The 144,179-nt window shown below is 36.6% G+C and overlaps 1 protein-coding gene across 2 annotated transcripts; it reads right to left on the bottom strand.

Moving 5' to 3' along the window:
* Nucleotides 1-53,857: 53,857 nt before the first annotated feature.
* Nucleotides 53,858-137,309, bottom strand: KITLG (KIT ligand). 2 transcript variants are annotated; one of them, XM_012757862.3, is made up of 10 exons: nt 137,103-137,309; nt 104,100-104,213; nt 92,934-92,996; nt 78,617-78,787; nt 76,701-76,857; nt 75,883-75,966; nt 67,660-67,769; nt 66,847-66,914; nt 65,475-65,551; nt 53,865-58,791 (listed from the first exon to the last, which is right to left on the bottom strand). In XM_012757862.3, exons 1-9 carry the CDS (start codon nt 137,115-137,117, stop codon nt 65,512-65,514), a joined length of 822 nt encoding a protein of 273 aa, XP_012613316.1. In that variant the 5' UTR covers nt 137,118-137,309; the 3' UTR covers nt 53,865-58,791; nt 65,475-65,511. The 2 variants fall into 2 exon arrangements, with proteins under 2 accessions (XP_012613317.1, XP_012613316.1); XM_012757863.3 differs by lacking the exon at nt 75,883-75,966 and having other exon boundaries at nt 53,858-58,791.
* Between the last annotated feature and the right edge of the window lie 6,870 nt (nt 137,310-144,179).

Below are 144,179 nucleotides of genomic sequence, written 5' to 3'. Positions count from 1 at the left end.
ATCAAATTCTTGTTTAGGCTGTTTCAATTTGCTGGGCTGTTTGAATGGCTTTTCTTGTCCAACCTTCCTGAAATATTTCTCCTATTCTACTGGAGTAAAGGTCAGCCTGTGTCTGTCTTGAGCATACAGTAATAACCTTTACTTTGTCAAAAAATAAAAAAAAAGAAATCAATAGATTCTAATTTGTTAAACATGGGAGAAACTGTTCTGAAATGCAACCTCTCTGCTATGGTAGAGATTTATGATTATAACAAATATAAAGCAATTCCAGGTTAACTCAATGGAAAATTGCATGGGAACATCAGTACAACAGTAAGCAATGTGACTGCATTGTTTATGAAACATATTTCTAGAAAGACTGCTACTTATGTGCAGAAGCCAGTGAACACGGTAATGATCTACAAAGCATTTCTAACTATGGTGATTTGCACTAGTCTAATCTCAAGAAAGATTCCGGCTGTCAATTCAATTCTGCAAATATTTGTTGAGCAAAAGCATTCAATATTTGTTGTACTAGAGAACCAATCTGCCAAATGCCCTGCTTTGACAAAAATCTGAAATCTGTATTTAACCTTGAGCAAAACTTTTAACCAACCTGGGCCTCAATTTCTCCATCTATAAAACGGAGAGATTGGATTAAACAATCATTTAAGGTTTTAAAGTTCTATGATTATGGGATGGGCTTGGACAGGGTGATTACAAATTTTCCTTTGCTTTTAACCTATGCTTTTAAATCACTAATAGGATGGAAGTAGAGAAGCAATAGATTCCATTTGTTGGAAGGTGTGTGAGCCATTAGAAGAAGGAGGGAATGTGCTCAGGAAGGCAGGTGAGTACAGTGGTGGAGAGCCTGGGACAACGAGTGGGACTGCCAGGGTTGGGGTTTTGCCACTTACGAATCATATAATTTGGGACAGTTTCTTCCTGTCTTGGGGCTTCAGTTTTCTTATTTGTAAAATGAGGATAATAATTCTATTACCCTTACAATGTTGTTGTAAAGATAAATAAGTTAAGGCATGTAAAGTACTTGCAGCAGTGCCTATTACAATGTATTCAATAGGGTTAGTTATTATTTATTCTGGTTAAAAGCACAGAGACAGATGTCAAAGGCCAAGCTCAACCCCAAGTGCTGACATTCACTAGAGCATTGCGTAATTGCTTTAATTAACAGTAGCCACCTCAAAGGATTACTCATCAATTTATATACGAATAAATTTCTATATTATATCTCATCAGTAACAGTATTCTGACATAAAATGCACATAATTTAGTAAATAGTGGAGCCTGAGTTACGTATAACCAATGCTCTTGTGTCAGTACCCAACACATAGTAACACCAGGAACTCAAACATTGGGAAACGGGGAAAAAAGTGGATACATGTGCAGGAATCTTTGGGTATTAGACTTTATACATAACAGGTTTATAAATTTAATTGTAGTGAGTTTTTGCAAAATAAATATTTAGAAAAAGAGCTTACACTCTTTAGTAGCATACCTGACATATAGTAAATACTGTTTTATTGTTATTAAACCTTCTTTCTAAAGAATTGAAGCAATCTTCCTTGACTCTTACTAAAAAGTTAACTTTAATATATAGTAAAATCATATTCAAAATGAAATAAATTTTAAAATGATAAAGTTAAAGAAGAAAATTGTTTTCTCATAAAAGTTAAAACCGTTACAGATATGACACAGTAGCTTAAAGGATTAAACGGAAATTAATAATTATAGCTTAATAAAATAGAATTCATTGGAATGAAAAGCTATTCTGCTTCATTCAATTAAGTCCATTTAATCAATCAAATCCCCAGTAGTATATAAAAGAATAACTGACAAGCCCTCTAGCTGCTAAGATTTTCTGAACTCTTTGCAAAAACTACCATCCCTTAGAAAGGAGTTCATTTTCACTTGGCTAAAGATTGAAGTTATAAATGCATCAAAATCATTGTCTAAAGACACTGTTCATGAATTGACACTCAGTGTAATAAAAGAGGATGTGTGTCAAACTCTATTAGTAGATTATCAGAAAATGTACATGCTTATTGAATTAGGTTCATAATTTTCACATTCAGTAATAAAAAGTTTCTATGAAATTCTTTTATAGAAAGATATTGTGTGACCTCTACATGACAGTTTTTTATAACTAAAAATGATATGTCAGTTAAGTCAATAATCTCAGAGTAAATATTACAACTTATTAGAAGGAAAGCCTTGAGAGCATTAAAATATGTAGTTAGATGCATGACACCCAAAGGGGTAACAGAACAACTATTGACTCTAGCAGTTTTACAACTTTTATAATATTTCTTTGCCTCTCCACATATGCCATAAATAGTTCATTTGTGCAATATACAGCCAAATGCATAGTCAAAACTAAGAATAATTCATCTACAGGTAATTTCTTTCCTTTTCCTAAACAAAGTGTATTAAAAAGGATTAAAAAGGGCATTACTGGGGAGTATTTTTGCTTTCAGCTAAGGCAGAATAAAAGAGATTGGATTTACTCTCTTACTTGAAAACTACTAAAAACCCAAGAAAAAGTATAAAACATCAGTTTTTAGATATTAGACACCAAGCAATGCAGGACAATGTCCCAGAGAGAAGGGAAACAAACCAGGTAAGCCTATGATTGCCCCAACTTACAGCCTAGAAAGTCTTCAGGTTGCCATGCACAGAAAGGAAACTCAGCTTGGAGCTCTCCTGGAGTTGAGGAGATAGAGGTAGAGGTAGGAGTGAGTGGAAGGCAAGTTGGTTAGAGTTTTCAGGGCAGAGTCCTAGAAAGGAGAAAACTGCAGAATAAGAGAGCTCCCTCCAGCAATCTGCAGAGTCCCCTCAAGGCTTCAGCTCAGTACATGTGAGAAGGAAACTACTCAAATTTATGAATAATGCCACCCCAAAAGGAGCAGAGGTAACAATCCCTGGAGCTCATGTAGGGCCAGAAAAAGTTTGTGTTCTCACCAGTCAGTGCAGAAAGCCTCATAATTCACAGGATATCAAGGAAACCAGAGGAGTTTTGTCTTGATACTGGCACAAAATCAGCCCTTTACTAAAATTGATCTTAAGCTACCTGACAAAACTTAGAAATAAGCCTCAGAATGTTCAGTCTTTTTAAAAATTTTTTTCCGTTTTTAAATTTTTATTTGACTTTTAATTGACAGATAATTATATATATTTATGGGGTACAGAGTGATATTTTCATACATGTACACAATGTGTAATCATCAAATTAGAGTAATTAGTTTATCCATCACCTCAGACATTTATCATTTCTTTGTGTTGGTAGCCTCCAAAATCCTCTCTTCTAGCTATTTAAAATATACAATAAGTTTTTTTAAACTTAATATACAATAAGTTATTTAATAAGTAGTCATTGTATAGTGCTATAGAACACTAGAACTTATTGGCAAATAATTTAGCTGAATCCCAGACCAAGACTCAGATAATATTTATAGTAATACAAAAATATTCAGCATTCTACAAGGTAAAATTTATCATGTCTGGCATTCAAAAAACTTACCAGTTATGCAAATAAGGGGAAATAATTTATAATGTAGAGAAAAATAAATCAATATAAATAGATGCAGAAATGACACAGATGATATTTCTATTATGCAAGGATATTATAACTATTTTATATAATTATAGAATATTTCATATGTTTAAGAAGCTAGAGGAAAGATTAAACATATTAAGTCAGGTATGTGGAAGACATAAAAAAGACTCAGAATGAAGTTCTAAAGATGTCTGAGATGAAAAATACATTTAATGGGATTAACAGCAAATTAGACACAAGAAAAAATTAATGACCTGAAGTCATAACAATTAAAAGTATCCACAATTAAACAGAAGAATGTTGGTCAAAATTTTATAGTTAGAAGTGAAAGGAATTCAGAGGAAGTCATCTGTATTCTCAACATTTTCAATCTACAGTAGCCAAAGTCATATATATTTTTTTTAATATAAAGAGAGAAGTCTGAAGTCATATTCACTCATTTGAACTTCTGGAACTTCTGGCCTATGGTCTGTGTTTTAGAACTGCTAGATTGCATTCTACTCCAAAGAGGCATGTGACCTCTAAGCAAAACCAGATGGTGAAGTAGGCAAGGCTTGCCTTCTGCTAAACTCACTTCTCTTTTATGAAGCCCTTTCCCCTTTTTATAGACCCTTCTCCCTCTGACCTCCCCTACCCCAGTTCTCAGTGCTCTTCTTCAAGTATCCAGGAAAAAATAAATCACTAATGCTTTCAGAAAAATTAGTCTATGTTAGACCTCTCTGAGAATTTGTAATTACCCCAAAGGCAGTAACTCAAAATAAATAAGTCTTTAGTGACAAAGATAACTAATGGTGGTATTTCAACTGCTGTGGCTCCTGATTAAATAAATTATTTTGGTGGTAAATTATACCATTTGAGGTACAGATTGTACCAGCAAACCAGTCAGCCATCTGCCCTCCCTTCTCAAGTGGTCTGGTAGAAAAAACATTTTCTGTTAGCCATGTGTGAGGAAATGTACAATCCCAGATTAGGTTCCACGTTAGCATGAAGGCTAAAGAGTTGTTAACAGCAGAGCAAAGTGAATGGAAACTTGCAAGGTGGTTCTTTGTTAAGGGTGGGCTGCTGCTGACCTCCCTGCTGACCTTGCTGCTTTCTCCCAATATGTGTCCCAATATGCTGAGTGGACTTTTGGCTGCCAGACATGAAGAAATCATACAATCAATTAAGCAAGCAATGAACAAATATATTATACAATGACTTCTGCAATTTGCAAGGCTTGGTGGCAAATTGTATAAGGGATACAAAGATGATTTATGAAGTAATATCTCTGTTTTTAAGTAGTACATGATAACTATCAAATGAAGAATGTATGTAATATGTTCCAGAGGAGTGAGAAGAGAAAGTAATACCTGTGGCTAATGTTGTCCAGAAAGTTTTAGTTCTTTTTAGGAGCATTTTCCCTATTGAGTAATATTATTAGAAAATGATAGAACTTTTTAATTGAGTATTTTCCTGTGCAAGGCACTGTGTTAAACTCTTCACACATATAATATGCAGAATGCTTAGATAAGTAAATGGCACATGGTAAATGCTCAATTAAGTGTTACTTATTGTTCTTATTATTGAATTAGTCCTTCCATATCCTTTCCATAGGAACTATTATTTCCCCTATATTAGAGTTGAGAAAATGGAAGCCCATTAAGGTTATATAACTTGTGCAAGATAGTAAGCGTGAACACAGATACTAACTCCAGTGTCATAAAATTGATAAGTAAAGGGAGAAATTGGGGGAGAGGGATTAGATCCAATAAAGTTTCAATCTGGTTCAGGAGGTCAGGAAGTTACTTGGCGTAGAGGACCTAGTGAGATAGGAACTGCCAGATACTGCTTTAGGGGTGGCATTGCTGCAGGCGTTGGCTTGGATGTTGCTTTGGACAAAGACCCACTTGGACTTCAACTGACTTCTAGCATAGGGAGTCACCTTCCTGTGTCACCAGGATAAAAAGCTATAGGAGGTATATGGCTAGAAAAAGAATTTAGAATGAGTTATGGTGAGTTTTGAATATTGACTGGAAAGGACATTAAAGGAATTCCAGCTTTATCCTATATGTGCTGGGTAGTCAATGATTTTTACACACAGATACACAAACACATACACACACATGCATTGACATGAAGAAAGAAATTTTTGTGAAGATTATGCTAGGAATATTATCAGGGCCAATTTATTCATTAGGCACAATAGGCACAGTGTCTATAGCCCACAAAAATGTTTTAATTTATGTTAAATTAGAAGAACAAAATGTGGCCAGGAGCCTGTAATCCTAGCACTTTTGGAGGCCAAGGCAGAAGATTGCTTGAGATCAGGAGTTCAAGACCATCCTAAGCAAGAGGGAGACCCTGTCTCTCCTAAGAATACCAAAAATTAGCCAGCTATGGTGGCAGGCACCTGTAGTCCCAGCTACTTGGGAGGTTGAGGCAGGAGGATCACTTGAACCCTGGGGTTTGAGGTTGCAGTAAGATAAGCTAATGTCATGGCACTCTAGCCTAGGCAACAGAATGAGATTCTGTCTCAAAAAAAAAAAAAAAAAAAAAGGCAAAATGCATGTAATAACAATGAATACAGCCTGTATTATATTCATCTTTATACCAACACAACCATAAAATATAATTTTTAATTTTCCTTTTTAAAGAGAGGACAGGGCACAAGTGTCTTATGGCCCACAAAAGTCATACTGTAGCCATGGGTATTGTGCTGAATCATCTAGGGAGGGAGTGACTAAGCACAAGTAAAACAGGGAACTACTAAAATCCTTATGCGTGCATGCTTTGACTAAGTTTGTGACCATGACGGAACAAAGAAAAGCAAAGACATTACAAATAAAAGGCTCAGAAGAGTTGAAAACTGCCTCTGAACATATGGGTGTGTAGTGGAGTATGGCATTATGGGTTACAACTGGGTACATAAATTCTAGGTTTTCTGATTGAAGATAGTGGGTATATATATATTTACTTTACATATATATTTACTTTTTTGTGTTCCAACATTTCTTAAAATAACACAAGAGACATTTTTTTCAAAATCCATAATAGTGCTTAAAAAATGAAAGTCCAATACAGCAGATTAAAGAAAGTTCAGGGTTCCGATTTAAAAAAAAATCAAAGCTGAGAAATTGGAAGGAAGCATAGGGGAAAAGTTGCAGGATTCAAGTCAGAATAAAGTAGCCTAGGAATAGAAATGCACTGTAAGGTGACTAGTGTAATAATTTATTTAAAGAATTGCGAAACAACCAGATCAATTCTACACAGGGCAGCTGGCTGAAGTGTTTGCCTCCAGGATATAGACCTAATGATAACAGCTTTCAAAACAAAATAGAAAATCTGCTGTGCCAAGATAGGTGGTAAGTAGAGCTAGTAATCTCAACATGATCTTGATGCTGAAAACAAAATGTTGCAGAGCCTGGGTGATGTTAAACCCACACAGACATGGAATAAGGGTGGGAGGGAATAAATGGCTCAACATTGCAGTGAAATAACACCGTAGTGTTCTATCTCCTTCCATATTTTGGCATTTGAAAGAAGTCCTGCCTTGCTTGCCAGTTTGTGTGCCAGCCATGAATATATCAGGTAGCATAACTTTGCCCTTCCAACTTCAGAGTCTAATCTGATTTCCCATTATTTAGGGGGATGGGCTGGTAAGGAATGAAATATATATAACTTTCAAGAAAACCCATATTAGCTACTTATGATAATCAATCCAGTCTTTTATTTGCAAATGTATAAGAACATAAGAGTTTAGGCAAAGGCAACATCATCAAAGATAATCCGATAGAACAGCTGACCTATAGAAAATTTAAACATTTTAATTTATCCTTAAAAAGATTGAAGAGGCTTTAATAAAGCTATGAATCAAGTACGAGCTACCAGGAAAAAAGGGACCATCAGAGATTTCAAAAAAAGAGTTCTTAGAAAATAAATAAAATATGATGGCAAAAACAAATAAGCACACATACGTACTTGTACATACAGGTCAAAGAACAAAACTTTTACAGAGCCTAAGGTCACATTAATGATGTGGGTGAGAAAGTTGAGAACATGGAGAAGACAGAGATAGAAAATATTAAAGATAAATAAGAGCCATGGAGGATAGTATAAAATTTAATATACACCTAAAAAAATGGTAAGAAAAAAGAAAGAATAAAACAGAGAGGTAGATATAGCTAATGGAAGAAAAATGTCCTGAGCTGAAGAAAGATCCAAGTATTCAAATGGAAAAGTTTTGATACTCAACAAAATAAGGAAGCACATGCATATTCAAACACATATCATGATGAAAATTTTCAATTCCAGTAATATAGAGTAAATTTTTAGTTTCCACAGTAAAAGAAAGAAAGCAATTAACTGAGGATCAGACTGACATGATATTTTTTAGCTTTCACAATAATTGCTAGAAGAAATGCAGCAATGGCCTCAGAAAGGGTTTGTAATTAGGGCACTACACCTAGCCAATTATTCTGCAAATATCTAGGAAACATAAAGATTTTGTTGGACATGAAAAGCCACAGATTATTTATATATATTTTCAGGAAAAAATAAAACTATTCAAGATGTATTTCATAGCTCAAAATTAACTTCAAAATTAATCTGAGAAAGAAGATATGGTGTATATTAAAGTATATGAATAAAAAAATCAATTGATTATATTCTTAAGCCTAAGCAATTATTGAAAATTTGGTCATAAATTTCAGAGATGTTCATTACAAAAAGAATTCCTAAAAATAAGGGCATTACATAATATAAATGAATAAATATAACTACAAGTGATTAAAAAATGACACATAGAAGCTGGGGGAGTGGTTTAGTTGGTATAAAAGAACAAAATTTTCTGTACACCTGAAAATGGTCTGAAAAATAAAGTCTACTAATTTATTAAAAGACACTAGAAACCAAGAATGAGGGAGTGTGAACGAGAGGTGAAGGGTAAAAACTTATCTGTTGGGCACAATGAACACCATCCTGCTGTCCGGCACGCTGAAAACCCTGACTTCAGCATTATACAGTGTATATGTGTTACAAAAATTTTTGTACTCCCTTAATATTTTGGGGAAAAAGTGTACTAATTTAAAAAAACACATAGGAGATGGAAGAATAGGCTACATAAAGTCATGTTAATGGTACTTCATTTTCAGAGGAGGGAAAATAGATACTGATTATGTTTCCATATTCACTGAAAAACAGAGTTTGTATTTATATCTTAAAAATGTAAGATATATATTGGCAAGCATTGGAATAGCATTTAAAACTTCCAAACCACTAAAAATGAAAAAGGATCATGCATAAATAAAGTGTGTTCTATTTAGCAGAAGTTAGGAAAGAAAAGAAAGAGACAAAGAAGGATGAGAAGGAGGAGCAAGAAATAAATTGCATATAAAGGATGGTATAAAACATGAAATATGAGATGGCAAAATAAAAAAAATATAATATCAGGGACCACAATAAATATGAACAAATAAAATTCCCAAATAAAAAAATAACTTTCAAATTCAACAAATTTTTAAAAAGTGAAAAATCCAATTGTATGCTCAATGCAGAGACCTATTCAGAATAAAATACTTTTTCACTCAGTAGATTTTTCCTCTTGTTGAAACATTTGACTATTGCCTCTGTGTTGAAGGGCAGAGGACTGGAGGGCAGGTGGGGGCAAAAGAAGCTGAGGGGCTGCAGATGGTGTGTCTAATACAGACAGAAGAAAATTAATAGCGTCCAATGCATTTATTAGAAACAAGTAGCACCAGGCAAATTTGGCAATAAATTTAGATTATACTATAGATTTTATAGACTATAGATTTTATAGACTATTACAAGTAGGGTTTATGTAAGGAATATATGGATGGGAATGAGGAATTCAGAAGAAGCAGTGAAAAAAGGATAGAAGTATATGGAAGAAAAGAAGGAATTGTTTTAGAGAGCTATGGCTAAGAATTTGTAAGAATTTGAGGAGTAAGAATTTTTTTTTTTGAGACCCTGGCTAGAGTGTAGTGGCATCAGCATAGCTCACTGAAAATTCAAACTCCTGGGCTCAAAGCATGCACCATGATGCCTGCCTAATTTTTCTATTTTTAGTAGAGATGGGTCTCACTCTTGCTCAGAGGCTAGTCTTTAACTCCTGAGCTCAAGCAATTCTCCTGCCTCTGCCTCCCAGAGTGCTAGCATTACAGGCTTGAACCACTGTGCCTGGCCTATGAGGAGTGGTTTAATTAATTGGCCACAAGTTTCCTAATAAAGCCTTGATACTCTTTTCAATACTGACATTGGCTGAATTCCTAGGTATCGTTAGAGATGTGAGAACAATTCTGTAGTCTTTGCAAGGATATTATTTTTCAATGACTGAGCGTGGATCATTCCAAGTACTTCAGTTCCCAAAGGAATTAGCAATAACCTTTAGCGCTGGGAGAATAAACCACCAGGATAGGTCAGTACATGGTTCAGCTGCTACACTTAAATGCACTCTAAACTTTTTGCAGACATTTTGAGAGGATGATGTTCGTTCACTATATATTTTAAGAAGTAGAAAAAAGATATATTAGGGTTACAAATCTCTCATCTAAAATACACAGGGCTGGATGCAAAATAATTCCTTAATCAAATGCCCAAAATGGCCAAGATAAAGAGGCTTCCTTATAGCATAGATTACTAGGACTGTGGTGGGAATTTAGACAACAGGGAATTTAGAAAGTCAACAAATTTTTAGGAAGATGTTAAAGGGTCAGGTTGAAGTGACCACAGGACTTCCACATATAAATATGGAAACAGATTAATATGTGGGACTAAGGTTTGGAAGGAGAGAGATCAAGCTTTATAGATTTGGAAGCTATCACAAAGAAGAAAACTAGTCTAATGGGAGAATAAATGATCTGAAACAGAAAAAGACAATCAAGAGAGATGAGCGAAAAGATGAAAAATGAGCTTAGAATAAAGACAAACTTTATAATGGTTAAATTAAGGTGAAGCCAGGAAAACAGAAAGGTCAAGAAACAAAGACTTCTGCAGACCAAAAGAAAAAAAATATGCAAGCAGAGATCTTTAGATTCTGATTAACAGCATGTTTAGTCTTGAAGTTGCAGAGACATTAGGAAAAAATGAGGTACCATTAATATTTATTTATTCTACCAACATATATTGAGCACATCCTGCACATAAAATAGAGTAAATGGTTCTCATGCTTCTGATGCTTTTAATTTGATTTACAGGGCAGACAAAAGGGTCTGAAAAGATATTTTGATTATTTGGAAGTACTAAAAGTAAATTCCTCTCATAATCATCCCCATACTCCCTCCATTCCCCTCTATATCTCCTTACCGTTTTTCAGCTTTTGGCTCACAATTCAGGCTTTTTTGTGCCAGAAAAAAAAAATTCTTGTCTAGATGTCTGAAAATATCTGATTAATGTGACCAGTTTATCTGAACTGTTCTAGATGCTAGGAATGCATCAGCAAGCACATCAAACCCTATGAATTAATGGTGGGTTCTAGAAGGCAGGATAGTCAATACACAAATAAATACATAAGTGATATGTTAGTAGCAATAAGACCTGGGGGAAGGGCTGCTATTTCACATAGGATAGTCCACAAAGGCCTCCCTGATAAAATAGCTTTTAAGCAGACACTCAAGTAAAAAAGCAAGTTATGTGGCTATTTTACAAAAGAATATTCCTAGAAGGAAAACAGCACGTGAGAAGGCCCTGAGATGGGAGCATGCATGGAAGACCAGTGAGTATGTCTTAGAGCAAAATAAATGAAGGGCTGCATCACAGAAACCAAGAGTGGAGCTGGCAGAAGACCAGATTGTGTCAGTGCTTGTGAGACACAGAAGGACACTGATTTTTGTGCTGGATAAAATGGGGAGTAATTCTAAGGTTTTACAAAAAAGAGTGAAATATCCTAATTTATGTTTTTATGTTGAAGGGCAGTAGACTCAATCATGAGGTTTCTAATTTTAAAGAATTTCCAACAATTGTTAATAACTCACAACTAAATGCATGGGTGGCACAGTAATCAATTTGTAGATCATAAAATGCTACAAAAACTGCTCAAAATCTGTTCTACTTCCTTAGTATATTACATTGCTGGTGTTTCCACTCTAAGTACCACGGACTAGGTGACTTAAACCACAGAAATTTATTTTCTCACAGTTCTGGAGACTAAAAGCCTTAGATAGAAGTATTAGTAGGGCCTATTTCTCCTGATGTCTCTCTCCTTGGCTTATTGATAGCTGTTTTCTCCTAGTGTCTTCATATGGTCATACCTCTGTGTATGTCTGTGTTCTGATTTCCTCTTCTTATAATAATACTATATTGTATTAGGGCCCACCCTAAAAACCTCATTTTAACTTTTTTATTTCTTTAAAGATCCTGTTCCCAAATACAGTCACATTCTAAGGTATTGGGCATGAAATCTTCAGCATATGAATTTTGGGGGCACGCAATTCAGCCTATAACACTTAGTAATAGAGTTGTAGCTAGAAAGTAGTTGCCCAGCCATGGACTATATTTTCCAGCCTCTCTTGCAGCTAGGGGTGGGTATATGACTATGATCCCACTAGCAAAATGTGGACAGAAATGATCAGTGCCATTTCCACACTTCCAGCCAATTTAATATAAAATCGCAGGCATTTTCTTTCATGCCCCTTTCCTCTTCTGCTGCCTAAAAGGGCAATGAAAAGAGTAGCCTTGGAAGGTAAAGGATTGAAAATGACAGAGCCTGTCGCCCTAGCCTCTTGATTGGCAATATGAAGAGACCCGAAACACTCATCCTGATTGTGACATGAAGAGAAATAAACTTTTATTAATATATTCATTGAACTATTAAATTATTGTTGCATCCCTTGCTTCCACAATATTATTGTTCTTTAATTAACATACATAAGACTATGTATGTACCTGTCTACCTCGTATTAACTGGAGGAAAAGTTGAACATTATTCTTTAATTTGGCAGAGTTGCTAATATTGGGATCAAAAGAACTCACAAAGTACACATAATCTGAATTACATAATAAATTATTTTTTTCGTGATGATAATGTAGTCATTTACTAATGCAACACAGTGAATTCAATGACTAGGCACCATTATTATAGGCCAGACCCAGACCTAGGCTCTGCCCATAAATGATCAGACAGAAAAGCAAAACCCATGAATACCATGCTGTCTTTGTCCTTAAGGTGTGCAAAGTTCTGTAGAGAAAGCTATAGATAAACAAATTGTACAATGTGCCACCTTCCCACAGGTGGACACATAAGATCTGCCTGGGAAGATTGTAGAAAGCTATGAATTAGTGATGATACTTGAGGAGTACCTAGTAGAAACTGAAACAAAGTATTACATATGTATTCAAAGGATGATGCACAAATAAATTAGGTTCTCGAAAGTCTAGCTAGGAAAAAACATAGGAGAAAATATAAGGATTTCATGAATGAAAATAGTTCCTATGAGTAAAATATTGGCATAGAAGAAAAACCTGTGTGACAGAACCATTGCCAATCTTTCTTTACATTAAGTGAAAATTAGTAAGATACAATGGGCTTAAACTTAACCAGGAAATCTGATTAGCCTTGAGGAAGACTGGACTGTCAGGTGATGAGACACTAGCTCTGTTTCTGGATAACGTTTAAGAGCAGGGACAAAACCCTGGACTGTACTGAATAGTTTTCATCTGCCTTGAGGCAAGGGGTTGGGGTAGGTGATAGCTTGAGGCTCTTCCCTTGTCTCAAAAAGTTGAGGGAGAAAACTTTATGAAGCCTAAAAAAGTGTACTGCAGTAGCCACTTTACTTTGAATATATAATTTAATCCTCATGGAAACCATATTAATCCCATTTTACAGGAAAGGAAATAGATTTCCAGAAGTTGTGTCCAAAGTCATGTAACTAATAAGTAAAGAAGTGAATTCAGTTTGTTTAACTCTGATGCCCACATTCTTCCATTAAGTTTCCTACTTTAAGTTTTCTAAAAACACTTGATTGGTGTGGAGACTACCTGAGTCCTCACCTGCCACAGTTTAGCGACTGAGCATCTGGATTCTGGATCTAAATCGAAGCTTCTTCCACTGGTAAACTCTGTGAACTTTTTTTTTTTTTTTTTTGCTTTTTAGGTTTTTGTAAAATAAGACTTATAATAGTACCTACTACGTAGAGTTGCTTCATGTAAAATACATGAAACCACCCTGACCTATAGTAGGTACATAATATATGTTACCTACTATCAGCTGTAGAGAGGAGGTATTTTTCTTTCATTAATTGAAGGCTTTAAAGATCAACATTTAATTTTTCATATGCTTTCTCAGTGTGCAGTATTAATCGAAATGTATAAAGCAGGACCTGTAACCCATTATACAAGTAGCTCTAAATATTTTTAAAGATGATTTTTAGAAACCAATTCTGAATTAATTTTCCCAAGTTTACTGTCCCACCAACAATCAAAAACCCAAATCGAAGCAAGAGTTGATTCTGTTGCTATTTGTTTCCATATCTCTGTTTTCTGTGTCCCCATGACTCATCTTTTATAATACTAATTAATAATTTCAGGACTCAAATCTTTTCTTCTCTCATTCCTTCTCCCCCAAGTCCCCACATCCATGTGAATGTCCCATACCTGTTCACCCTGTGTCTGGGCACTGTTTCATTTCTTTCTTCTTATTTGTTAACTGTGGCTCTCAACCCAGAGTATACATAAGATCCCTGAGATGAAGCAGCAGACTGGGTGGGTTGCACAATCTACATAACAGTTACTGATAATTTGTTCACCTTCAATTCCAAAGTCCAAAGTGTCTTCTGCTGCTGATCCTCTCAGCCAAGGACTACCTGTTTGCCTTTTGGCATTTTACTTGTAGTAATTTCAGATGCTATTAGTAGCATTCCATTTTACTCCAAGGTCACCCGGGATAAGGAGAAAATGCTACTGATAATTATGCCAGAAAGATAGCAGTAAATGGAATTGAGGTCACCCTGTTTTATCCCCGAATCTCCCTAGCCATTGGTAAAAAAGTTAATATTCCAGACTAAGAAATATGTATTCTGTTTCTACACCTCCCATTCCTCTTGGCTATTTGTATCCTTGAGTTTTTAAATGTACATCATCTTATAGCTACAGTCACAATAAAATTTAAACTAAATAGTACCAATATTCAGAAACTCATAGAATGTTTAATTAGGTTTAAGGTTTAAATGTACAAATAATAAAACTAAGTCATAGCAATTAATTTTGTTTTTAAAATTTAATGATATTTATAAGCTAATAGTTCAGTCTTGCACACATAACCAACTGAAATGTGTACATGTGTTTACATACATGTACAAGAGTATTCATAACAGGACCATGTGTAGTAGTGTCAGGTTTTAGTCTGAAATGTTGTTTCTTAGTGTGTCATGGCTGAAGAATGACCCGACACACCAAAGTTAGGCAAACACAAAAATGAGGTTTATTGAGGAGAGAAAGATAGGATCATGGGGCAAGAGCAAGACACAGGTTTACAGAGCATGATACATACACCACAGATGACAGTCAGACCCATTGTCACAGTAAAGGGAGTAAAAAAAAGAAAGAGTAAAAAAAAAAGAGTCTAAAAGGCTCTGGTTATGGTCTGCATCTTCTTTTATAGTGCCCAGAATGGGACCTCCATCATGGCTCAGATGTCACCATATGGAACCACTTTAATTGGACAGTTGGGAGTCACATGATCTGAGCCTTAACTATGCATGCAGTTTGTTCTAGATCAATTTCTGGACTCTGTGGCACCTATGCTGCTTAGCCTGTGGGCTAGAGAGTGCTCTGCATTCTTCTACAGCTGGTGCACTAAGTTGTGATTGGAAGATTCATAGGATATTCCCTCCTCCCCAGGTATGGCAGTAGCTCAGAATAGAATTAGGGTGGGACAGGACCAAGCTAGGGGCAACAGCACCACTTTCATCACTAGGAGACCTGAATTCCTTGCTATCTACCTAACAGTAGTCCTGTTACTGAAAGTTCTGTACTTGTCCCGAAGGCCGAATCAGTGAAAATGAAGAATGAGGACAGTGGTTTGAAGAAAAGGAAAGAGAAGTTTATTGATTTGCCAGCAACTGAGAAGGGCAGCAGGCTAACGTTTCAAAAGACTTCCATCCTGCCTTTAAGGAGAAATACAGGTTTTTTTTTAAAGGTGTGGTTTTTGGTGGTTGGGCTTGGGTCTATGTGACCAGTGTCATGTATCTTGGCATAAGGCTATTTATTGTTCAGGGGTGGTGGTTTCAGTAGATGTTATTTATTTCTGGTGAAGACGATCTCATGACCTTTGTCTGGACAATTCTGTTGAGCTATCTCCTGTGGTTTAAGATGCTAGAAAACAAGCAGCAAAGAATATTTTCCTGCCCCTTTGATTACTGGCATCAGGCAGGAATGCAGGTTTTAATTCCTAGAAAGGGTGGGGGTTTTAAAGGGACAAATCATGAAACATTTTGCCCTTTTGGGGACCTTTACCTCTGTTTCAGACCTTTACCAGTCCCAAACTGGAGACTACCCAAATGCCCATCCACAGTAGGATTCATAAATAAATTATATGTTACACAGTGGAATGCTACATAGCCATGAGATTATACAAACTACAACTACACACAACAATATAGATGAATCTCACAAACATATTAAGAGTAAGGAGCCAGACACAAAGGAGTACATATTGTGTGCTTTAATTTATATAAAGTTCAGAAAGAGGCAAAACTAATCTATGGCATTTGAAGTCATGAAAGTGGCTATCCTTTGGTTGAGAGTGGAGAGACTTAAGGAGCATCAAGGAAGAATTTGAAGTTCTAATTTTCTACTGGGGGCTGGTTAAGTATATATGTTCAGTAGGTTTGTGAAACTTGTGAAAATTCATATGGCATATCTGTTAGGTAGATAACAAGGGACCTCCAAGTCTCTCGTAGGGGACAAAAGTGGGTGCCTTGCCTTGGTGCTGCCTTGAGAGATTGCCCCACCTGGGAAGAAGGACAAGGCCCCCTGCCCTCATCCCTTTCATCTTGGTGATGCCCCACCTTAATCCTGCCCAGAGCAACTGCCACACTTAGGGGAAGAAGGAACCCCTGCTAATCTGCAAAAGAATGCAGATTCTTTTGTGCCAGGCAGTCTAGGCACAATAGGATTTGGAAAGTGACCTAGAGTAACCTAAGGCTAATTATCATGTTGTTAACTATCCATCAAAGTGCTTCCATGGTGATGTCTGAACCATAACGAGGGCCCAATCTGGACAGTATAAAACAGGACCCCACACCAGAATCAGAGCCCTTTTGTTTACAACAGAGGGGTCCATTCATTGTTCTGTGGCAAACGTATCTTCTTTTTACTCTGTAAACTTATATCTTGCTCTTGCTCTGTAAATCTATCTTGTCTTTCCTCAAAAACTTCCTTTTACACTTGCCTTACTTTTGGTGTGTATGGTCATTCTTTGGCCAAGAGCACACCAAGAACCAAGAAAAGACAAGATTACTGACTCTGAAGCCTGACATATCCTTTTGATCTGTGTACTTTCTAATAAATATTTTTTACTTTGGTAAAACTTCCAAAATATATAGTTATATATATCATTTTTATACATATATAAATACTCCTCTTAAGAAAACTGGCATTACTTACCATATGGACCAGGTGATTAACAGACCAATATAGGGGGAATAGAAATTTAAAACAATTGAAGATACTGACAGCAACAGTCAACTAATTTTTGAAGGTCTTTTTTTTTTTTGAGACAGAGTCTTGCTTTGTTGCCTAGGCTAGAGTGAGTGCCGTGGCATCAGCCTAGCTCACAGCAACCTCAAACTCCTGGGCTCAAGCAATCCTCCTGCCTCAGCCTCCCAAGTAGCTGGGACTACAGGCATGAGCCACCATGCCCGGCTAATTTTTTCTATATATATTAGTTGGCCAATTAGTTTCTTTCTATTTATAGTAGAGACGGGGTCTCACTCTTGCTCAGGCTGGTTTCGAACTCCCGACCTCGAGCAATCCGCCCGCCTCGGCCTCCCAGAGAGCTAGGATTACAGGCGTGAGCCACCGCGCCCGGCCTGAAGGTCTTTCTTAAATAAAAGAATACAAAATTATAAATACAAAATTAGGCACAAAATGAATATTTATTTAGAAGGAGAAAGAAATCACAAAATATAACAAAACATTTTTGTTAATTAACTACCTAAAACACAACTATAAAACTTAAGTTCCTGGTTGGTCCTAGTGCAGTGGTGTTTACAACTAATTGATCACAACCAGTTACAGATTCCTTTGTTCCTTTGCTACCACTGTTTCACTTGACCAGACTTTAAAAAAATAAATAAATAAGAGAAAAAATAAAATTTATATTTCTTCATATTACAGCTATAAGTTTTTGGTTCCTTCTTCACAAGATATGCTTTGTAATTTTTGATATAGAGAGACTAGAGAGACTTTTCCCTCTAATATGGTTGATGTAATTTTTTAAATTATAAAAACACAAGATTTTATAAACATATATATTTGCTGTTCGCTGTATTACTACTACTAGCTTGGGTTCTACAATCACAGGAATTCTGGTAAATTCTATTTATTGCAATTCCCATAAAAATGTGTGGTGCTTTTATAATTTTATGCTTTGCATTATAAAATATATAACATTCTGAACAGCAGAGGACTTCTACTTTAGGAATTTTTAAGCAGTGAATCCTCCACTTAAAATTGTACATATCTAACAACTGGAGAGAGTTTCCCAAAGACCAGCTTCCTTTTCCTTCACTACCTACATTCTTCTAAACCTTGTGCTTGGAACATGTGGATAATGGAAACCTTTATGTTAAGACTCTGAGTAAGTCTACCCCAAGAGGCAATAGGAGTATTCCTATTTTTCCTGCACCAGTACAACTAAAAACAACTTAAATATAGACAGAAGTGATAAATATATTTTACTAAATCCTAACTTAATGTATCTGCAACTCAACTTCCCTGTAGTTGGATCTCAAAAATGCCCATGACCACTCTGACACCCTTCACACAAGGAGAAGTGTGAGGGAGATTAAGGTGGAATGGAAAGAGACTGGGATCTTATTATAATTCTGAAAATTTGACAAAAACAAATGACCATATGAACCCAAGTACTAGCTCCCTTGCTGGTACCTTCAAAGTTGCCAGTGCATGCTTCACTTGCTTTTCCATAAATCTACCTCTGCTTTCTTCTTTGCCTCACTGGTTGCGGATAGCTTCTCCTGGAAGTGAGAACTTCATCTCCAATTACTGTCAAAATATTGCACACACCTGTGGTTGGCTCCTTTGTCAGCTGCAAGTGTCTTCCCACAGTCAACAATAATCTGGGTAGCCCTATTTAAGTTTCTCCTTCAGTGACTTCTTACAGAATTTCATCTGCCTGCCTCATGGACAGCCCATTTAAGCTGAGTGGACAGCAGCTGGTGAGGTCTGTGGGTTTGTTATCGACCATTGTTAGGGGATGGCCAGCTGAGCACAGTGGCCATTAAGCTTTGGTGCAGCAGAACTGGCTGTGTTCGAGGCCTTAATGGTTTTCTCTTGCCATTTGATGTAGACTTGAGAGCAGTGACTAGGGTGGAGACTCTATGGATACACGTGCAATGGCCAGTACTTTTAGCTTCCATTCTGATTACACGGTTTTTGATTCAATTCATCACTTGCCCAGACAGAAACTGCTTTTACTTGTTTGTGCTGACTCCTGACTCTATTTTATATCTTGGAAAAGTATTCAGATATTTTATTTCCTTTAACCCATAATGTAGATCTGCTTAGCAATATGATATACATTTGTGTTTACTGTGGATTTTGCAAGTACTTAGATGAGAAGAATAATTGTATAGGGAAAAGGTTTATCTAATAAATGACTTTTTGCAGTCAAATGGTATTTTATGTTGAATATCTTCTTTCTCTTCAATCTACAGTAGTTCATTATTCTAAATTAATACAAAACTTTTATGTACAGCACAGAAATTTATTTAAACTGCTAATATTGATTAGATAACATGAGTTTATCTTATACTAGCACTCAGAGAATCTTTAGATTACCCAATAGGTTGATATGTACCATTGAAAGAAGCTTTTAAATTTCTAATTAATTCTTCCTCATGTTTAATTATACTAAGTATTTCACAGGTATCATTTCATTTAATTCTTATAACAAAACTGTAAGGAAGGCAATGTTATCCCTGTTTTGAGGAAACAACCTTAGACAAGGGATAAATTTGCCCAAATTCACACAATTTTCCCAATCTGTGATTCAAACATGAATCTGCCGATACCAAAGCTAGTGTTTACAACCACTTTCTACCTTTTAGAATTAGTAGTTTGGTTAGCAACAAAGGGTAACTGTTTTTAACAATATTCTCAAACATAGAAGAAATGAAAATTATTTTTCTATCTGAATTTAAGATAGGTTTGGATAACTTAAAAAATTAATTTTTCATCTCCCAAGCTTGAAAGCAACTCAGTCTTCATCTTCTTAAAAATGCCTTGCATTAGTATTTAATTTGGTCTGTATCTTTTAGCTAATTTACTTTATTTTAGCTATTATATTATCTCTTATGCAGTTTTACTCAAAGTATGGTCATGTGGTCAGATGTTTGTTAAATGAAGAGTTGTAGGCCACATTCCAAACCTACAGAATCAGACTCACTTGGGCTACTGTGTCAAGAAATCTGCATTCTTAACACTAGAAATTAGATTGTGATTCTAAAGAGCACTAAAGTTTGCTTTTAGAAGAGCTCCCCATGCCTTTCCTGTGGTTATTTCCTGGGTAGTCATTTATACGTTAAGATCTTGATCCACAATCTTACTGAACTGATGCTCTGAGGAAAGTCTTTCTGGTAGTCAGGAGACCTGTTCACAAATATTCTGTTTCTTCTCCATCAAAGCATATGATGAGATTGCATTTTTCTGTCCCTTGGAAATCAGATGTGGCCATGTGACTTCCACTGGCCAATGGAAGTGAGTGGAAGTGATGTGTACTCCCTTCCCTGGCCATAGGGTCCACCTACACTCCAGATAGTAGAGACTTTGGCAGCCTGCATTCCTACATGAGGATGGGATAGAGCAGAGCCCCCAGTTGATCCACAATGGATATAGCAAAAGGGAAGGCTGGCAGGATGCTAGTTATTTTTCAGTATTCATTCTGTATTTATTCCTTAGTTATAAGAATATCAATTTTTAGTCGGTCACACTACTACTCAGCTAAAAGATTAAATTTTCCAGTCTACTTTGGAGTTAGATATAGTGATTGTGTTAAATTGTGGTTGTGACACATAGGTGAGAATTATATTTTATTTTTAGCAAACATCCTTAAAAGACAACGGTATCCTCACCTTTTTTCTTTCTGAAAACTTCCTAGAAAGCAAATATTAAATGTCTGGAGCTCCAGGAGAACTCTTGAGCTATGAAGCAAGTTTTATTTATTTATTTTTTTAATGATGTGTAAACTTTATTTGGATTCTGATTTACAGACTATAAAGACAAAAGTCATGTTCTTCCCTGTTTTTAATTTTTATCTATCTCTGTACAACTCTTTTAGAATTATTTGTTTCTGAAGCACACATCTAGTCAATTTACATTTTAGTTACATTCATAGATGGATTTCCATTATCTGTAGGTAAACCCAAGAAAGATTTCACAGTGCCTTACTTCAAAGAGGGGGTCATAAATGTGAACTTTAGGGAAGGCTTCCTGGAGGAGGTGGTAATTGATAGCCAAAGAAGATGATAAATATTAGAAAGATTTTCCGAGAAGGGCAATTGGATAGACGTGGTGACATGAGCATTTTGTGTCTGGTTTGGTGAAAGGTTGGAGCCTGTTGAAGTAGAAGGTCCATGTTGTGCAGCTGGAATATGACCAGCTATGAAAAGACCAGATCTAGATCTGGGAGGAATTGTTACTGGGTGCAGTGGTATTCATCACTGCACATTCTTTTTGTTCCTTAAGTATCAATATGAAATGAGGCTTTCTTTTAAAGCAGTGATTCTTAATCCTGTCCCTGAACATTGCACACATTTCCTTGCATTCCACACCATGGGATTCCCAGATCCTAAAGTTCAGGCTGCAGCATAGACTCACAGTTATGTACCAGTTTTAATGCTTTGCTATTCATAACCAATCACAGCATAATGTATCTTGACACTCCAGCTGAAAACTGATGATTTAAATGACTAAGTTATTAATATAACATTCCTCTTATGAAGCAAGTTTTAAGATGCAAGTCACATTTAGCAGGACAACAAAATAGAAGGAGCCTGGGTCCCTAACAATGTGAAACTTCCACACTTCTCTGGAAAGCCTACCCCTGAATTTGTTTTACATGAGTGAGAAATAAACCTGTACGTAGCTATTTTTCAGATATTTAGTTTCTACTACCCCATATATACAAAGTGTTACTTCTGCTTGTGATTATTTATAAGCCAGTACTCTGTCACTAACTGTATTAATTGGAGGTGATATACTTCATAAATCTGGGCATTTTTCCTCACTTGCAAATAAAGAGGTGACTGTGGGTACTATGGTTCCAACGTAGCTAAGATAATGCAGGCATTACAGGGTCAAATGCCTTCCAGAAGCGGGATGTGACTCCCATACATGCCAGCTGGTCTTCAGAAGTGATATTCTGCATTTTCTAGACCACTTTGCCAGCTCACCTGCTATCAGTGCAGCATTGGTCAGCATCCTGTCAAGACAGATGGATTTTGTAAAGGATTGCTGGCTTCACTCAAAAACAACTGGATGAATGATCAACTTCAACTAAAATATTGCTGTTTTGTGGCACTCTTCTAAACATCAGTTGCTCCAGAAGTCTGCAATTGGCAGGAAATTTAGAACTCACAGAGTTCAACACCTGGATTTTACATTTGGTGAAAATAAGACTTAGCAGAGATGACTGATCAAGAGCCACTCAGCTGAGTCAGGTTAGAACTGAGAGCCTCTGACTGCCAATCTCTGGCTCTTTTCTCTAAAGTAAGCTTCCCCGAAAGGCCATTATCAGACTCCTTTCCTCTACTGGGACTTGAATCTTAAATCCATAGCGTAGACTCACTCAGCAGTTAGCTGAGACCTTTCAAGTTGAGTCCTACTTTTGCTTTTCTTACAGTCTTATCTCAATACTTCTCTAGCACTTTTTTAAAAAAGTGTCCTTTCTTGATGTTTTCTACTAAACTCCTGAAGCAAATGCCTTCTTTAAATCAGTCTCCTTTTCTTTGGGCATCTGTACTTTCTCTCAGCCAACTACTTGCCTCCTGCTTATAAATATACCTAGGTCCTTTCTATCTTATATAATCTACATGTGTTAATGTTTTAAATAGAATTTATTGGACCATCTGAGCTTTCAAATTCTTCTTCTTCTGGGCAGCTTCATTCAGAGATGTTTATTCCAGATCTTTTATCACCTCATTACTTTTCACTTGTTTATGTTGTTATCATTCTCTGACTCTTCCCTTTACTCCTCTCCCCTTTTCCTGTTTTGATATGAAATAGCTATGTCTCCCCAGTAACTGGCATAGTGCCTGGCATATGCTGCATGTTCTGTAAATTTTTTGAGTAAATAAATAAATACAATGTTCAAAAATATCCTGATAACCCTTAGGAAATCTGGCTGCTCATGAAACATCCTTAAATTGAAATGAGAGCTGCGTGTACAAACATACATGTAAACATGCATGCAAAGGAGGAGGTCAGTGGTTTATTGTGTGCTTGCCATGCACTAGTCTCTGTTCTAAGCCCTTTATACAGTATTGTATCCTTTGATAATAATAATAGTAATTATTATTTTATTGATGATTAAAGGTAGTGCTCAGGATGTGCCAGGTGACCATTTGGGTCTCTCTACTATGTATTCACAAGAACTGTATGTGGCAGGCACTTTATTATCCTAACAGGGACATAGAGAAAAATAGCTTCTGCATTCACACAGCTAGTTGAGTAGTGAGTGAAGACTTGAACTTACATGTTCTGACTCCACAGTCTATACTCTTAACCCCTCACATCATACTGCTTATCACCCAAAGTCTCATAAGTAGAGTTGTTACTCCATAAAAAATCCATTCTACATCCTACCCCAAAGACCATTTTTTCCCTAAAATATCTTCCTTTCTGTCTTGCATGGTACATGACTAAAATTTTTATTATTTAGTCATAATTTTTACAGAAGATACTTAAAGAACTGGGGAAAAAACTGCAAATGTGTCACATGGGGGGTAATATGACATAAAGTCTAGCCAACTTTAATTATTTGCAGCATGAAATTATTTATTAGATAAACATAATTGATTCTTGAGAAGACTTTTGGGGAAATTGAACATGAGACAGCAAGTTGATTTTTGAGATGTTGGAGAGTTCAAAATGATAAAAATGTAGGAAAGAAAAAACAAGTAGGATGGTTACACTGTAAGATATTTGAAGAAAAGGGTAAAAGGGAAGATATGAAATTTGGAGAAATTAAAAAGGCTTTGAATTTGTTATCACCAAAATATTCTATACTATGTGGCTACTTCTATCTCACCTGATAGTGCCCAATTTTGACAATATTCATTTTATTTTAGATTATATATTTCACTTTTAGTCATTCTCTTGGGAATAGAAATTTCTTTCTCTAGCTCAAGCTATATATTTTAAGAGGCATTATTAATAAGCATAATTTAGAAAGTTTTCTCTTACCTGAAGGAATAATCTCCAATTTTATAGTGTAAGTCCAATGGGAAAGCTGCATCTAATATAGAATTTTGCTTTAGCAATTACTTTTATCAACATCAAATTCTGCTTCAAGACACAGCCTTTGAGCTAGGTATTCCTGGGTGATAGCCAACCTCTAATTCTTATTTTGTACCTGCCAACTTTGTGCTTTTTAAACTTCTAATGAAGAATAATTGGTTTAGGCAATGTTTTAGTAATCCTTCATGTATAGGACCTCATGCTACATGCTTTATAAAGACATGTATCATCTTTTATAATCAATTTTCACCTATGACTTTCAATCAGTAAATCCCTTTTGATCTTTTAGTAGGATGAGGTTCTGCATGTGAATTAGACATGAATTATCTATGTTAGCAGTTCACTGATTCCATAAATCATGAATCTGGTAAAGAATTACTGAAACTTTAAGCCTCCTTAATCTGGATGACACATACTTAAAATGAAAAATTGTTAAGTGAACAGTAGCAAATTTCATGTAGTTGGAAGAGTGATTTTATCAAGCATTTCTCTAATCCACTGGATTTTAAAACAGTTCATAGTTATATAAGAGTTTACATAAATAGTTAGCCTCAGGCAGCAGGATTTTCTCTGGAAGCCTTACTCAGGAAATAGTCTTGTGTGTCCTTTCCTTTGAATAAAACTAAATGGCAAGATTAGGCACTGGATAGATGCTTTCTAAATGTTCACTCCTAGGGTACTAGCAGTTACACTGATTTCAGATGAACTTTCATTTTGTAAGGCACTATCATAGAAGCAGAGCATTTGGAGAAATGTAATAGGATATCAAATTATGGCTCTTCCTGTCTGGAAGTGTTATTAGGGTTCTACAGAGAGAAAGAACCAATAGGGTGGGTAGATAGATAGATAGATAGATAGATAGATAGATAGATAGATGAAAAGGAATTTATTAGAGGAATTGGCTCATGTGATTATGGAAACTGAGAAGTTTCACAACAGGCTGTCTGAAAACTCAAAATCCAAGGATTAGGGATGCTAGTAGCAAGACTCAGTCCAAGTCTGGAAGCCTTAGAACCAGGGAAGCCAATGGTATGACTCAGTCTGAGGCCAAAGGCCTAAGAACCCTGGAGGGAGTGATAGGAGGTGTTAGTAGTATAACTCAGTCCAAGGGTGTAACTCAGTTCTGGAGCCCAAAGGCCAGAGATCCTGTAATTCTGAGTTCCAAAGGCAGAAGAAGAATGCCCCAGCTCTAGGAGAGAGACAGACCAAACCTCCTTTCCTCTGCATTTTTTGTTCTATCAGGCCCCTTGCTGATTGGATGGTGCCTGTTAACCTTGAGGGTGGATCTTCCCCACTTAGTCCACAGACTCACACACCAGTCTCCTCTGGAAACACCCTGACAGACACTCCCAGAAATAATGCTTTACCAGTTTTCTAACTATTATTTAATCCAGTCAAGTTGACCAAAGATTAACCCCAGGGAAGTTAGGCAAGACCCCAAAGTTGAGAACAGTAAGTGTCACGTACTCCCACAGTTAAAGCAAGAGGGGCTATTTATAAAAGAAATGGCAAAAATAAGGAAAAAAAAAACATTCTGCCAGCATTGATTCAGACTGCATCAAAGAATTCAGTGGGAGGTAAGAAATCAGAGAGTGTCTTAGCTTTGGCTGCTATAATGAATTACAGCAGACTAGGTGGCTTAAACAACAAACATTTATTTCTCATGGTTCTGAAAACTGGAAGTCCAAGATCAGGTTGCCACCATAGTCAGGGTCTTGGTGACAGCCCTCTTCCTGGTTATGTTTTTACGTGGGCTTTCCTTGGTGTGTGCAGGCAGAGAGAGAGAGAGAACTCTTCCTTTTTAATAAGGGTGTTCATCCCACCATAGAGAGTCCCACTTGCATGACCTCATCTACACCTCCCAAATGGCCCACCTCCAAATACAATCATATTAGAGCTTCAATATATGAATTTTGTGGTGACACATTCAGTCCAAAACAGAGAGTGAGGGTTTTTTAAAGAGAGAGTTGCCTGTGTTCCTGACTATTTGAATCTCATCCCTTAGAAGGTCAAGAGAGGCAGACTTCAAGAGAGCCACCCACAAGTGCTTGGCCTGTGAGCTCTGAAATTCAGAAAAACACAGAGACTAGAACTTGGATTGCATCTGAAAAAGTTGAACAACTGGCAAGGTTTGTCAAAAGCCAAGAGAACAGAGAATTTGAGTAGGAGCAAGGTGAACCTCCATGCATGGTGGAGCACAGGTATGTCTTTTCTATGGACCATGGGTGACCCACAGTAGACAGATTGCCATGAACCCTCTTGATAGGTTTTCCCCAATAAGACCACCTGGAGGGCCAATCCCGGAAGAAGAGGATGAATTGCCAGAAGCCAGGAGCCTGAGAGCAATGATATCTGGCTAGGTAAAGGAAATATTACTCATGGTATAGTGCAGAACTTGGACATCCAAGAAAGAGGATCTCCAAGGGACCCACAGAAACATCCCATGAAAGAAGCATTTGGTCATCTGACACACCCAGAAGGCGCCAACACCTGATAACATTAGGAAAAAATGCAATTATGTTTTCATACCTGATAGCATCTTTAAAAGTTATGGCAGCGTCCAAAGAGTTTACCCAGGAGTGAGGAAGAACAAAAACCAACAAAATAAGTTTGATGGGGAATGTTGAGAAACAATAAAGTTGCCTTTTGCTTGAGCCCTAATGAGCACAGCTGAATGAATTAGTTAAAATTATATAGATTTAGAAGGAAGAGAACTGGTTATCAAAATATCAGTCTCTGACACATTGCAATGTATCTTATTACAAAGGTCCTCAAGATAAGATGAAGAAAATTGAGAAAGCCCCATTGAGCTCAAATAAACTATTCAACCAGAATATTAGAGCTGAAAAGGGTCATTAGAAATTGGAAATATAATTTGTGTTTGATATTAACTACAAAAATAGTAGATGTCAAACAATCAATATTTTTCACCCTAAATATTATCTGGAAATAGTCAAGTATGAAACCAAAAGTGTAGGCAATAGAGTTAAGTATTTGTTTCTTACTGCTGCCATAACAAATTTAGTGGCTTAAACAATACAAATTTACTATCTTATAATTCTGGAGGTCAGAAGTCCAACATGTTCATCTGGTTCCTCTGTTCTAGTTTCACAAGTCCAAAATCAAGGTATCGGCAGAGCTGTATTCCCCTCTGGAGGCTCTAGGAGAGAATGTCTTTTCTTGCTCATTTAGAGTATTAGCCCAATTTAGTGTCTTGCAGTCCTGGAACTAAAGTACCTATTTTCTTAGTGCCTGTCAGCTGAGGGCCAAACAGGGTGGGGAGCCTGCAGCTTTGGGGCCATATGTTGCCTTGTGGATCCTTGAGTGTGGCCTTTTGACTGAATCCAAACTTCACAGAACAAATCCCTAATCCCTAAAAGGATTTGTTCTGTGAAATTTGGATTTGATCAAGGGCTACACTTTGAAATCTGGAAGGCCATATGTGGCCTTTAGGCCACGGGTTCCCCAATATGCTCATTCCTTGGCTGGTGACCCCCTTCCTCCATCTTCAAAGCCAGAAATGGCAGAGCAGGTCCTATTCATGCCTCAAATATGCATCTTCTATTGTAGCATCTCTTTGGTTGCAGCCAGGAAAGGCCCTCCTCTTTTAAGGACTTAAGTGATTTGATGAAACCAGGTTATTCCAGGATAATCCGTCCACCTCAAGGTCCACACTCTTACCATAAAGTTCTTTTTGGTGCACTTAAGGTAATACATTAATGTGTTCTAGGGTTAGGGTATGGACATCTTTGGGGAGCCATTGTTCCACTGACCCCAGTGTTGATGCCTGCCAGTCTCTATTTTCATGACATCAATGAAAAAGAAGCCAAACTCTGTGAAATAACTTAAAGAAGTTTATTCTGAGCCAAATTTGAGAACCATGGCCTAGAGCTGTACCCAAGAAACCTTGAAAAAGTAGACTCACTGTGGTTGGGTTACAGTTTAGTTTTATACATTTCAGGGAGACAAGAATTACACATAAAGTTATAAGTCAATATGTGGAAGGTGTACATTGGTTTGGCCTGGAAAGGTGGGTATCTCAAAGGGCGGGAGCTACAGATTATAGGTGGGTTTAAAGACTCTTTGATTTGTGATTGGTTAAAGAAATTAAGCTTTGTCTAAAGTCTTGGAGTGTTTTAAGATAAGGAAGTCTGTTAATCAGAGATAAGCCACCAGACATATACCCAGACTCAAATGATTTGTTCTGTAAACTGAGGACCTGCAGGTTTGTATTGCATAGCCTTAGGCCTATTAATGAGTTATAAAGGATATTTACAAGAAGGGAGGGGGCATGATGAATCATGTCTGACCTCCCTTCTCATGGCCAGCAACTCAGTTTTAGGGTATCCCCTTGGCCAAGAGGTAGGCTATTCAGTCAGCCAGAGGAAAGGTTAAGATTTTTTTTTAGTTCACAATGATGAACACACACACGTGTACATGTGTGTACATGTTAATTTAATAAAATCTTTTTGCTTTCATTTTTTAAATTTTCTGCGGCTATAGTCTTTATTATGCCACTGGGTCATAGTTGGGTCCAATTTATGATTGCCTTTGTCCACTTCAACAGATCTCCCTAAATTCAGATTGGCATAGTGTATAGCAAATGCTGGAAGTTTCTTTGATCTCAGTCACTCTGGATCAGTGGTTATGGTTTGGTCTACAATAGCTAACTATGGAAACATGAACTAAAAAGAGCTATAAAGTCAAAGCTCAATATGGCACAACACTGAAAACTGGACAGTGACTCTGACCATCAAGTGCATATCTGTGGCAATAGAAAATCAAAAGAACTATTTAAAAGAACAATATCATAGGGTAGCCAGAAGTAATAGTTTTACCAGGCAGTTCTCTTTTATTACTCTCTATTAAAACAAAAATCAAAAGTGCTGTATATATACTGAGAAGCCACCCCACAGGAGATGTTGCACTAATGGCAAATGAAGAGAATGTAGACTACAAAGTGTTCCCCCAAACTCCCTTCACATCCCAGACAAGTACTGGAATATATTAAAATGATCACCTTTCAGTTTATTAGGCTTATCTCAATGTTACAAATTGAATCTATAGTAAGATCTTTATCTTTAATGGGGGAAGTAAACTCTCCTTCATTTTCCTCTTTCCTCCCTTCCTGAAAATTTCAGCCCCAAAGTCATTAAGTGGGGCTGATCACGGTAGACATCTGTGCCAGAGTTGGGGGAGCTGCAACGGCCTGACATTTCAGAGTGCAAGTGGAGAGAAAGGTTTCCCCATGGAGGGACCCCCTGATACAAGGTGCCATAGCCCTAGCAGAATGAGGAGGGCATCACACAAGAGGGCAGCTAAGAACATAGTACCAGAGCGTGAGTAATTTGAGGAGGTGTCTATGGGGGAGCGCCTGGGCTTGGAGTGCCAGAAACTGAATAGGAATGTCAGGCTTGCTGGGAATGATCAGTGCCCAGGTCGGGTAAAGAAGGCATCCACCTGGTGGGTCAACTCAACACACATATGCCAGAGCTTCGATGGGGTAAAAGGGTGTTCACACATGGAGGCAACCTGGCATGGAGGTGTTTGAGAACGTGGAGAGTGTCTATGTCCAAGGTCAGGGGCAGGCTGACCTGAGGTTTCAGAATCCAAGCAGGTGTCCTTGCAGGAGAGCAACCCCAACCAACAAAAGTGAGAAAGTAAAGGGTGGGGTAGAAAGCTTCCCTGATGAGAGGTGTTAGATCCCAGGCAGATGAGCAGAATGTCCATACACGGAGAGGGGTCTGGTCCTGGGAATCAGAGCCAAAAAGCAGTGAAGAGTATATCAATGGGGGAAGAGAGTGACAGTAGTGATGGGAGGTTAGTTATATACTAAAAGAATGCACATATAAGTAAGTATATAAAGATAATGGGGCATACATCTCTCACCTTTGGAGAAGGAAATACCAAGTGTGGAAAAGGAAAATAAAACTAGAAGGAGCTTTGTCTTATTGGATTAGAATGAGAGCTATCAGTACAAACTCATGGTTTTCAGTCTATGTAGGTAGACAAAGGTCTATATAGCTGTTAATGTGAGTGTGTGTGCACATGTGAATGTTGGAAGGGCCCAGGAGTAGCTGTACTTCAATAATCTCAAGAATACCTAGCAACGCAGATCTTGATTTCTAAATACTATTATCCATTATATGGCTAATTCCAAAGCTGGCACAGGGAATAAATGAACTGATTCTGGGACAACTTTTTGTGTCAGAAATAAAGTGCTGATAGAATCATGTGTGGACACATTAAAAGGAGAGAGAAATCAGCATAAGGCATTTCACACTGGCCAAATAGAAGACAATTTGAACATAAAATAACAGGAATGGATTATGAATTTTGAATGAAATAGGAAACCATGAGTCTGTACTCTTTGATGGGGGACAAGATATCTACAGTCCCAAAGTAATACTCTGTAGAATATTCATTTATCACAAAGAAAAAAATTAGTAATTTTATAGTGGAGAATTCTAGTAGACATCACCCTAACCAGGTAATTAGAGAACATGAGCACAAGTGAGATAAAGTGAATTGTGCATTATCTGACAGGATGAAATGAGAAGAGCCCAACATTCCTTCTGTTATATTCTTGCCAAAGATGTGTAACCTGGATCCAATCATAGAGAAAATTGGATCTTAGGGATTCAAACTGAAATTTGAGTGGATTAGATGTCAGTGGTGTGTACCAATATAAATTCCCTGATTTTGATGGTTATATTGTGGTTTTGTAGGAGAATGCCCTTGTTTTACAAATTTACATGCTGTATTAGTTTCCAAGGGCTGCAGTAACAAATTACCAAACACTGGATGCCTTAAACTAACAAAAATGTATTCTCTCAGAGTTTTGGAGGAAGTCTGAAATTAAAAGATCAGCAAATATGGTTCCCTCTGAAAGCTGTAAGGGAGAATCTGTTCCCCGCCTTTCTCCCAGCTTCTGGTGGCTTGCGTAGTCCTTAGCACTGTTCATTTTATAGACATACCAGTTTGATCCCTGACTCCATCTTCATTTGTCTTTGCCCTTGGGTCTCTCCTTTGCATCTGTGTATCTCAAATCTTCCTCTCATTTCTCTTATAATAACACCAATTATTAGATTTAGGCCTCACTCTAAATCCAGAATGATGCCATCTATCTCAGGATCCTTAATTATATCTGCAAAGACCCTATTTCCAAATCAGATCACATTCACAGGTGCCAGGAGTTAGGATTTGGACATATTTTTTTTTGAAGTCTCTATTCATGCCACTACACATGCTAAAATAGAAATGATGGAGACTTCATGTTGGCAACTTTTTCTCAAATGGTTTAGGGGAAGTTCTTTGTATTATACTTGTATATAATATATACAAAGAACTTATATAAAGTTCTTTGTATTATACTTGCAATTCCTTTACAAGCTTGAGATTGTTTCCAAATTAGAAACAAAATAGAGTAATAAGCTCTTGAATTCATATAGTGGTTAATAACACAGAATAGAATGAGATTGTCCAGGTTTGAGCACCACCACTTACACTGTTAATTTGGGCAGGTCACTTCACCCATTTCAATCTCACTTTCTTTATTTACAAGAGAGGGATAGTAGTATTTATTTTATAGATTTGTGAGGATTATATTGAGACAATAATTTTGAAGAACTAAGGGAAGTACTTAGCATTTGGTAAACAGTTAATAAAGGTTAGTTAATATAATTATCATAATTAACATCATCAATATTATTAAAATGATCTAACTTTTGTTTTTGGCAGTAACTGAAGGTCAGAGATATACTTTGAGCCTGATTAAACTTCTTGCACTTAGTCCAGTAAGACTTGTTGTTCTTTCTACAGTGGTTTACTAAAATCCCACATTATTGCTTTCTTCTTTTTTTTTTTTATTTAATTAATTTTTTTCTTTTTCTTTTTTTTTTTTTTTTGAGACAGAGTCTCACTTTGTTGTCCAGGCTAGAGTGAGTGCCGTGGCGTCAGCCTAGCTCACAGCAACCTCAAACTCCTGGGCTCAAGCGATCCTCCTGCCTCAGCCTCCCGAGTAGCTGGGACTACAGGCATGTGCCACCATGCCCGGCTAATTTTTTATATATATATCAGTTGGCCAATTAATTTCTTTCTATTTATAGTAGAGACGGGGTCTCGCTCTTGCTCAGGCTGGTTTTGAACTCCTGACCTTGAGCAATCCGCCCGCCTCGGCCTCCCAAGAGCTAGGATTACAGGCGTGAGCCACAGCGCCCGGCCTTTCTTTTTTTTTTTATTTTGGCATATTATGGGGGTACAAATTTTAAGGTTTCAAAAAGTGCCCCTCCCCCTGCTCCCCCCCCCCAAATCTGAGCTTCCAGCGTGACCATCTTCCTGATGGTGCACATCTCACTCATTATGTATGTATATACCCGCCCCCCTCACACCTGCTTGATACCCTATTACTGTAGTTCCTATGTGTCCCTTTAGGTGCTGCTCAGTTAATACCAGTTTGCTGGTGAGTATATGTGGTGTTTGTTTTTCCATTCTTGGGATACTTCACTTAGTAGTATGGGTTCCAGCTCTATCCAGGAAAATATAAGATGTGCTATATCACCATTGTTTCTTAGAGCTGAATAGTACTCCATGGTATACATATACCACATTTTATTAATCCATTCTTGGGTTGATGGGCATTTGGGTTGTTTCCACAGCCTTGCAATTATGAATTGTGCTGCTATAAACATTTGGGTGCAGGTGTCTTTTTTGTAGAGTGTCATTGGGTCTTTTGGGTAGATGCCCAGTAATGGGATTGCTGGATCAAATGGTAGATCCACTTGTATCGCTTTAAGGTATCTCCATATTGCTTTCCACAGAGGTTGAACTAGTTTGCAGTCCCACCAGCAGTGTAGGAGTGTTCCTCTCTCTCCGCATCAATGCCAACATTTATTGTTTGGAGACTTTTTGATAAAGGCCATTCTCACTGGAGTTAAGTGATATCTCATTGTGGTTTTGATTTGCATTTCCCTGATGATTAGAGATGTTGAGCATTTTTTCATGTTTGTTGGCCATTCTTCTGTCTTTTTTAGAAAAGTTTCTGTTCAAGTTTTTTGCCCACTTTTCAATAGGGTTATTTGATTTTTTCTTGCTGATTTTTGTGAGTTCTAAGTAAATTCTAGTTATCAGCCCCTTATCAGATGCGTAGGATGCAAAAATTTTCTCCCATTCTGTAGGTTGTCTGTTTACTTTCATGACTATTTCTTTGGCTGTGCAGAAGCTTTGTAGTTTGATCATGTCCCATTTATTTATTTTTGTTGCTGCTGTGATTGCCTTTGGGGACTTCTTCATAAACTCTTTGCCTAGGCCAATGTCTAGGAGAGTGTTTCCAACATTTTCCTCTAGAGTTCTAATAGTTTCATACCTTAGGTTTAAGTCTGTTATCCAGCGTGAGTTGATTTTTGTGAGAGGTAAAACGTGTGGGTCCTGCTTCAGCCTTCTATTGCTTTCTTCTTATGGTTACAATTAATTGTGTCGTATTTTTAAACATTGAATTTGTGGTATTTAACCTTTGAATGTCTTAATATAACCATTCAAAGATCTAGAGATTCTAGAAAGTCCAGCTTATCATCATAGTTAGGTAAGTATTTCTGTCTCATGTTGGCTATTGAACCATTTAGGAATGCTTTCTGCTACAAGTAACATAAAGCAAAACTAGAGTGGCTAAAACAACTATTCCTTTGTCTCACATAGTGAGAAGTCAAGAAGTAGGTAGCTCGAGGCTGTTCAGGCAGGTTACTGATATCAGCAAGGGCCATCCCTGGCATATCTGCGTCTGTGCCTATCTTTACTGCCTCATAGCCACACAATCGTTACAGTACATTGAGTTTCTATATCTACTCTACAGGCATGAAGAGAGGAGAACAGGTAGATAAAATAGCCCTGTCAACTGGGTCTGTCTTTTTGTATTTTTAATGAAGAGAACAAAATACCCCAAAGCCTCCAACCACCAGAACTTCTGTACAGAACTTCTGTACGTTGGTCAGAAATGGGTCATATGATGCTTTAGAGATAAGAAAGGGCAGGGGTCCAGGGGCTGGAGAGGAGAGGGATGGAATTACTGTAATTCAGATCAGAACTGAGATAGGATCTATTCTCCCAGAGGACTATCCTTGGCATGTTAGCTAAACTTATCATAGTTTCTTAGTAGGGAAAAGGAGGGGGAATGTAAGTGTGTAGGCAACGGATGGATTCTGTCATAATTAGCCGTGAGGACTTTGCCAATCTTCAGAGACGAAATTCCTCTCTTTTAAAAATGTAATATATCACATTAGCACCAGAATCTTCTGAAAAAAATCAACCTAAGATATGCTAGTAAAATATGATTCTGATTTGTTTAGTATTTAAGCAATTATAAGGTATACAGAGACTTTTTTGTATATTATTAGCATGTTTTTTCAGATATGAACATAAAGTGTAAACGCATAGAATCCTCTTTTATTAGAAACGAGCAAAAACTATTAAGTTAGTCCCAGTTTGGGATTATAAAGTCTTAATTTTGAAAAGAAGGAAAAGTTTTCTATTGTGTAAGAGAGATGAAATCCAATTAAAGGTCTTTAAGGGATAGTGTACACCATTTTTCTGTCTTCATGATCAGGAAAAAAACTAAAATAAGTAGAATACATATACCAAAAGTATTCATCAACATGACCTTAAAGAGATCATCTAGTCCTGCTTTCCCTTTGCGGTTATGAAAGGACTGAGGCCCAGAGAGAGACTAGGCATATTGCCAGAGGTTGCACAATTATTAGGGGAAGTAGAAAGAGATTTGAGACCTTCTGACTCCAATCTAGTGTGCTTTTATCTGTGTCCCTCTCAGGCTGAGGTGGTCCAACAATCTGGATAAAGGAATGTGTAGTAAGTTATCTTGATTCCTGGTAAGAAGAAAAGAGAAAGGAAGTGAGAGAAATTCCCTGGAGAATCTAAACCCACAGCTAGGAAGAGAGGACCAGACAGAGGTGAAATATTCAGATATCATCGTAAACAGAGAAAGAAAAGAATATAGTTGTGAATCTTCGGTTTTATGTAACCAGCAAGCCTTTTAAAACCCTAAACTTGTTCTTTCTCTCTCCTTCTCTCCATCTCTCTTTCTCTCTTCCTCTCTCCTCCTCTTGTTCTCTTTCTTCCAATACATATTGAGCACTTGTTTTCTATCTGGAACAATAAAATATAAAGTCCTATCTTCTGTACAAACTAGTTTTTAAATTTGCTTCTAGATTTTACATGTGATCACAAAGAATAAAAATTATGGTTCACAGGCTGCTAGGAATCAGTTGTCTCACAATAAGTCCAATGTAGTTAGTTTTTCCTCCAAAGTTAGAGTAAATCTCTGATTTCTTAGAATAGCACTAGAAGCAATTGGCTTTTGTTTAGGGCCATGAATGTTGATAAATACTATCTTTAAACACTCTAATCACACTCATTGTCATGAGACACACAGTGGGACAGGTAGAAATCAAGATAGATATCTAGGCCGAGTGGGGTGGCTCACGCCTGTAATCCTAGCACTCTGGGAGGCCAAAGTGGGTGGATCGCTCAAGGTCAGGAGTTAGAGACTAGCCTGAGCAAGAGTGAGACCCCGCCTCTACTAAAAATAGAAAGAAGTTAGCTGGACAACTAAAAACATATAGAAAAAATTAGTCGGGCATGGTGGCATATGCCTGTAGTCCCAGCTACTTGGGAGGCTGAGGCAAGAGGATTGCTTGAGCCCAGGAGTTTGAGGTTGCTGTGAGTTAGGCTGATGCCACAGCACTCTAGCCCGGGCAACAGAGCAAGACGCTGTCTCAAAAAAAAAAAAAAAAAAAAGATAGATATCTAGGTTTAAACAACAGTGACCAATCTCCCAAATCTGAGGGCTGTGCTCATTGAATAGAATGGTGAACACTGCTTATACTTTGCATATCACTATTTTTAATATTTTTCAAAAATTTATTTTAATAGAATATGCACAAGTTAAATGCATATGCATGGCAACACCACTAAACATAAACTAATATGTATATAACTGTGAAAATGTAGAATTGCAACTCAATAGCTTGTGAGCTGCTGAAAACAATCACTTTGATCTGGAGGAAGAAAGGGCAATAAGCAATTCATACATAAAAGATTACTTAGGGTCTATTGTGAAAGATGATCATTTATTAGGAGAAGAGAACTAACAAAGAGCATCTCTCCCACCACCACCCCTGCCAAGTATTGTACATATTATATCTTATCTCTTTCAATCCTCAAAAAATAGAATGAGGCAACTTATATTATCCTCAGTTAACAAAAATGGAAACAATTCAACAACTTCTCCCGAGATCATACAGCTGGGACATGCTGAAGCCAAAATCCAAACCTGGTTTTGCATGACTTTGAAATCTGTATTCATGTGAGGAAAGAATCCTATTTTCCCATAAGACAGCATAGCTAAAGCTCCAATGCATGAAATTCCCTTCTTTATATAGAACCATGGGAGAAATCTCCATTCTGATGCCCCGCCAGGAATAATTTATGGAGGGCCTCCTGAGCAACTGGTATGTTTTAATTTGAGGACTCCACTGAGCCTGTCTTCTTATTCTAGCATTTCTGTTACAATATTTAGCATCAAATTTCTGGCACATTTCTTAAAAGGTAAAGAAGGTACTTTATGCATTTTTTATTCAAACCTCACTCCTACTTCCATATTGATTTATCTTTCATTCTGTGCTTTGTCCCATTTTCATGTGCAATTATTTTATGTTAGTTTATTTTATTGCATTGTTATGAAATAATTGGTTTAAATCATATCTATAACAAGGCACTATATAAAGAACAAAATAAAAATCCAAATATAAGATCATTCACAATTAGAACATGAACTTTCAGAATGAAGATTTAATTTAAAATTAATAGAGGCTAAGGCAGGAGGATCACTTGAGGCCAGGAAGTCGAGACTAGCCTGAGTAAGAGTGAGACCCTGTCTCTCAACAAAAAGAAAAATTAGCCGGGCATGGTGGTGCATGCCTATAGTCCCAGCTACTTGGAAGGGTGAGGCAGGAGGATCTCTTGAGCCCAGGAGATTAAGGTTCCAGTGAGCTATGATGATGCCACTGCACTCTAGCCTGGATGACAGCAAGGCTTTGTCTCAAAAATAAATAAATAAATAATAAACTCATAATTATAGAAAAGTATATAACAATATAATTACACTTACTATTTTCTTCATTGTCATTGATATTAACCAAAGCATATACCTGTTATATGTAAGTAATAAGAGAACTGGGAAGAAGGAAGGATTTGCCAATAAAGGAATGGGTATTCATTTATTTTTTTGATGACCAGTCGTACGTGCTCTTTGTTAGGCATTCTGTAAGGCATGGTGGTAAAAAGTGAATAAGACATATTCATAGACACTGTAAACATATATGCTTTTTATTTGTCAACTATACATTAATAAAAAATAAAAATAAATTTTACTTGCTTGTTTTGGGCTTGTGAGGGTAGAGAAGCTCTCCAGCAGTTTGGGAGATTGCGGTCCACCAGACGTGAGATGGGAAGGAAAGCAAATACCTCCTCCTACCTTTCCATGGGGCTCCAAATTCCTCAGGGTTTGATCTCTGCTGAAATCTTCAAAAATAAATTTTAAAATGCTACTAGAGTGCCTACTTTTAGTTATAGATAACTACCATACAGGACGTTTAGTGCTGTGATGGAAACACATAAAAGACATTCTGAGCTTAAGGCAGTAAAACGACTAAAAGCTCAGCCTGTGAAGTCAGGCTGACGTGGATTTGAAATAGTTCTTTGCTATATTATTTTCCTAGAGCTGTCATAACAAATTACCACAAACTTTGTGACTTAAAGCAATGGAAATTTATTCTTTTATAGTTCCAGAGGCCAGAAATCTCAAATCAAGGTGTTGGCATGGTTGGTTCCTCCTGGAGGTTCTGAGGGAGAGTCTTTTTCTTGCCCCTCTCTTGAGTTCTGGTGGCTTTAGCAACCCTTGTTGTTCCTTGGCTTGTAGTTGCATCACTTCAGTCTTCTGCCTCCATCTTCACATGGCCTTCTTCCCTTTGTGTCTTTTTTTCCACACAACTTTCTTATAAGGACACCTTTGATAGGACGTAGGGCCCACTCTAATTCAATATGACTTCTTTTTACCTAATTACATCTGCAAAGACCCTTTTTCTAAATGAGTAGACATGAATATTGGGGCCCACTATTCAACCCAGTATGTTCACTTACTAGATACATAAGTTTACATAAGAACTCACCTTATCTCTACCTTATCTACAAAATGAAAATGATAGTAGTAGCCATCATCTAAGTTTAAGGATACTTAAATAACACATATGTAAAATACTTAGCATACTGCTTGGCACATAATATTTGTTGACTAAATGGAAGCTATAGTTACGGTTTTGAGACTTAGTTCTTCCTTATAATGATAATGCTTTATAAACTGGCATTTGGGAAATATCCCAACTTTATTTTTCAAAGTCTGTGATATCCATCCAGCTGAATAGATTAGATTACTTCTGAAACTTTGTAGTAGAAAATTGTAGAAAGAACTCTCTGAGGAGTACTGGTGTGCCAAGTATTTACAATGAGAAGGATTGGATATGTGAAAGTTCACATTCCAAAAATGTATACTCTGGGAAATTGGTCACTTATACTTGATCTTTAAAAAGCATACAACTATCTTCAATTTCTCTAGTGAACTTTGATTTGCTTAAGTAATGACTCTTTTGGTCATTGTCATAAAGTTGATTCCCTACCCTCATGGTGCTTATTTTCTAGTGGAGAAGCTTGATAATCTGCCAATAATCCCATAATGTCTGGTTGTAATGTTTTGTGAGGGGGAAAAAAAGGCTGGGAAGGGAATGAATTAGGAGGTAGATATGCTACTTTATATTGTTTGGTCAGAGAAAGCCTTGCAAGGAGAATTTTAGGAGTGTCAAGAATGAAATGAGAACACTGGACATTCAAATATCTGTGGAGTAGCATTTCAGGAGAAGGAAAGAACAAAACCAAATACTGTAAGATGATAACGTACTTGGAATGTTCTAGAAACATCAAAGGCTGGAACTGAGTGAGCTGGGGTTGGAAGTGGGTAGATGGACTGGAAATAATCAGGGTCTGATGATACGAGCCTTGTAGTACATGGTAGGGGATTACAAGGTTGTGGTTAGTATGCTGGGAAGTGATTGTAGGGTTTAGAGCAAAGGAGCCAATATCTTAATCAAGATTTGCCTGATTCTAAAGCCCATACTCATGATTGCTATGAATCATCTTAAACATTTATTTTTCTAAAGCATCTTTTCCCCATGAAGCACATGTGTTTTGCCCTGAAGATGCTATTTATCCTTGTCCCATGTGTTCCAATGAAGGCTCTTGTCCCCTCATGCAACTGTAGTGCACAGCACCTTTGCTACACCTATCACAGGACTTTACTACTTTCCTCTATGGCCTTCCCTCCAGGCAGGGACTTCAATATTCTCTCCATCATCTCCTAAGCTCTTTGGGGAAAACTTGTGATAATGAAACTAACCCTGCAGAAGGAGTTTGTCTGTATAAAGGAGGCTTGGTTCTCACAATGATAATGTGAGTCTCATATCATCAGGGAAATAATTTCATTTCAGGAAGATAGGTTGACCTGAAGGTCTGGCAAAGGAAAGGAAAGACTGTGGGAGCAGACACAGTTACTATAAAACCAGGATTCTTCTTAGTGCAATCCTTTTTCTCTAGTAGTCTACACACTCTAGCCAGTGTCAATCATTTCCTTCTTGGCTATCACCTCTCAACCTGTCCCTTCATCATTGATTGATCTGTCAGGCACTTTTTTCACCAAGGATGTTGATACCTTTTATTCTCCCTTCTTTCTAATAATTTTTCAATAACCCTAATTAATTTCTGTGTTTATCACTCATCCAATGCACTAGGTCCATTTGCTTGATCTGCTTTATAGTAATAACCTTCACCCCTAACCCACTCACATGGTCGTCTATACCTCCAGTATCTTCAACCCTGAGATTTCTCTCTCTGATCTCTCCTCTCTCCCTACCTCTTCTACTCCCTCAATTTTAGTAAGTTTGATTTGTTGCTTTTTTTGTGACCTTCCCTATTCTCAAATTTATTTATTATTAATTTCCAGTTTACGAGGGTCTTAGCTTCATTTTCTGCTTATCACTTCCCACTTCTTATCACACCAACAAGCAGGTGTGACCCTGTGCCTTGATGCCTCCAAGTCAGTTGGATGGCACTATATCTCCATTTGTTTCAACTTTCCCAAATTTCTAAATTTATCAATTATTTTTTGGGATTTTATGGCATTTTATTATTCTCTAAGCTTCAGGCTCAGCACTGCATTTCGGGTTATAACTTTATTTTTCCCTCTTGGGCCATTATAGATTGAGTTTTTCCTTAGTCTGTGCTGCCTATAGACAGCTGAATAAATATCCTTCCTGGAATTATTAAAGCCTGAATCCTATCCTTACCACAGTTCTTATAAATAAAAATGGTACTGATTTTGCCCACACTCATATATAAGATCTACATAGTTACTTACCCAAGCAGAATCCCAGGGCTCATCATGTCAGATATATACTCACCAACCCACTTCATTCTCTCACTCTCTTGACTGTTTAGTGGAGTGTATACTCCACGAACTTCTAAATCTGATTTGCATTCTCAAATCCCTACTTATTTGCATACTCTAATCCCATTCCAGGATTTCTAAACACTAGTAAAAAAAATTGCATAATTATACTGGTTGGGAGCCATCAAAAATTTATGTTTGTAAGGCTCGATGAGATAAGCAATTCTTTTAATCATTGTTGCTAGTTTCTAACACATTTCTTTCAGTGACAGCCTAAAAATAAAATTGACAAAAATATTTATGGTTCTTCTCAAGCCCCCGATTCTCAAAAAATGACAACCTAATTTATATGTAACCTACAATTTGTATATCTTATAAGAACATCCTCAATATCTATTCTTTCAAACATAGCCTTTCATCATCTTTCTCTCTCCTTTCTATATCAGTTAAAAGTTCTTTGGCCAGGATGACAAAAAATAAACTCTCCCCACCCTCAAAAAAATGAAATTTTTCAGAAGGATATTGTGAGATCATGGTATCCACAATGATCCTGCAGATGTAGACTTGAAAATTAATGGGAACCAAGGAAGCCCCAGAGGGAATTAGGAAATGGTCTCTTTGATGGCAAAAACAGCTTGGTGTTACAGTCTGACTTCCTTGATGAGTCCAGCTATTTCTAGTCTTTTGTAATTCTGCTCACAAATCAATTTCTGGAGAGACAACATCCAAGTGACTTAGCTTGGGGTACACAAGTTGCTTCTCAGCTAAGTAGAAGCAGGGCCCCCATCAGGTTATAACGAATGGAGAAGCAATACTTCCCCAAAAAGTAATCAAGGTGCCACGAAGAAGAAAAATGAATGCTATACAATCAAAACACAACAAAAATCAACTATCATTCCTGTTTCTGAGAAATAATTTGTTCTATTTTTTTCCAATTTTCCCACAAAGTTCTTGATTCAAACCTCAAAAGAGTTCTCTATAACCTTTCTCTCCCTCATGTCTTTTCAGATCTCCAAATTATGAACCCCAGAGTCATCTTTGTGTCTTTCCTCTTATTTATTGCCCATATCACCCTACATCATTGATTTTAAAGTTTCATTGATATTATGTAAAAAATGTCTCTCCAAATAAGCTCCTTTTTCTTTGCCTCAGTTCAAGCTGTCCTAGACTATTACAATAACATCTTAGATGTTTCTTCTTCCCAACTTTTCAAATCTAGTTTTTGATATTGTTCCAGAATTATTTTTTTAAGTAATCAAAATACTAAACAAGTATCCCATCATTTTATCATGTCACTTACTTGCTTAAAAAGACTACTGGTGGGAGGGTGTGTATAAGTTATATGCAAATACAATGTTATTTTATATAAGGCACTTGAGCATCCATGGATTTTGGTATATGCAGGGGAAAAGGGACCTGTAATGAGTTCCCCATACTAAGGGACTACTGCATATGTACACTGTATGCTGTGTGTGTGTGTGTGTGGTGTGTATTATTCTTCTTTTCTGGAGAACTCTGACGAATACATACTTCTAGTAGTCATTCATTAATTCAACATATATTTATTGAGCATTTTGTATGTACTAGGTTCTCTTATAGGCACAAAAAACACAGGTATAAGTGAATTGACAAAAGTCCAAGCCTTCGTAGAGTTTATATTCTAGAAGGTAAGACAGCACTTAGTGTTAGCACAGTAAGTGCTAACAAAAAAGCATGACGTAGAAGGATATAAAGTGTTACAGAGGTAGATAAACATTGGAAAAGGGATAAGGAGTGCTGGAAAGAGACTGCAACATGAAATAGGATGGTCAGGGAGAGTATCATTAAGAAGATGGAATTTTGAACAGAGATTTAAAAGATGTAAGAAAGTAAGTAGACATTTGGGGACAAAGTAAAGCAGGAGTGTAATTGTTATGTACAATATCAGTGTGTCATTGAAGAGCAAGTACACCAGTGTGGGGGACAGGAAGGAGAGAGGACAAGAGTGATAGAAAGTGGAGCAAATTAAAAATAGGGGCCAGGTCCCACAGGGCTTTGTAAGCTATTGACTCTGAATAGAGAATTTGGGCAGAGAACTGACAGGATCTGACTTCTCTTTTTAAAGTTTCGCTCTGATCGCTGGGCTGAGAACAGACTTTGGGGAACATTTATCACGCTATCTTTATTGTTTATCTCTAGCCTCTCTTCCCCTTTGAGTCCAAACCCTGCATTTTGTTTACCTTAATATGCTTGTTACTTGAAAGTGTTTGGGAGACTTATTAAGCAATCACATATTGTTGTACTAGTTCTATTTCTCCATCAAACAAAAGAGAAATGTATGTAGTAATTGCCATCTGCAAAGAGTACATTAAACTTAATTTTACAAATAAGCAAATCTAAATTGATAAATGCAGTAGAGTGTAGAAAGAGGAAAAGAAGAAAGTGAAATAAATCTGCTTATAGGTAAATAAAGGTTATAGTTTTAAAGAAAAGACTACAATAAGATACAATATTATTGCTACATTTCTAAAATGAATTAGGACCTAAAAGAGTACAGAATTCTAGTATAACAAGTGTATCAATTAAACAAATAAATTGGTACCAACTATACTATCATGCAGCAGTCTCCATTAAAATTAAATATTGCTGAAACTCTAAACTTGGCCGTTTTTCAAATGGCCATGTCAAACAGCAGCAGGGGCAAATCATGTGATAAGTATCCCACAAATAAATAAACTAGTATCTTGAATCTAAATCAAATTATGTGTTTGAGGTATGTATGTTACTTCCAAATACAAATTTGCAACTTCATTGAATTTTCAGATAATTGATAGGTTTCACTGAACTTATTCTTTTACACCAATTGTGTGGTATTTGAAAAGCTGTATTCACAAGTTCAGCTAGAAAATATTTATAAGCCCTATGGTGCTAGGCATTGGCAAATGTCCTCCTCTGGACATGTGATGAAGGGAACAAGCCTCACAACTGCTTCCCTCCCTGGTAATCCCTATGGTTCATTGGAATTGGATGACCTTCCTGGGAGCTCTTTACTGTGGCCTCTATGGGTGCCAAAAGCCCAAGAAAGCTTGCTGGGTTGTTCTCATTCAAATACTGAGCTTGCTGGGTTCTTATTCAGGCATCTTTAGACACACTTCCTTCTTGCTCAGCAAAACTGTTAATTGGCACAGGAAACATCCCAGCTTTGTTCATTTTCTATAGAAGCTGGAAATACTTCTACCTGATCGTGCTGACAGAGTTATATTTTCAATGGTATGAATGTCCTGGACATTTCAATGACAACATTGGGAACAAAATAATATGCGCAATACATTTAGTTAGTCTTAAACAGCCTCATGCCACAGCATAAGTGATTACAAGCAGGAATCTTCTAAAACTGTGGACTGAAAAAGAGTGGTTGGGATATAGTCATTTAAATTTGATAAAAACTATACATAGAGTTGTTTCTGTGTTCTTTCCATTACTTGGCCCATTTTCATAATTATACATTTAATCTGTTTGCCACTAGTTATAAATAAGAAGGGCTGTTTTAGTTGGTTTCCAAGGATTGTTTTTCCATCAGCTCAAGAAAGCATGTTGCATTGCCAAGAGCAAAGAAATTTGTCCTTGTATTTGTCTTTGGCCAAGAGCCCAAGCCTCATATATGTCGGGGGGGGGGGCGTTTTAATCCATATTTTTAGGTCCTGCCTGCTTCTCATGGACTTGTGTAGAGGGAAAGAAGGAAGCATAATTATTGGTGAGAGCACTTGGATTGTGTGTTGATATTACTGAAAAATTTTAAAGCCAGTATTAACATTTGAATGTTTGTATATTTCCACTTGCCAAAAGCTACCTTAAATTATTTGCATATGTATGTATATATCTATCTTCTCTGAATTCATGGAGATACACAAAGGTTTTGTTGAGTTTTTAGGGCATATCCTTAGAGGATAGTGTTGCTTTTTAGCTGTGTTATTTTATGCTACTCAAATATATTTATATGAGCAAAGTACACACTATATTCAGAAATATCATTAAAATATAATAGTATTAATATTTTGCTCTGTATTTCTAATTGCATATTGTGAAATTTGGGGTTATTCACTGAGAACAAGATGGCAATTTATGACATCATAGTCTTTGTATCATGCTAACACAAATAACTAACCAGGTATGCATGGAAAAGTCCAGTTATTGCTATTCTTTTCTGCACTTCATGTGTAAGAAGTTCATTCACGCTGCCCTGTTTTCAGTGCTAGAAGTTATCTGATTCATTGAAATTCTATGTGCCCACAATGTGCCCGGAACTGTGGTAAATACTTGAATGGATAAAAAAGAAGCCTCCTGGAGAACTTTTGTTTAGATCTCGTTTGAATTGTGATTTCTAATTCTTGCCAAGTGGTTTATTGGAATTAACTTTTAAAGGATAGTTTCAAATGGTAATATTTTTATATCCCCTAATTCAAGATTCATTAATTTGTGAAGCAAAACTAAAAATAATTTTTAAGACTACAGTGAGTCAAATAGCTTGATGCTTGAGACAGAATAAAATGACAGATAAAACAGAATTCACAGTTCTAGAAATAAACCAAAAATACACATGGGAATTTAGTATGTGGCAAGTCTTTTATGTCAGATCAGTGGGAAAAGATCAATTATTTAATAGGTGCTGTTGAGACAGCTGGCTGGTCTTTTGGATGAAGATCAAGCTGAATCTCTACCTTAGAGCCCAAATAAATTCCTGGTAAATAATAAGCTTTAAAATATAATAATAAGTAGTAATAATAAAAATAATAAAAGGAACTATAAAATTTAGAAAAAAGTTATTATGAAACGGGCAAAGTCTATTTAAAAATAAAGCATCACCTATAGGATATACAAAAAAAGAAATGGAAGAATTGATGATAAAAATTTTTAAAAATGTAAGCAGCAAAATTATACAAAATATAACAGCAATATTGCCATATAGCAAAAATTACCATAAAAATATCAAAAGAAAAATACAAACTGGAAAAAAATTTGGCGAACATTTAATAATCTAAAGCTATAATTTCCTAGATATGCAAAAATATTCATGGACCAATAAAAAGATAATATCTGAAAGAAAAAATGGCAAAAGTATAAACAGAGTTCACAGAAACAGAAATACTCAAAAATCATTTATTTCACAAATATATGCTTAAAACCTACATATGCCAGGACTATTGAAGGTACTTGGAATATAGCAGAGAAGAAACAGATACAAGTTCTTGTGCTTGGATATGTTCTATTTTGAGGGGTCAGGTAGAGAAGGCAATAAATATTATAATACACCTAATAAATAAGTAATCATACAATTTATTAGAGCCATGGTTCCCAAACTGTGTGCCAAGACACCTTGGCATGTTGTAGAAAAATTACCAGTCCACTGCTGGTTATTTAATTTTCCAGGGAAACATGGCACTATGGTCTGAATGTTGATGTTGTTCCCAAATTCATATGATGGAACATAATCCCAAGTGTGATAGCATTAAGAGGTGAGGCCTTTTGGGAGGTAAGTCTTGAGTGTCCTGTCCTCATGAATGAAATTAGTGTCCTCATAAAAGAAGGTAAAGGGAACATGTTTGCCCTTTTTGTCCCTTCCACCACATAAAGACTCAGCAAGAAGGCACCATCTATGAGGAATGGGCCTTCACCAGACACTGAATCTGTTGGGGCCTTGATCTTGGACTTCCCAGCCTCCATAACTGTGAGCAATAAATTTCTGTTGTTTACAAATTACCCAGTCTCAGGTATTTTGTTATAGCAGCAGGAACATACTAAGTCACACAGCACTACATATCAGACACACAAATTACTAGCTAAGGCAGCTTATATTTTCAAATTCAGCTGAATTTCTTTCATTGACATTATGTCTTTTCTTTTCTTTTTTTTTGAGGCAGAGTCTCACTCTGTTGCCTGGGCTAGAGTGCCGTTACATCAGCCTAGCTCACAGCAAGATCACACTTCTGGGCTCAAGTGATCCTTCTGCCTCAGCCTCCCGAGTAGCTGGGACTACAGGCATGCACCACCATGCCCGGCTAATTTTTTCTATATATTTTTAGTTGGCCAATTACTTTATTTCTATTTTTAGTAGATACGGGGTCTTGCTCTTGCTTAGGCTAGTTCGAACTCCTGATCTTCAACAATCCACCCGCCTCGGCCTCCCAGAGTGCTAGTATTACAGGCGTGAGCCACCGCGCCCGGCCTGATGTCATGTCTTTTCAAAGCCAGTTTTTCGGTGGTTGTGACAAGCATGCACTGCAGGAAAGCAAAGTGCATCAGGAAATGGGGGTGGTGTTGTGCATTATGAGTCTAAGTATGGACAAGCCATTCAGGGTTCAATGGTCACACACATCTCATTAGTAAGTAATTGTGTGTTATTTATGAATGAAATTTAAATATTATTTTCTTTCAGCTTATGGATATTATTTTTCCAACTATCTATTTAATTGTTAGGACATAAATACTTATTAAGTTGTTTGGACCTATTTCATAAACGGAATTGTTAGATATTTCTTTTGGCCAGAGGTGCTATGAAAAATTATTGAGAAACTAAGGGCATCGTGTATCGATAAAGTCTGGAAACTTCTGTGCTAAGGAGTGATAAATGCGATAGAAAAAAAAAAGTAGCACACACTAAATTGGTCTGGGAATGCTAGGGGTAGGAATGGTGAGGTTGCTATTTTAAATACGGTGTATAGTTTGGGCTTTGCTGAAAAGGTGACATTTAAGCAAAGCCTTGAGGAGGTGGGGAAGTGAGCTACGTAGCTACCTGAAGGAAGGATGTTCCAAGCAGAGGGCACGGCCAGTGCAAAAGTCCCCAAATGGGAGTATGCTTCGAGGGTCCAAGGAGGCCAGTGGTTAAAACAAAACAAAAGAACACACAGGCATTGATTTGGGCTCCTGAAGATATTAGAGTGAGAAGGGGTAGATGGATCTTTCTAGGGACCGAAATTTAGTTTCAAATTATCTCAGCACCTGGGAGGATTAAGACAATCAATGAGGGAGGGGGTGATTTTGTCCCTCAGAGAGTATTTGACAATATCTGAGGTATTTGTGATTTTCACACTAGGGGATGCTACTGGCATCTAGTGAGTAGAGATTGGGGATGCTGCTAAATATCCTAAAGTGCACAGAATGGCCCTCACAACAAAGAATTATTCAGTCCCAAATGACAAGAGTGCTGAGGTCCAGAAACCACAGATTTGCGAGTGACCCTAGCTTCCTTTCAGAAACTAACTACATCTTCTTAGGATAAAATACTGTTATTCTTGGACTCAAATTACATCCACAGTTGGTCTTATACAATGCTGGATGAGAGATAAAAAATAATCAGGTATGTAAGTAGGTAAGACACTGAGATTAAATTCAAAAGAAACATGTATTCAGACAAACAATAAAATTATCTCATGAATTTTGTATTTTTTAACTTTTTCATTACAGAAAATGTCTAACCATAGTACAATTAAGCTAGGAATTAATAGTAAAAGAGAAACTTTAAAAATCCTCATATGTTTGGAAATTAAGAAATACATTTCTATATAGTCCCCAGGTCAAAAAAATAATATCAGTAGAAGTTAAAACATATTTTGATTAAATGATAAGGAAAGTACTATATTTCAAAATGCATTAGATATTGCTAAGCTTTGTTTTTGGTAAATATATAATATTAATGCATATGTTATAAAAGAAGAAAGACAGAAAATAAAATAATTAAACCTCTGTGAAGATTTTTTTCTCATAATTAGCCATAAGATTTTAGGGCAACCATCTGAGGGATGGACACACTTGAAGCTCTGACTCGGGTGGGGCAAAGGCAATATGTGTAACCTTTGTAATATGCTGAAATAAAAAAAATTAAGAAAAAAATATTTTAGGACATTTCAAGTCTTCTTTTATGGTGATGAATTTAAAATACTTTTTGAATTAATGACATTCATTAACCAGTTTGTAGCTAATACCCTTGTTGTGGAGATGTATTGTGAGTTTTATGTTATTTTTGTCAACGTAGTATCAAATCAATTTGCATAAAATTTAAGTCATTTGCCATTGTGTTCCAATGACCCACTTTCTTCATTAATTTTATTACAAATAAATTTAAGGGCCTATTTATAACTCCTATTGACAAGTTATCTCTCTATTATTAACAAATTACTACTTTTGATGTGATTTTTTTTGTTACAGTTTGCTTCTCAATGTGAGAATAATTTAAATTTATTTCCTCAATCATCTTCATTTATTTTTGCTTCATATCAATTTACTTTTTATCTAAATATTCTTTCAGTTCCATAATAAAATAAGTACAAAGGTGACTGAAAGAGACCCTTAATATTTATTTTGTATGTTTGAATCAAGACTGTAATTTCTCAATTGTTTTTATGAAATATTTCAAAATATTTTTCCAAATTGTAGTTAAATATGTGTAAATTTCATGGATTTTAAATTCTCATGTGTTTTGGCTTTCTGTTTTGAGTCTTAAAAATATGTTTTGGACATCTTTAAAATATTGTTAATTATATTACGAGGCTTTAACAACCTTATAAATAATGGGGAAAGCATTTTGCTACACAAAACTCTTAAAAATCCAAGTTTCCAGGTTGATAGAGTATTCCAAAATACTCTATCAACAAAAGAAACTTGAAAAGAAAATATATGATGGCTGCAAAATACTGAAGTAATCAACTTCAGAGACTGTGGAGACTGCTTTTTCTTCAATGAGATTAGGGGAATTTATTGATCAAGATATGTACTCTTTTCTTACATGTTTTTAATAAAATGCTTGCAGCTGCTCTGTGAAAAACACTGTTAGAATAATGAAAAGATAAGACACAGACTAGGATAAAATATGTGCAAAACACATATCTAACAATGAACTTGTATTCAAAATATACAAAGAACTCCTCAAACCCAACAATAAGAAAATGAACAACTCAATTTAAAAATGGACAAAAGATTTGAACAGAAACCTCACCAAAGAAGATATACAGATGGCAAATAAGCATATGAAAAGATGCTCAACATCATTTGTCACTGGTGAATTGCAAATTGAAACAATAATGATATAACATTATCCACCTATTAGAATGACTAAATTCCCCCAAAACTGACAATAGCAATTTCTGGCAAGGATGAAGAACAGCAGGAACTCTCACTCATAGCTGCTGGGAATGCAAAACAGTACAGACACTTGGGAAGATAGTTTGGCAGTTTCTTATAAACCTAAACATAGTTTTACCACTTAATCCACCAAGGGTGCCTCTAGGTATTTATCCAAATGATTTGAAACTCATGTCCCACACAAAAGACTGCATACTAATGCTTAAGACAGTTTTATTAATAATCATTAAAAACTGGAAGCAACCAAGATCTCCTTCTTTAGGTGAATAGATAGACTGTGATACATCCATGTAGTAGGATAATATTCAGTGATAAAAAGAAAAGAACTTTAAAGGTACAAACTACATAGATGAATCTTAAATGCATAGTGTTAAGTGAAAGAAACCAATCTGAAAAGGCTGCATACTGCAGGATTTTAATTATATGACATTCTGCAAAAGATGAGACAAAAAATCAGTGGTTTCCAGAGGTTCAGGGGGAGGAGAGCATCATCGAATACATGAAGAATAAGGGGTTTTTAAGGGCAATTAAACAATTTCATATGACACTAAAATGGTGGATACACAATATACATTTGCGACGACCAGCACATTGAGAAGCATAAAACATTTGACCTCACATACAGATTTTCTGACTCTATAAACACAGCAATTTTGTTAAATTCTATTGTGTTTCCTCACCAGTTACAGAAAAAAAAAATTAAGTATGGTTTGTTTATGACTGTATACTCTGAATTACTATTTTCCTGACAGGGAAAACTTTTGTTTTAGTCAGGCATTAATGAAACCTGAATCTCCACTTACAATTTTACACGTCTGGTGACTATGATATTTATGGGAATTTTCCACACATTGGCTTCTGGCTCCATGCACCTTGTTTCTCTTCCATCACACACATACTTTAGTGCCAGGTCCACAGGACATGTTTGCAGCATGATATAGCCTCTGGACACGCACTTGTAAGTCAGGATGCCCTGGTGAGTTGGCGCAGTGGTTAGTGGGAGTGTTGTGTGAAGCCATTTCTACACCAGAACAAAAGACTGGAATGGAAGTAGCTGCAAGTTTTACAAAAATGTATGGTCATGTGAACACATTGCTAGGCTCTCTGCAGGGACTTATAAATAACCTGGATAAGTGAGGGTTCTTAAAGTATAAGCTTCCTTAGTTTCACAGAAAATCAGTCTCTAGCTCCCAGGTGTCTTTGGAAATTCTCTTTATTTTATTTTTTCAATTTTCAAGGTGAAATAACAATCAAGTTTATTGGCTAAGAGTGAGAAGGGGGATTGATGAGAGTGTTTTGGGAAAGTGATGTATAAAATAGATTTGAGAACAGAAAGTCAGTAGAGTAAGAAAATACAGTATAATTGCTGAACAGCAATGAGCACCCTCATGAAGATCATGGGAAGTATTTAGAGAGAGACCAACAGGCCTGATGGTATACTGTACTCCAGGTACGTTTAGCCATGTAAGTGTAGACAAAAAGTGGGTGGAGAATTGGATCTGAGTAGGAGTATGGTCTACCGAACAAATGTTAGGAACTGAGAGGGACCAAAGGAAAAGAAGTTATATGCAAGAGAGTGATTATAATGTTGGAACACAGATTTTAATAATTGCCTATGGAGGGAAAAGAGGGTATCAAATGTTTATGGTGAAATATGGCACCATCAATACATTGGCAGTCTCCTTGGATCAAAGGATTGTTGGGATTGCAGTCTATGAAAGAGTAAACTGGAAAGATACAAAGTGGTGGTCAGAGATAGAATGCATACAATTGAGCTATGAATGGACTGTAGTTAATGGCTATGGCAAAATCTATATATAGAATGCCCTTGAGTCTGATTGGCTAGAGTATGCTGAAGGCAAATTCACTAAGAAGAAAGTTCAAGGACCTGAAAGGGAAGGATGTTGAAAGGATCATCTATGTATGTATTAAAATCCCTAAGAATTAAGACAGTGGTACAAATGAATTGAGTGACAGTGATCCAGGTGCCAAAATGATCAAGAAACCAGGTGGAAGAACCTGGGAGTTCGTACATGAAAGCAACTATGAGTGGAAGTGGTATGTAATTTGATAACAAGATTCTTATCTGAAAGAGTCTAGGGATGAGAAAAGAATGATCTAGAAACAACAATGAGGAGCTGAGACCCCACCTCGAGACCAGTGATAGCTGTAGGAGAAACACAGTTACAGATTGAGAAGTCTAATGAAGCTGATATGTCTTCAGAAGTGAGCTTTATTTTAATGTTGAGTAAGGTGATGGAAGAAAAGTTCTGAGAGTATGCTGGATTTTGCTAAGTATGAACTGGAATTCCAAAGCACACACATTATATTACAACCTTAATGCCTGTCTATAATTTCCTGGTCATCGTGGTATAGTAGATAAACATTTATCTGGGCTGATGTAGAGTGTTCCACAGTCTTTTAATAAATGGAAAAGATTAGGTTAGAGACTAGTCTTGCGTATATATGTACATTACATAGTTATGCATGCAAAAAAATTCCAGAAGTTAAGGAATATTTAGCAGTGTTTACCTCTGAAGGGACCTAATTTTAATGTTCAACAGAGACTTTTTACCTGTATTTTATACCCTGTTTTAGTGCAATACTGCAGTGTACAATGAGAGTGTATTAAAATGTGAATACTTATTGGTTCTTTGACATTAAGGAGTTATTATTTTTTCTTAGGTGTGACAAGGGTATTATGGTTAAGTCTTTTAAAAATTGTCATTTAGAGATACACATAGAAATATTTCCAGATCAAACATATATATATACATATTTTTTTTACCCCTCAGGGTTTTTATGATAACATTTTAATTTTGTTGAATGCTTTTTTTGCAACAATTATATAATCATGGGATTTTTCTTCTTCAGTCTGTTGATAGGAGAGATTATCTGTCATACCTGGCATAAACCCTTCTTGGTCATGGTGTCTGATTCTTTCTGTGTCTGTCTTTCTGTGCCTGGCTTGTCTCACTTAGCATGTTTTCCAAATTTATTTATGTTGTTGCAAATGACAGAATTTTCCTTTTTTTTTAAGGCTGTGTGGCATTCCATTGTGAACAGATCAAATATTTTTAAGCATTTGTCTGAAATTAATATGAAAGTGGGATTGGATAAAGGGAATAGGTAGGGGGGTTAAATTAAGCAGGGTTATTCAGCAATTGAGTAAGGTTGAAGCAGGGTTATGGTTACATGGGAGTTTATCACACTGTCCTGTCTACTTTTATATATATTTCAAATTGCCTATAATAAAAAGTTTTAAAAAACACCTTATCAGACAATACAGTAGGTGATGGCTAAATAGATCAGATTTTGTTTCAATCCTACAAATTATTATGTGCACTAAATTTGAGGAATGCAGTGATATAAGTATTCATGGGCCCAGCCTTTATGTTGTTTATGACAAAGAAGAAGACAATTAACAATCCAAGAAAAAAAATATGAGATGGCCTAAGGAGGGCTTTTTAAGCTATGTTGAGGATTTAGGGCTTTATCCTAAAAAGAATGAGAAGCCATGGTGTTTTAACCCAAGAAAAATGTCATTAGATATCTACATACTATCCCCTATAATGTGATTAACTGATTGAAAAGGGGCAAAAGTGGAGGAGTGTAATCAGTTAGGAGACTTCTATAGTCATCAAGGCTTGTATTGGTGGATGTTGGCAAGATCAAGGATGGGCAGAGGAAGGGGAATCAGCAAATTATGAAGAGAAATGGGAGGTGAATATATGGTGTTGTAAAGCCGGGGGATGTGGTCTCAAGCCAAATACTGACCAGAGGTTAAGCGGGATGATTATTTACTGCTTAAACCACAGAAACCATAATGGAGTTTGATCTTCTTGCCACTTTGCTCAGAAACATGCAGTGGCTTCTTGTGGACCCTAATAAGAGCACCTGCACTCCCTATTGTATTATCCAAGGGTCTGGTCTCATCTCTCTCTCTCTTTACACAGCATATGCTAAGAACACACCTGTTTGATTTGGTGAAATAAACTGAGAAATTTTACAGCTTCTTACTTTGGAGAATGCTGCTCAGACTGCACATAATTCTGAATCTCTATCAAAATTTGTCTCATCCTTCTAAGTCTTAGCCCAAATACCAACTTCTCCATGATCCTCCGTTCTGTATCCATCTCTCCTTCCCACGTGGCCTAAGTGCATGAACTAGACCTCAGTTTTGCACATAGGTAGTTATTTCAGTATGAATACTTCTTCCATCTTCCCCAACTAAATTATAAACCTCCTGAAAGCAAACAGTGTGTTAATTCAACTTTATCATCTTTGATCAACCTTATTTTAGTGATCAATAAGTACTTTTTGAATTAAAATTATTGTTTATCCCCTTGTGTCAATAACTCAACAAAATGTCGATTGATGATAAAAAGTTTCCATAGAAAAATCTGATTTTAGCTTAAAAAATGTTTAATGATGTGAATGTGTGATAACCTTAAGATATCAAATGACAGGGCAAATTTGTGAGAGTGCATAAAATTCTTTATTTAGAACAATAAAGTATATGTATATATAATGTAATTTCAAATTCAAACCTGTATAAAAAAGGGGTCAGGACATATACCTATTTTAAAAAGTACACGTACAGTATATACACATACACATCACATTTTACAACCTTTTTTATTTAATTAAACTTCAGCCGTAATAAAACTATTTAGAATAGTGTTGACATACATTTACATTACGATATGCAAACTCCAATCTATGACTGAACTAGGGATATATATACTGTGCATCCATCTAAATGAATACTTTTCAAGTCCACTGATTTAAAAAATGGTGACAAGTAGACACTATAATCACATACTAATCCTTAGAGTATAGGAGAATAGGATATTTTGATTGAAAAATTATATTTAGTGAGTCTTGTAACTCAGAAATCAAGTATTTGAAAACACCATGGTTTTTAGTATAAATAATCATCTTAATTTTATTTTTTAAGAAACATCATAAGGATGTAGTTGGAGATGGCAATTATAAATAAATTTATAATGCTTAGCAAACATTTTAGGATCATAAATATCCATATGAGTATGAATTATTTCTGAAACACCTTGCTATGAAATGAAACCATTACTTGATCTTTACAAATAAAGGCATTTCAAGACTAGTTAATGGAAAACAGCAACACCATGAATTGTGTGATCAAATTCCACAAATGAACGAATTAGAATTTGTATCTGAATGGTTCTATGTTAAAGCCAATTTCAAAATAATATTGTTTCAATGATAAGCTGGCTTACTTTAAAATTCTTATCCCGTTTTCCAATTTTAAAATGTAATTTGTGGATTACCCCTTTATAAATGGGTTCTAATATATCTTTTGGCATTCAAAAACTTTATGAACGTCTTACATTTTCTGCTCTTAGCTTTCAATAAAATGAGAACATTTAAATGCTTAATTTGGTGCATTTCCAAATATTACACACATCTTGTAATATCTCTTCTTGGCTAAAATGACTAAAAGGTACTACTGGTTTTCATTCTTCAGAGGTGATCCAAAACGTTTATTTAAGCAAAGGAAAAAGCCATCTCTTGTGTAAATGGTTATCCAATTCACACTCCTTGAAACTGAATTTCACTTTTACTAATGGACCCTATTTACATTAGAAATAAGAACATCAACAACTTTTTATCATCAAGATACTTATTCACAGGAACAGATTTGAATACTTTGCATGGGCTAGTTTCAGCTCTATTTTATCTTTTTTGTCAGTCATACAGAAACGGCTCACCCCTAAAGAGTGGCTTCCGAGTTTACCATACAGATAAATAAAAAATTGAGATCCAAAGAGGGGAGGTGATTTACCACAGGAGTAAATCACAGTGGAACTTCCTGACAATCTTTCCCAATATCCATCCCACTATGTCAAAATGCATTTTCGAAGACTATATTTCTTAAAGAAGAAGAGATATGGAATGGCTAAAATCCCCATATTGGAATTAAATTTTGAAACCAAAACTTAGCTGCAGAAAAACATTTAAAAAAATCCATGATTTCTGGATGGATTTTTCTGCTTATTTATAACTTCAATTGAATTAGAGTACTAAAATGTGCCACAAAGTTTCTCCAAAGTACTTTAATGCTCAATGAAATGTACTTTAATTCTTAACTAAAAAGAAATACTTCATTATGTACATATACTTTTCATATATTGTTATTTTTCACATCTGTAATCCTTTTTAAGAGTATAGATTACTTGTTCTATTATCATATTGAAAAAATCAGTTTGACTCATTAGAAATTGGCAGTGTGGTAATAAGCATGTTAGATTATAATATCCAGGGAAACTTTGAGATCACTGGGTAGGCATCATTTATCAAAGAGCCAGTTTCTTTACAGACTTGGTCACTACCAAAGAGGGAGAAACAAAGCTTTCAGTATAATTTAGAATCTATAGACTTCTGAGATCATTTTAAAAGGTGATTTTGAAACACTGCAAGAGAGAACAATCAGATACATGGCACCAGTTGAAAAGGAGATTTCATGGTTTGCTATCTCAGCTGTGAGTTTTCCATGATTTATGAAGGATATTCAGAACACATCTGGGATAAAATAAGCAAATATATATATGTTTATATTTATCTCAAAGCAGATATGACACAGTTAATATCCAAGCAGTTAGCATCCAAAATAATGTTCAGCATTTTTCTACTGTTCATGCACTTTATTGAATTTTAAAAATTGGCAATGAACCAATACATTTAATAGGCAGGACACATCTCCCCTCCCCTATCATGTCAGATTTCATAACTTGCTGAATTTGTTTATTTAACTCCACTGGTTAAGTTCATGTTCTTGAGTGTTAAAACTCAGCTACTAGCTTGGAGAACAAAGTACATTTATTGTACTCTCAAGTATATTAAACAGCATTTTCATATGCCCAAGTAAATTGAAACCACTGGTTAATAAATCAAACCATTAGATTGAGAAGTATCCCTCAATCTATACACAACCTACACACACAACTTTAATCTATGTCTTTATTCTTCAAAACAATTAATGCCATAGACTGACACAGGACCTTTCAGCAGTTAAACTGATCTCTGGTTTTATTACCAATCAATTGTATCATGGAATATCTGAGGGCCTGAACAAGTTAATGTGGCTTCCCAAAGCACGTGGGTTGTGTCTTAGAGAAATGACTAATGTTTAAGGGACCACAGCACATTATCTTGGCTCCTTGGTATGAAAAAGAGCAAAGGCCACTTATTGGAGTTGGTTTAGATTAGCTTTGAACTTAAACTAAAATCCAACTATACTAGAAATTCTTGGACTTTTAAAATTAAAGGAAAACTAGAAGTCAGTTTTTCATGCCCTTTTGTATTATTACATTGAAAATTGTCATCTTATGGGCGTAGTACATGGCAATAATAATATCACAAAGATCAAGTCAGAATGGAAAGCTTTGAATTCTTTAGGTGTACATTCCTGACATGTTACATGTTAAAAGAACCTTCAAACAAATAAACCAAAAAACAAAACAAAACAAAACAAAAACATTCTTTGACTTTAGTCAGATGTTCCTTTCACTATCAAAAAAAATTGTCAAGGGGTATTCACATAATGTCTTACAAGTTCTAGTTTAAAAGTACAATGTCCATCTTGGGAATTCCTGCCAAATTTACTCTTAATATGACAAATGCTGTCACACATTTTAAATAGCAAACTGACATGCATAACTACATAAAGCTTTCTTTTTATTTTTAATTCATAAACCTTAATAATATAGAGTGCCTGATTTTAAATAAATGGTTCCTTTAAAGAGATAATGGTGATTATACTATAAATAACTAAAGTTTCCTGATTCCTTGCGTTCTTGTAAAAGCCAAGTAATCTAGTTTTTTTCAACACCCATATTAGCATGTGGGTGTGGTTTTCTAACCTTAGATACTAAATATCATAATTTATTTTTATTCTATCCCATGGTGGAAATTGAAAATGGGACCATCTTACATTTAGCATTTTCTCATAAGTCCCTTTACACAGCTCTGTAATAGTTTTCGAATATAAACATGTCATAACATATTCTGCAAACATGATTCATACATTCTATAGTTCTATAGTGGTCAAAGGAACAGGCAGACTTTCTCAGGGGTGCCAAAAGTCTTTTTCAGTAGACCGTTCTGCTGTTCAGTGTTCAAAGCTTCTTCCTGTGATGACTCTTTCGGAGAATCTCCCTTGTGCCAAGGCGTAATTCAGTACTGGCTCCCCGGCATGGATAGAACCAGGCAGCTATGTCCATTTGTTTAGTGGGATATGGGTGAGCATGGTTTACATCAGGAAGAGATCAAGACTCATATCGTTAATCAGCAACTACAATGCTGACACGCTGCCAACTCCAATCACTTAGTTCCCACTGCTTTCTACACCATATAGTGGCTGATGCTGCTGAGTTTTAAAAATATTTTCTAGATCCCTTCGAGAAAAATTATTACCCCCACTATCCAGGCTGAAATCTACTTGCAGACACCAGGATAACTACAGGCTGCAGGTTGTATCTGAAGAATAAAGCTAGGTGTTTTTTCAGCATTTTAGACATTTCTGGAGCCATGCAAATGGTGCATGCAGTCTGACACACGTGCTTTCTCTTCCAACATCAGTTCCAAGTTCTACATGAGACCACCAGTTCCCCAGGTCCTTAAAATAAGAGTCTTGCTCCATGCAAGTTCTTCTTTATAGATGATTAAAATTCAGTGCCAGTTTCACAGTAAAACACTCTGTTCCAATTTCTGAATCATCCATATAAAGTCATGGGTAGCAAGAACATATAAAGATGCGGTCTGTCACTCCAGACAGAATATGAATTTGTTTAAAGCTGCTTCATTTATGAAGCAAACATGAACTGTTACCAGCCTAGAGAGGAAGGAAAAAAGAGAGATTATGGTGCGTCTGCTTTCTGCCTTTTTTCCCCATTCTCAAATGGCTGAATTCATATAAGACCACCGAATGAGCAATAGATTTACAATGCATCCTTAAAAGAACTTGGTGAATGGTTTCTAGGACAAAACTATCACTCACATTCTATGATCTCCCTGGAAACACTTAACGTTATGTGAAATGATCTTACTTACTGCTTACTTTCTATCCTCTCTCATTAGAATGTAAGCTCCCTGAGGAAAGGGAGCTTTGTCTATCTGTTTTTACTGTTGTACCTCCGCTTGTGTAATAGCGCTTGCCACGTAATAGACATTTGGCAAACTTGAACCTAAGAATGCATGAGTGACTACCTTGTGGCTTTCTTGCTCCCAGACATTCCACCAATTATCTCAGTTTGTGATAAGAGGGTAATCAACCTATTTCGTCTTAAATTTCTCTAGCAAGGCTATGAAAGGTAGCAGACAGGTGGTGAGGGGAGAAGGGTTGAAAGACCAGGAAGTGTCTAGAAAGAAGAGAGTGAAGAAGTAGAGATTGACGGAGTAGCATGAAAAAGATACCTGGGAGAAGAAGAGAAGCTGATCAGAAGCCACCAACAAATAATAGCTCCACATGGCCACCAAGCAACTCCAGTGCCTTGACTGCCTAGCTAGTTCTAGCAATTGCTTCTCCCAACTGAAGAAACAGCAGCCGTAAGATTTCATTCAATCCTTCCAGCCAAAAAAAAAAAAAAAAAAAAACCAGACAGACTGAAATCCTGGCACTACATCCTGACAAAGTCTCTGGGAAGGTTCACTTGGCCTCAACACAGCTTACTGTACTTGTTGAGGCATGACAGCCATACTTTGTTTTAGTCCTCCAGTGCTGATATTGAACCACTGAGATTTCTGATGCTTCAGCTTTCCAGTAAAGTATCTGTACTTCCTTATGCACTTCCTAAAAATTATAGACAGTATCATCATTCTGTCTTCAATCACAACCCCTAAATAAATGTGTTTTGCACATTTCTTCTTCCTTGCTTGCTCCCTTTCCCTACCTTTGTCTTTCTTTATCAATTCCAGAATCACAGAACATTGGTTTTAAAACATTGAGATCATTACATAATCTATAAAATTCCATAGTGTAATAAGAATTGCAGTATTTTTTCCGGTCTCTCTAAATGTAATATATCAAAAATTACATTACATAACAATTTACCAAACAGAGAACTCTAGAAACTAGAGAACCTGTATTTAAGAGAGCAGAATTAAATCCAGATCAAAAGAATTAAGAGATAGTAAGAGATAGCAGAGCATTAAATGTAGAGAAGTAAAATTGTGAATCTATTTTTGATTCTGCCCCTGGATCACTTAGAAAGAAAATAAACTTGCAGGCTGACAACTGTTTTCCCATTGAACAAAACTACAATTTTTATAATGATATCCTGGATTCTTACGACAACCTCACAAAATGAGAAGAGTGAATATTATTATCCACTCCTTATGTATGAAAAACCAGGGGTTAAAGGACAGGAACTGACTCATACAGGATTCTACAGATAGTTAAGTTGCAGAGCCAAGGCTTGAACCCAAGTCTAATTCCTTTTAGTCCTCTGCCTCACAAGGTGTCTACAGAAAAAAAAATCTCAAGAACAAAAACTTCCAAATCTTCAGAAATTATTAGGAAATATCTGGTAAAGAATCACAGATCTCACCATTTGATAACCAACCATTACCCAAAGCTCTGTGGCCTAAATTTCTAAATTTGTCCTTATTCTAATTCTCAGACCTATTTTCTTTTGCCTTAGCTCAGATATACAGGAAACTTCTAGTTTGTGTCTCTTTTATGAATCTCTCCACAAGCCTAAGTATCATGAGAATACTTTATACATTTACCATGCTGGGGTAAGTCAATAAACTGCTGAGTGTCTACAAACCCATGCTATTTACCAACAACCAGACTGGGCTTTCTCTGTGAATAAGAAGTCTTTCTTCCAAGGTCTCAGTTAAGATTATTTGTAGATGATTCTCAAATTTCAAATCATTTATTTCCAGCCCTGACTGTTTTCCAAAGTCTAACATATTTGGTCACAGGTCAGTTCCAACAATATTTACCAACAGTTCCTTCTCCTGACTTCCCATTTTCTTTTAATGACATAAACATCTGGTAAGCCTCATAGGCTCCAAATCATCCTTGAGTACTGCCTGTGATGCCAAACTTTACAACCCATCAATAACTTGATTTGTTGAGTCTTTTACTGCAAAGCTCCAAAGTGGTCTAGGGCCTGGCCCTAGGTGAGTTGTCATCCTCTCACATCTTACTGGAAGACTGGCCTCATGGGTGGACCCCCTTTTTCTAGTTAATCACTGCCATCTATCTGGCCACACCAACGCCTGATTAGTTTCCCTAAACCCTTGCTCTGATTGTATCACCCATATCTTTTCTATATCCCCTCAATATTACCCAAGGGAGTTTGAGCCCTGTTCCTGGAATTCAAATCCTTTTTCAAACTGATGCCCATCCCTTCTTCTCAGCATTTTAACCCTTTACATATGATTTCCACTGGAGTCCCATTTTACAAACTGAGTCTTAAATATATTACAGTTTATACTTTGGTCCTTCTTGACTTAGTTTATGCTATTTGCAGTAAAGATCTAGCTCAGTACAAATGCCACCTACATCACCTAGAAAGCAAAGCCTTTCTACTGTTGCTAGTGATTTCTCTTTCCCTTCAGATAAGGCAAATGCACATGGGTGTGCATGGCAATTCTGAGAGATGCCATCCACACCAACATCTAGAGCTGTGCTGAATTCGCATCTTACACCACTAAATGCAGCAGTCCTGACTTTGATCTCTTACTGCATTTTCTTTGCAAGCACCTTTTGTTGCTTTTTAAACTTTGGAAACTTTTAGTCTACTTTTTAAAATTGGTCATTATGCATATGTCTTATTTCCTTTTGTAGGCTGTAAGCAATTTAAGGACAGAACTAGGTTATATTAAGCTTTGCATCCACCAATGCACCTACTAGAGTTTGCTAGAATCACAAGTGTGGGAAGAGCAAAGGGCAACATTTTACCATAATGTACAAACATAAATAAAGCTTTCAATAGAACTTATCTATATTTAATTTATTTCTCTTAATCTGTGCTATACACAACCCCAACACATGAACAGTTCTTGCAGGATGCCACATATGGATACCTGGCATCAGCTAAGTGACTAAGGATTTTTAAAGCTGTTCTCATGAGTAATGTTAAACACAGCTTCAGTATATGTTTTCTTAGGTGTAACTTATTTTGTTTCTAGTTCATTATTTATATTCCTTCCTTCCATGTTCTTTCTCGTATTTAAACTATTAAACCCTCCTTACTTCTCTTCATTTCCAAATTATAGGTTATTTCCTTCTGAGAACTATTCCATATGTTCTATATTGCAGTGTTCCAATATTTGTCTTGATTTAATTTGTTTTAGTTGGTTAAACTTCCATTTCAGGAAGAAATCCTTGCCATAAACCTGAGTCATTCCTTGTATTTTCCCCTTTCTTGCAAACCAAAAAATGATTATAATCCAAATTATATCTATTTTTTTAGAGTGTATAATTACAACTCCTCATTTCATTTCTATCTTGGTACTTTTTACTACTGTTATTCTTATGTTTTGGAAGATTTCCTCTCCTACTACATCATAGACTGTTCTCCCAAACCTTTCCCTGTACCACATACCTCTCTTCAAACTAGACTTAAGAGTTGCTTGGAGGGTTCTGAACCTCTGCTGGTACACTCCATACAATGGGTGGTCAATAAATAATTACAAATGAGATACACACATTTTGACCTGGCAGTTTGTAGATTTTTGGTGATGAGCTGGCTCTTTTCCTTCCCCTTCCCTACTTTTCCCTCAGCATTTGAATTCTGATTTACCCACACATATATGCAAGTGTATTTCTATTTTTACCTATATAAATTTTATTCTTACATTGTTGCAATTCTCCAAGCTATTCGTTTATATCTCCCATTTATTTAATAAATATTTATTCATTATTTATATGTGTAAAGTACAAGTGATATAGTTTGGCAGGGTTCCAAAATGAAATTGAGAAACAGATCCTGTCCTCTAAGAGCTTATGGTTTTGAAAAGGACACAAAATGTTTGTTTAAGTAACTGTGATGTCCTACCAAGGGTCATCTGATATGTAATTCGAAGTCCATAAATAGAGATCATTTTCACCTGGGCAGTCAGCTTTCGAGAGGCGGTAGTACCTCAGCTGAGCCTTGAGAGGGCCTTGCAGACATGAGGAAGGCACTCTATGAAGGAGAATTAGTCACTTCTTCATACACTCCAGTATCCATTTCACACCAACTACTCCATAAGTGTGATGAGTTTATTTCTGAACAGTTATGGGCTTCTTTAACCTGACTAATGTGATTCACTTTATACAATAGCAATATTTCATAATCGAAGAAAAACAAATTAATAGATTTCCTTGTGAATATATTCCCCCTTGATGTGCACACCTTGATGGCCCATTGATCCAAACTAGCAAAAACACACACACATACACACATGATAAAAACAAACCCTACTTTAGAAGAACTATCTTCTTTGCCATTTGGTTAGACATTCATTTAGGGCTCATTCCTTCACTCAGCCTCTCATTAAACAAACATGGATTGAGAGCCTACAATGCACAGGCAACAAGCTAGGTGTTGGTGACACAGCAAGAACCAGACAGACCCAGCTCCTGTCCTTGAATGTTAACTGACTAGTAAATATAAAATGCCATCTTTTTTCCTCCTAAACAAATACCTGGGTTTCCCCATCCTAATCCACTCTCCGAATATCACTGGACAGATGCCACAGTTAAAACCACGTGGCTAAAGACCTACATCCCAAAAAAGGATCCCAGCAATGCCATCCAAAACCAAACAACAGAGGACATTACTTGAGCATTTAAGACTCAATTAACCATTTAATATGTAGTTTGTGAATGTCTAGCTTAAGGGAACTGAAATGGCTGTTAGAAAAAAATAATTAGCGAAATTTATCCTGGTGCTGAAAGGCAGAGAAATGAGTTTCTAGGAAAAACTATGACTTCAGCTTTGGGAATATTGTTCAAGAAAATCAAAAGGGTTGAGGCTAGATATTGTGGTTCATGCCTGTAACCCCAGCACTTTGGGAGGCTGGAGCAGGAAGATTCCTTGAGGCCAAAAGTTTGAGCCTAGGCAAAAGTGAGACACAGACTCTACAAAAAAATTTTTTTTTTTTTTAGCTGGTCATGTTGGTGTGCAGCTGTAGTCCCAGCTACTCTGGAGCCTAAGGCAGGAGGAGCACTTGAGCCCAGGAGTTTGAGGTTGCAGTGAGCTATGATCACACCCTGCACTCCAGAGCAACAGAGCAAGACTCTGTCTCCAAAAAATTAAAAATAAAAAGGTAGGGTGAAGGGTCAATCCACTTATAGTATTTGACAGGAAGAATGAGCTTAGAGAAAAGTTGGGATGGGGAGCAAAAAACACAAAAAAAGGTGCTATTCATGCTTTGAACATGGTTTTCAAGGGTATGATTTAAGGCAAAAAGTAAAGAAGTCTGTGGAATAACAGAACTAAAGAGTTAGAGAAATATGCTACATAATTATTATATCATGTTATATTGGGTTATTGAAAAATGATGTTCTATAGCTATAAAAGTGAGCTGCTGGGGAAAGCAAGACACTCTATAACCCAGCTCCCATGAGGAAGATTCAGTCTGGAGGTAAATCTTTGAATTTGGTACAGAAAGGGAAGCTGGAAGGATGGTGATCTGTAAGGAAAAGGAAAAACTCACCACGGATCCCATATGTAATAAACTAGGAAAGTAAATAATCCTCTGCTGAGGGAATGCACAGAAGAATTGAGGAACTGGGAAGAGAGAACATTCACATGCCACTGTGGTAAATGCACACAGGATTCCATGAGCAATCAGAAAATTAACAGCTGGTTAGCGGAAGTCAAAGTGAGGGAGAGTACAAAATTAGACAGGACAGGAGATAATGGTCACCAGTACCTTCTAGCCACGTCTTTCCCTCACAATCCTTCCAGAGACTCACACAATCACAACACATATCTGCTGCTGCTATGTTCGGTGCAGCCTGGGCTCTGGCTGGGGGTGAGGCATAATGATCACCAGTCATGCGGCAGGTGGCACTTGACCTTGACAGTTTTACTCTTCTGAGTGTGAGATATTTTGACCTATCTCCTTTTCCTTAAAATGGGCAGGGAAACATTTTTGGTTTTCTCTCTAGCAAATGGGATACTGTCATGTTATGGTAGTGACACCTGAATAAAACTGGTTTTATATACTTTTCTCCTATTAATAATATTTTATTTTAGTCCTAATTAGCTCGATTCCCCTTGTCTAATTTATTTTCTGGCCTCAGAAATAGTCCAAGTAAACACTCAACTGTTAATGTTCTGTCTGCCTCCCACACAAGATGAATCCACTAATCACACTGGCACTGCTTACTTTTCAAAACTTGAGAATGCACAACAAATTAGATATACACAAGGCAATTGTGTAACAACTTCCATTAACATACTGACATCTGCTTGATAGAAGACTTAATAATGAAACGTCTTTCTAAATTTTGGCATCTAAGATGCTGTATAGTTCTTGCTAAATATTTCAATTTGAATTCTAAAAACTTACCAATGTACGAAAGTAACAGTGTTGATAAAAGCCACAATTACACTTCTTGAAACTCTCTCTCTTTTTCTTGCAACATACTGAAAAACAATAAGAAAAATGCTTATTTGCTTTTGGATAGAGATTCTGAAGTACACCATGATCTGGCCATTGTAAAAGGCAATTTTTCTGTAAATACAGTAGCAAAGATTGCAAAATTGAATGGGAAGCTAACCTTCATAAAAGTTACCATAGGGAAGAAAAAGATTTATCTGTCTCAACACAGTCTTCCCAAGTAGTTTTAAAAAGTCTCTATGCATATACACACACTAAACATGCTACTATGCTCTTTGTACATTTAGGCAGGATATGAGAGAAAGTAACATGCCAAATTAAAATTATAACTGAATATAAATGAAAATATGAGTACAGAGCAATATGGGGTAAGGTAAGAGAGTAATGAAGGCCAGTGACAGCAAAAAGCATATGAAATTTGGTCTTGAAGAAAATAATGACTATATTAAGAAAAGTTAAGGACTCGAGTGCTATAAAAAATATATTACGTATATAAGAGAAAATTGCTGAATGTATCTTGAATATGAAGTGATACTATGAACCAGGGTTTAACACACTGACTGCCACACCAGAAAAAAAAGTTTCCTTGGGGCCACGGTGTTTTATTATGAAAACAATAAAAATTTCGAAAACAAAATGATCCTTTCTAACTTAATGAAAAATTTGTTATTTTTTTATTGTTTTCTGTGAGTTAGTTATATGCAACTCAAAAAATAGTTCATGTGGCTCCCAAGGTAGAGGCATGTGAGTTATATATGCTTCACGAGGCCCTGGCCTCAAAACTAGCATGAGCTAAATACAGCTTACATGGCAGTTAATGTGTTAAGGAAGGATGTGGCGAAGGTTGAGATTAGAAGGTCTACAGAAAAGATCTATGGTGACAACTTGAGATCATAAAGACATACATGATGATAATGACTATTAGCAAAGAACTGAGCTTGGAAAGAGACTCTGAGAAATGAATCATATGTTTTGATAACAGTGTAGAAAAGGAACATAAGCAAACATGCCTCCAGAGTTCCATGACCAGGAGTCTGAGCAAGATTCTGTCACTTATAGAAATAAAGAAAGCAGAGGTGACCCCTTTTGATACCCTAAGAAGAATCAGGAAGATAATTGTGTGAAGGTATTCTACAGGTAAATGGAGATACAGGAGCGAAGAGGGAGTCAGAGGTCAGAAGCCAGAATGGAGAGTTGGGACTCACTGGTTGTTAGCTGCCATCATGGGAGTGAACAACTTAAAGACATTAGGGGCATGTGCACAGTGTGTGAAATGCCAATGTCAGGCTTGCTTATGCATACATTTAGCAAAACAAAATACCTTATCTCATTATCCTCTTCATTAATCTGTATGTTTTCAACTGCCCTTGAAAGATTTGGCTGTTTCTTCTGGGAAAAGAACAATGAAATATGTTGTAAAAATATTAGTGAATGGTTATAATATTTAAGAAGTAACTGATCTCCACTTTTTTCTTTTATGTCAACTCTAATACAGGTTTTTTTTCCTAACATGTAACATACAAAATAATTTTGCAGTAAAAAAGCATGAAAACTGCATGGTATTACTGACTCAATATTTTTAGGATATTTAATAATAAACTGACAGATTTAAATAGTAATCAAATTTCAAAGGCATTTCGGAAAGCTGAGTTGGGATGATTTAGCACATTTTAAAATTTTAGATGGGCTTCAATAAGAATGTCCTCAATAAGAGGACAAATGAGTAGAAATCTCAAATAGCAGATAATACAAATGGCATATCTATTTGGCTTTTAAGCACAGCATATGATTTTTAGCAGATTTTATTTCTTTTTATATTTAGTTCAGGCTACTAAAACCAGTTCCCATTTCTTACATGTGAATGGATTTTTAGCTACAGGAGTAGTTTCCAGACACAACAAGGAAATGGAGGGAACCTTTCTTAAATTTAAATTTTGTTCAGACTGTCAGTTAAGGTAGGACTCATTGTTTTCTTTATAGGAGCCTTTCTCAGAAAAAGAAAGTTTTTTGTTAATCATTTATGTAAATATAGTATCAACAAATAAATATGTGAAGTTGCTTGATCAAAAGCAAAATAAATAAATAAAAAGCAATAATCATAATTAAAAAAAAAAAAAGAAATAGCAACACTTACCTTCCAGTATAAGGCTCCAAAAGCAAAGCCAATTATAAGAGAAAAGATTGCTGGCAATGCCATGGCTGCCCATTGTAGGCTTGAATCTCCAGTGGGATTTACGGCCTTCCCTATAATTTAAAGAACACAGTGGTGAATGCACCAGATCCACTCTAGAGGTTTTGCTCATATGCTGTGGTTGTTCCCAACTGTTTCCATAATACACTCTTGACTTATATCTGTTTAAATTATTCAAGAGGGTGATTTTTCTGCTGAGTATTGTTTTCGCAAGGCAATAAAAGTCCATGCAGTCTCCCCAAAATGAATACATTTAAAAAAGAAACTCTAGAGACAGAAAGAGATTTGACTTGGTTAATGCTGATGCATGTGGAACACAGAAATGATTTATACTATCAAGCAAATCTATCTCCGATGCCTTTATCTTCTAATGTCTTTTCACTTTCTCACCCTTGACAGCATGCCCAGAGATTTTAAAGATGATATTTATAACCTGGATCAAAGTCTATATCCATTCAGCTACACTTGGCCTGTTGCAAATATCAAGGCATTATGTGTGCTAATTAGTGACAGCATTTTTAGATATTTCATGCTTAGAATCATGACTGTTTCCTCATTCACATCTTCAATACATATTTGCCAGGTGGTGCATCCAAGTGCCATGGACCAAGAGTTTGATTTTTCATTCTTTGTGTTGGAAAGCTTGAGACTAATGCTAAAGAACGGGTGAAAACACAGAGTTGCCCCATATGAAGTAAGTCCAAATAAGTAACTTAGTGAGACAGAAGACACCTTCCTCAATCCTGCCTCACTCTTCCACGAGAAGCAGAATGATTCACAAATTAAACAAAACATATCTCCCACAGCAGTTTCTTCCTCCTAACATGAAACCTATTTTGATAGGTTTTTCTATGTATTCCTTAAAAAGAACAATTTAGCTTTTTGGGAACATTGACACATCCAATCTAGTTTGCCAGAGTTAAATTTGTAATTTTCTTTTGAAGATGTAATATATTTAGAAATTATAAATTCCCAACAATTAGATGACCAGAAGATAAACTAATTCAAGGTAAAGTAAGCGCTTTTGGCTAATTTTGCAATGGCATTTGGGTTGTAGGGTCAGCCTACAATTACCTATTTAACATATAAAGTACCTAAAGTATATAATATATAAGAACTGATTCACTGTGTGTGTATCAACTTTTACAAGAGCAAAATAAAACTCAAGGATTTAACCTGAGAGGTAAGAAACAGATTTTATCTACCACTTCTACATAGTGAAAATAGGAATTGCCCATATCCCCACTATACGTGACCTGGAAATGGGAAATTCCCTAATTCTGATTCTTATGTTTCCAAACAGACTCCAAAGAAAGGATGTTTGCATGCATGCTCACGTGCATGTGTGTGTTGGGGGGAGGGGACAGTAAGGGATGGGTGTGTAGTGTAGGGTACAGGGGATTCCTGGGTAGGCAGTTGTGGGAAGCGGAGTTGTCCATTCCCAGAAATATGAACTGCCTCCATAAGATAAGCCCAACAGTTCTGGCTCACCCCACATTCTACAGCGCCATGGGAGATATCTTTTAGGCCTCTCAAATTGGAGCTCAAGATGAATTTTCTCACCAAAATAAATCTGGGTTACAAAACAGAATTTGGTAGAATTGAAGTCATATTGTCATTACAATAATACAGCTATCTTCAAGATTATATAAGATTATATGGGCTAGTTTGGGATTTAACTACCATCTATAAAAGTGTTTTCTAGGAGAAAATGGATTTACAGTTACAAGCAATTCCTACCATTTTAGGACTTTAATAACATTATCTGTAAATAAACAGCTTGGCTATTTGCGATTCTCCTTCATGGCCAACCTGCTGTGACTCCCACTGGCTACTGGTATTGCTGGTGTGTAATTATGATAGATTTGACTAGGCGACCTCTTTGAGAGGCCCTAATCAATGTATACAGAGAGAACAAAGGAATCTATTGATATTTTGTCACTCAAGCCCAATGGAAAATTCTAATGAGCTAGGATGGTGCTACAGAGAACTCCCATTACTATGTCTGGTGAGCCAGATATGCCTTGGAATCGAAGCAGCCAAACACCCTGTTCTTCCTGTTCTACCCAAAGACCAAACTCAAGTCTTGGATTTCACCACTCAGATCAGAGGAAAGACCAGAGTCACTAGAAGGAGCTTACTAAAGAGTGAGATATTCTGCAATTTGCTACTGAGAACCTTTCTCAGGCAGGACAGCACCTAAGGGAGTGGTTTCAAACAAAGCTCTTTGGGAGACCTCACTAAGTAATGTGCGCATTGCTCTCGGAGATGCTGTGGCTTGGTAACCACTATGACAATTCCACTGTCAAAACTAGGAGCCAAAAGTTCTGGAATACGAAGTTCTGGAATCTGACTAAGATGTGGCAGCAGCAATCCCCCTGCAGGAGAGAGGGAGGAAGAGAAATAGTAAAGACCTGGATGGGAAAGGGCCCACATATTACTGAGCTTCACCTCCTACAGAGATCAATGTTACTTTGCTTTTGTTATTTCACTTGTTAATACACAGGGCTTAGTTCATCAGGGATACTACCACCCCTCTAGCAGGAGGAGAAAAACAACTTTATCAGAAAATACTTGCTTACACCTTCAGGGGAGGACTTATATCACTTGCCACCACAGCTATCCACCAGGAATCAATGAGATTTGAATTGTATGCCTCAAGGCCCATATTGAAGGGTATTTGGGGCCAAAGCCCAAACTGATAACAAAGTTTTGATTTTATGTAAAGATAGCCTGCATAGATGCTACAGGAAGGAGCTCATGTGGTTAGGATTTGAGTAACTCCAATTCATAGGTTATATTCTTCTATTACTTTTATCTCATTATTACTAAAACCATCCACTGTCCAAAAATCTTGGAAACTGACTTGTTGGTTTGACTATAAATAGCTGATATCTGTGGAAATATAGAACACAAAAAACCGTGCTACAATTTTGCTGAACAACTGCTTAGGAGCACTATGCCTGTGAACACGGATCTCTTGGTGCTTGCTGAACAGGTAAATGGGTCCTCCTCCTGGATTCAGATCCACACCTCACTAGATGCTCACCACAACCACTGACCCACAGTCTTCTTGCCTCTAACTGCTCTAATAACTAACGATGAACTCTTACAAGACATCAGGTTTGACTCCAAGTACACATGTACTAACATATTTAAAACTCACAGAAACCTTGTGAAGGAGTCGCACCCTCCACTTGACTAAGGAGTCAAGAGAGTTTAACTATCTTGCTTGGGATGTGAGTGCAGGCAGTCTGAGTCAAGACTGCATTTCTAGAAGATATATAAGGTTATGTCAATGTATGGATTTCTTTCTGTATCATTTAAGTACTGTCTGCAAGGATCTCAGACTTAAACATCTCCTAAGCATCTCTCGTTTAGCTTTGCATAAAGGGTATTACTACTAGTTTGTAGACATAATTCCCTTTAGATAACTAGTAGGTTTGTATATTATCCCATGACTCTTCCTTACACACTCCTGTCTCTGGAATCTGTCCTCATATGTCCTCGTCCTCTGATTGACACACCAGCTTTTGAGTCTAATCCCTGAAACTAGCACGCTTCCTTCAAATTTCACTAACCCTTTTCCCCAAAACCAGTCTTTACCTCCTTTATGCTACACCTAAAACCATTTATATAATTCTATTATTATACATATTATATACTGTACTGTGGGTATTTTATTTACATCTTTTTTTCTTAGAATGTGAGCACCACAAAAGCTTGTCTTATGCATAGGTATCTAAGTGGCATATTCATGAGTGATATAACTTAGCCAAAAGTTTCTGATAATGCAAGATATATTTTTTTAAAAAGGAATAACATAGGAAACAAAATAAACAAAAAAGAAGTCTGTCCCTTCATCTTGCAATTTAAAAAGTATCCTCATACGAACAGGTATTTTTTTTGAGACAGGAGTGCAGTGGAATCATCAATAGCTCATTGCAACCTCAAAATCTTCGGCTCACGTGATTCTCCTGCTTGAGCCTCCCAGCTGGGACTACAGGCGCATGCCACCACACCTCGCTAATTTTTCTATTTGTTGTAGAGACCAGGTCTGGCTCTTGCTTGGACTGGTCTTGAACTCCTGGCCTCAAGCAATCCTCCCACCTTGGCCTCCCAAAGTGCTAGGATTACTGGCTTGAGCCAGCACATCACGACCAATCTGTCTATTAAAGTCAGTAGGAAATGTTTTTACTTCCAACCACAATAGTAGCTGATTAGCCCTCCAAATCTAAATAATTATAATTCTGAAAAAATTATATGAGGCAGCTATTTTCAGAAATTAGTCAACAAGTAGCACTAAAGTGTCATTCCTGGGAGAGGGAAAACACACAAAGTGAGGCACATGAGTGCCCTGGTTCTCTGGCTTTTAGCTCTCCTGGCTGGGAGGCACCTTCAGATTGAGGTGTGGAAGATAAGAGTCCAAGAGAGGCTTAATAGTCTCACTGAAATAGGGAGTCATAGATTGAAGTTCAGGGTTGATGTGGCTGGAGTTTGTAGATCTAAATTATCTGCAAGCAGGGAGCTGTGCAGAGAAGGAGTACCAGAAATCTCCGGACAAGTCTCTGTAAGTTGTTAGTTGAATAATAAGCTGTACATACACAGGGAGAGACATCGCAAAACCTGAAGAAAACAACACCTAGGAAGTTGTAATCTTAACAGAGACCCTAACAGTCATACAACAATGGGGGACAATATCTCACTAGCAAGATTGGAAAGATTTTCTGAGCAGTTCACGGATAGCTCAGAAATTCCATGTCTTAGGAATGAGACCTCTCTCCCCCAAGAAAGTGTAAAAGCAAGCTTAGGAGGGAAGATAAAGCTCATCTGCTAGTAACTGAACCTCTTACCAGAACAAAATTCAACAGCCTCTAAAGAAATGCTTTAAAATCCATAAGATACTCAACAACATAGTGTTAATAATATCCTGCATATATTTAAAAAATTATTAACTATTTAAGAGAAAATGTGACCCATAATAAAGGAGGAAAAATAGTCAATAGAAACCAACCCTGAGATGACCTACATGTTGAAGTTAGGAGACAAGAACTTTAAAGCAGCTATTATAATTATATTTAAAGAACAAAAGAGAAAATATTGTCATAATGAATATGCAGATGAAAGTCTCATTGGAGAAATATAAAATATAAAAAAAAATGAGAAATTCTAGAACACAAAATATAAATTTAGAAATGAGAAAATTTGCTGAATGAAATATTCAACAGATTAGAGATGGTAGAAGAAAAAGTCAGTGAGCTTGAAAACAGACAAGTAAAAGTTATTCAGAAGAGTAGAGAGAAAAGAGGTTAAAAAAATGAACAAAACTTCTGTGATCTATGACACAATATAAAATTGCCTAAAATAGGTATGATTAGTAAATCAGTAGAGGAGAAACAAATGGAATAGGTGTGATTAGTAAATCAGGAGAGGAGAGACAAAATGGAGTGAAAAATTTGAAAAAATTAGGGCCAAATTTTCCCCAAATTTGGGGGGGGGGAAACAAACTTTTAGATCCAAGAAACATGACAAACCCCAAAAAAGATAAAAACAAAGAAAACCATTCCTAGGAATATTCTAGTCATGCTGCTAAAAAGAAGAAAATTATGAATGAATGCAGAGGAAAAAATGAGCTACTATTATACATGCAGGGAAAACATAGTACAAATGATGGCTACCTTTTCCTTTTTTCAAAAACAATAGCTACAGGAAGACAATGGAGGGACATTTTTAAAGGACTAAAGGAAAAAAAAATTCTGCTAACCCAGAATTCGATATCCAGTAGAAAGTTCCTGCTACATGTAAGACAAAATAAAGACATTTTCCAATTAAAAGTAAAAAGAGAATTTGTTGCCAAGAGATCTGTACTATATAAAACGCTAAAGAGTTTTTCACCCTGAAAGGAATTAACACCAGATGAAAACTTGGACTTACAAGAGGGAACAAAGGGCACAGGAAATAATAAATATGTGGATAAATATAAAAGACAAAGACTGTATTGTGGGGCTTATAACCTATGTAGATATAATCTATGTAGATACAACAATAATACAAAAGATGGGTATGGGTAGTAAAACCATCCTGTTTCAAGGTTCTTATATTTTTTCTAAAGTACTACAATATTAACTCTAGATAGAATATTACAAGTTAACATGTATGCTTTAATTCCTAATATAACCACACAATAATGCACAAGGGTGCGGAACACTAAGAAAACCCCATAAACATTATTTAACCCTAAAAAGGGCTAGAAAGAAGGAATGGAGAATCAATAAACAAATGGGACAAATAAAAAACAAGTAACAAAATGACAGTCCTAAATCCAACTATACCAATAATTTATTAAATATAAATGAATGAAACACTCTAATTAAAAATCAGAGATAGACTGGATAAAATAGCAAGGCCTGACTATACGCTGTTTATCAGAGATATACATTAAAAATAAAGACAATAGGTTGAAAATAAAGGAAAGCAAAAGATATACCATGAAAACAGTAACCATAAGAAAGATTGGCTCTACTAATAACAAAGTATAGACTTCAAGACAAAGAACACTATCAGAGTTAAGAGGGATATTTCAGTAGATTAAAAGGGCAATTAATCAGAGAAGACATAACAGTAATAAATGTATAACCATGCAATAATAGAGCTTCAAAAAATATGAAGCAAAAAACTTAGATACAAAAGGAGAATCAGAAAAATCCGCAATCCAAAAGAAAGATTTTTAATTCCCCTTTCTCAGTAACTGATAAAAAATTAGAGATAATTTTTAATAAGGGGAGTGGAATAGATGAACAACACTATCAACTACTTTGGGCAAATTTGAAAATGCTACACCTAATAGTTCAATGAAACATATAAAGTAAGTCTCGATACATTTTAAAGGAGATACAGTATGCTTCCACAATAACAGCATTACATTAGAAACTAGTAATTACAAGATATCTAGGAAAACTCCAAAATTTTAGATAACAACCCACTTTTACATTATCCATAAATCAAAGAAAAAATCACACACACATACACACACACAAAAAAATAACAAAACCACAACATATAAAAAATGTGTGGGATGCAGCTAAAGCAGTGCTTACAGGAAATTTATACCTCTAAGTGCCTATAGTTAGAAAAACATGGGTTAAAATAAATGATCGAATTTTTCCACCTTAAAAAGCTAGAACAAGCATGAAAATTAAACCCAAAGTAAATAGAAGTCAAGAAATAATCAAGATTAGAAATCCTTGATTCACTAACAAACATATAAGACCTAGTCCCTTTCTGAAACTTTTCAGATCTGATGTGGTATCAGTAAAGACTATGTGAATAACCTCATCTCAGTTCAGTTCAGGTTCTGGTAGCAAAACTTCCAAAATAAATTGTATTTAAGAGATTTTTTTAAAATTCTGAATTGTATACAGGCTATTGTGAATTTATAATAAATTGCTTACTCCTTTTTATAGATAGGTTTTCTATGTTCCTGAACAAATGACAGTGCCCCATTTATAAATCTTAAGGGATGACTTTTTTAGCTGAGATCACAAGATGATCTTTTTCTTCCTGTACCTTCCATGAGGCTAGAGGGTATTCACTAAATCCAAAACCTTTATAATGACCTTTGTCTGGATTTCAAAAGAGGACAGTCTTCCAGGGATCTGTGGTCTTGGCCAAAGAGGACAGAAATTTCAGGAAAATAAGCATAGTCTCCTCCACTCCAACATACAATTTTATAATGAAATAACAATATCATCAAATTCCAAACAAACTATAGTAAATACTGATTCACACAAAACTGAAAATATCCTTGGAATTCTACACAACTAGTCTTTGTACATTCAATTTTAAAATTCCATTTCTGTTAGGCACATTTCACACAAAATATATGTCTACAATGAAAAAATTGTAAATAATATTTCTAAAATTAGTTTCATGCCTTATTTAAAATAACCTTAGCAGAAAATTTACTGGCTCAATTCTCTAAACATTATCTCAAGCTCTAGGGAAACTCAATTCTATAATCTTAAATCTCAGGAAGACCATAAGAAGTATAACAGTAACAGAACAGTATTAATAGTAATAATTAGAAATTTCCTTGAAAGCTCATGCAATACTCCTATAGATGCTAACCGGAGCCATGCATGCATTAAATCACATATGTGTACTTACTATTACTGCTACTGCTGTCATTCCTAAGGGAGCTGGCTGCAACAGGGGGTAACATAAATGGTTTTGTGACACTGACTCTGGAATCTAAATAGAAAGCAATAATGTGTCAGTGTTATATGGTGATTTATAGGAATTACAGAGTCCCCAAATGGTGAAGTGCAATACCAGAGTACTTGCCAGGTCTGCTTCCCAAACTGAGATTATTCAGATCCTATTTATTTCATACTAAGTCCTGCTATTCTATTTTATTAAGAAATTCACCACAGTCACTGTGCAGAACAAAGATTTATTACATATATGTTCTAATAAATATGAATAATGATTGTCATTTAAAAACAAAAGGAAAGTAATGAAATTAAGGTTCTGTGCTGTAGGAATACAGTGAGGGGAAAGAGTCTCAATACAGTCACTGTATTGAGGATCAGAATTTATGACTTAGAGTTAGATCCTTAAGAAAAAGATTTGAGAAAGGAACATTAAGAAGACTGGAGGTGAAGAATAATATAATTTTACATTACTAGCAAATATTAGATGACAAAAAATAGGAGTGATTATCTCAGATATTGTTTACTCACATACAGTCCTTTAATTTGAAAATAATAATCAGTATTGTTTTTGCTTGGAAACCAACAAATCTACAATCATTAATTTCTTTTGTGCCACTGATATTTTCTTTTCTTTTTTATTTTTTTTAGATGTACACACATGTATCTTTCTATAGCTACACATATATTTGATGTGGACATAGATTCTTATCTATGCACGTAAGATTCAAACCTGGTATTTTTATTTGAACTAGAAATGCTTGTAAAGCTTACCTTTCTCAGGACTTAATGTTGAAGAAATAATGCAATCACTAGTTTCAGATGCCACCATAAAGTCCTTGAAGGCATCAATGGATCTATTAAAAATTCTAAAGAATTCTTCAGGAGTAAAGTGCCTAGGTTCTGGGCTCTTAGATGATTTTTTTACATTCTAGAAGAAAAAAACAGGATTATATTTTTCAAATAGTCTATAGATAACTGAGGACAAGATAATGGACTATATATATGCCCTCCAAAGATTCACGTATTTGAGCTCTTATAACTAACACTTTTAGACAGCTGTTTTAATGTACATAATTCAAATCGGTAGCGTAGGATAGTAATCCTATCAGGATCATGAGTAGAGTCTGAGTCTCAACTGGTGACCAGAGCAATGAGGGGAGGGAAGGTGCAATGAACACAATGTCATAACAATGAAATGATCCTGACAACAAAGTGGGGACATTTTTCTCTAGAGATGCTCATTAAAAATATTCATGTGGATTTTAAAAAGACCACTCCATAATGTATGCTCCAATATCCTAAAATTAAAAAGTCTGATGATTAACTAAATGTTGGCAAGGACATGGAGTGACGGGAACTCATACACTGCTGGTATAATGTAAGCGGACACATTTGATATTATCTAGGAAGGTTGGACATGTGCCCATCCTGTGACCTGGAACTCCCACTCCCAGGTAAATACCCTAATGAAACTCTTGCACTTATGTACTGTAAGACGTATAAGAGAGTTCTTAGCAGCAATGTCTGTAACCCTTATGTCAATCAACAGAAGAACAAGTTAATAAATAGTGGTATATTGAATTGATGAACTACTCTATAGGCACTAAAGAATTAACTACAGCTACGTGCCTCCAGCCGGATACAGCTACATGTACCCAAGTGGACACATCTTATAAACCTAATGCTGAGTGAGAGAGCAAGTCACAAAAGAATAAAGATAGTATAATTGACTTATATACAATTCAAAGGAGCAAATCAAAGCTATATTGTAGGGATACATATATGGTCATTATAAAGGAAAGTATGTAGTAATAAACACATATACATCACTTACTGTGTACTATTTTAAGTGCTTATATAAAGCACTCCATAGAAGTCTAGTAGGCTAAACTTCAACCATTTGAGCTCTATACCAAAGAAGTTCTCCCAAGCCCTATTCTATTATAGACACAGTGCTATAAACAACAATAATGTCAACATTTATTAACTTTTATTTTGATAGGTGCCATGTTAAAGTGCTCATCACACATCATCTAATGTCAACACTATGGGTGGGATTCTGCCACTGTCCCCATTTTAGGCATAAAGAAAGTGAGGCACAAAGAAGTGCACAAAACTAGGTTCACGAAACTAATTTTGGTGACAGAGCCAGGATTTGAACCTCAACATCTCATTCTTAACTTCTGGAGTACACTGTCTATTCCCTATTCTTAGAAGCCAAAGTAATGTCATGCTCGTAGCCTAAAAGTTGGTTATGACCAATTATCTTTGAGGAGACAAAAATGCACTTCTTTGTTGTGACCCATGGGGTGATTTGATTATGGATAAGAGGGCAAAGGTAAGTATTTATTATAGACAGTTTTTCATTTAAATAAATATCTTAATAGGAGTGTTTTTAAAGATCTCACTTTCTTATGAAATAAAAACACAGAAGACAGGAACTTTTTACATTATAGTATAAAGAAATTTTGTTTTTATATTAGGTGACAATATTTAAGTCTGTACGTTTCAGTATTACTGTATAACTACAAATACTTGTTTTCTGTGCTCATCTTAAAAAGATTTTTAAATTCAAAGTTAATTCAAAATCTCACAAATAAAGATGCCCCCATACCAAACAAACAGCACCAATGAGCACAGGTTTTAGAGAAAAGTAATAACAAACAATCCAATGAACAAAAAGTTACCTTAGATGAATTTTCTTTCACGCACTCCACAAGGTCATCCACTATATTCACAAGTTTGTCTATGATAGAATAATTACTCAAGCCTTCAGAAATATTTGAAAACTTGTCCAGAAGATCAGTCAGGCTGTCCGACAATTGTACTACCATCTCACTTATCCAGCAATGACTAGGCTGCAAGAAATTGAAAGGAGACAAAGCATATATTTTAATAAGTGCAGTAAACTCAGAGTACTTCTTCAAAGCCATCAATGTTTCAATCTCTGGCTACTGGACAAAGGATTTCCTTGTAACAGAACAGGTCAAGTATTGTGTCTTCTTTAACTCAGATCTAATAACTTGTTTTAAAATTTACAAACCCATAAAGATCAGAGGAAAACCTTGATTATAAACAATTTTGCTCTTCCATAGAAGAAAATTAAGCCCAAAGGGAACCAACACTTACCCTTAACAAAGTTCAGATACTAATGGAATTTAATTCTCTTGAAGAATGTTTATTGTTTACACACTGTGTTCTCAAAAGAGCTAAAAATGCAGAGGGAATCACAAAACTATTACTATGGGAGACAGACCTAGCCCTCAAGGAACTTCCAGTCTTTTGGTACACTAGTATACAAATTAACTGATTAATAATAGCTTGTGTTTTCACAGTGTTTGACAGATTTCAAGGCTTTTAAATAGATAAAACAGCCTTGGAAGGAATGTGGTCTGGGACAGAAGAAGCACTTTTGCCTGGTGTCAGGATCAGCTACATTATTTGTGGGACCTAGTGTAAAACACAAATGTATTCATTATGCAAAAATTATTGTTCAAAAACTTGTTCAGGCCAGGTGCGGTGGCTAATGCCTGTAATCCTGACACTCTGGAAGGCCAAGCCTAGAGGATCACTTGAGCTTAGCAGTTCGAGACAAGCCTGAGCAACAGCGAGACCCCATCTCTACTAAAAATAGAAAAAATTAGTCAGGCATGGTGATGTGCACCTGCAGTCCCAGCTACTGGAGGGGTGGAAGGGGAAGAGGCTGAGGTAGGAGGATCACTTTAGCCCAGGAGTTTGAAGTTGCTGTGAGTTAGGCTGACACCATGGTACTTTCTCTAGCTTGGCTTATTACTCTGTAAAAATTCTGAATATAAAATTACAGAAATTAGAGCCATGAAGAATCTTTGTGGTACAATCAGACTTCATTATCCCTTTTTTCCTTTTTCTTCCAATTATAACCAACTTCAACAGCACATTATCCCTTGTATTAGAATATAACTTAAGCTGTAGTCATTTTTTTGCACTTGTGATTACCATCATAGAAAATTTTGAAGACTGAAGTTAACTCATAAAACAGAACAATGTTTTACTTTAATGAAAAATCTCGGGCTGGATACAGCAGCTCATGCCTATAGGCTGACACCATGGTACTTTCTCTTGCTTGGATAACAGAACAAGACTCTGACTAATACACACACACACACACACACACACACACACACACACACATATTAAAATCAATTAAGAAAATATTTTAAAGAAAAGAAAAAAACATTGTTAAAAAATATTCAGAATTTCAATTTGCAATAGCAGAGCATTAAACCAAGCATGGAGCTCAGACCATGAAGCCAGAAGCTCAAGTCTTAAGAGTTGAAACTCACTTTGAAAACTCTGAAACTCACTTTGCCTGTCTATACAGGAAAATAACCTTATGGAAGGTTTTGGAAACTTCCATAAAGAGAAGCTGTGAGGAGACAATGTAGATAATCTAAATATAAGTTGTATGAGGGTAGCATTTTTTTAAAGTCTTATTCCCTGTGGTGTCCCCAATACCTAGAACAGTTCCTGACATATGAGAGTTGCTCAGAAACTATTTGCTGAATGTTACAAGTGGATAAAAAAAGGATTAATGAGGAAAAAGTACATGAGAGGTCAGCACAATTTCTGCAAAGGACCAAATAGTAAATATTTTAGATTTTGTGTGTCAAAAGGTAAAATCAAGTATTTTATGTAGGTACATTTACAACAAAACAAAGCATATTTCCACAAAATTTTTCCTACAAAATTCAAAATGTAATAATAATAATTAAATATAATTTATTTTGTATAATATTTAATAATTATATATAATATAATCTTTTATTATATAGCTCTACTAAGGAGAAGAATGGAATCCTTTACTTTGGGTTAACATTTTGTTTAGAGGGATTCAAGGCAGTATTCTCATCAACTGGATTGCAAAAGTTCATCTGTAAAAACCAATCTTAGCTGGCTGGCCTTACAAAAAGAGAGGTAGAGGGATGGATTTGGTCCATAAGGTATAGTTTGCCAACCATTGCTCTAAATAGCTGTTAGTCAATATAGGTTTAGATCATTAGGAAGAACTTCTCAGTCTATTAGAATAAATTTTAAGATTTTTAAAATTAATTTTACATTATTTAGAATATAATTGGTCATAAGTTTGCTTATTTCTTATAATTTTAACACATTATCTTTTCTTTTATAAAGATCTTTTAAGTGGAGAATCTGATTTATTTTTAACCCTGCCAAATGCTGCAATGAGATAAATAAAATTATTATTAGGAATCACTAAAATTGACTTGGCTCATTAAAATCATAAATAATTTAATACAACTTCTATTGTAATAAAAATATTATATTCAGAGGAACTTATGCCATGTAAAAAGAAAATCAAACCACCACACTTATTTCTCTCCTTATCAGCAGATTATCTCTGTGGGGAAAGTCAAAGCCATTTATTTATTCTAAATTATATAAGGGAGCCATTTTATATTCATTTAACAGAACAGTTTTAATTAATATCACACAGCCAAAAAGGAAACCAGTTTATCTACAGATAGGTAAGCTCCAATTCCTGGAAGCATAAAATGTCATTCAAAACTTTCAGGATTGTTGGCTCTGGCATCAGATGAGTAGGATAAATAAACTTCAAAATGGGAATTAATTCAAGTGGCCATTTCAACTCATCATAACCAAGTTCTCAAAGACTGTGTGTTTCCAAAGTATGTTCAGAATGGAGCCTTTGTTTTGTTAAATCACTGGTTATCTCAAGCAAATGCAAGTTCATGCTTGCATCATTTAACAGGTCTCTTCCAAAGCTATCAGTCTTTCCTTGGGTGCTGAATTCCTCTGCAAGCTTCTCTCTCTTTAGGTAGGTATAACTCCTTAGAAACAGTCATCCCTATCAGCAATGAACAGATTTCCTAGGATATAGAGCATAGCATATACTGTCAATACTGTTATTCAGTATAATACTGAATACTATTTATGTAATAGAATAGCTTTCACCAATTCATTGAGTTGTGATTGTGCAAATTTTTCTGTGACAAATAGATTCCAGGTATTAATCTTTTAAAACTCTTTCTTTCCTCTACTTCATGCATATGCTTCCCTAGCCTAGGATCACTGACAAGTGAGAACCAAAATCAGACTCCCTTGTTTTGAATTAAGATTAAGGCACTTTTAAATATTAAATGAATGAGTTCCTCCTCCTCCTCCTTCTCTTTTTTTTTTTTTTTGTTTTTGTTTCTGTTTTGTTTTCTTTGTGGTTAAAGTAGGAAGGATTTTGTTTCTTTCTTTCTTATTTTTAAGTTGGGGAATTTTATGGTGCTTACTGCTACTTCTGTTGATAACTATTTTCAACTTAACTCTATGTTTACATATTGTATATAGCCGGGCATGGTGGCGCATGCCTGTAGTCCCAGCTACTCGGGAGGCTGAGGCAGAAGGATCGCTCGAGCCCAGGAGTTTGAGGTTGCTGTGAGCTAGGCTGACGCCACGGCACTCACTCTAGCCTGGGCAACAAAGCGAGACTCTGTCTCAAAAAAAAAAAAAAAATACATATTGTATAGTTCCTATTTAGCTATCTCTCTCCCATTTATACATAACAAAACCAAAAGTCTGACAATCAACTGTTTCCAGTAAATCCTGTGATTTCTTACAGTTAAATCATGGAAATCCCACAATCTAATCCTACTCTACTGTTTGCTCTTTAAAAATTATGGACAATTTGTTGACAGTTGATATGAACTACTTGATGACACAGCTGAAAAGCCACATATTTTGAAAACCCTTGCAATTATATTTCATTAATTATTTATTCTTGCTTGTGCCATAGTTCCCTTGAAAAAGACTGTATCATTAATTCAAAGGTATATTTTTTCAGTAATTTATTTAACTAGCTACATATTAGCTTTCTAAGATTCATGGATTTATTAAAGATAAAATCTAGGTAAACAAATAATACTACATATCAGCCAGTTTCAACCTGCCTGCCTGTAAGAGAGGAAACCAGTTTTGACTAGAACACCAAGCAGTTGTGTATTTTTTAATTAAATATAGTAAATGATTTTCAAAGAGAATAAAACACAATGAGCTAAGTATTTCATTTGTGAGATGATAGGAGGTCTTTCTGTTTTTCAATGATTCCAAGACTGTGATTATGAAATGGACAATTAAACGTTGTCCAATTCACAAATGTAATTTTTCCTCTGCTTTAATAAATGTCATTGTCACTGTTTCTTATCTTTAAGAGACCATTTTAAACTTAGTTTTATATTAACTTACAACATTTATTCTAAGAAAGTAGGGTATAATGCTCTCCTTTTCACTAGAAGAATGTAAAGGATTAGGAAAGTTGACAGGATGTCAGAGGTGACACAAAGAGTGTCTTTTAAATTCCTGAAGTACGTGTACAGTCATTTGATGTTTTATTCACCCATATGTATACTTTCCACAGGAAGAAATATAAACCTTGCTTTGAATGTGAAAACTTTTTTCTTGACTCCAGACTCTCAATTTCTTACCTTCTTTCTTGGTAGCTTCTGTCTTATATTTTCTGGGTTAATTATAGCAGCTCTAGCTAGGACTACTGAAACAACATGTGCTTTCTATTCCTATATAACATGTATTGTTCCAGAATGCAAACTGACTCAATAATGTTCAGCCAATATCCTTGACCTGCTAGCTACCACTACCAACTGACAATTTGGTTAAAAACTGTCAACTTCATTAGGGATTTTAAAGTAACATGAGCATCAAATCCATGATTTCACTAAATGATTAAATAAAGGATGTAATTAAAAATGAATAAAATTATAAGTATTCTAAACATAACTAGGAACATGACTGTTTCCAACGACCAACAACAAAAATACCCACGCACATTCTAAGACCCAACATATATTTTAAAAAGATGATATATGCCTCCTTCAAGAAACTATACTGGTTTATTAGTTGAAAGAATTTGACACATTATTCTGCATTAGGATTAGATGCAAAGAGAGTCTCAAAGAGCAGACACCTTAAGATTTATTGAATTAGAAGCCAAAAGTAGACAAAATATACCACATTTCTTCATTGGTACATTTTATACTACTTTCCATTTGGTAGCTCTTCATAGAGAGGTATCTATGTGCTTTTTTATTGGGCCTAAAGTTGGTATCCATCCAGTGAGACAGTTGTCTTCAAAAGAGTCGGGGTGACATATCGATTAGAGATTCTGAGGGAGAAAAGACCAGGCTCATGAACTAAGAAGTCTCTGAGGAATTCACAAGGACTATTCACCCAGCCTTCTAATCTAACTAATTACCAGCATTACTGCCCAGCTTGATTGTTTTAGTTTTGTTTTCTTTAATGTGTGTCAAATCTCAGCCTTGCTAGAATTAGAGGTACGCATGCCTGGGGCACAAAGCATTCCTTTCTGCTTGTGCTTTTGGCATCTACCTCTTGGCTGAGCAATCAAAGTCATCTAGAGCCATGCCCTTAGAATGATCTAGAAGGAATGTTGAAGACCCTCTGGTCCAGTCCCACCAATTTCATAAATGGGAAAACCAAGGCCTAGTGCAGTGAAGTGTTTTGTCCAAGGTTACACAACAAATGTAAACAGAAGCATTAGAAACTAGAACTCTCAATCGCTGTGGTTCTCTTAACAGTGAGGATAGTGGAAGCACATACAACTACAGTATTTTTTTCCTGCTGGATTCACTATGAGTCATGTGGTTTCACATCTGGACTAGACACACTGGTTCTAAGGCTCAATTAAGAAATCTCTTGGGAATAGAAATAGCTCTTTCTGTCTCATTTCATTTAATACAGAGTCACACCAATGAAAGTAAACTTCTCCAATGAATCGTGATGACGAAATAGCAAGTGTCAATTGCCATCTGCTGACTTTCTTTATATCCTTCTGGCTTTTATCCTATAGCTAGAAAGCAGACACTCTACTCTCAAATGTTCCATTGGCAGGCAAATTTAAAACATTCTTATAAAATTATTTTACAGATTACTGTGATGTTCATGTTACTAGCATAGAGACTCCAAGATCTTAACTCCTTTTTGGTTGAGCTAGGGTTTGCAATGATTCATTTTCATCTTCTCCCTAAAAAATTAATTAGGGTCTTCAGTGTTCACTTTAGTCGTCTAACTTTGCATTTTCTTGTTTGAATTAAAGTGATGATGTAGAAACCTCAATCTGATTATGATGGTAATCAACCAGCGCACTATAAATATGTGTTATTTCCCAGGGCAGGCCTATAAATGGCCCCTAAGCCAGACCCGAAATAGCGCAGTGAAGGAACAGGGAGAGGGCAGGGCAACAAGGCTGAACTAGAGACCCAGTTTTTAGTCCCAACTCTGTCAACTCACCTTGTAATTTTAGGCAAGTCACTTAATCTATTCAGGGCTTCAGGTTCTCTGTTTAACGGGAGTTGCACTATCAATCTCAACCTGCTTATCCCTCAAAATGTGCCTGATGTGACAAGGAATTAAAATTTAAATTTTACTTAACTATAATTTAACTATAAATTAAATTGAAAAATCAATAAAAATCACTTGATTTAGTGACTGGAAAACTTTTAAGTGTGTTTGGAAAAAAAACACAGGAATGTGAATATATATTTTTCAATGGTAAATTTCATGAAAATCTAAATATGGAGTAAATATTTCTGATGAAAATTTAGTGTCAGAACTGGAATAGTGTTGGAGGTATAAAATGTACAGTGGATTTTGAATAATATGAAAAATGTAAAATATTATATTAATATTTTTTATATTGATTTCAAGGCAAAATGACAATATTTGAATATACTGAGCTAAATAAAATTTATTATACTTAATTTCACCTGTTTATTTTTACGTTTTTTTTTTTTTCTTAGTGTGGCTCCTGGACAATTTAATTATACTTAACTGTGTGGCTTACCTTATATTTCTATCAGACAATAATAGCCTGAAAGGTCTGAACAGTATCTTAATATAATCACTTATTAAGATGGGTCTCAGTACTGTAGGTTGAGTATACAAAAGAGCTACTTAAAAACAGCATTTATTGTCAAATTTTATTCACTCAACTAACATTTATGCTTATTCCTTTTAAAGAATATTTTCTTACTACATGGGAGGTGGGAGTAGATAAGTAGATAAGTACCAGTGTCTACTTGGCTGACTTCTTCTATTTCTATAGGAAGTACTACTCCACATCTTACATATCAGCAGTGAACGTGCCCTGTGGCCACAGCTGACTGGACAATGTTGGTCACCTAACTCAGATGGGCTAATCAGAAAGTTCCTCCCCCAAACTGGTAATGGCGACAGGAACTGATAGTCTCTGAGCAGGGCTGAAACCGTAGCATGCAAATTTGGGAGCTCTGGGGCAGTTATATTCTACCAGGTGACTGGAACAAAGGAGATAAATTCTGCACAAAAAGAATAAGGCAGAGATGCAGAGATTCAGAGATAATGAAAAGAAAATTGACAGTTTTCCAATATGGTTCTAATCCTTTCATGAGGCTTAGTTGCATCCCTGCCGTTAGGTGGCATGCTGTTTTTCAGTGTCCTTACACTAATAAGACTTTTATTGTTAGAAACACAGGAGTCCAAATTAATAAGATGGGCTTCTTTAAGATTTGGAAATCTGGCATTTTTTCCAACAGTTAAATGTTTATTCATAAGTATTTTTTGAGTAGCTATTATTGGTTAAAGAATGGTGAGGAACTATAAAGCAATGAAAGATTTAATCCCTGCTCTTTAGATAGTTAAGACACAGTACAAAGAGAAAACATAACAAGAAAATATTATAATAATGATGGCATCTGACAATTATTGCATGTACACCACATCTCAGGCTTTTCTTACCTTAATTGTTTCTCACAACAATACTTTCAGACAAATACAATAATACATACAATATTAAACTGCTAGGTAAACAATATATGATCATGTGCCCAAAATGAATAGCTTCTGGACAAATTCTATAGAAATTAAGAGACAATGAACTAAAAGCTAATGTCCAGAGCAGGTGCAATGTCAGTGTTGCTGACTGCTATGATTCTGGCACCAAGTAAAATGCTCAGCACACAGCAGGTGTGATGTCAATTCTCTCTGACCAAATGATACAGGGGAGAGAAAGTGTGGTCTGAAAAAACAGAAAATTGCCTTGTGAGAAAGAGGGATCTTAAACTGACCTTGGAGGAGATGACCAGTAAGACATGTTTACCCCCAAGATATTCCATGATTCTGTAAGGACAATTTAGATAAGTGAATGAGAGAAGAAAGGGCATCCTTGGCAAAGGGCAATAGCACTAAGCAAAGTCTTGGAGTTGAGAATAAGCAAGGTGACTTTAGGAGGCAGTGATGTGTGTTGCTGGGATGGCAAGTTTCTGTTGGAGAATAATGAGTATTAAGATGAGATGGCTAGGGTGACACAAGATTATGGAGAATCATGAACATTAGTTTCAGGAATTTGGCTTTCAGCCTGCAGAAAGTGGGAACAATGAGGAGGTTTTTGAATATAGAAATGACTCAATTAAAGCAATAGAATGAAAGGCTCAAGGAAACCAAGATTCCTCAAAATTGCATAATATAACTCTTATATTTAAGATCTTTCATAAATGCACACCTAACTAAAAGAAGGTAACAATAATGTTAAGGTACAGATACTGTGTGATGAATTATAGGCACTCATCCCATCATAATATTATGATGGACTATATTCAGTTGAAATTTGTGACTCAAGGAAATTACAAATGATTTATGAATACTTGTCAGAGAACTTTCCTCCTTCCTTCCTTTTTTCACTTTCTTTCAACAAATATTTACTAAATGCCTACCATTAGACACTGAAGATGTAACAAAGAGCAAAAAGAATACAGTTCCTGGCCTCAACAAATTTATAGGTTAGTTGAAGATTATTAATTAAACAATCTCACAAACAGGAAAAAGCTACTCTGAGGAATGCTATGCAAAGAGTTTCTAATAGGAGTTGAGGGAAGGCTTCCTTAAAGAAGTAAAACTGAAATATGAAATACGAATGTGTTAACTAGATTTATCTTTTAAGGACCGACCAGAATTCCAGGACAGAGAAAGCCACAGAAGAAGGAATGGTGGCAATGGGAACTTGTGAGGATGAGGGACTGAAATGATTGAAAGGTACCAGATCATGAGAGTCTTGGAGGTCTTGTTGAAGGAGCTCCTTTTCCTGTTTCCTAAGAGCAACGGAAAGCCATTCAATGAATATGAAGACAGAGAAGTAAAATGATCAGATGTATTAAAAAAAAAAAAAAGTCACTCCATCTATTCAAGAAGAATCAAAACCTCAAATAATAAATTCTAAGATATCAAGGGAGATAGGAAATACCCAGAAGTAGCAGGACCAGGCAAGAAAAGGCGGCAATAGCTAAGAAATGAAACTGAATGGCTGAGGAAGGGCTGCTGCAGAGGGAAGATGGCTGGGAGGCTTATTGTTAGAGTAATATCTCACATCACCAAACACTTCCTCATTTAGCTATGCTTTAAAAAATATCATAATTAAAAACTGATGAAGAATGACAGTAATGATTGATTTGGGTAAGAATCATCAATCGATGCTAAGTCTATGAAAAAAAACTTTGATGAGGAATAGGATGCTTACATAGTCTAAAAGTGTCTTCCCCTAAATTGCTGAAGAGTAAATACACAGAAATAGTTGAACATCACCACCAGGTGATCAAGATAAACAGCTCCTTGGAGGGAAGGGGGGCATTGTGTGCCTCTGGATGTGATAACCTGAGCATGTGCATCACCATGTGTGTAGCTTTGTGGCTTGGAATGCATGAGTCCAACAGAATGGTTAAGAAATATTAACCAAATGTCTCAAAGGGAAATACTTTATATTAAGAGGAGAGCTGTCTAATTCAAAAATGTCAATGCCATAAAGACAAGGAAAGGCTGAGGAATTCTTAAAGGAGACTAAAGATACATAATGTATTAGTTTCTTATTGCTAACAAATTACCACAAATTTGGTGGCTTGAAACAACACAAAGGTCTTATTTTACAGTTCTTGAGGTCAGAAGTTCAAAATAAGTCTTACTAGAATAGAATCAAGGTGATCACTGGGGCTGTGTTTCTTCTGGAGGCTCTAACAGAGAATGCTTTTCTTTGCCTTTTCCAGCTTCTATAGGCCACCTACATTCCTTGGCTTGTGGCCCCTTCTTTCATCTTTAAAGCCAGCAGTGTAACATTTTCAAATCTCTCTTTGGCTTTGACACTCCTGCCTCCCTTTTTATGGACTTATGTGGATTAGATTAGGCCTACCCAGATAACACAGAATAATTTTCTCATCCCAAAGCCCTTAACATAATTACATCTTCAAAGTCCCTTTTGCCATGTAAGGTAATGTATTCTCAGACAAGACCACCTTGGAAAGCCATAATTCACATGATATCAAAATGAAAATCATAGATCTTGTAGTGGAGGAAAAGAAATGTAAAAAAGAAAAAAAAAAGATAAAATCAAAACACAGCCAACATATTAAAGTATTATAAATATTGGCAAATTTACTGAAGTTGCAAATGTACTATGTTTAGATAAGAGAAGATCCTTTACTTAGAAAATACACAGTAAATTGTTTAAGGGTAAATGGTCATGATGCATACTACTTATCCAAAAAGTTCAGAAAAATAAGACACACATGCACATATGGAAAGCAAGCAATAGATGAAGCAACTGGGCTGGATGTTAAAAAAAATAGATGAATTTGAATTAAAGGGTACATGGGTATTCTTTCAATATTCTTACAACTCTTCTGTAAATTTGAAATTATTTCCAAATAAAAAGTCAAAAGAAAACTGATGAATGTATAATTTATTTTAATTAAATAACAATGAAGACTTTTTTACGCAAATATCATAAATGACCATAGTTTATGTAATGTTATAGAAGTTTGAATGAACGCAGTTGTGTGGCAATAATCCACAACTCGGTTTCTGTTCTTTCTACAATAACAAGTCTAGTAAATAGAAAGGACCAGGAATGTTTAGGTACTTTTAAGGTTAGGAAGTTGAAGGTAATCCTAACATTCTGGCAATATTATAATTTTGGAGAGTTTAAAATAGAATTTGATGATTATCGTTAGATTTAAATACTAAGTGGTTGATCACACCCTGCTATTTGTGAGAGAAAATCCTCTAGGTAATTTTCTAAGAAGGTTGTTAGAAAAGTGGACTCCCTTTTCCTGGAATATTTAGCTGGTTTTTAAAACAAAAACAACAACAACAAAAAATAAAGTATATTCTATCCCAGAGCTTTCTTCTGCCCAGTGCATCTGGCAGAATATTACTGCTTTGGCCCCAGAGATTCTTTCTGGCACCCCACTCCCACCCCACCCTCTATTGTTTAAAGACAAAAGATAAAGCAGCTGGGACTCTGACCACTCACAAATAATCAGAGGCCTTTCCACTGGGAAACTCTTGTGGTCTTGGCAGAAACCAACATTTTAAAATGAAGGTAAAACAAAGGGTAAGTACTCCTGCTTCTGCCCAAAGCCTTACGCACAGGTTTGTTTTTCTTGCCAGTTGTGGTGGCCAAGAACAGCATTTCTCCAGTTGCTCCAGGACAGCGTGCCAGGATCAAATAATAGTGGACTTTTCTCAATTACAGAAACAAGCACAGAATGTGTGGCAGTGAATCGGCTTTATTTTCACAAGTTTGGCTCTTGCTATCACTAGCCGATACTGAATCTAGGATTTAGCACAATCTATGATTATACCAGCACAAAATAATCTAGTTATTTTCAGTTCAACACTTGTTTTTCAGAGAGCAGCAGGATTTCTTCTAGTAACTTTGGCAAGCACCATCCTAAACGCTGCTGTGGCCAGGAGTAGGGGTGGGTCTTTATTACCTAGAGGATTCTCTTCAAACACTTTCCCTTGGTAGTTATTGTAATTATTTAGATCCCCACATTCTGCAACCCAGGGTTAAGAGTCAGATGACCTGGGGGACTTCTTTTTAAGACTCTGTCACTTTCTAGTTGTATAACCTTGAACAAAATATACTTCTGGGCTATAAACCTCACTGTGTCATTTGTAAAACAGGAATTCTACCTTCATCACAGGGTTTTTCTAATCATACAAGGAAATATATATGTGAAATCATCTTGCAAATGGAAAATTAATCTCCATTTCCATTTCCTCCCACTTATTATTAAAGTTTTTAATGTAAGGTCATTGCCTAATTGATGTGTGTTTGTTCCTTAAAGTGTCTAGTAAAGTGCTGGCTCCTAACCAGCCCTTCTGGTTAGTTTTTCCTAACTGAATACTTGTTGACGGAGGGATCAAATCATTGGATTAACTAACTTTCAGGCTGCTATAATTTTACATTTCTATTTCCAGAGAACTTCCCCTAACTCACTAGGATAGACATTGACTTAGGTGAAAACTGGTTTGACATGTTGATACATGTTCTAAAGGAATTCTAAGGAACTTCAAGTAGTTCATGCTAAAATGCTTACTAAGGAAAAGACATATAGCTTTTGACATTCTCTTGAAATGAAAGTCTTGTAGTTTTTGAAAGGCATTTTAAGCATAAGGCTATAGTGATGTGCTTCCATTGGTAATCATGATTGATCACAAAAATTACTCAAAACCTAACACCACCTGCACCAAGTGATTGTGTAATAAATGTAATAAATGGTTTTAAATTTACTCAAAGGAGCACAATGTAGTAGTTAAAATGAATCAATATGGAACAACACGTCAAAAGTATGTTGAAAATGTAAGCAAGTTGCAAAGTATATATAGTATATAATGGCACAAACATAATTTTAAATATGCAAGAAGTTTGATATGTTATGTATGGACGCATACTTTGCAGTGAAAGTATAAGAATGTGTTGGGCTAGCATGGCACCATTCTGCTCTACACAGCTACAGGGGAGGCTATCCTCATCCCAACCCCTGAACACATGCACTGAATGAAAAAGTCCAGCTCAGAATAATTGTTACCCCTAGAAGACAAGGTGAGGACTAACAGAGATATTCTGAGGAATATCTTTAGTTATATTTATAATGCTTCATTATTAAAAAATATATTTGAAAAAACCTTACCATTTGCACAATGGTAAGGTTTGACAAGCTCTGTGATGGGTATTACGGTATTATGTTATTCTCTATGCTTGAAATGTTGCTACAGCTTAATGTATAAGTTCTGATACTATGTAACAAGAAAAATAATTAAAATATCTTGGCTTCAGTAATTGAGTAATATTTATAACAGTAACCGCATACTTTTACTGTAAGTTTCTAAAATTCTATTGCACTGCTAATAAATTCAGAGATTAAATATTTTGCATTCCCAAATAGGTGACAGTGAAACTTACATAAGGCCTTCTCAGGTATGAAAAGAAAATAATTTATATAAATTTCCACTCAATCCCTTTTTGGAGGATGCTCAAGGAAAAAGAAATCCATGGCTAGCTCTAAAGAAGATGATCTTATTTACTTTGAGAGTAGAGATGGCCCTGGCTCTTTGTATCCATAGATTAAAGCAACCAAAGATGAAAAATATTAGAAAAGCAGTAATAATAAAAAATAATTCAAATTTAGAAAGTATACTATAACAACTATTTACACAGTATTTACATAAGTAATACTGTGTAATAAGTAAGTAATATAAGTAATATAGAGCTGACTTAAAGTATATGGGAGAATGTGCATGAGTTATGTGCAAATACACCATTTTATATCAAAGGACTAGAGTATTCGCAGATTTTGGTATCCACAGAGTGTGGGGAGGGTGGGGTGTGTGTGGGAGCGTCCTGGAACCAATCTCCCAAGGTACTGACGGACAACTTTTAAGGTCTAAGACACATGTACTGAAATGCTCACTGCTAAAGTTTAGGAGTTGCTTGAGGCAGGGGAAAATCTATATAAAATCAAATTCCAAAGACACCTTCTTCCAATCCTGATAATTACCAAACTCCTAAATGACAGACAATTTTGTGTCTCAGTATGAATGATCCCATCTCTTTTGAGAGTTACTAAAATTCAACTCAGAAATGTACAGTTTACATACCAAAACATCCATCCCGGGGACATATTTGAGGGTAATCATGTAGTCTTTTGGAAGATTTGCCACCTACAGAAACCAAAAAAAGGGGAAAAAAAAGAATTCCGTTAAAAAATTCACGCACAATTAATCATACTATTTTCAGTGGTTTGGAGAAAACACATACAAATCTGTTATGCTTTCTAAAGTTACCAGTGGATATCAATATTTACGTATATATTGATTTTTCATTCTAGATTTCCCTTTGTAATCAAAGGCACGTTCCCCCCGAAAAATATGTAAGTGATAATACAAATCTTTTGAACTTAAAATTCAGTTATGCTTGGCAAAGTATAACCTACTGAGTTTTAGAAATATGATCTGAATTTCAACTTCCATTTGTGGTCTTGGAATTCCCCACAGGACTAATTTCCTACTGTTTGTCCATAGAATTAGTAATAAAGTATACTTCCTTGTCAGGAGTTCTCAAAGTTACGACCTCAACATGATATGCCAGCAGCAGGAAACCTGTTAGAAATGCAAATCCTGGGGCCATGCTTGACTTATGAATCTTACTTAACAAGTCCTGCAGGTGATTCTGATGCATGCTTAAGTTTGAGAACTACTATGTTGATCCTAAAAGAACGCTTAGTGAAATATCAAAAGAACAATGCTACCTATGAGATCTAAATGCTTTATAATAAGTTAGAAAGATTCAGTTTGTGATGTAACAATCTGCTTAGGATAGGCTGAACATGTGAGATGCCTCAAAGGTCTGCCTAGCTTCTTTTAAAGGCTTTAATGAATCGGGGCATAAGTGAATAACAGATCTGGAACCATGGAATTTGGAACAAATCTAAACTCTTTGTACATTGGTTCCTCTCATTTACAAAATAGAGATCAAAGTCCTATGTCAAACGGTCATTTAGAGTTGAAATAAATGAATGTGCCAAACACACTGTAAGTACTCCATAATATTATTGAGAGCTGTATTGACAACTAACTTCAGAGGCACAAAATCCTCCTGTTAAGTTATAGAGTTCTAGGTTCTCTTATTTCCCCTCCTGCTTGCAGCACCAACTATGTCATCCCCACTGTTGTCTTATATCACCAGCTGAATAACACAGCCAACAACCGACTGAGCACACTGGGTATTAAGGCAATATACAATGTAAAAAGTAGTTTTGCAGCATTTCATCTTCAATGGGTCTACCTTACTTTATAGACTTATTTGACTGTCCATCCTATCTTTAAAACTTTTATTCTCCCAATAGAAAGATGAGATCATGTACACGTTTGCTGGGCTAAGCTATCTCCCATAAGTTTTCCATAACATTATCCACATGGTTCTTGGCCTTGCCATTAGCTCCTAAAATCTAAGAACAATTTGGTGAGAAAAGAATCCAGGCTTAGTCAGACAGGAACCAAGGTAGTAACTGATGCCACCGTGCTCACTGCCATCCTACTTCCGGTGGTACCACCCCACACTCATTTTAGCCCAGAGCTGAGGCACCTGGTCTGGCTGTTCCTTCTTCAGTTCACTTCATCGTAAAATGGTAACAGCGTTTAACATTTATTGAATATTTACTATATGCCAGGCACTGTGATCATTAAGGCATTGGTTGCATTATCACATCCTATCCTCAGATCCCTCTGTCATATTATCTCCATTTAACAGGATGAAGAAATTGAGACTCAAGAAGGTCAAGTAACTTGATTATGGTCAGATGAACACGTGTTAAGTCTGGACTAGAATCCAGGTCCCTCTGAGAGCAAAGCCTCCCACTTCTCTTAGTGCCACCTCATATTTTCATCTATTCTCTGGGCACGTGTCCTGAATATTTTCCACTTGTGAGTCCCCACCATTATCCCTCCTCATGTCACACTTACTAAAAATAGTAGAATCCCTGCTGCTTATTGAAAAGACTTATGAGCTGCCACAGAAGGTGGCATTTTTCATTTATTTTAGGGGTTATTGCCCTTCCTCTTTGCACTTAACTTTCTTCCTCTCTATCAAACCTCCCAACATCTTTTCTTTTATAATTTCTTTTCTCTTCTGAATCTTCATCCCTATCTTCGAAAGGCAATATGATCTAGTCATTTTATGTAAACTCTGGTGGCAAAAAACACAGCAGACACCTTTGCCGGTGTGAAAGCTGGAATATGAGATTGAGCAGCAGCATCCTATTTTGTTGTAAACCAACCATGTAAGGTAAAGCCGTTTCAGAAAAAAAAAAGGCAGCAAGAAATGGCAGGTATTCCGAACACGAGCTGCTTGACAATGTAGCCCCTTCTTCAGCATAATTCACATTATTTTAAAACTGCAAATATATAGTCAATCGAATTAGTATTTAGAAAACTTAGGATCTGAGTATATATCTAAAAAGCAGAGAAAATATATGTATATGCTAGTCAATTCCATTTTATGAGTAATTTGATATTTACTGGTACTTAATTTCCAGTGAGACTGAAAAATAATACTATGTTGAAAAGTGCTTTACAATTTACAACAAGTTTCTCATACACAGTCTTTATCACAACCCCATGCCCCACAGTCTTTTTAGCCTGTTTTATGGCTAAGGATGCGGAGACTCAGAGAGCTTAACTGGCTTGTCCAAGGTCACGGGCATCAGGAGTACTTGGTGGTGGTGGGCTGCCCCGGCCCTGTGTGCTTGTGCTCAGCATGTCTGCCTACAGAGTAGTCTCCCCCCCCTTTATTGCTTTCTTGGCTTTCATTGGTTCCTTTCCAATTACGTGTGGAAGAGAACCTAGGAAGTAAAGTTGTAGGTATTTGTGGTCACTTTCATAAACTATCATATTACTTTGTAAGCATTTTATACAGGATGGGCATCCCTAATCCAGAAAATCTGAAATGGTGACAAAATCTGAAACTTTTTGAATGTTGACATGATATCACAAGTGGGAAATTGTACACATAAATTCTACACATTAAAAGAAACTGTGTTGTACGTACAAAATTATTAAAAATGTTGTATAAAATTACCTTCAGTCTATGTATATAACATGTATGTGAATTCTGTGTTTAGACTTGGGTCCCATCCCCAAGATAGCTCATTATGTATATGCAAATATTCCCAAATCTGAAAAAAAATCCAAAATCTTAAACACTTCTGGTCCCAAGCATTTTGGATAAGGGATATTACACCTGTAGTATGTTGAACAATATTCACAAGGCACAGATAACCATGTGATAAATTTGGCTTCTCTGATGTAAATTGATCATTGTGGAAAGTTTTGTAGAATAGAGGGAGCCTTTGGCCTGGAACCTGGAAGATGTTCCTTGGAGGCAGTAAATAATTTCTGGAAACAGACTGCTCAGGTTGGATCCTGACCCTGCTACCACCTGCTAGCTGAGGGTCTTAAGCAAGTTACTTCATCTACTTTAACCTAAATTTCCACATGGATAATGGGAATCATACCAGAATCTAGCTTATGGGTTTATAAGGATTAAAATTAAACAACTCCTGTGAAATAGTGTTCAGGCACAATGTGTGAACAAATATATGAGTTTCTACTAATGTTAAAAGCAAGGGAGTCGGGCATTCTATGTAGAGGAAGGGTCATATGCTAAAGCAAAGAAGTGGGAAAGGTGATGGTGTGTTAGTGAGACCAGATAAGAGGTAAGAAATATGCCAGGAAAGCCACATGAGAGAGGGATCTCTTGAATGCTGGGCTAAAGAGGTTACATGAGAGGCAGTAAGGTACAGTAGGAAAAGTGCTACCACTAGAATCCTACAGCAAAAGTCTACTTGGGCACACTGCATCCTCTCAGTGGAACTTCTATTCCTTGTCTGTAAAATAAAGAGGGTAAACTAGATAATTACTAAAATTTCGGTCTGGTTTGACTTTCTTACATAAGTTATGGTGCAACACAGAACATGTTTAAGCAAGGAAGGAGCATGATGATAAATTTAGCAAAATTAGTCTGGCAAAATAAATCACCAATTAGATGTAGTGGTGCAAAGAGAATGCAGACAGGCAGAAGGTTAGAAGACCACTAGAAAAGTGCCAAATATCCACCAAACATTTATATAGAAACTGGAAACTAGAAAAGCAGGAACCTGGTCTAGAGTCCAGGGAGGTATCCCCTGTTGATAGAGTTAAATGGATAAGTAACTAAGGCTACATGTTTTGAAAACAAATCTATTCTACTAAAAATACTGAATTTAATTGATGGAAAATTTTACCAAAGGCCAAATCATTCCAATGAGATTTGGTGTGGAGTGAAAAGACGCCAGATGGTAAAAATTGTATAAAACTACAAAAACAAGTTACTTCATGATGGGTTAAGTTTAACGAGATGGGCCCCATTTGCTATCATCTTTGGCTGTTCTGAGGACTGACCATACTCAGTGACACTGCAAAAAAAAAAAAAAAAAAAAAAAAATGCACAGGAGAACAGCATTTGGAAATGCTGGAAACTTAGCCAAGAAAAACTCTGCGAGCCAAACTGGAGCTGGCTGCATACCATTTCCTGTGGGTTTTTGGACTTGGGAGAAGAAGGACTCAAAGTCAGAACACTTTCTAGATCACTGGATCTCATGATTCAGATGTCACTGAGGCCCCTATATCTCATGGAATCAGTGGTCACTTGGCTATTCTTGGCAAGATCCTCACTACTCTCAGATGTCTCTCCCAAGTCCAATGGAGAAATAAAAATGCAATTGTGTCTCATTCTTTCCTTGACACTGTATATAAAATGTGCATATGTGAACCTTTCTGGGGAAAGAATCCATGGTTTTCAGTGTCATCAAAACCAGTGAAGTTTAAGAATCATGTCTGTAAAGGCAAAAAAGCTCTACTCTTCTAACTAAATATCATAGTTCACTCATCTATAGAAGCCTCCCAAAATAAAGCAGGAAAAAGTTTTTTGCTTTTCTGTTTCTTCTGATAAATTATCTCCCACCAACACTAACTAAAAACCTAATTAACTAGGTCAATCACCTGAAGTTTTCAAAGATATTGGGGTGTTTTTCTTTTTATAATAACTCAGCAATAAAAAAAATAATGACAACAACTTCAGGAGACCTTCCTAGGTCATCTTTCCTCTGTGAAGAATACCTAAATAAAGGTAGATGCTGTGTTTTCCTTTCCAACAGAAGAAATTAAAAACTTTGGTTTTTGTCTATTTCATAGACATACCTTATGATGATGATTCCAATTTAAGTAGCACTAATTGAGCTTCTACACTATGATAGCTTCCTAATCACAATAAAGATAGGTGACTATTATTCAGGAAATAAAATCCAATAGCTTACAATTATAATTTACAAATTGTAGTCGGAGCTTATATCTGAAAATTCAGGGACGGCATTATAAATTATCAACTGATTATTGTGCTAAAAGACAGGTAATTAAGGGTTCAAATCTCTATTCAGCTTTATCTTTCCCAGGTGATGATGGTCAGGTTACTAAACAGCACTAGATCTCAGCTTCCTAAACAATAAATTGAGGGTAAAAATAATTACCTCACAGGATTGTGAAAACTAAAAGAAGGAGACAACCCAGTTTTAAAAACCAAGAACAGAAGACATATTATCTAAATGGTTTATACTATAAAGGAAGAATGATTTTTTAAATAAGATTGATATGCTTCATAATATAGCAATCCATCTAAACTGTTTTTATAAATATTATTTCTAATATACTTCTGTCCTTTCTTTAAATACTAGAAGTTCTAAATTTAGCTTTAAATAGAGAAATAAATTTCTACTGACCACAGAAGCAGAAATTAAAATATTAAATATTGCAAACTAATAAAAATAAATTGTAAAAACTATTCATCTATCAAACTATTGTTTTTCAAAGGTCAAAAATTATGTGAGACCTTTACTTTTAAAGAGATGATGATATTCATAGGACATTTAAAGAAAAGCTTAGAATTCATCTAGAAATGGGGAACTTCAGAGACTACAATCCTTCAGTTTAATGCACTGGTAATTCTATTTGAAGAACATAATATTTGAAGAAGAATAAAAATCAGAATTAATCAAACCTATCCATTCAAAGTGTGAGAAAATCTGTTATTAGAGGATATTTTTATAATCTCCAAGAGCCATGTATTAACATAACCAACTTAAATAAGAGCCTACCATAAGACCAGGAAAACCATGGATTTCTCTGCTCTAATCCTATCTTACTGATTTGTGGACTGACCTTGAAAAGACAGAGTAGTTTTACCTCTACGAGATGGGGATAGGACAGCAATCTACTTTAAAAAAGAAAGACAAGTCATTACTCAATAAACCATTTTCTAAAAGCGATAAAGTCACACTTAATTAAATTCCCCCAAATGAAGGAAAAACATCATTACAAATCATGGGAAGAGTAGGGGGAACAAACAGGGAATAATTTGAACTACATCAATATTTGGATTTTCTTCTTATTTGAACACTTACAATTATTAAATGCTGCAACCTAACTATGCCAGAGATACAAGTTTTAAAAGTTTGATTCATCCTTTTCCTAGATACTTGACCCATTCTTTAGGTAGGTCTGAGTTACCATTTAAAACAAGTCTTGTAGCATTTTTTAGAAACAAAGCAAAATGTTCTGTAAATAGACGAACTATTATGCTTAGTAAATATGCCAGGAGGATTTCAAATGAAAAACCATGGGGACTGTAGGGACAGTACAAAGTGTCCAAGAAGAAGTTAAAAAAAAAAATTGACAGTAAAATCATAAATCATGTGCTTCTGAGACATGAGAATCACCCCAAGCAAACAAACTTAAGGTCTGTGAGCACAGTGCAAGTTGCCACCTAATGCAAAGACAGGAACGAGTAGAGACTGCAAAGGAATGATTTCAGTTAAAGAAATTACCCTGAGCACAGGCAAAAATAGACTGTTGGAGCCCACTTTCTTTCCCTCAAATAAAATGTACCAAGGTTATGCCTGCAAAGCACATTTCTCTCATTCTGTATAACTTCCTTTGATCCAGGCATCATTGAATTATTCTGAAAGGTACAATCTAAAGAAATATCATTATGGAATAAAATAATTTCAAAATTGAAAAGGGCCTCCAAATGTCTCTAATTGAGTAGTTCTTATTCTCTTATTCTCTTTGGGGTCACAGACTTCTCTGAGAAATGATGAAAACTATTCTCTCCTCAACAATGGACATAAGGCGCATGAAGGCACAATTCAGAGTTCCATGTGCAAGCATTTAAAGTTTATGAGTCCTAGACTAAGAACTATTGATAATGTCCAGCTTCTTCATTTTAAAAATTAGGAAACTGAATCCCCAAAAGGTTTGATGATTTGTCCAAAGTCACACAGCCAGGTAGTAATAGAGCTGGTATTCAGGCAACCCAGTAGTCCTGACCTCTGTTAAGATGCTTTGCCCCACCATTCTTTAGAGAAAAGCTATGATTATCTGTATCCATAAAACTCAACAGTCACTCATATTGCTGTTTGAATTAGTGAAACTAATTAGGATAGGAACACTCAGTTTCTTTACAAACACGGAAAAAAAAAACCCAGCACTATTAGCATTATGGCTTATGCAGTTCTGGTACTTCTATGCAAATAACTCTAATGTAGAACACTAGTTGGAAACACTAAGGTGCCTACACCCCATCTCCACAAGTTGAGATTCAGTACTTCTGTAGTGGTGCCCTTACAGCTGTACCCTAAATAAGTCCCTAAGAGACTGTGATTGGCCAGTCCTCAAATGATATGTTACAAGTACTCTGCTGTAAAGCAGTGGCTTTCAAACTTTTTTATCTGCTCAATTCTTTTTTCAAGTATCATTTGGACACCTATATATATATAAAGAAAGGCCAAGTGGTCTGGTGGGCTTTAGAAGCATTTGAAAACCAGGTCCAGAAAAGACAGTCCTGGTAATGAGACCAGGAACTGGGTTTCACCAATCTTGGGACTCAGTTTCCTTTATTTACAAAATAGGTTACAGATTTTCTCTCAATTCCCTTCCAGTTCCAGTATCCTATGATCCTGCAAACACCATTCCCACAACTACCACTATAAATAGCTAAGATTTAGTAGGCACCTACTATATTCCGCATACTGTTCTATTAACCTGTTTAATCCTCGCAATCACTCTATAAGGTTAAGTGCTATTAATCCCTCTATTACTGAGGCACGAAGATGCTATGTGACAATAACTGATAAAAATTTATAAATACTTTCTCTTATCTAATCTATACCACAAAATTGGGAAGTAACAGAGATTTAGAAAGGTCATTGCTTATCCAAGGTCAAAGAGCTTGGATTTAAACTTAGGTCTGCCAGATTCCAAAATCCATTCTTTTAACCAAAAATTAGCACAGGTTAGGCCTTGTACTATGCCATAAAATATTTTTAATGTGGTCCATTTATGTGTTGTTGCTGTGGTGTTGGTGATGTGCATATTTGTATTTTTATGGAGATGGTTAACCTCCTAAACTAGATTATAAATGCTCTGACCTCAGGCATTTTTTTATACTTTTATATTTCCTACTCTAAGAAAACCAGGCTGTGAATTGTATAAGTCTTTATTCAATTAGAAGTAATACTACTATGTTTTATTAACTTGACTTTTTTCCAAGTGGTTTATTAAAAAATATAATCCAAAGAAAATACACTAATTTCACTGAAGCAACTCCTCAAATTTAATTTTATTCCCCTGAGTCAATTGTTGGAAGGAGGAAAAACCCTTATTTTCAGCTTAATGATTTGACATTTGCCCTTGGAGTGATGAATTATATTTTAGTGTCAATATTAACAAATATCCCTTTCCTGGCACTTCTCTTTTCTTTCTCATCTTATTAATGCTTCTTGCCATTTCTCACTGTATCAATCGATACATAACTAGCTTAGAATAAGCAGATGGTTAAAGACAAGAATAGAAAATCTTGGAAGGTGCTTATAATGCCTACTTATACCACTTGAAAATATCGGTTTGACATTTCACAGGAAGTAGTACTTATTAAGTAGCTTTCCTTAAACACTTAACAAATAATAATTCCTCCAAGTAATTTTTCGTAAGTATCATGTTAGTCTTCAGGATGCTCAGCCTGAGGTCAGATACAGCATTATCTTCCAACTGTGCTTCACTGCCACATATCTGAAATTTTCTCTCCAGGGCCAGTGCGGGTCTCCCAAGCTCATTCTCAGCTCCTCTGATGGTTACACAAGCAATTCCATGAGAGCTGTAATTTCCCAGTGACCTACTTTAAACATATTTTGGAGATCTGTATAAACCGCACATCCTTATACATCCATATAACATAGGTGTAACTAGTCATAGTAAGAACTGAGATTAAATTAGGACCAAGATTTTTTACTCTCTAAACTTTGATGGAATAGACCCTCTAGAACGATGGTTCCCAAACCTCCTTTCAGAAATTTGTTAAAAATGTAGATGCCTGGGGCCCTGTCTCAGATGTATCAAAGCAGTTTCTTGGTGTGGGGCCCAGGCACCTACACGTTTAATGAGCAGCACAGGTGATTATGGTGCTCATCAACACGAAGCACATCATTTCTTGACTCTCCTGACAAACATTTAATGAACGCCTACTACTAATATACACAAAATTTAGACTATAAATACATACAGTGTTTTTAGTATTGCTTCTTAGGTCCCAAACTAACAAGCAACTTGAGAACAAAGGATAATGATCTATGTCTGTAAAAAATACTTGCCCTTCACCCCCATCCCTCTACACAACACCTAGCTGGGTATACAGTAGGCAAATGTTGCATTGCTTTGCTCAGCAGTCCCTTAAGTAAGACATGTTGATACATCTTCAGCTGCTACATTAAAGAATGCTTTTAAACCTAGATTCTCAGGGTGTCCTAAGGAATTGGCATAAATTGTGTGTGTGTGTGTATGTGTGTGCTTTTAACTCTGTATTGAGGCTAAGCTAGCAAGACTTCAACCATAGCATTAAACTTCTGCTTTGAAGTTCTGTTATGAACCCAAAATAAAACATATACACCAGGAAATATATATATAAGTATATATATCTAGAGCAGGGAAGATAATAGAGCCCTCTCCACTCCATTTCCTATTATCTCAACAAGTATACTTTTCTTTCTTTTCTCCATATTACAACCCCCATTTCTTCCTTATTTTGACATCACCTCTGTTCTCTAGTCCAGTGGTCCCTCAAATTTTTGGCACCAGGGACCGGTTTCATGGAAGACAATTTTTCCAAGGACAGGGGAGCTGGGGAAAGGGGGAAGGCGAGCTTAGGTGGTGATGCCAGGGATGATGGGGAAGGAGAGGGGAGCCGCTGTGAATACAGGTGAAACTCCACTGGCTCACTGCTGCTCACCTCTGCTGTGCCCCACCCCTCTAAGTTTCATGGAAGACAATTTTTCCAGGGACCATGGGGGTTGGGGACTGCAGTCTAGTCAATATTCAAGTAACTGTTACCTAACTGCCTATTTTGAATCAGGAACTTACAAAAGTGCTTCTCAAACTTTGTTCACCCTGAAACCACACAGAGTACAAAAGAGCGTGTGAAATCTCCCCCAGATCGTGAGAGTTTGCAAGGATGCATTCCAAATGTGTTATGGCCTCTCTGTGGTTTGGGCGTTGAGAGAAAGCATCTGGAGCAGCCTGGCATGGCGCTGATAGTGACTAAGGGGCACACCAGTGCAAATACTTTTTGCTGAAAGAAGAATTCCAACGTGGCAAATAGGGGAGATGAGTCTGTTCAACATTTGGGCAACAAATTACTCCTCCAAATGTGTTTGCTGGGGAAGTGAACAACCCCCCACACCCCAACACATGTGACTCAGTCTTCATGCTGATGGAAAGAGGAGAATGGTCATCTCAGATCATTTGTTAGGTTTGTAGGGAGGCATGCGGAGGGGAAACAGAATACGGTGGGGTGCCCACTAAAGATATAAAGAGGCACAAGCTGGTGCTTGACCCATCAGCACACAGCGAACCCTCTAGGGCCCTTCACTGCCCATGAAAGAGGGGAAAATACCAGAAAAGAAACAGTCACTGCAGTAGAACTCAATCCAATGGGCCAATTTTACCAACAATTTCTCCATGAAATTGTTGGTAAAATTCTCCATATCTCTATAAACCCTTTCTAATAACTCAGTGATTCCTTTCTCTGTCTTAGAGAAACAGTAATTTGGGGCAATAAAAATCTAAATTTTTGATCAAAAAGCACAACAAACAGAGTCACAGCTACAGAAAAGCATCCTTACTTACCAATTTTGTGACGTCTTTTACATTATTAGTCACACGATTTCCGCAGATCCCTTTGGTCTTGACGAAAGGATTAAATAGAAGCAGTTGAAGATAAATGCAAGTGATAATCCAAGTCTAAATGAAAACGGAAAAATTACTCAATGACCATTAGTGAACATCTGTAATCATTCAAGCTATTAATCTCTTATGCTTTGATTTGGAAAAGGCTATCTACAATGTTTAAAAAGAAAAAGCAATCGGCTTAAATACAATTAAGTACAAAGCATTCAAACTATGCTTACCAAATTTTTTTTTAATTCTTAAAATTGGGTTTGAATTATTTTTTCAGTGACATTGTTAACTTTTGTCAAAAGTTTTTTATAGTCCATTTTCTAACAGCAATCGGGAATAAACTTGTAGCAACCTGTGAAGGACTTATCACTAAGAGTGTCTTCTAAAAACCAGGGAATGCATAAAATTCATACCTTAAGGCACCAAGAGAAACTTTTTCTTTTTACTTTAAATGTAGACTGTTTGGCAAGTAGCAGCATAACCCCTGAGCAATGCTTTAATCCAACAGTCTACAACAGTACACTAAATTAAAATGAGGTTGAGAGGTATATTTTTAGAACTAAGACAGAATTTAAGCTAATTTGTGAGACATCAAATGACTTAATGTTTTGAAGCACAGATTTTTTGCCATTCAATAAGGAAAATATTTCTTTAGCCAACAGGAAGACATTCTTGAACCCTAGCAGAAGTAATTCTCTCTAGCTCTCTCTCATACACACACTCACCCCTCTTAGAAAATAACACCAGGTACTGTGGCTATTTTTATGAATCACTTATTTTTCCTTATTATGTCAATACTACAATTTAGAGTTTTAAGAACTTGGGCATCTGATTTATCCATGTCTTTACAACACATAACCCGGTGCCTTTCTTATAAAAACAAAAAAATCCTTAATAAATATTTGCTGGATGAATCAGTGGCCAAGGTGAAAATATATTCTAATGCTCTAATTCAATAACCATTTATTGAGCATGTATTATTAGACAGAGACAGTGCCAGTCACTAGGGAAACAAAGATGATGAAGATACCCTTGATACTCAGAGGCAGGTAAATAAATAATACCCACACCACGTGGTAAATGCTCTGGGAACATAGAAAAGGAAGCAATTAATCAATTAAACTTAAGGGGGTAGAACCTGTAGCAGGAAGACAGTGCCAAGAAAAACCAGAGAGAAAATTTGACTCTGGCTGGATTTTGGAGGACAAGGAAGAGTTTGTAAGAGTTAACATAGAAAGGATGAGTATTCCAGAAAAAATAAACATGACAAAAGCATTCTGATGTGATGATTTCTCATGTGTGAGATTTCTTTTATGAACTAACATTCTTTTATAAAATCTTAAAATTAAACAAAAGCCCAGATGCACATGGCTAGAACTTTCCTATTTATGTAGCTAGCCATATGTTAAAAGGCACTAGATTATTACTTTCCATTGATATCGGTATGCTGACTAGATATTATACTGGACCAAATGATGATTATCATCTGCTGAGATTTCTAAGACTACAATGCTACCTTCATACATATAGTGACTTATAAAGAAAATTAAAACCCTTTGTTCTCTTACCATGGTGGTCTATCTCAGCAGTAATCCTATATAATTTTATTTAAGGCTACTTTGAGCACTGTGGGATCACACTCTTCATAGTACTGTTTCCCCTGGACTACAATGAAGACTAAATCATGTAAATAATTTCTGTAAGAGGAATTCCTCTTTTTGGACAATCCCAGCTTACAAAATCTCCCCTTTTAACCAAGTCTTCTTTCACATGTGTAAATATAATTTACTAAAACCCAGTTTTCTTTTATATTGTCATTGCTAAGACTTGACCACCCTTAAAATGTATTAATATTTTTCCAACACCCCCTTTCCTGTTGTGATTTGGGAACTCTAAGGATCTCTGTAATGGGCCAATCTCACCAATAACCATATTCATATTCTCAGCTGTAAGAAATCTAAAGGCAGAAATTCTGTTACTGGTCATCTCTGCACCTTATACCTGGCATTGAATAAACAATAAAGAAACACTTGTTTGCTTCTACATTCAACAAACACTTATTGAACATCTTTATTATATGCCACGTATTGTTCTAGATGCTAGGGTTATATAATGAACAGAAAACAAAAATCCCTGCCCTCATAAAGCTTAACTTCTAGTGAGGGAAAGACTAACCATATTCAACAAACATAAGTAACTAGGTTATACAGAACGTTAACAGGTGTTAAGGGCTACGGCAGGAGTTTGAGGCTGCAGTAGCCTATGATCACAGCACTGCACTCCAGCCGGGGTGTCAGCAAGACTTCATCTCTACAAAAAGAAAAATTACAAAACAAGGTAAAGGAGGCCGGGCGCGGTGGCTCACGCCTGTAATCCTAGCTCTCTGGGAGGCTGAGGCGGGCGGATTGCTCGAGGTCGGGAGTTCAAAACCAGCCTGAGCAAGAGCGAGACCCCGTCTCTACTATAAATAGAAAGAAACTAATTGGCCAACTAATATATATAGAAAAAATTAGCCGGGCATGGTGGCACATGCCTGTAGTCCCAGCTACTTGGGAGGCTGAGACAGAAGGATCGCTTGAGCCCAGGAGTCTGAGGTTGCTGTGAGCTAGGCTGACGCCACGGCACTCACTCTAGCCTAGGCAACAAAGTGAGACTCTGTCTCAAAAAAAAAAAAAAAAAACAAGGTAAAGGAGCCTGGAATCATAGAGTCTACTCTGCTCTGCTGGCAGCAGTGATCTTGGTTCAGATTGACAATCACAGGCATGAGTCACAAGAGGCTTTATCTAGCACTAAATGTACTACTGAGCTTTAAGGAAGAATATAGGACAGGTAACAAAAGAGCAGGTATAGCACCAGGAGAACACACATCTCACGACACCAAGGCTGTCTCTAATGTCAGTCACTGCACACTTAGGGTCTAGGTGGCAATGACAGGTGGCAATGACACGGCACACTTAGGGTCTAGGTGGCAATGACATGGGGTAGTCAGGACCACTACTTCAGCTTACACCTTGCTGGCTGAGTAGCCCTTTCAGGGACATGTCAGGAGCCCAGAGCAACTATCTCCCACCCACCCCAGGACCAGTGTGAACAATAAAGTACATTATCAGTGCTGTTCTGCTACCTAGTAACTTCAGGTGGATTCTCTTGGAGGCAGTATAGTGTACCCCTGTAAGTTTCCTGAGTTCCTGCTGCAAGGAGGATTGTAGGGAAGGTCAAATCCCCAGGCATCTCTGAGTCTAGAGAAAAGCCATAGCGTGAACCATTACTCCTTTCTTTCCAGATGGCAGTTTGTGTGGAAGCAGCTTGAAATTTTTAACAGGGTGATATTTGATGAGTGCTTCCCTGAGAAGGCAACATTTTACCAAAGATTGGACAGCGCTAAGGGAGTGATCCATGCAGGTATCTGTGGGAAATGTACTGTGTATTGAAAGGAAAGCTGGTGCCAAGGCCCTAAGGTCTGTTTAAGGACTCTCTCTCGCTCTCTCTTTTTTTATTTAATTTACAGCATGCGTAAACAAAGGAGCAGTAGAAGATGATGATGTCAAAGAGAGAATGGAGACGCCAGATCATGTAGGATGTTGAAGCCCATTGTTCAGACATTGACTTCTACTGTGAATAAAATGGGCTTCATTGCAGGATTTTGAGCAGAGGAGGGATAGGAACATACTTCGAAATAAAAAATAAAATAAAATAGGATCCCTATGATTATTGTAATGTAAAGAGATTTTAGGGTAAGCACAAGTAGAAAAAGAAACAGAAAGCCCCTGCTATCACCCAGTCAAGAGAGGGTTATATACCAGTGCACTGACTGGAAGTGGTTAGATCCTGGATATCTTCTGCAGGTGGAGCCAAGATTTCCTGACAGTTGTGCTGTGATTTGAGAGAAAGAATCCAAGATGACTATGGGAATTATGGCCTGCACAACTGGAAGTATGGTTTTGCCACCAACTGATATAGGGAAGAATGGGGCTGGAGAGGTCTGGAGGTGGCAAGGCAGATCAGCAGTTAACTTTGAGTATGTTAAGTTTGGAATGTCTTTGAGATATTGCAGTGATGATACCAGGTCAGGAAATTTAAATCTAGCTTTAGGATTTAGGAGGGAAGTTTGAGCTGAATATATAAATATGATACCCTTCCATATATAAATGGGATTTTAAGCAAGAGTGGATGAGGTCACCAAGTGAGTGAGTATATCTAGAAAAAAAGACCAAAGCACTCAGCAATCCTACAGTGCTCTAATGCTATGACATCCAGCAGAAGAGTTAGAACCCTCATAGTCTGAGAGGGAGAAGACAAAGGATCATAAAGAAGCCAAGTTAAAAAAAATTTTACGCTAAGGAGAACAGGGTCAAACTATGTCAAATGCTGGTAACAGGTCCACTGGTTTAGCAACATGGAGGTCACTGATGACATTAACAAGAGCATTTTTATTGAACTGGTGTGGGAGAAAGCCAGTCTAGCATGGATTTAAGAAAGCAAGAGGAGAAAATAGAAATCGTGAGTATAGACAGCTCTTCTGAAGAGTTTTCCTTCCAAGGAGAGCAAATAAATGAACATACACACAAAGAAATAAAAACAAAATGGGGTGGCAGTTAGCAAGGAATTGGGAGTAAAAAGAGAGTTTTCTTTGTAAGAGGGTAGAGCTACCAGGTCTGTGTGCCTGTGGGGGTCACCCAGCAGGAGGGAGCAGCAGGCAATGTAGGTCAGAAGAGAGGAAACCTTGAGCAACAGCCTCTAGTAGACAAGAAGGGGTGTGATCCAGTTTTCAAGTAGAGGGTCTGGCTTTAAACAGGAAGACAGACAGTTGATCAGTGCTATAAGGCAGGATATTGAATGTGAATGTAGATGCTGGGTTTTTTGGAACAATACAGTACATACAGCTTCAATTTATCAAACTTTTACAATGTATCATGCACCTTGCATATCTAATAACAGAAAAAATTTAACTTTCATAGATCCTAATTTTAAAGATGAAGAAATTGATGTATATAGTGGTTCAGTTATTTCTGAGTGGTAAAAATCAGAAATCAGTGTATAAACCCAGATCTGTCCAATTCTAACTCCTGTCCTTTTAACACCACCTGCCCATACTGTCCCAGCACTTTCAGAAATCTGTTAGATCACTTGTGAGAATGCAATGGCCAATCTCTAAAATTTCAATAATTTTGCAAATATCAAGCATATGGAAACAAGTCTGTTCCATATTCCATGCCATAGCTGACTGTTCTACATTATTCTGATTATCATAATTTTTAATATATGTCCTTTGATGGTTTCTTGAAATATATTAACACAGACTACTATAACAATTTAAAAATAATTTCACCAGGGTAACATCAATTTTTTTTGCAGCATTTAAATTCAAATATCTGTAAAAATATGATATTTCTCATCTTATAGGAATTGTTTGGTCAGGGCTAGAATTAAGTCTATGTTAATTTAATAACATTCAAATATCCCTGAAAAATATGTATTTCTTAAAGAACTTCATTTTAAAGATATTGTAAAGAAATTGATATTGTAATATAATTTTGCATATATTTTGTTACCATTAAGAAATATCCTCCTTTCATAAAATTAAACAATTTGTTCTGGTATAGCAACATGAATAAACATTAAGACAGAGGGGCAATGAAGTTAGAAACAACAGTAGTAATACCTCCTTCACCAGTATTCTTTGGAGAACTGAAAGGCAGAGCTTATTTCTTTATAAGGAAAGGAAATTTTTCAGTATTAATTATTCTATATAGAAATCTTTCTAAACTACAGTACACATACTTCCCTGATTTCTTAAACAGCGAATAGGAATATTAAACTTTGCTTTTCTTTGATGGTTCATGTTCATCAAATACAGGGGACAAAAAAGCAAATCATCTCAGTCATGTAGTTGTGACTGTCCTCTTTCACGTAGTTCCAAATTACTGTACTTGTTCAAATGACTGTTTTTAAAATTTTATTTTAGCTTCTGTTTGTTTGTTCCTTGGTTTTCCTGTTTCTTCCAGATTGTCAGGTCACTACTTGCAACACATTTTAACTGTGAACATGCCTATTTCTAGTCTTCTGTAGTCTTGATGGCGAGCACAACACATGGCCCATATGGGAGCTCGTGGTAGGCAGTATGATGGCCTCAGAGATGCCCACATCCTAATTCTTGAAATATGTGAATATACTGCTGCATATGGCAAAATGGACTTTGTGGTTGTGATTAAGTAAAGAACCCACCATGGATCATCTGGGCCCAATCTAATCTCCTTGGTCCTTAAAAACGAGAATCATTCCTAGGTCTGTTCAGAGACAGAGTGATAGAAGAAGAGCCAGAAAGATATGACATGAGAAAAAGACTTGACATTGCTGGCATTGAAAATGGAGGGAAAAGGCCAGGATTCAAGGAAGCTTCTAGAAGCTGGAAAAGGGAAGGAGGAAACAGATTCTCCTTTAGAGCTTTTGAAAAGGCACACAGTCCCACTGACACTTGATTTGAGCCTAGTAGCCCGATTTTGACTTCTGATCTCCAACATTATAGTACAATAAATTTGTGTTGTATTAAGTCACTAAATTTGTGATAACTTGTTGCATAATAGAATAGAGAGCAATAGAAAAATAAGACAGAGCTCAACAGACATACTTTCTGGATAAAATAATGAACAGTAGAGATGTTCAAGCTATTCCAGGTGAGGAAAGTAAGCTTCCCTTGCCAGAATCCTGGGCCTCCAACCCCTATTTTAAGCAAAGTAGCTCAATTTTTTCTGTTTTATTTGTTCATGCCTCTGAGTAAGATTTTGTTTGAACAAAGGTTTCCAAGGGCAAGGAGAGGGGGAAAAAAAGCACCCTTTTGGAAACCATGGGCAGAATATGGATGCAGAAAACCTCTCCGCCCCTTACCGAGTGACCTCAAACAAGTCAGTTAATCCCTCTGAGTATCCATTTATCAGTCTGTAAAATGAGAGTAAAAAAAAAAAAAAATTGCTTCATCCATTTCATGAACTGGTAGTGAAAATCAAATGAAAAGTCATTCAAACTACAGGTGCTAAGCAATTGTTGGCTGTGTGGTTTATGGGCTTTGCATTGGCTAGGAAACCAGGCAGACAAGTGCTTCAGAAATGTTTGAATAAAACAGTCTGGCAAACGACTTTATAGAGTAAATCTTCCATGACCTTTAGCACATGAATATTTTGACACTGATTTTTGTGTTCAGATGCCTTTTTCAATTTATTTTTTAGTTCTCAACTGTGCTTAGAGTAGCTTGAGCTAATAGACAATTGACTTCCCATTCAGTGAGGTGTTTCAATATATCAGCAAAATATTTATCTTTGTTTTCTCTTTCTTCCTCTTCCTCCAAGGACTGGAAACTCCAAGAGTATACGGGTGCCTAGCTGTGTGGGCGAGTGCACACACGCTCGCACACACCCTAATGGAGATATAATGCTGAGGCAAAATGTCCCTGTATTTGTGACTTCTGCTCTAAAATGTATCTTTTCAGCTTGGGTAATCATCCCACTGATTTTTTTTTTCTGTAACTTTCTCTGCCTCTGCGTATGGCATTTTTCTTTGGCTACTTTGTTTTAGCATTGTACAACTTTTCTCTCTAGGTCACGCTCATTGTGTGATAACCTCTCATTGCAGGATAACCTTTCATTGCACAGACACAGCTGACTAATCTTATTGTGAGCAGTTCTCAATTTTTGTATTTAGAGGCAGGCATCAAAAGTGTCCCCCCACAATACACAAAACTGCAATAACCCTTTCATTGCCAAAAGTTGCCTTCGAATTATTTATATGATAAAAAAAAAAAAAGCTAACGAGAAATCTGTATGTACTGTTAGGACTAAGGTATACAACAGAAACAGTCCTGGAAGTAATACTGACTAAAATTCAAGCTCAAGTAAATGACAGATACAGCAGGTCCTTTACTGGGGGCAGATAGTACTAGAAAGGCACTTTAAATGAGGGGGGAAAAAGTTACAGGGAGATAAGGCTGAAGACCCCCAAAGGCAAAGGTCTTGCCTAATTCTTATTTGTGTTGGGAACCAACCTCAGTAGGCTGTAGTGGAATATTCACCCAATAACCAATTCCTCCTGAACATAAAGCTTTCCTTACAGTAAAAAGGCCACATGCCAGGAAAAGAAGCTGCAAAGCCCACCTAAAGCAAACTATTTACTTGATATGAACATGTATTGTAACATAAAAGTCACATTGCAGACTCCATGCCTTCAGTAGAAATTAACATGCATGCAGCCCAAGAACATCAGGGAGACATATGCTGTTCAAGAAACCAGAAGATCCTAATCTTCTAAACTTGGGAAAATAAAAAAACAAAACACACACGCACACACAAACCCTACCCTCTTTTTTCTCTATGAACATGAGACGTGCTTTTAAAGTATGCATTGCCAGGGTCCACATTACGGCCTTCCCAAAGGCAAAAGGTAGTGAAGTGTCTGTAGCTGGTTTTCTTTAGGCACAGACCTACAAAATGGTATTAGAACTGCCCTGAACAAAACAGCAGCTGCCGCCAAAAACAACATTCATCTTCTCTTTAATCTCGCATGCCAGCTATTGAAGCAGGCAGTTCCCTTGTAGCCCAAATGTGCTTTGGAAGAGAGCCAACTGGCTCACTCAGCTACCCAGAGCCAGGAACACAAGTTACCAAGATATAGGTATAGTAATTAGTCCTGAGTTCAGGTCTTCTGAGGTCATAAAAACTGTATCTTTCAAAAATAATCTTGATATAAACCAACAACAGGGTTTTCATTTGGTGAATAACCATTTAGTTCTGTGACTTCTTTTTTCAGATGTTTTTATTGTTTAAAAATTTACCATTAAACATTATAAAGAAAATATCTTATACCAACTCAAATTCTTCTCTAATCACCGGATAGTGATCCAGTAATCTCAAAGGGACAAAGGAAACATTTAATAGATTTGTTAGTTTTTAAAACTTCACTATTATCAGTAAAGCAAATGTTAACAGCATAGCTAAGTGAAACTCAAACCAGCCTGATGTCCAAACTGGTGTGCTAAAATCTTGTGAAGATTCTCTTCTACCACCCTCCACATACATCCTTTTGTGAAGAAGTAAAATAGAAACATTTTAACATGTGGACAATCATTGAAATATGTGGTGAATATACCCTTATAACAAAAACTGAACATCCTAGAAAGGAATAGGTTAATATAAAAATCAGACAATGGCTTTACTATAATAGGGGAATTTAAAGATTTCAAGGTAGTCAATCTATGGGGCTGGGGGGAATCTCCCTTTGATTTTGGTCCTTGTTCTATATGTAAATCCCACTTAAAGAGGAAATAATTCAAAATATGTTGACTCCTAAGGGCCACACATAGGATGAGCAGTTTGCAGATATTATTTTGCACAGTCCTCCCATCAACAATGTAGATATTATTACCCCATTCAGCAGGTGAGTAAATCACAATTCAGACAGATCAGATAACTTCCTTATGGCCACTATGCTAATAAATCACTGGGTTGTGTGTAAACCAAGACCTACATTATGCTGGAAAGAAAAATACTGAGCCAGTTAGATAATAAAACGGACTTCATTTATATTTAACGAACTACTAAATTTTATTTAAAATAGCTACATTGTAAAAGGCATATCAGTCCTTTTCACCAAATCAGTTTCTAATTGAAACCACATGTCGAGTTATTACTAGGTTAAAGTAAACAAGTAGTGCAGGTAAATCAAGTTATACTCAAGTTCTACCTAGCTGTAGCTTTAAAAAGCTTACATAGGTTGGAGTGGAGGGGGGAAACCCAACAGATAAAGTAATAAGTTGTTTCTTCTGATAAAACAAAATTAGGTGCTTTCAGCCTTCTAATAACATAATCCCAAGAAACACTTATTCATTCAACCAACATGTAAGGAGTTAATAAGTACATATGATGAAATAGAAAGGTTATGGTTATTGGCCTCAGGAATCCTGAGCTACTGGAGAACACAGTGGGGTGCGAGTCTTGAGAGGAAAGGCCCAGGAGGTACAACTAAACTTGATCTGAGGAAGGGGGAAGTTGAGGGAGGGGCTCAGAGATAGTTTCTAGGAGGAGAACCTTCTTCAAAGGTGAGCAGGAGGTTGCCAGGACAAAGGGAGCCAGGGAGAAGTTCCCTGACAGAGGAAGTAGCAGATGCCTACAAAAGTGAAGGAACAAGCCCCTTTCATAAAATTTCATGTTCATGACACCATTGGAAAATAGGTTTCAAGGAATAAGCAATATCAGATGAAGCTAGAGAAATATGTAGAGGCCCTCCTAATTTTGCTAATTGATTTGGATTTTATCTTAAAGGCACTAGGGAACCCCTGAAGGATTTTAAGCAGGGGAGTGTCAAGATCTGATTTACTTTTAAAATCAACAGGCATCAGAATGAAAGATGGATTGGGGAGGAAGAGCAACAAGCCTGGGGGCAGGAGCCAAGTTAGGAGGTCACTGAAGTCATCCTGAGTTGACAAGGTGAGGGCCTCAACTAGGGCAGTGGCAGTGAGAATGGAGAGAAATAGACACATTCGAGGGGATACGGAAGTAGAATGGAAGGTCTTGGTGACTGATGGAAAGAGAGTGCAGTAAAAGGGAGAAGAGTCACCACGCATGACTTTCAGGTTCCAGTTAAGGTGACTGGGTAAAAAGTGGTGCTATTCCCTGACCAGATGTGTAGAAGTGGCAGCTGGAGTCTGGGAAAAACCTTATAGAATACTACCATTCAAGGAGGACATTCCATTATCAACTATCTGCATAGGAGATGAAAGAATGAGAAGGCAAATACAAGAGAACTCTGTTGATTGTGGGGTACTGCAGCCAACAGAAAAGAATGCTAAAGGGAGGATCCAATGAATAAAACAAGTGCTAAAAGTTATGAACATGGCAATGACTGAAGAGTACCCAACAGAGCTGACCTTGATGAGGACAGCTGCCAGGGAGGTGATGGAACTAAGTACTCAGGCCATAGTGGATGGACAACAGGGATGAATGAGCATGAGGGAATTTTAAGGGTATATTATAACAGCTTGTCAGAAAAGGAAGAAGAAAGTGAATAATACCAGAAGGGCTAGAAGGTTCACTTCAGTCTTGGTAGAAGAGAAGAGGCAGCTCTGAAAGAGTGGGGCTAAAGTGATAAACTAAGCATTTCTCCTTCTTAAATGGCCTGGGCATAGGGAACACCTCATCTGGGGTTAATGAGAGGTGGGTGAGTTCAGAATCTTTAATCCTGTCTGAAAATCCCTGGAAAGGACTTGCATGTCAGGCTAGCACTGGGGCCTAAGTGTGCAAGTTTTGCTATTATTATTTTTAACAGAGACATACATGGCAGAATAATCCTTTGTGCCACCAGTATAGATTATTTAATTAGTAACAATGGTAAAAAAAAAAATAGATCATTAACTATTCATAAATGTAGCTGTTTAACAGTTATTCCAAAGCAGGAGAAAAATCCCCTACATGGTATAATGTACTTTATTTTAAGGACATGCTAGTTAATGACTAATTCTAATAAACTATATAAGGCTGATAATATGCAACAAACCAAGCTAGTTAAATTTTGAAACTAGATTTATATATCTGCTGCTGATTCTTTTTGCAATTAAATGTGTATTTTCCAAGAACTAAGAGGAACAGGCCCCAAACATTGGCCAAAGTATGGAAATATAATTTTAAACATTCATCACAGTTCTGAAATCCACATCTTCAGCACTCCATTAGACACTTGTACTTCTTGGATGACAATGTTCACTTTTATGCCAATTAGTTGCTCTTAAAATTGAACCATCATGATATGTAAGAATCAGAGGGTTGTAGCTCTCCAAAGCAGCCACAAAAACCTAAATCATGATTTATACTCTTTCATATATGTGACTTGCTTCTGAAAGTGGGAACTCATATAAATCAAAAGCTATGCAATTCTTTAAAATCTCTAAAACTTTTTTAACTCTACACAATTCAGCGATGAGAAATGAGTATAGGCTCCATTTGCCATTTGATCCTAATTGCTCAATCAGACTAAATGCCTAAACTTCCTAGAATTTTTTGTGTTTTTTTTTCTCCCTATGGATGTAATTAAATGTGCTCAGATGTATTGTCAGATCAGCTACTGAGAGTCTGACAAGTCTGTCTCTCTACTGAGAGAGACAAAGCTCTGGTCTCACAGAGCTTTTTAATTTAAAAAAAAATAAAAACTTAATCTGAGGAGGCAGTTCAGACAATTTCCAAAGTTGTTGGCTTTTTTTTTCTCACCTAGGTTTTTTACTACATTAAATTAAACTAAATATTTACACTCTGCTTTATCTGCTTCCAAATATCATCAAAATCAGTGGAGTTAAAGGCATGAGCTCAAAAAACATTCACAATCTTGATCATTTTCTCCATCACATCAGATGACAGGACTGATTTGCAAAGGTCAGGAACTAGCTTTCCCAATTAAGCAATGTGTGCTGGGCATCCCGGATGCCTTTCTATTGAACTGAACATATTACTGAAATGTTCCTTCCTTTCATTGAAGGTGCCCCCACTAAAACAAGGGGAGTGAGCTGTGTTATGTTTTGATGAAAGCATAATCACCTGCCGTGTTTACTCTAGATTGCAGATTCCTAAGTGTCACAGGGAATCCAAATTTCTGAGGGTGCATAGTTTCAGGCATGTACATTTTTAGCAAGCTCCCCATGTTATTCTTATGTATTCTCTAGGGTCTGAGATACACTATCAGGTAGTTCCTAGGTGCTATACTGTTAGAGAAAACAAAACAAACAAAAATATCTTAAAAAGTACATAAGGTTGAATTTGGTTGAAGGGCTACATATTAGATATTCCTGATTTAGAGTAACTTGATTTAAAAAAATTAACTGTAGTGAGTGGGGAGGGTATTGTGGATTGGCTCTTTCGATTACCATCCCAACAATCTCCAAGCATGTCTTTCTGTAGTAGTATGGCTGCAAAGCTAAAAAATCCACTTCTCAGATCCCTTTTACATTAGCTAGGTCTTAGACAGGACTTTGGTTCTGCTCAACGGATACAACTCTGCAAGATTTGACATGCTGGCTACTTGGAGGCAGCAAGACCTCATCATCAGCAACAGTAACAGCTTCCTGCACTGGCTGTAACAATTTTACAGACTGCAGTGTACGTCACTGGGTTCCAAGTGCTAGGAATGTTCTGGAAGCTCAGCCCACTGCCTGCTCCTCCAGCCCTTGGGAAGATTTTAAAAGCCATCGAATACTCTTCAATATATTCCTTTCTCTCTTAAACTAGAGTGGACTATATTGTCTGCAACTCAATTCTAAGCAAAAACTAAGAGAAAAGAACCAAGTTATTAGACATTTATTTCTCATAAAGGTTGGTCAAACCTTTCCTTAGGAATTTTCCCTTAGTATTTCACAACTCAAATTATAAAATAAGGGTTATTTTGAATTTTTAAAAAAGCAATTTTTGATTGGCAATCCATGAAAATTTTAATGCAATTCTACTACTTGAAACACAACAAAGTATTTTCCTTTTGACATGTCTGTAAGAAATGGAAAAGTTCCAGAGGAAAAGTTCCTCTGGTAACAATACACTTCAACTGCAGGTTCACTGACATGCCTGGGACTTGTTTCTCTGGTAGCAATACTCTTCAACTGCAGATTCATTGACATGCCCAGGACATGTTCCTTTGGTAACCATACACTTCAACTGTAGGTTCACTGCTTACGAAAGCCATGATGTTTTAAATAGAAGAACATCATCAAAGTAAGGCGTGGATTCAAATCCTGGTTCTATCACTTACATGCCGCCTATGACGAACAAATTATGTAACAGCCTCCCTTAGGCTGTTTTCTTGTGCTGTTAACATGTCTTTGCAGTTTTGAAAAGATTAAATAAGACAACGTTATGTAAAGCACCCACAAGAGGACAGGCAGATATAGGAGATCATTACATGACAGTTAATGTTATAATTATTATTTTATTAATTATAGTTACTAATTGATTAGCTATAGCTAACCTAATTAGCTACAGTAAATTCATAGTTAATGCTATCGTTATTTTATTTATTTTTACTAATGTTGAGTTCTAAAAAGCCATACTAACAGTGAATGATACAATACCATTTTTTTAAAATTTTATTTTGTTTTTAATTGACACAAAACAATTGTAGACAATCCTGTTTAGGCTCTGCCTCCACTTCCCCTGATAGATTAAAGATCAGTACAGGAAGGTGATAGAAAGAGGTTGTAAAATTGCCCCCAGGCTTAAATTTGGATAAACTCTCCCAAAGCAAGCAGGCTTATTTCTACCTGTTGTAAAAGTAAGGCCAAATTGTTTGGGCAATGAGTGAATGTTAACCTAAATAACAGAGTTTTAAGAGTCAACTTTAGCTTTAGTAATAAATCCAAGACAGCTTTAGCAAGTGTAGCGTAGGGGGGCTGGGAAACATCAACCCTAGACTCAAACTGCCCATATTTTAATCCCTACTTTGACACTTTCTAGCCTTGTGGCCTTTGTAAAATTATTTAATTATTCTGGACCTCAGTTTCCTCATCTGTAATATGGGTATTTTTTATCACAGAATCTACTTCACAGGCTAAAACAGAGTTATACATGTAAGGCACTTAGTATGGTACTGCCAAATAGCACAGTCTTATAAATTTCCGCTTGGCTAGTATCACTGCAACCTTTCCAAACACATCTGGAACAAGCATTTCCAGTAACATCATTTCCAAAATTGAAGGATGGTAGTTTAAGCCGAAAATCTGGATGCCATCCCTGATTCTTCCCATTTCCCTATGTCCATATTTGCTCTGTCAATCCCTATTGTATTTTCTACCAGCAAAATAAATCTTAAAACATTGACTTGTTCCCATCTCATCTTGTACCACTTCAGCTTCTGCCAGGCTCCACCACTTATTAGAAGATCACAAGGCTCCTCTAAATAGCTTTCTTTGCTTTCATGCTTGTTGCTAACAATAGTGTGTTTCTCTGGGAATATAAAACATGTTTATTGTAAGGCTTGAATTCCTAACCAAGACCTACAGGGTCCTATGGTATATAAACTTGCCCACTTTCATGCTCACATCTTAGCAAGCCCCGTCTTCCCACTGTGCTCTAGCCACACTGGCCTCCTGTATGTTCCTGAAACACCTAAAATGTATTCCTGCCTCAAGCCCTTTGCACTTGCTGCTGAATATTTTCTCCCTCTGGGAACCTGCCAATGGTAAATCCTTTTCATCATTCAGAACTCAGTTCAAATGTCACTGGGATATTTGATCTCCCCAGGTTATCTATTTTAAGGATCCCCTTATATCACATTATATCACAGTTTTATTTCCATTGCAGCACCTTTCATGTTCAGAAATTATCTTGATAACCCAGTTTACTCTTATCATCTGTTCCTCCCAATAAGAATATACATGATGTGAGAATGAGGATCGTGCTATTCTTATTCACCATTCTTATCTCTAGCACCTAGATCTGACCCTTACTCACAGCATATGCTCCTTCACATTGGCGGACTGCATGCCTTACTAACTGCTACTAAACTACCCGTGAAAATGCTCCTTTGATCAAATTTTCCTTCACCTGACACAGGCCATGGTGGGGGCAATATCTAAATTGTTTGAATAGAGAATAAACCCAAGTGTATAAAATGGGGCAGAGATAAGAAGTCTAGATAATGCACAATTCAATCCTCAGCAGATGGTGTCCATATTTACACATCACCAGCCAGTTTTGCTTATTATCTGTCTCTTGCACTTTCGTGTGATCACCACACAGCTGGGTGCTCAGTCCCTGTTTTGTCCAGAGTGATTAAAGCATTGCTGGGTATGGAGAAGCCCCTGGTACATGTATTTAGAATGAATGAGTGAAGGGTAAACAGAAGGGTTTTGATCATCAAATGGGTAATAAACCATTGTCATACTTCCCATTCTTGGGTTCAAAACCTGCTAAATTCTAACAATGACAATTAGCTAAATGCTTCTCAGTTTGAACTTTGAACCATTTTCTTTGTGCCTTTAGTAGTTCTCTAGGTCCATGTAAATGGAAAATTAGGATATAAAACCAAGGATAGGCTCCAAGGTCCATGAAGAGCAAGGACAATGTAACTGTTTTACTCACTACTGTATCTCTGGCCTCTAGCATAGTGCCTTGATTGTAGTAAATGCTACATAAGCAATTTTAAGAAATGAATAACCATTGGAAAATGCCTCTCCTGGCAGATGTGGCCAAAGTGTGATAAGTAAAAGCACTGATTTGGTTGTAAAATCCCCAGAGCTCCCTTTCTGAAGAAACTGGGTAAGTATACAGTACAGTTACTTTCCTTTATTGGCCCAACAGAGGCATATTAGAAAAAATAAATAAATAAACTTCAAAACTCCACAGACCTGGAATGTAGACACAGTCCTGCAATAGTTCAGTGCAAGTCTTTGAAACAGCTACAATTCCCCACTACTTTATTTAGAGTTTAGTATAATAAGAAACTATAAATTTCTCCCTCTCTCCCCAATGAGCTGCAATCCATCAAAATTTCTAAAGCAGCCATTCATAAAATTACTCATAGTGATTCTGCAATGGAAACGCACACAAGGAAATAAGATTTCACTTGGGAGCAGACACATCCAGAAGTGATGACATGGCTCAAGTTTTTAAATGCTAATCTTATCTCGTCCCAAAGCATTGGTTGACTCTTATCTGACATCTTTTCTAAAGCAGGCAAGACAAGGCTCAGAGAACTGAATTCTTTTTTTTATGTCCGCCAGACCCATTCCTATTTTGACTAAAGAACAAAACCAGCTACTGGCATGATGTTGATGCTCCTCCTCTCATGCGACTTGTTTGCAGGGAACAAAGTCGCATTGCCAGACTGCTCCAGAGCTGACTTAGTGTCTCATCCTCTTTGCAAAAGTAGGCTGCATCACTCAATTTTCATGCTAATAATCATGACTAGTGGCAAGCTCTTTTATGCCAATTCTTCACCATGAGATCCATGGAGTTTTGCTTTGGTATTCTCTGTAAAACCACTGTGGAGGAGGAGACTTCAAAATCTTTAGAGAATGAAAGATGCAGGACAGAAGTAAAAAAGATGACTTTTTACAATGTATCAGGATAGGAGTGCTGGCATCACTCCTTCTATTATTATCATGATTATTTTAAAAGATTCTGAGCTAGCGATCTTAAAAGTAAATGTAAATTATTTTGCGTTCTGCAATTCATCCTCAGAGTAGACTTGGGAAGATTATCAATTAAGCTTCCAAGGTTAAAAAAAAAAGGAAGAATGTTTTAACATTTAAATAGACAATGTATTTCAAGGCCTCAAGCTAGGGGGTAAAAATAAAGAAAGGCACTTTCTTCTCAGGGCAGGAAAGAGGGTGAGTGGGTAACCATTTCAAGATAATCCTTTGAGTTTCTTTCCAAAACAGCTGCTTTCCTGAAGAATCAAAAAAGGACAGAAGAATAAGTGTAAACATGAGACTGGATAGCAAAGAGATTCTCTCACCATATGGTAGAGAATGGGGATCTACCTCCTCAGGAAATGAAGAGAGGGCCTTGTGAGCAGTATATCCAACTAAATGAAATTAAAAAGATGTGCTTCAGCTGCTGTATGTTTTAAGTGCCAAATCTGCACAAACCATTTTATACATCTAGTTCATTGCTCAATTTTTGTACATTACCTCTTCTCATTGATGTTCCTTTTATGGAGCTTTTGTTTGCAAATTGAGGCAGGAGGTAGACTTTGCTCTTTGTGATATAATTATGTAAAACTTTAAGACGTGTTAATTTTTCAGTTCTACACTGAAAACCAAGAAGCTTACCTGATTTAAAAAAAAAAAAAAAGTAAAAATAGTCCATGCTACAAGACTGCACAATTTTAAAAAGTTTAGAACTTTGAAAATTTGGCATCAAAAAGTATCCCCAAAATGAATTTTTGGAAGTCCACAAAATCTATGTAATGTTGCTAGAGTACCATATTATAAAGCAGCACTATTATTGCTGGGTCACTAAGACAATGGCTTCTAGTCACACAAGAAATGTGAAAACGTCACTTCTTGTTAATCCTTCTCCAACTTTCTTCCTCGACCCTTAAGTAATCTCTGATCTTAGGCATTGAAATATCATTTTTGTTAAACTCCTTAACCATTATCTGTCTTAAATACATAAATATAATTCAACAGGACCATCTAAACCTACTAATATTGTCGTATTTCTGTCTTTCACCATGTTCTAGAGCAGGGGTCCTCAAATTTTTTAAACAGGGGGCCAGTTCACTGTCCCTCAGACCTTTGGAGGGCCTAACTATAGTTTTAAAAAAACTATGAACAAACCTATGCACACTGCACATATCTTATTTTGAAGTAAAAAAACAAACGGGCAAAAACACCCGCATGTGGTCCACAGGCCATAGTTTGAGGACGTCTGTTCTAGAGTCTGGAAAGAGATAATCCATGTCAGTATCCACAAACTACAACAGCATCCTGTGCTTCTTACACGGGCTACCGATTAACCAGCACAAACTGTGAACAGAAAATATTAAAGGAAGCATCTTGAATGTGGGTGACTAGGGAGGAAGAATCCATTTACTATATTTATAACAGACTTCTGAATTATTATGTATCAAAATATTATAAAAAACCATGTTATCCAGGCAAGAGAAGATGACAGCAGAACCAGTACCAAGCGAGGGATTAGGAGCAAGCAGTTCGGGTTTGAGGACTGACAGTCAGAAGATGCTGAGCAACTTCTGCAACCTCTGTGAGCCCACATTCCTCTTCCGTAATCCAGAGTAATCACACTACCACCCGCACTGGTGGGGAGAATTAGGGGAGATAAAGTCTGTAACACACTTAGCTCAGGACCTGGCACAGAGAATGAGCATTGAAAATCAACATTTTCTTCATCATCAACAACTCTGTCCTAAAATCCTCTGTGGCTCTTAACCTCTCTGTACATCTTTAATTAGCAAGTGCTGACTGACACTTGCCATTCAGCCTGTTGTGTTATTTCCTTAAAGAATGGCAAGCAACTGTCTCACCCTCTTCTTTTTTTAATTCACTCTCTCCACTCTGTTCTACCATCCCTAGTACCCATTTATCATTTGTCTTTCCAAGGAGAATTATGTTTGAATAATGTGTGTGAGTGTTTGTGTGGGGCAGAGTTACATGCAGAGTTATACGTGTCTCCCATTGACATCACTGCATGATAGCTAAATGATGCATGTTCTAAAGCTCCTCCTACCTTCCAAGTCACCCTCCTTGGTGCCAACCCATGTGTCAACTAATGTCAGCAGGAATAAAATTGTTAAATGCCCAGATCCATGCTTAGAATGTTTTCCCTCAAAGATACATCTGGCATGATTCATTAAACTCACAGTTCAGTTCAGAAAATCTTTATCGAGATTTTGATGCAGTGCCACTAGCTAGTGATAACAACGTGAAGCCGTTTAGCCAGATAAGAAAAAAGATAATTTCAATGTAATGTGATAAGTGGTATGATTTTTAAAACAAATCTATATAGGAGCTCAGGGTAAGATCACTAAACACACAGTAGGGAATGGGGATGGGGAAGAATGGGGAAACAGACCTCAGGAAGGGCTTCCTAGAAATGAACCCGGCGAGCTAGACAAATGAAGGAGCTTTCAGGGCCTTTGAGAGCAACTACAGTGTAATGGGTATGTCACTGAATGTCACTGTAACTCTGTCATAGTTAGGTGACACTGGGATGAAATTTACCACTCAGGGAGTGGTGGAGATAAGCAACAAACCACAGAGGACCTTGTATGGTATGCTGAGGGTTTGGACTTTGTCCTGCAGATAATGCAAAGTCAATGAAAGATTTTAGCCAGGATAATGACACGGTCAGACTTTTGTTAATAACTCTAGATTGTGTGCATTAGAGTGAATCTTTAAAATTATAGAATCTACCATTCATTTTGTTAGGTGATGAAATGGACATCCTCAGAAGGATGACTAAGCCACATGCCAATATAGTTCCATATACCATGATCTCCTGTGCTGCCAGCAGGCTCTTTTTCTGAACTTTCCTGAATTATTCCTCAAATGCTAGGACACAAATCTTCCAGGAAAGGTGCGAAACTAAGCCCTTTTGAAATCTAACTCTCTTCCTAAGTAATTTACAAAAATAATACATGTCAATGTTTCTACCTCCTTGTGCTTTGGGCTTTAAAAGAACAGATTTATACATTTTTTTCTTTGTCTACGAAGAAAAGAGATTTCACATCTGTACGGCCTTGGCTCAAATTTTTGTGTTAGATCCTGCTCTGAACTGAACCCAAAATTACTTCACACGTTTTTGGTTTGGTAAATTAATGACTGAGGTATCTGTAGTCAAAGATTCGGTCAAGAAACTTTAGAAACAAACTTTAGATTATAAAATGTTAGGAAACAGGAGCTGTTTTCTCTCTTTCACAAGTGCTTTGAACAAGTCAGCACTCCATCAAAAGGAACATAACAGTTTAATGTTCTGTCAAAGAATGGAATGCTTGTTTACCTGAAGTAATGGGCTGATAAAAGTAACTTGCGTCTGTCTTTATTGATACAAAACTTACTCAAAGATTAACCTGGACAATCAAACCCTTACTCTAAACATAACTGACAAGAAAATAAAACCTGAATTCATAATGGGAACGTTTCCAAGCTACACACTTATTAAATCCAACACATGCAAAAAAATAAAAATAACAATAAAAACAACAACAACCAAAAACACTTTGAACGTAAAAATGAATTTTACTTGAAAGCAACAAATATTTACCTAGGGTTTCTGGTATCTGTTCTGATATCAGCCCTTCTCGTGTATTAGCTCATTTTAATCCTCACAACCACCTTAGGAGTTAAATCCTAGTATAAACTCCATTGTACAAGTGAGACAATCCAATGTAAGAAGAATTAAGTGACTTAAAGGCATTCAATTTGACTCAGTTCTATGAGTCTCTGAAGCTATTAATGATCATACTATATACAAAAAAGTAATTTGAGGCTCATTTTGGAAGGTAAATATAAATAAATGTAACGGTTTCATGTATTTGGAAAGTTTAAATTTTTCATCACTCAAGTCTTAGAAAAATAATATGACCCTAGGCCTCTGACTAAGACAGTATAGTCTTCAGAGCATTGCTCAATTAATTATTACCTCTCTTGACTTTCTCAACAACTTGTGAGGTCGCCAAGATGTGTGTCAGCATCCTTAGTTACAAAGAGGGATGCTGACCCCTGTTCAGGCCCTTTGTTAATCTTGGTTCACAGTTACACAATTCTATTTCCCATAATCACCCCAACCTTGCTTGTTGCTCAATGACAATAGGTTTTAAATTATTATATCCATCTTACAAAAAGAATAAACAGACACAGAGCAGACAGTCTAATAGATACTGATATATATGTTGGCATAATCCATTCTCTAAAGATTACAGATACCACTTATTGAATATCACTGCTGGGTCAGACAACTTTCATATAATTACTCATTTAATCCTTGTATTCTCCAACTGTGTACTATTACCCTTATAACCACATTATACAGATGAGGATACTGAGGCCTAGAGAAACAAAGTAAATAACATACATGCCATGGTCATAATAACAGAGCTAGGATTTAAGCCTCATTCTATCTAACTCCAAAGCCCTTTAAACAAACAATTTAGTGCTTAACGGTATAGCAGGAAAACATGTGTTACATCTGAAAAATATTTTTTATAATAGTACAATTCCATGAGTGACAATCACAAACTAGGTATTCAACATATTATCTCCAGGTTAAAAAAGGAAGGAAGGGAAGGGATAAGGAAAGAAGGGAGAGAAAATGAGTGAGGAAGGGAGAGAGAAAAGCTGCAAAGTATCATTCTTCCATGTTAGAGAAGGTTCAGAAAAGGTTAAGCAAAGTTAAATAAATTGCCTAAGATCCCATGGCAAGCAAGAGTCAAGAGCCAGAGGTAAATTCTAGGTGCTTTCGACACAAAAGCCATGCGCTTCCCATTCTCCCTCAATAAGGGGCTGTATTTCTATGAATGCTAAAAATGACTTTTCCACCATATAGGTGAACGTAGAGAATCATTCACTGATTCAAAATGTGAGGGACTTCCGTTCTCCCAATTCCAGGTATAGCAAAGAATTTAGGAATGTGGGCTCTGGATTCAGATTGCCTGGTTCCTAAGCCAGCCCCACCATGGATTTGTTTTGTGACCTTGGGAACATGATAGAAAGAAATAACTTTGCGTTAGTAAACCTTCTTGCGATTATAATTATACACATTTAGATTTTTAAAAAGTTTTTGTTAAAGCAAGGAATAAAAACAATTAAATTACTCAGGATTAAAGTGAATCTGAGGCTTGAATTACTTGGATAAATTACTTCAACTTTCCCTTTCACTCAAGCAGAGGAGACTTTGAAATTAAAGCCACTTTAAGATAGGCGTCATCACTACTAATAAGCATAACAACAGTAAATATTTATTTGGTACTTTGCATCAGGCACTGGAGTAAGTGCTTCTCTATGGATTATTTCCTTTAGTCTTCATAACCATCTGTGAAAAGTATACTATTGCTCACTCTATTTGGCAGATAGGGAAACTGAGGCTTTGAGGTTTACATGCTTAGCCAACCAAAGCAGAGCATCTGACTGCAGAGTCTGTTTGGTTAACCACACCTCCGTTCTGGCTCCTTCACCTGAATTCAGATGATGCCAGGACTTTCTAGCCAACATTTTCATTTGTACTAAACTGCTATCAAGTATATTACAAGGTGACATTGCTGATAAGTATGCTAACAGTCATCTGTTTAAAAAAAGTATAACATTAATGCAGAAATTAATTTTTTTCTATTAATACTGTTGGATTAATAATAAAAGGCCACAACATAAATGGCTGGCATCTTTAAAACCCAGACATAAGCCTGAAGACATTATTATTGAATAGTTTTATAATATGATCACAGACATTTAAAGCTGTCTTCCAAAACAGCATGTAAAGAGGGTCAGAGCAAATTGATAAAAGTGATGTCTGAAATATCTTTCTTTTTCCAAGAAGTCGTTTTGAAACACAACTTAAAAATATTTAAAAATCTGCCATCTGCCAACAAAGTACCACTGTATTTGAAAGACACCAAGGTTTTGGCAATACAGTAATTCTGAAATTCATAAAGTAAAATGGCATTTTTACAGTGTGCAATGGGCCTCCCCCACAACAGTCAGATGAGTCAGGCACGGGGTTTCCATTTGACAGCTCAGGAGACTGAGGCAGGAGAGGCTGGTGATCTTGTAGGAGTGCTGGAGTGCTGCTTACACACAACCATTTACACTTCTGGCCAGTCCTGAGCAGGCTGGGTCGGAAGCACCCTGTCCCTCAACCAGAAGACTCAGCTCCGCCTGCTCTCTGTCTTCCTGGTAATAAGATTAAAACTCATCATCATCATCTCCATGCTCAAATTCAAAAACAAACCAAAAAAAGAAGCTCAAGCTTTACGAATTGTATGTATATGCATGTGTGTCTAAATATGGGTGTATTATACTGTAGTGAATAAGAGGAATCTGGTCTTTAGAATTAAACATGTCTGGCTTCAAATTCAAGCTTCTCCACTTACTTGCACTCTTTTTATTTTAATCTTAGGAAAGTTTTCTTAATCTCACTGAATGTTTTCTTCATTTGTAAAAAAAAAAATGATGTCAATAATAATATCTACTTCACAATATTTTGCTAGAATCAAATGAGATATATCTGTGCAGTTTGTGGCATAGTCCCTCATCCATAGTGAGTAATCAGCAGATATTAACTTATTAACTAGTCTTATTATTTCCTTATTCAATAAACTGCTCTTTCACTTCTTAAGCAGCTTGTCCTTTGGGCTATTTTGTATAACTGTTTTCCTTTCACAGAAAGGGGAAAAAGGTAAAGAAGATAAAATTGGGCAATTCTTTTTTAAGTCTGCTAAGAGTGTTTTAAGAATGTTAGGGAGTTAAGCTATTAGTCTCTAAAGATTGTTTTAATTCATTTATCCATGCAAGTACTATAGCAAAGACAGGAATTACTAAAACTGAATTTACTTCTTACAGCATATGGATTTGCTGTAATGTTCCATGATTTGCTATTCTAGCAGAGAAGGAACTGATTATCTATTAGGTACTAGTTGCTGTGACATTAGACAGTCCATCTCTTCTAATCATCACATCAATACTACTGCTAGGTTATCACTTCTGTGCCCATTTTAAAGATTGGGAAAGTGAAGTTCAGAAAGAAAAACATACTGAGGGTCAGTACATGGCAGAACAAATACTATATTTCATCTATAACTCAGTCTAACGGTTGTTATGCTCTCCTATGGTCTCCTAGTTAGTAAATGATGTTGCATAGTCACTGAAAATTAATGGTGCAACCTAACACATTTGTGTGTATATACTGTTAAACAATTGTACCTGATTAATGTACAATTGTTAAAAGTTTGCCCTTAATAAAGAAAGAAAAGCTCATAAAAATGTATTAGTACTTAACTACCTGAATCAGGCCTTCATTCTTTTCAGTGTTCCATGTATATTTGTTTAGCAGCTAGCAGAAGCCACTTTGTGAAGTAACTGCAGTCGTGAAATATTTGTTGTCCAAAGTCTTTTACAAGCAGCTGCTTTTAATATCTGAATTGTATTTGGTTTTGATTTAATGTTCTTGTAAACAGAATGTGTATCTTTGAAGTACTGAATAAGCCACACTAATGCCCTGTGGTTGTGCCAGCTGAATCTCTTTGGGTGATAATCTTGTCAATAAATACCGGGAATTGGCAGGGGAAAACACCTTATCTTAGTTTCCTCATCTGTGAAAGGGGATTTAAAAAAATAGTACCTACCTCCCAGAGGAAAAGTTCTATGAATTAATTAATCTTGGAACTGTTTTCTACTAAGTGCCATTTTGGCATGATCTATTACCAGTACAGTTTGATTTTATGAGAGTGGTAGAAGCTATTTAAAATGGCTACACATTTAAATGTCAAGCACTTGACACATATTACAGTAAATTTTATTCCAAGTTGAATCATTTATGTGTGACATTTATATAGCAGTGCAAACAATAAATGGTTAAAGCAGTCTTGGATTTAACAGTCTAATTGTTTAAAAAGAAACTAAATAAATAAATGCAAAGGGCTTAGTAGAAGTCTTTATATTGTGAGCATCAAATAAGGTCTTACTATTATTATTAGAAGCTATTTCTAATTTTAAATTAAAATTTTTTACAGTGAAGTGTACATATACACGAAATAAATCAAGCCAGCTTTATAAAGACCTAAAAATAACTTTTTAAAAAAATGACCCAAGTTTTTCAGATTAAAAAAAGAGAGATACACTATTTTTAAAGTATTATTAGGGCATGGAGTACTATTGCTTCATTACATTACAGACAAATAGGTATTGAAGTTTTAAAAACACTTTCCTTGGCAAGGGTTAAGAATAAAAAGTGTATATATAATTTGTTACATAAACAATAGAATTATATAACTCTATTTTGTAGTTCTGTGCTTTTCTACATAGAATTAATTTCATCCAAATATTTAAAAGATATGCTAATAACCTCCTTTTCATTTTTCATAAATGTTGTCTAATCCCTTCATTATCCACGCTTTTTTTTAGTTCCCATTTTGGGGTACCTGGAAGCATAAAACACCAGCCATTCCTCTGTACTGTGATCATTTATCTTTCCAACAAACAGCAGAATGACATATGTGTCAGGGTCAGTCCTCTGCCTAACAGAACACATCAAAGATATCTGGGTAGGGCCCACCAAATACAGCATTTTTCTAAAATCACCAGAGATCCAAACTAAAGCAATCACAGAGGTTTTGGTTGGTCATCAAAAAAGGAAATCCCTAATGTGTTTACCATTTCAGAAGCGTTAAATTGTAGGTTTACACAGAACCATAAATAATGATGGATGAGTGCTGAGGTTTGTTTTGCAATCCTTGGGTTTTTAAGATCACATTAGAAACTATTTTATATGAAAACATCTCTAGTCTCTCTTTTCCCCACTTCTCCATCTAAAGTTCTGCAGTGAACATAAATTTTGACAGCCATTACATCCACATGGGCAACACAACCCAGAAGAGCAGCTAGGCCTTTATAACAAAGCACACTTTCTCTGTAACACTCTTCTTGGAAGCCAAGAAATCTGTGTATGTTTTTACAAGGCAGTTGTTTGGGCACTGAGAAAGGGACCCCATGTAAACAGTGGAAAATGGAGTACAGCAGCTCCTTCCCCTGTCCCCCCTCTTCCTTTAGGATAAGCACTATTCAGTTGAAATTGTCACTACTACTCAAACACATTCAGATGAAACAAGCCAATGACCAGATGTGATTCAGGCCTGGAATTGAGTAAAGACACTAAAATGGAAAGGTTGTTTGCTTCTGAAATTTTACTTCAAGTTGAAAAAGAGGCAAAAGTTCTAATCACCCACAGGGCTTTTGTTCAGAAGATGAAGTTCTGCTCTTGAAAAGGCAACACAGTATGTGTATGCAAGACAAACACAACGCCCCCCTCCAGGCTGTGCTCTTGCCTTCCAGGTTTGCACAGGGACACAGTTATGCAGTGGGGATGCCCTTTCTGCAAAGGTGAACTGAAGCTTGCTTTTGCAAGTAAGCACTGCCAATGGGTTTGCTGTTGTCTTTTCAAGCCCTTTTGCGTGGTTGCCCTAGAGAGCTAAAGCATTCTTTGCAAGGCAACCAATAGATTTTTGAGCTGCTGTCTGTGTATCCAGAGCACAGAAAAGCCTATCTAATTGCCCTCTTCCTCGTATGACCATGTTGTAATCAGCAGCGCTCAAAAGCGCCCAGGCAACAGCTACATGTGCAAAGTCAAGTGCTGAATTCCCGCATCCAGATAACTGAGTGATAGCTATTCTTATCTTGTCTAGAGTATTGTCTCAATTCTGAACTTTGTTTTAGTGAGTAGCTCACTAAGCACTGCCAGTACTTAGAGGAAAAGAGCATTACTGTCATGGCTCTATTTTCTGAGAAATCTATGGTCTCTTGGCTGGAGGAAGATCCAGCTGATCTTTGAATATTTTCATGTCAATACCTAGAAAAGAACTCCCATGGCTTCTGACTTCTAAGAAAAAGCTGCTACTGGGTTTGCCCCAGCTCTCAGCAAAGGAAAGGAGGTAAGCAAGAGTTGTTCCAGGGGTGGTACTGGATCCTAGCAAAAGCCAGGGCAAGGAGAGATTTGGCAAAGTATCATTCACAGGAACTGTCTTTCTCGGAGGCTCCCTCCTCTTTCCACCTATATTGCCACCTACAGCTTCTCATCTTCACTATGTTCTCAAAGTTAACTCTAGGAAAGGATTCAGAGATTCCTGAATCCTGGATTCTTAGTCACTAAGAGTTAGTGACTCTCCCAAGGTCACACACCCTGCGGCAGAATGAAGGGCATGACCCATTGCTCTCATTGCCCCCAGCAATGCTTTTTCTCTCCTACATCTTCAATCCCTCCTTGGTTTGCTCTCTCCATTCCAACTCCACGCAAGCAGATACTGCAGACTACAGGTGCAGAAAAGGCAGGCAAATAAAGAGAGGCATTGCCTTTTGTAAGGTTGTCTCTTCGGCTATCTGACTTTGCCTTAGAATTCTTCATCACTTACATAACTTAAAAAATTAGAGGAAAGTAAACATTCTCTTTAACCACAGATTTTGCTGAAATAGAAAGGTGTAAATACCATTCTGGTTATAGAGAAATATCAAGTAGCAGGTGAAATGGCTAAAAGTAGAACAATTCTAAATTTAAATCTCCTTCATTTCTCCCCATTGGCTCGTTCCTAATCATAAAACAATGACTATAATTTATATTCACACTGAGGCAATGGTTACAGGAATCTCAGAACTCAGGGAAACTTAAATGTCATCTGGTTCAAATCTCTGTTCTACTAGTATCTTAGAAATAGAGAATTTTAAAACAAGAAGGCACTTAGAAATCACCTAGTCCTACTTTGTCATTTTACAGTTTAGCAAACTGAGATTGGAAGAAGTTCAAATAACTTCCCAAAATCATATAACTTAATATCCAGGTTAATGAAAGAACTCAGTCTCCTAATACCCAAGCCAACATGCCAGCCTAGAAAAATAGTAAAATGTAGCCAAAGGACGAGAGCTACATAAAGAACAGTCTTCCTTTAGATAACACATATTGTGATTTTTTAAAAAGAACCGTGAGCCCTAATTATAAGAACAACATCCCCCCCACATCTTTTTCTGTAGAGAAAGAAATAGGTAGAGATGGGATAATAACAATTCTCTCAAACTCCAGCCCCTGTAAACAGTTTTTAGTATGCCCATAATTTAGCGAAAAGGCAAACACATCTTGCTGCATCTATAAATCAGTAAGGCTACAGTCAATGGTTTCTATGAAACAAAGTCTATACAAAACAACTCTGAAAGCAGCATATATTATAAAAGTATCTTGGTGTTCCCTCAATTTGTTTTATAAATTGTTCTGACTACACACGTGACTAAGACTAAGAACAGAGTCTCCTGCAGCTGCTCATGATTCAAGTGCGAGGAAAGAAAGATAAAAGATCACTCCTCAGAGATTTATATCCAAATGCTCTACCCTAATTTACGAAAAGGAACATTAAGATAATCCAGAAAAGACAAAAAAAAAGTCCCAAACTTACATAATAAAAAAAAATGTCACTGCATGTTGCCTGGTAAAGACAACAAAGACACCCTGCAGAAATGAATGCATGGCCTCACTCAAAGAGCAAATGCAAGAACAGGGATAGGAAGCTGACCAAGACTCTTTAGTCTAAAATAAAATAAAATAAAGCCTTAGAATCATACAACTTCAAAAGCAAGAATGTGAAAATATGAACCAGAATCCGTGATAGTGATATTTCCATTTTTCTTTACATTTTCTATTCTAATTCTCTCATTCATTTTTACTTTTAAAGAAAAACCTTAAAGAATTTGACATCTCTTATGCCCACATATCACCTTTGTTTTCACACATTCTTGGTTGGAGGTGTGTTAATTACAGTCTATAAAGATATCAGCCTATCATGGGAGTCATTGAATCAATGGGTCTAGATTCAGGCAAATTTGGTCTCTGTGCTTTGCTCCTTCAGTAGCATTCACCTGCAATGGCCAGTTTTATTCTGATTTATAAAAATCAGCCAGAAGGCATTCTCTTCTCAGGAACAGTAAATTCACACTGTAACTACAGTAAGCCTCTATAAACGCATACATAAAATTTCACTGAGTCCATATAACCACCATGTGAGAAAAATCTTTGTAACTAATTTATAATCATCATAAAAATTTTAAACCGGAAATTTCAAGAAGTTTCACCATTTGCCTAAAGTCATTTGTCTCACAAGTGGTAAAACGGGAATTAAAATCTAGGTCTTTGGAGAATGGAGCCTAGAATCCTCCCACCCACCATATTTTAGGTGTTCCTCAGACATGGAAAGGCAAGAGCACAGCCAGTGGCATGCACCAATCCATGCAAGAAACCTCCAATACTCAAACTTGCTATTTGGGCAACAATTTTTTTTAATGTGATTTATGATAATGGAAAGATTTCAATCACCTATTATTAAAATATAAGTGTTATTCACAATTTGCTATCTTCAAATCAGTAGTTAGACATAAATAAAATTTAGCAATTTTAATTGGTTTGGCCCAGACTTTCAGATTTCCATATGGTTATTTTCCTTGTTTTATGTTAAATGTAATTGACTTAGCACTTGGGTTTTAAAGTCTTGGCAAAATGTATCAATTAAAAGCTACATAAATTGGAATTATTCAAAGCACACATTCCATACTGAATGATCTTAAAAACAAGATTCAAAAATGCTCTTTTCATAAATATGTTAATTTTTTTCTCTAAAGTAAACTTGCATCGTCACCCCACGAAAAACTTCATACAGACAAAAAATGGATATTCTTTGGAGTAGCAAAAGCTAATATTCTATTTGCTTTTCTCTGAGAGCTTATGTGCCTAAAATGGCCTTTTTGCATTGTTTGTAAGATGAATCTTTCCTATCTCAGTAAAGTAAAGCTGAAACTGACAGCAGTCATGACAACTCTCACAAACCATCCCCAAACTTAAATGTAAGCATAACATAGATAAATGTGATACCTGGAACTTTGAACTGATGGCACTTTTAACCAAATCTTAATCAGTGTTGCAAGATGAGGCACTCCAATTGTTATATAAAATACCAGTATATTGGAGTATTGTTTAAAAAATCATTATATATTGAAAGAGATGGTCTTTCTAAGCCAGAGCCACAATTCGCTTTAGAAACCATAAAATCACACAATATGGATAAAATACAATCAAACAGAAATCTTAAAAATGCAGAACACATTTGTTCCTACAGACTCGTGATTAAATTTATTATCACAGTTGCTCCGCATGACTATTGCTTATGTAATTTTCCAAATACTGAATTTCATCACTGGTGCTAAATAAATGAAAGAATCCTTCATCAAACCCCAAGTAGTTGTTGATGGAATTTTCACACTTATTTAGCTTGACTGACAGGCCAGAATGCCTAGTGTCCCTATGATTCTTAGAGAGCTATGCAATTCAAATTAAAGTCCTTTAAAAAATATTATTAAATTCTCTTTTTATGTATTGGGTATTGGCAGACTACAGAACCAGGTGCCTTATAATAGAACTCTGGTATTGATGCCATGTTTATAAACAACTATTCAAACTATTGAATATTAATACATATTCCTCCCTCACAAGGAAAACATGAGATTCGGAACAACTGATCCTACTTCTTTGTGTACAATTTACTTATGCTACTCTGCATCAATGAAGAGTGGCATGAAAATTTCTTTGTAACTTTTGGATTAGAAAATTTGATAACATGAAAGAAGATCTAATCCCCTCCTCCATTTCCAAAGATTATTTGATTGACCCTGTGCTATTTCCAGTGTCCCCTTTTTCAGTGACAGGAATGTGGGATTGCTAGAAGTATCCTTAAGGGAAACCTTGAAGGTCATTAGATCCAGGGAATGAATGCCTTCATTCAACAAAGGCACTGCCCTCCTTTGCCTGCAAGCCCTTTAACATCAGCAAGTTCCCCCAAAGGGCCTGCACTTTAACTTGGTCTGAACAGGTCACATTTCTAAAATACTTAGCTGTCTCAAATGTCTCTGGTCGGCAGCATTGAGTCACCAATGCCACAGCCACAATGTTTCAGGCTAGATTGACCTCTTTCTAGTTTTCAATGGAATTATTCCATGTAATCCGATTTACACAGCCATTTAATCAAAGCGAGAAAGGAGATTACAGAGCTCACATTTGTTTTGCAAAGCAAGGGTGCAAGGATCATCAATCCTACTCATTCTCAAAGTGACTTGATAGTACATCGCCCTGCTTTGGAGTGTTGGACATTAACCTGATCTGTCTCCTGTGTTCTTGTTTAAATAGAAAGGTTAGGTTCTTTTCCTGAACTAGAAGGTAGTGGCTTCTCCACCCAGACCTCACCACTACCATTCATGTGAGTAGATGCCACTATAAAAAAACGAAAGTTTCCTATCCCTGCGTATTATTCCACAAAGCTTGTACAAATCAAGACATGACAATAAAAAAATTTTCCTTTGTTGCAAGAATCTAACATCTGCATTGCAACAGCACACTGTGGTGATCCCAGGTGTGGTGTCCAGTGCTCTTCCTAAAACCTAACCTACTCGCAAGCGAGGAGATAGGCACCAGTCTTCTCTTCTCTTACAAGAGTGCTCCAGAAACTACACAAACCTTTTAGACAGGCAATGTCCCTTCTCCCTGCCTTTTTCCACACAGGTGCGAGGGGCTAGAATATTTTCTTTCTAATGTGTACATTTCCAGACCTAGATATCTATTTATAAAGTATGATGCTAAGTACATCATTTAATGAAGCATTTTCAGCACATTGATGCCTTCATTCTAAAACCCTCGATTTTCCTTTCTCCCCACCCCCTTCAATACATTTCAGGGATTGCAATCTCCGATAGAACCTCTGGGGGGTGAAAGGGCAGCCTTACTCAACTTGAGGCAGATAACACAGAACAATTCCTAAGGGGAGAAGTGAGAAGAGGTAAGATCCTACAGTGGTGGGAAGAAAAAAAAAATGTGGATGGGGGTACCATGGCGGCCCTTTCTAAACGACGAACCAGATATTTGTTTCAAGGGGGAAAAAAAGAAATCTAATTGTACCCTTGGACGGTGCTTTACCCTTAGTGCTTTATGTATAATGCACAATTTAGCAGCACTGGGAATTATCTCAATAACTATCATTAGAGGTGCCCATTTAAAAATAAAATAAAACAAAACCCTCTTTCTCTTTTGCAGAGAAAGAAGGAGCATGCACTGTGCATGCACGGTGGAGGCATCTAGAGCTCTGGGGAGAGCCCACCCAGAGCCACAAACTAGGCAAACACTGTGCGAGCCAACTTTCTCGGGCGGGCGGGAGAGCGCAGCCGCTTAGGGGCTCCGGTTGGCGTCGCTCCCGCGGCTGGACCCGCATCCGCGCCGCGCCCCGCGCCCACCTCGGGGCTGCACAGATAAATCTGAGCGCGAGAGTGAGCTAGGGTGGTGCGTGGGGAGCTGTTTCATAACGTCCCGGAATTCACGGGAAAACGTCTCTTGTGCAAAGACATGCCTTCCCGGGATAACTTAAACTGTCCAGCCAAAGAGTCGATCCTTCCAGCAGACTGGAAATGCAGTTTTCGACTGACAGCACCAATCGTAACTGCTGCGGCTCCAAACTTGACACGGGCTCCCTCTCTTCCCTCCCACTCCTTTTCTCCCTGGCTCACCCGGCCGCCCGGCTCCGGCTCGCACACGACGCCTGCCTCCCCCGCACCCTCTAGGCTCACCTGGCCCCGCATGCCCCCGCATGCCCCGCATGCCCCCGCTGCGGGTCCCGGGCGCGCCGGCCTCCCGGGGCTCCAAGCGCGATTTCCTTGGAGAGCCTGCGAGCTCCCAAGCGAGTCCTACTCACTTGTGTCTTCTTCATAAGGAAAGGCAGCGCTGCGATCCAGCCCAGGCAGCGGTGTGGCGACTCCGTTTAGCTGTTCTGGAGCTCCAGCATATTGCACGAGCAGCGGCGGCAGATAGTCCATGCATTGGGTAGCCCGTGCGCAGCGCCCTCTCACTGCCCGTGCTTTCCGCGGCGCTCCCGGTCCCGGCGCGAGGCGGCGAGTGAAGCCCCGGCAGCCGCGCCGCCGGCGCTTTTATACAGCTCCCTCCCGCCTGCTCAGGACACGCCTCCTATCCTTCCGGAGCCCGGGGTAGGCGAGATGCCGGCAAGGGCGCGGGGGGAGACTCGGAAGGGCTGCCAGAGCACAGCAAATGTCCCAGAAGTTGGACGGATTAGACCAAGCGCTTCCTCTCGCCTGGGGCCACCGGGCGCGCTCGGGCGGGAGAACCCGAAGGCGCGGGGACGCTGAGGGCGAAGCTTCGCTACCTGCAGCCGCAGCCGGTGCCGCGCGCAGCGAGTCCCAGCTCGGCCTCCGGGCTCCGCCAGGGCTCACCTGGCACCGCCCGGGGCCAGACAAAATACCTCGCGCGCTGGAGAAGCCCTGGAGCTCCCTGTCTGATGTGGAGTTGGTGCCAGAGAGCGGTGCTCCTGCTTCTGAGCAAAGAATTCACCTCGCACCACCTTAGGGGAGTAAAGTTTAATAGAGATCTATAGTTAGGCCATTGTTTTACCCCCTCTATTTTTTTAAGCATTTACTTTAGTGAATGAATATTTGATGATTAAAAGAATTGTTGACTCAAGGTTAAGTATTGGTAAGGGAGATGCTGTTTTCAGAATGGCTTACTGCTATGTCTTTAGAAATTAAGATTGAAAAAGAAGCTATAGATTATTAAACTTTCAGGTTGCCAATAAAGCAAGGGTTTTGAAAGCAGTACTTTTTTTGTTAAATAAATTTTTGAAATGGGAAAGATAATGGGACAATAATAACAGCCAACACACTATGTGATGTACTTATTTATGTGCCAGATGCCATACTAAGAACTTTACATAAATTATCTCATAAAATCGTTTCCGCAAACCTATTGTATAGGTCCTATTATTTTTATTCCCATTTTGTGGATGGCGAAACACAGGGAGTTTGGAGAGTTTAATTTTCTCGGACAACCACAGCTAGTAAACAGTAGAGCTCTGATTTAAATCTATGGCCTTTAAAAAAATACTTAAATCAAATTTTTTATTGATTCTCCAAAATGCTCCTTTGTTCTTATAACTGGAGAATATTAGAAAGCATTTTATTAATTTCTTAAAAGAAAATGGTAACTAGGTATTAACATCAATAATCTTTGGAAACAAGAATAATGTGTGAATATAGGAATTAGTTATTTTAATAAGAGTAGAATTTCAAATTTGCCTTGATTAGTTCAGGTGTCTTTGTTAAATATGAACATACCAAATCTGTAACCCTGAGAGGAGAAGATAAATAGATTTTGAAGCTCACTCTATTAGTTTTCTTTTGTTTTCAATTGCTGCTATAACAAATTAACACAAATTTTGTGGCTTCAAAAAAACACAAACTTATCTTAGAATTACAGATCAAAATTCCAAAATGGCTCCCATTGGGCTAAAATCCAGGCTGCATTCTTTTCTGGAGGCTCTAGGGCAGAATCCTGGCCTTCCAGCTTCAAGGGCTATCCTGATTCCTTGACTCACAGCCCCTTCATCTTCAAAGCCAGTAATGGTGTGTTGAGTCCTCACATCAAACCACTCTCATCTTCCTTCCTGCCTCCTTCTTCCACTTCTAAGGACCTTTGTGATTACATTGGTCCCACCCAGATAATCCAGGATAATCTTCCTATTTTATGGTTAGTTGATTAGTAAATTTAATCCATCTGTAGCCTTAATTCCTGTTTGCCATTTAACTGCCATGTAACAAAACATATTCACAGACTCCAGGGTTGAAGACATGAATGCCTTTGGGGGCCTACATTCTGTCTGCTACACTCAGTAGTAAACAAGTTCAGGGAGAACAAGAGTGGAAGTATGGAATCAGTGTGTATATCCTTCATCGAGTGCTTCACTCCAAGTAGCTTCAGGGTTCCCCAACTAGAAGATGACCTCCTCCTCCATAATTAACAAAAATAAACATTTAAGGAAAGGGCTACAAGAAAGCTGACGGTATTAAATAATCGCTTTTACATTCAATCACAAAGGTGCTGCAAACTATTTTAAACAGAAGTAGAAACAGTGCTGAAAACAGCAGCAAATATGACAGTATTGAGAAAGCATTTGATTGCTGACTCCTCCCTGGTAATCCTAATCTTAACACAGCCCTTAGGTGTAATTTTGCTTTGCCAGCATCTTCCAAACATTTGCATGTATAATGTGCACAAAGAGCTATGTATCTGAAATTTATCATTATGGTCTAATGGAAAGGGAGATAATATTAAGAAAGGTTGGTTGTATTTCAGATTCTAGTGCAGGCTCTAAGACCTTGCCTAAAATCAAGGGTTTAAACAGTGTGGCATCCATAAGCATAAAAATTCCCAAAATTATTTTAGGTGGTACACAGATGAATATTTTTGTTGTTTATCAAGTGAAAATATATTAAAATGTATATTTAAAAAACATGTATAGATAGCACATAAAAATAATTCTGACTTAATACTTGCTTAAAATTTTTTTATATATAAAATGCTTTTTTCAGAATTAGTATAAATATATAAAATATCAAAAAGAGTTGCTTAATTTGGATATCTGATGTCTAGCAAACATTCATGCTCTTTTTTAAATGATATTTTTTGAAGTCAAGTATTTTATTTTTCCCCAACTTTATTAAGGTATATTTGATGAATAAAAATTGTATATATTTACCATGAACAATATGATGTTTTGATATATGTATACATTGTGAAATTTTTAAATAAGTTAACATATCCATTACCTCTCATACTTATCATTTTGGAGGGTGAGATAATTTAAGACTTACTCTTGATAATTTTCAAGTGTAGTTGTCCCTCTGAATATGCAGGGAATGGTATTGTATATCAAAATCCATGCACACTCAAGTCCCCCAGACAGCGTTGCAGAACCCACAGATATAAAAAGTAGGTCCTGCCTATTTGTGTATAAGTGGACCTACACAGTTCAAATCCGTGTTGTTCAAGGGTCAACTGTATACAGTACATTATTATTAACTATAGTCACCATGCTATAAAACAAATCTTCAGAATTTACATATCCTAACTGAAACTTTGTACCCTTTAACAGACATATCTCCCATATTCTGCCCTAAAATGTCTTTTAGTGTCAATTTAAATTCACTTTAATATACAACATTAAGTAAATAATAACTAGTACTAAAGGAAGATGGAGATGTCAAAAATCATCAAGATGGATGCAAATTTCTGAAGCCTGGGAAACAATGATCTAACCATACTAATTTTATGAGACCAATAGGAAGGAATGACCTGATAAGTTGGACCAGGTTTTAAAAAACCAGGCCAGGGACCTATCAGAAATTCAGCTCAATTTCTTTTCATTCAACTCAACTATACATGCTGTATTCATTTCCTAAAATGCACTGTCACTCTCTTCTCTTCCTATCTCCTTCCTTCCTTTTCCCACTCAGTTCTCTCCATCTCTCCCTCCCAATTTCATCATTCTATGGCTCTAGCTACATTAATATCATCACTGACTTTCTCACCCATAACTGTATCTTTTCTTGTCCTCATACTGCTGCATTCCAGTTTCGTTGTATAATAATGTTACTTGAAATTAAATCCAGAAAATATAAAAGCAGCTATCCAAGAGATTAGAAAAGGCTAGTATGCAAATAAAAGATTTTAGGTAAGCTTCTCAGGAGGTCAGAGTTGGGTCAGAAAGACTGAAATCTCTTCTTAAGGCTGGCTCTTGAGAGGAGACACAGGCCAAGTTTTAGTCCCTAGCAGAAGAAACTAGGGAGCTACTTAAAAGTAAACTTGAGGCATGGCTATGTACCAGGAGGCATGGGGATGTTTTCTCATGGAAATATTATGTTCATTCCCATTATACAGTTCAGGGAGTTCAACATTTAACACACTGAGTAGAAAGTTATTCTATGATTATTTAGTCTTTACTTGCATATGTTCAATGTTAGTTTGCCCATCATGCTATTTTTGATTAATCTAATTTTGGAAAACTTTTTGGGGAGGGCGACTTTATCATTTTTGTTGTTAAGAGGGAGGTCTAATGTAGTAAATAAATCTTGTAAGTCTTCTCTTGTGCATGGGAAACACCTCTTGTTCATTCACCACTTTGTGGCTATCCTCTTTAGACACACACGTTGTTTTCAGTATCCTTCAAACTAAAACTGATATGGTCTGATCAAACCACACCAGAGGGATGCCATCACATTTGTATTCGGGTGACTAAAGGAGGGGAAAAAGAACAAGGATAAGAATCACTCTTTGATCATCGTGTAACTTCCTCTACTGAAAATTTGTTGGTGGCTTGCCATTGCTCTTAGGATAAAGAAATAGGCACCATAGCAAAGACTTCAAGACTTCCAGAATCTGGCTCCTGCCAGCCTCTCCAAAGTCGATTCATAGTATGCTCCCATTTCTCTAGAGGCAGGAAGCTTCTTTCTCTTCCTCATAATTCTCTCCCATCTTAGAACATTTGCATTCTACCTCTGCTTGTATCTCTTTGCTTTATCCTTCTGTTTTTGCTCATCAATATCTACTCATCATTTAGACCTCAACTCAGTATTCCCATGTTCCCTTCCTCAGTGAGGCTTTCCCTGACCACTTTGATTTGGTCAACTCTCCTCTTATTATAAACTCCAGCATGAATTCCCTCTCTTTTACAAAACAGCTGCAGTTTCACATTCGTTTGTTTGATTATTTGGTTAAAGTCACGACTATGATTGTCCTTGCTCATTATTTTATCTTTAATGTCTAGTACAGGGAGTAGAACACAGTGAATCTCTTAAATGTTGGCCTAATTAGTTTACTGATGCCAGATATGGGCTAGGAATTGGGCTAAGCCCCTAGTTTATGTTATGTCACTAACTTCTCACAGCAATCATGTAATGGAAATCAGTTTTCTATTTGATAAATAAGGAAACTGAGGATCAACGGGTCAAGTGATTTGCTCAAGATCCCTCAATTGGTAAGTGGACAAAAAGCACGACCTAACCCATACATATGGACTATAGTTAGGATTTTTTAAAATTTACCCAGTACACTTCTCTGTCAATCTTCTTCCGTTATTAGCACTCCACCTTCACTTCGAGAGTTCACACTCTTCTGCATCTTTCAGGAAGGACTGTCGTTCATAAGGCCCTGTTCTCCCACCTCCTCCTGCCTCCCACTATAGGGGGTGGGGTTAGGACCCAGATCCTTCCAATCCCATCATTGGTTGAGGGTTGGGTACATCACGTGAAGTAGGCCAACAAGAGTCCACCGTGGGTCTTTTCTGTTAGAGATAATGGTGAGAACTTCCTCTTTCCTACAGAATTTCCAAGCTACAAGACCTCGAACCCTCCTTTACTATGTAAAGGTATGTAGTTTTATCATCATTGAAAATGGTAAAAGACATCAGTTCACAGAATATTCTTTGAATAATCCAAATTCTCTAGTATTCAGGGAACACCATCAAACTTTGTCTAGTTCAGATTTTTTCTTGATTATGGATTAAAGATTAGCAATATTGCCAAGGATAGTAAATACTTAAATTGTTGGTAATTGAGTTTTCCCTTTTATACTATGCCCCCCAAATAATTGAAGGACCAGTTTAAAAATCTACAGTAAATAATTACATTCTTGAAAAATGTTGAGCCTGTACAATACCGAATGAGAGAGATTTTTACTTTTTTAGCTCCTCGTGAAATTCTAGAAATGTTCATATTAACTCAGAATGTTCTATTTAGTGTTATCAATAAATACTGACCACATATCAAATGGAATTTGGTAATAAAAAATAAATTAGTGGTCCATGGAGATCTTTATAATATGGATAATTACACTCCATGTCTCTTAAATAATCAAGAAGTTATTGGCTATTATGATCCAATGAGAAAGTGAGATTATCAAGAAACTCTAAAATAATAAATTTATTTAAACATTCTAGTGGAGACTTGAAGGACAATAATCTAATGAATCTTAGAATTTCCTGGTCCATTTCAAAATTATTAATTCGACTTTGTAGGAATAACTCCAATTATTTATTCATTAATTCACTTGTTTGACAAATATTTTAATACATCCAGATGGTATTATAATTTCCTACAAAATTATTTTTTAAAACATATCATTTTCTTCTAAAATACATTATTAATAACTGATTTCCTCTAAAACATTATTTTAACATTATATCTAATAATGTCCTCCAAAATATTATTTATTCCCATTATCACTGCCCTACTTCAAAGTCTCCTAAATATCATGTAAATTATTCACCAATTGTCTTCCTGTATTTGGTCTTTTCTTATCACACACAGTCTATCTCAACATTGTTGCCAAAGTTACAGTCACACATGTAAAAATCTGGTCATGTCACTTTACTGCCTGCAAATGTATTTTTGCTCTTCATGCCTAGAGAATAAAATCCAAGGTACTTCACAATTGGGTCATAATATTTATAGTTCCCTATGCTCATCTATTGTACTGTCTACCTCCTTCCAACTAGCCATATTGGACTTTTCAACATTTTCTCATGGACACTTCTGTTCCTGTGCTTGCATTTTTACTTTAGCATAGAGTAGCTTTTCCTCTATTTTCTGCTTGAAATCTTCTTTTCATTATTCAAAGCCTGGTTCAACTATCACTTTCTTTTTGAAGGAGAGTGATTGCTGTCTTCTCACAGTCTTAGTTAGGCTTACCATTAATGGGAAAATTAATGTGCAGTCTTGCCTCTACTCAGTAAAGGAGAGAAGGATGTTGCTGAAAATGTAGAGTGGAAGAATGAGTTGTGGAAATTTGGTGGAAACACTGTAGAGAAAGAATATGCATATAGTACTTGATAAAGGTTAACTATGTTTTCATTATTTTTCTGTTATTAAAAATTTAATTAGCATAAGTATTTTCAGCTTAAGATTTAGAAACTTTCGAGATTTGGGGA

This window comes from Microcebus murinus, chromosome 10 (assembly GCF_040939455.1).
Source record: "Microcebus murinus isolate Inina chromosome 10, M.murinus_Inina_mat1.0, whole genome shotgun sequence".
Classification (NCBI taxonomy): Eukaryota; Metazoa; Chordata; class Mammalia; order Primates; family Cheirogaleidae; genus Microcebus; species Microcebus murinus.
Note: the sequence above shows the minus strand (reverse complement) of the source record. Positions and strands in the feature narration are given on the sequence as shown.

Excerpts from the sequence above, each read along its gene's own strand:
- KITLG (XM_012757862.3), bottom strand. Across the intron at positions 66,915-67,659 it reads TTGGAGCCTTATACTGGAAG|AAGAAACAGCCAAATCTTTC; the intron begins GTAAGTGTTGCT and ends TTCTTTTCCCAG. Across the intron at positions 65,552-66,846 it reads GAAGAGGATAATGAGATAAG|TATGTTGCAAGAAAAAGAGA; the intron begins GTATTTTGTTTT and ends ATTGTTTTTCAG.